This window comes from Saccoglossus kowalevskii, chromosome 20 (genome assembly GCF_978046115.1).
Source record: "Saccoglossus kowalevskii chromosome 20, keSacKowa6.1, whole genome shotgun sequence".
In the NCBI taxonomy this organism is placed as follows: Eukaryota; Metazoa; Hemichordata; class Enteropneusta; family Harrimaniidae; genus Saccoglossus; species Saccoglossus kowalevskii.
In genome coordinates, this window is record NC_140660.1 from 2,330,668 (window position 1) to 2,474,846 (window position 144,179).

Consider the following 144,179-nt stretch of genomic DNA (forward strand, 5'->3'; position numbering starts at 1 on the left):
TTCGAACCCCATCTGCGAATGGAAGATGGAAAGTACGTTGCTTAGTCATCGTGGAAATCAGATCCACCACCCGACAACCGTATCGTGTACAATTGAGGTTGTAGGCTATGAGGGAACCAGAATTGTAATTGCGTATATTACAGCGTATGACATAGTGGGACTGTGTACAAATATTTTGCCATCTGAGTAGTCGCTGTAATGGTGTGGCTTGTATTGTCACTTATGTGTGGGCTTCGAATCGACGTTCAGCATTATCAAAGAGGTTTGATTGGCAAACCTCAGTGACATAATGAATGTCGGCGCTGAAACACACTTGCAAATGCGCTATTCTAATAAAGTCACAAATATGAGGTTTGATTTTGGCACGACTTGCACTACTTCGATACTTCACAATCACCTAAAAAATACCTATTTAAAGCTTGGTAACGTTTCAGTTTGTACTCGTTGATCTGCACAACAGCCAGGGTCACAATCTTTGTTTATATTAGATCCATATATCTCGTGCATGCGTGGCGCGAGGACTACCGCCCTTTAAATATATTTTCGGCGCCAATACCCACATATTGGTTCTTATTTTCATCAACAAAGGGGTGAAAACTATTTTTTTCCTTCTCGTTTGCCGCACACCATCTGAATTGGATATGTACATTATTAACTGAGGTTCGTTGCAGGAAACGTAATTTTTGTAAATATATGAATGGTGATTTTTTACGCATATGTATTATGCTATTCAATTTTACTTCAAAATTTGAAAATAATACCAGTCAAATTATTTGCGTGTTCTAAAACTCACCATACGTAGTGGATATTTCTAGGTCAACTCGTGACCTGGTGACATTTGACCTCGAAAGGTGGCCTGCCAATCATTTTCGAAAAGATAAAATGTATCAACATGTTGCCTGGTAACATGTTTTCACGATTTTCCTAATAACAAGTTGAACGCTGTTTGTCTCTGGTGGTTGTATCGTGCCAAGATCGTATACAAATACAACAATTTGAAACGAGTTACTCCGACTCGTTTGGTGTGTTGAGTTTTTGACGTGTACCCAACACTCGTACTCTCAGAACAAACCAGTGTCGTATGTTTTTATTGTTAAAATATCAGAATATACTTTTCTTTACTTGCTACGGCAAACCATTCGTATAATAAAACATGGGGCTCTATGATTGTACACAGGGACTGGGATACAAATAAACAACAAATTGCGTCGTGTGATTATTCAATGTTAACTTTTTGGTAAATACTATCACATTTACTAATATTAAATATGTACATATGTGTACAGTTTCCACTCAGGACTGTACACTGTAGTCCACTTTTATTTGACAGTAATCACCACCACAACAGATGAAATATAACCCCACCAGGCATTCCTAATGAAGGACGTTATCCAATCTTAGTTTTGGTTGTAAGTTCTAGATTCCATTGCTATGTTTTGGAACGCCGTTCATTTGACGTGTCCCCATGAATAGATCTGTGTCAAAATATTGTAAACATATTCTGACTCTCACAATATTACCTATTCACATTTCAAACTCAGAGATCTACTCTAAATACAACCACTTTATTCACAAACGTGTCAGAGTTGATACTATTATGTACATAAATCAGTGAGTGTTTATTGACACCATATTTGGAATGCTTGTCAAACTGTCAGTGATGTTTTCAACGAAAATACGTTTATATTGTAAATTTAACTGACTAGGTCATGATACAGCTGTTTCGAAGGTTATGTTGTTGTAAATACATTGTAACAAGAAGTCAGTCAAACCACAATATTCCACGTTTTTGGAATGAAATTCACTGTCAGATTTACGTCGCGAAATCTTGTTTGCACTCACGGTAATATAAAACTCAAACAGCGCAGAATATAAAACGAATTCAGTGAAAATGAAAACAAACTTTACAAGTAGTGTTAGCAGAGATGCTTCTGTATTTATGAAATACAAAATTGAATCTGATAATACTGAGAATTTCGTGAAATTTGGCGAAGTTCTCTCAACACATCGGACCTACCACCCTACTGCGCATGCGCAAAAAACACAAAAAATGAACAGGAAATATTTAGACACTAAATTTCCAATTTTTTTATAAAATATGTTTTATTCATAAATTGTGAGTGCTTAATAAATATCAGAAAACTCTACTTTACCTAATAATGTATGTATGACGTCAGATATCAACTTATACACGCGATTTTGAGAGTATTTGCGAACGGAGCTGACAGGTTGTGTTGTTTTCAAAACGGCAGACTACAGTGTAATGATCACGTGCAAGTAATGACGTCATTATGTTCTATTTTTAGGTGGAATGTGTGAAATTGGTGATTAGTGTTGTTGTGGTCGTTGTTATAGCAACACTGATATATCATGACTTCAAGCACACCACATTGGGTGGAGGAGCCAGGTGTTGGTTTGTGTTACCATGCTAATAACTGTGGATTTAGTAAATTTCCGAGTGAAGTCTTTGATGAAAGTCGTAGAAATGTTGTGCGGATATACCTGTATAGAAACAATATTTCAGAAATTCCAGAAAATATTTCTTGTTTACGTCACCTGAAAACACTGTGGTTACAAAACAACAATCTGAGAACAATTCCAGATAACATTGGAAACCTTTCACAACTAGAAGGACTGACCCTGGATGGCAACAATCTGAGAACAATTCCAGATAACATTGGAAACCTTTCACAACTAGAAGACCTGTACTTGCATGCCAACAATCTGAGAACAATTCCAGATAACATTGGAAACCTTTCACAACTAGAAGGACTGACCCTGGATGGCAACAATCTGAGAACAATTCCAGATAACATTGGAAACCTTTCACAACTAGTATTACTGTACCTGGATGGCAACCCATTGATAGATCTACCCGTGTCTTTGAGAAGACTAAAGAATCTGAGGTACTTCTCCTGTGACGTCATAGACGGTATTTTAGAAGAAGATGTGTGGATTAGGGACAACAAGACGGAAATCAGAAAACTATTTGATAAAGTGTTTAAAACTAAAGGTAAGCACAAATAGATAATCAAATCATGAATAAACAAATCCTGGTAAACAAATCCTGGTAAACAAATAAATAAAATTTTAGCACGTGACCAAATTAAAATATTTTATTTTCAAAATGCGTAAAAAAATTAAAAGTGAGATTTAAAAAATTAAGACCCGTTTGGGGGGGGGGGGTCACGTGACCAACCGAAAACCCGAATTTTTATTTTAATCAAGGATTGGTTTTAGCTATTGCCATTATCAAAAGTGAAATGCACAGGCAGTCTGAATATCAGTGAAAGTTATTTTGAATTTTACAATGTGTTTTTATAAAATTGTGAATCGAATGTTGGGCTAAAAATATAGCATGTGTAATCAACGTGTTTGCGTTAGACTCGTTCGTTGGCGAGTGGATTAGAGTTGCTGAGATTTATCAATTTAAATCCAAGAATTGCAACCATTATTCTAAAACAGAGATTATGAGGTCAGTGTCAAACCTTTATTTCATTGATCAAAAGTTCTGTGCTCACAATGTGACTTGAACTCTGTCAAACAACTGATGATGACAATATTGACATGTGCCAGTTCAAAAACACTATATGCATGCATGGAACTATAAACCCCGGTTAGGGTTTATAGTTCCATGATGCATGTATCAGTGCCAACTGATCATGACACGTTACAGTTTGTAAACACGAGTAGGTAATCGGAGTATAGAGAATTCCAGCACAGTACAGGGGAAATGTTGTTACAGACATCAAATAATTTATAACACTGAAACAGATATTGTGTAATAATTTATTTTCAAAACAGGGAACGAAATTGACAATAGAATCAAGTATAATTCCGTTTTTCTTCCAGTCCTCTCAAAACTCAAAAATAACTCCCATATCAAATGATCCACAGTCAATGTTGAGATAAAATGACAGTATTTTTGAAATCTGCTAATCTTGTAAGCATGCATAGTTTATGTGAATTGTATCTGAATGGGAACAAATTTGAAAAAAGAATATTAGATAATATTAATTTATGAATTAAATCATATTCTATTATTTTAAATACCAAGTAATGTAAACACATGGATGACCCACAATTCATGTTACAACTATCTCGGTGCTGTTCACATATGCACATATATTAAAAAAAAATGACAAAAGATTAATTATGCCCTTTTTAGTAAAGTATTATTATTAATTTACGATGTAACAGTTATCTAAAAATAAGAAAAAATATATATTTTTAATTTAATTCCAATAATTTGACATGTTTATAATTTACACAATTCAGGTCAGCTCTCATGACCACAGTCTCACAAGATAAAATATAACAATTGTTAGTGCCTTTACCGATCAAAGTCTTGTTAGAAACTTGTTAAATCATTTTACAGTATTGATTAGATTTTGATACATAATTCTTAGGGACTTTTATGTTTTTATAACAACAGTTTGCTCAAAACGTGATACATGCATAGTGTTTTTGTAGTTGAAAGTCTAACTCTGATTTAGAATTAGGGCCAAGTAAAATATATCCTGTGTTTCCAGCAACCTTTTATACCTACCAATATTTGTAAGTGAAATCAAAAATTGTATTTAAATCAAAAATTATTTTTCATGTCACATCCCTAAACAGTTGTGTTCTTGTATATCATAGTTTCTCTTAATGATTTGACTCTAGTATAATGTACCCATCAGTTGTTTTGATTTGTTCCTCTGGAATGTTTTTTTTTATTGTCATCATTTTTGATTTGTGTTCTTGAACTTGAACATGACTGAAGTGATGTTTCAACAAAGGTCAACAGATTGGTAGGTTATTTCCACTTTACTTTCCTTGCAAATTAGCCATGGTCACTTTTTGTATTTTCCTTTGTTTAGTGAATGGTATTTATTGAGATTTAGAACTTTTTTGTAAAAAATGAGTTAATATCATGGCAACTAACTTTTCTCTAATCATTTTTCTAATCTGTAGTTAGTCCATTATTATGTTCTTGTAATATCCGAAGAAATTAGTTTATCGGAAAAAATAAGCTAAAAAAAATCTACTGGTAGCAGGATATCACATTTGTTTTATTATCTGTTCCACTCGCTGGTATAAAACCACTCTCTGATTGCAATGAAACTTATGACATAATTTCTCTGGGATTATGCATGGTTCAGAATATCCATTAATTATCAAATTTACATCATATTTACAGTTTTATTTTTTTTAAATATCTTACCAATCATTCATAAAATGGTGATGTAACTCACCAACTAACCTGTGCTTATAATTTTTTGCTATGAATAATTTTCTAATTTCCATTGGGAGTTGCAACAAATAAATAAAAATAAACAAAAATAAGGAATAGCTTGGTACATAGGTGTTTTATAACGACATACCTTAAATTAAAAAAAAATAGAATCCCAAATTACAGTGAATTCTTGATTAAATCACAAATCATTTGTTGATAGAAAACCAAAATTTCGATTGAAACACAATCCCTCAGGTTTTCACAATGTTTTATAGCTATAAAACACAGAATTAAAATAATTAGTTTTAAAATTAGAATACCATATGATGGTGAAATCTTAACTGATCAAACTTAAAATAAAACACAAAAATTAGCTTAAATAAGTCCTGAACCATTGGTCCAAGAAAAGAAATCTGTGATGAATGTAATTTTGGAGAACCAAAGAATGATGCTAGCAATGAAATTTTTTAAACCGGTATAAATTATGAAAATTCATCAAATAATTAATATGAAATTGTAGTTTTAGAATGGCTACATTTTGGAGTCTTATGGAACCTAATTGTAGTTCTTAGTTGAAATCCTTACATAAATATCTAATCTGCATCAAATAACCAATTTTAAGCTCATTTTTCATGGGTAATCTGCATACAGTAAGCCGATTTTAAACGTATTTTTAATAGATAGTCTGATAAAACCGTTCAAAACTGTTTTCATACACACACAATTGTTTGTGCTCTGACACAGACCTGGTTTGTGTTGATTTAATGTTGTGCATATCACTGTAAAATCTGTATTAGATACAATGATACAAATGATACAATGCAACAACCACATTGCTCCAAAGCCAACATATGCCTGACAGAATGATGTAGTTTTTCACTTCCCCCATCGATTTGTTGTCAGTACCGGTCAAATTGCAGGAATGTCAGATAGTGACAGTAAGAGAGTTTCTTTGTTTGTTAACATAATGCGTGATAAGGTGCTGGCAAATTTGTGATTTTTTTCGACAATGTAAACACAATTTGTCTCCCTGATTAAAAGTGAGTGTCTTCACAGGAAAGACACAGTCTGTAGTTGTACCCTGACAAGGTCGTGTGAGTTGCGTCCTCTGTACAGTGTTACCATGGCTACCAATATGAATATTCATTGAAACTCATTGCAAGAAGGCTTAAGATTTGCAAATTTGCAGTATTGATCTTGATTGATTGACGAGACGTACACTATTCTGTCAGGCATAAGTGGGGTCTGACGCTAATCGGCCGGTGATGGCGCCACCCATACTTACATGTCAGGCTACAACTGGGGATGTGGCTTCTATTATAGCATCTACACATATGATGATTGTTACAGTGGCACATATATAGAAACTTGATTAGCTATAATAGTCAAAGCTTACAAGTTGCAGTTCTCAGAATAACCATGGGGCTAGTACGTGTATGTAAAAGAGTTACCGTAATGTCAAAATTAAACGTCATGGATTAATTCAAAATATCAACGATAACAAAATTACAACTATAAAATGGTTTAGAACTAAAATAATAACAAAGACTGCAACAAAAGCCAAATAAAAATGTGTATATTAATCTACATTAAATGGTGAAAACAAGAATATGAAAAAAATGAGATAATGATAATAATGTTGTTGCGATAAATTTAGGGGAGGTGTTGCTGCCTTATTTCCATACATAATTTAATATATTGTGCCAAAGGGATAGGCATTTATTTGTTATTTAATAACATTATGAATTTGTTTTCATTGTGGCACTTTCTTCTCTGCTGTTTCAAATAAGCTATTCTTTTGTGTCTGGTATTTTGAACATGTCATTATGAAATGATATTCATTTTCAATCTGGTTATTGGTACAGAAATTACAACTTCTCTTTTCCACTGCAGTGTGAGTATGTCTGCCTGTTTTTATTTTGAGGCAATGGTTCCCCATCTGAATTTTGTCAGAATTTGTCACAGTTCAATATTTTGGAGTTCAGTTAGGTAGCTTTCTAATTTAAACTCTGTTTTAAATATTCTATTGTTCTAAGTTTATTTTTTGAGTAAGCATTTGGTCTGGAGTCAACATGAATTTCCATTTAATGCATTAAGCATTACGTCCAAAACCACTGGTCTGATTTTTGGTATGAAGGTACCCTGTGGGATAGAAATTGAAAGTTGTTCATAGATCAGTCTATAATTCTGCAAATTGGGTCAAAAAAAGATAAAAATTGACATTTTTGTCAATTTCTCAAAAACCTTCAGTCTGATGACTTAATATTTAGCTTATAAGTACGTACGCCGGTCATCTGTGTAGCTTGTTGATGTGGTACCATTTTCTTCAATTTTCTATTTTTAGTGATTTTTTTATCATTATTTTTAACTTGTTTTCTTCAAATCATATTTTTTTAAAAATTCTCTCCAACCATCATACAGATTGCTTTCATGTCAACCATAAAGTTTTGTCCATTTTGTCATGTGATGGAGTTTTCTTTTAATCTTGTATTTTTAGTGATTATTTTAGAGCTTTATTTTGTTGAATTTTTTTGGCAGAAATTCTATTTACACAAATTTTTTTCAAACTGCTAGATGTTTGACTCCCATGTGCGAAGCACATAATGGGAGTCTTTGCAGTTAGTGTGTCTGTGTGCGTGTGTGTGTCTGTATGTGTGTGTGTATATGTGTGTATGTGTGTATGTGTGTCCGACTGTTCCACTGCTATCTCAAGAACCATTCATCGGTTTTTGATGAAACTTGGTGCACAGATGCTCTGGGCCAATGCGCAGATTTGATTAGGTTTTGGTAAAAATCCGTGCATATTAATTACCTAATTTGCATGATAATTAGCTGATTTTTAGCTGTTCCATGATTGTTCCACTGATATCTAAACAACCACTCATTGGATTTTTATGAAACTTTGTACATACATGCTTTGAACTAATGCTAGGTTTTGATTAGTTTTTTGTAATAATCCGTGGATACTAATTACCTAATTTGCATAATGATTGGTCATTTTTCGGTTTTCCCACTGATATCTCAAGTACTAATCATCACATTTCAATGAAACTTGGTACATAGATGTTATATGACACTGCACAGACCTAATAGTTTTTATGGTAATATCAGTACATATTAATTACCTAATTTGCATAATTAATTATTTTTCAGCATTTGATATAAGTAGTGAGCATTACATTTCAATGAAACTTGGTACTTACATACTCAAGGACTATGCAGAGATTGATTGTTTCCGATAAATATTTGTGCATATTAATCACCTAATTTGCATAATTAGTTAATTTTCAGCTTTTCCACGGGTATCTCAAGTACTAATCATCGCATTTCAATGACACTTGGTACATAGATTCTTTAGGACTATTCATAAACCTGATTAGTTTTAGGGTAAATAATTGTGCATATTAATCACCTAATTTGCATAATTAACCAACTTTCACACTGATATCTCAGGACCTAATCATCACATATCAATGAATGTTTGTACATGGATGCTGTAGGACAATAGACAGACCTGGATAATTGTGGGTTAAAATCTGCACATATTAATTACCTAATTTGCATAATTAACCAATTTTAAGCTTTCACACTGATATCTAAAGTACTAATTATGCCATTTCAATGAAACTTAGTACAAAGATGCTCTAGGACAATGTACAAACCTAATTAGTTTGGAGTAAAAATCTGTTCATATTAATTCCCTAATTAGCATAATAATTCATATTTTTTTGGTTCTAATCACATTTCAATTAAACTTGGAAACTTGTAACTGTTTACCTACAAAGCTCACAGCCGTCATGTCAATACATACAACACTCATACATGTACAAAATACTGTCTTGGTTCAATGCCCCGGCACACTGTGTTTCAAGTAGACAGGTTGGTTATCTTCATTTTTTAACAAACAGATAGAACTTTTGCATAATCAGTCACCTCAACCTACTGCATGTACATGGTTTATATAGCGAAAATTTTCAAGTAGCGGACCATTTTTGTCATGTCAATTTTCAAATCTCCAACTGTTTTTTTCAAGTAGTAGATTGATTTAAAAGTAGCAGACTTTTTGTAGTTGTAGGCCACTGTAGAATGGGGGATTTTTGGTTCTAAAATGTTTAGAAAGAATTGGTGGCTTCCCTTACAGATGTGACTGCTTATACTGATTTTATAGTAATTATTAAATTTACATAATTTTGCTACTTTTTTGTGTTCTACAAATATTATCAAATTTTTATGAAATTTGGTGCATGCATGCTCTGGAAGAAATCACATAGCCAAGTAATTCTTTGTTGAAATCTTTTCATTTTTAATATATTTTTAATTAGCATAGACATTTCCGGTTGTAGTGTTTTGCTGCAATCTGTTCTTTTCAAATACTTAATTTGCTTAAAGTACTAGTGAAATGCTCCCTCATTTTTTTTTTTGTCAATGTGAGAAAGAAATTGCTTTTGAAAATTCTGGTGTTTTTTTTTGTTCTGGTGTTTTGATTTATTTCAACTAATCAGTAGAGCACTTTTATGAATGTTTAACAAGAATGCTTATGTGACTATAAGCCTTAGTAGTATATGTGTACTGCAACAACTGGGAGACATTGTTTAGCACTTTAATGCAGTAGTGAATATACAAGAAATAAAACAAGAGGGAGTAGCATAATTCCAAAAAAACTCTTTTTTCCAGCAACCTTTCACAGCATTATCATAAATTAACAATCCCTTGCGACATAATTTAATCATCTCTCCCCAAATTAGTGACAGCATTACAACTATTTAAAAAAACATTGTACATATATGTTGGGGTAATCTATAAAGATGGTGAAGGAAACCTAAATTGAAGTACACTATGCCTGTAACTAGGGACAACCAAGCAGAAATCAAATATTTTGAATGTTGTGTAGTTACATTTCATAATCATAAGTAAATCTCTTGTATTAATATTAACCAAGTATGAATATAGCAAAATGATTGTAACTATGGGTAACCAAACAGAAATCAATTTAAACAATTTACCACTTTCTTGAATTTTGTGTACTGATAATTACATTTCATAATTGTCGTTCAGTCGCTAGTATCAATATTAACTAAGTATGAATTTGTAAATGTTTACAAGAAATTTGACCTTACCACATAACACTACATTTTGCTTATATTTTTTGTTAAATTTGTTTATATGCGAAAAGCATGGAGTGATAAATATAAGGCATTCCTTTCCAAAATAACCCAAATTTGACTGTCTTTTCGTAAAACCTGATCTTTGTTTATTGTTTGACTTTTCTGAATACTGCTAATCAAATTTAATACAGCATGGATATTGACTCCTGTGAATATGTTGTGAATGAATAGACCATGGTAACCATGCGTAAACACTATGGATATTGACTCCTGTGAATATGTTGTGAATGAATAGACCATGGTAACCATGCATAAACACTATGGATATTGACTCCAGTGAATATGTTGTGAATGAATAGACCATGGTAACCATGCGTAAACACTATGGATATTGACTCCCGTGAATATGTTGTGAATGAATAGACCATGGTAACCATGCGTAAACACTATGGATATTGACTCCAGTGAATATGTTGTGAATGAATAGACCATGGTAACCATGCGTAAACACTATGGATATTGACTCCTGTGAATATGTTGTGAATGAATAGACCATGGTAACCATGCGTAAACACTATGGATATTGACTCCTGTGAATATGTTGTGAATGAATAGACCATGGTAACCATGCGTAAACACTATGGATATTGACTCCAGTGAATATGTTGTGAATGAATAGACCATGGTAACCATGTGTAAACACTATGGATATTGACTCCAGTGAATATGTTGTGAATGAATAGACCATGGTAACCATGCGTAAACACTATGGATATTGACTCCTGTGAATATGTTGTGAATGTATAGACCATGGTAACCATGCGTAAACACTATGGATATTGACTCCAGTGAATATGTTGTGAATGAATAGACCATGGTAACCATGCGTAAACACTATGGATATTGACTCCTGTGAATATGTTGTGAATGAATAGACCATGGTAACCATGCATAAACACTATGGATATTGACTCCTGTGAATATGTTGTGAATGAATAGACCATGGTAACCATGCATAAACACTATGGATATTGAGTCCAGTGAATATGTTGTGAATGAATAGACCATGGTAATCATGCGTAAACACTATGGATATTGACTCCAGTGAATATGTTATGAATGAATAGACCATGGTAACCATGCGTAAACACTATGGATATTGACTCCAGTGAATATGTTGTGAATGAATAGACCATGGTAACCATGCGTAAACACTATGGATATTGACTCCTGTGAATATGTTGTGAATGAATAGACCATGGTAACCATGCGTAAACACTATGGATATTGACTCCTGTGAATATGTTGTGAATGAATAGACCATGGTAACCATGCGTAAACACTATGGATATTGACTCCTGTGAATATGTTGTGAATGAATAGACCATGGTAACCATGCGTAAACACTATGGATATTGACTCCTGTGAATATGTTGTGAATGAATAGACCATGGTAACCATGCGTAAACACTATGGATATTGACTCCAGTGAATATGTTGTGAATGAATAGACCATGGTAACCATGCGTAAACACTATGGATATTGACTCCTGTGAATATGTTGTGAATGAATAGACCATGGTAACCATGCGTAAACACTATGGATATTGACTCCTGTGAATATGTTGTGAATGAATAGACCATGGTAACCATGCATAAACACTATAGATATTGACTCCAGTGAATATGTTGTGAATGAATAGACCATGGTAACCATGGGTAAACACTATGGATATTGACTCCCGTGAATATGTTGTGGATGAATAGACCATGGTAACCATGTGTAAACACTATGGATATTGACTCCTGTGAATATGTTGTGAATGAATAGACCATGGTAACCATGTGTAAACACTATGGATGTTGACTCCAGTGAATATGTTATGAATGAATAGACCATGGTAACCATGCGTAAACACTATGGATATTGACTCCAGTGAATATGTTGTGAATGAATAGACCATGGTAACCATGGGTAAACACTATGGATATTAATTCCTGTGAATATGTTATGAATGAATAGACCATGGTAACCATGCGTAAACACTATGGATATTAACTCCTGTGAATATGTTGTGAATGAATAGACCATGGTAACCATGCATAAACACTATGGATATTGACTCCAGTGAATATGTTGTGAATGAATAGACCATGGTAACCATGCGTAAACACTATGGATATTGACTCCAGTGAATATCTTGTGAATGAATAGACCATGGTAACCATGCGTAAACACTATGGATATTGACTCCTGTGAATATGTTGTGAATGAATAGACCATGGTAACCATGCGTAAACACTATGGATATTGACTCCTGTGAATATGTTATGAATGAATAGACCATGGTAACCATGTGTAAACACTATGGATATTGACTCCCGGGAATATGTTGTGAATGAATAGACCATGGTAACCATGTGTAAACACTATGGATATTAACTCCCGTGAATATGTTGTGAATGAATAGACCATGGTAACCATGTGTAAACACTATGGATATTGACTCCTGTGAATATGTTATGAATGAATAGACCATGGTAACCATGTGTAAACACTATGGATATTGACTCCTGTGAATATGTTGTGAATGAATAGACCATGGTAACCATGCATAAACACTATGGATATTGACTCCTGTGATTATGTTATGAATGAATAGACCATGGTAACCATGTGTAAACACTATGGATATTGACTCCTGTGAATATGTTGTGAATGAATAGACCATGTTAACCATGTGTAAACACTATGGATATTGACTCCAGTGAATATGTTATGAATGAATAGACCATGGTAACCATGCGTAAACACTATGGATATTGACTCCAGTGAATATGTTGTGAATGAATAGACCATGGTAACCATGCGTAAACACTATGGATATTAACTCCTGTGAATATGTTGTGAATGAATATACCATGGTAACCATGCATAAACACTATGGATATTGACTCCAGTGAATAAGTTGTGAATGAATAGACCATGGTAACCATGCGTAAACACTATGGATATTGACTCCAGTGAACATCTTGTGAATGAATAGACCATGGTAACCATGCGTAAACACTGGATATTGACTCCTGTGAATATGTTATGAATGAATACACCATGGTAACCATGCGTAAACACTATGGATATTGTCTCCTGTGAATATGTTATGAATGAATAGACCATGGTAACCATGCGTAAACACTATGGATATTGATTCCTGTGAATATGTTGTGACTGAATAGACCATGGTAACCATGCGTAAACACTATGGATATTAACTCCTGTGAATATGTTGTGAATGAATAGACCATGGTAACCATGCGTAAACACTATGGATATTGACTCCTGTGAATATGTTGTGAATGAATAGACCATGGTAACCATGCGTAAACACTATGGATATTGACTCCTGTGAATATGTTGTGAATGAATAGACCATGTTACCCATGCGTAAACACTATGGATATTAACTCCTGTGAATATGTTGTGAATGAATAGACCATGGTAACCATGCATAAACACTATGGATATTGACTCCAGTGAATATGTTGTGAATGAATAGACCATGGTAACCATGCATAAACACTACGGATATTGACTCCTGTGAATATGTTGTGAATGAATAGACCATGGTAACCATGGGTAAACACTATGGATAATGACTCCTGTGAATATGTTGTGGATGAATAGACCATGGTAACCATGCATAAACACTATGGATATTGACTCCTGTGAATATGTTGTGAATGAATATACCATGGTAACCATGCGTAAACACTATGGATATTAACTCCTGTGAATATGTTGTGAATGAATAGACCTCGGTAACCATGCATAAACACTATGGATAATGACTCCTGTGAATATGTTGTGGATGAATAGACCATGGTAACCATGCGTAAACACTATGGATATTGACTCCAGTGAATATGTTGTGAATGAATAGACCATGGTAACCATGCGTAAACACTATGGATATTAACTCCTGTGAATACGTTGTGAATGAATAGACCATGATAACCATGCATAAACACTATGGATATTGACTCCAGTGAATATGTTGTGAATGAATAGACCATGGTAACCATGCGTAAACACTATGGATATTGACTCCTGTGAATATGTTGTGAATGAATAGACCATGGTAACCATGCGTAAACACTATGGATATTGACTCCTGTGAATATGTTGTGAATGAATAGACCATGGTAACCATGCGTAAACACTATGGATATTGACTCCTGTGAATATGTTGTGAATGAATAGACCGTGGTAACCATGGGTAAACACTATGGATAATGACTCCTGTGAATATGTTGTGGATGAATAGACCATGGTAACCATGCGTAAACACTATGGATATTGACTCCTGTGAATATGTTGTGAATGAACAGACCATGGTAACCATGCGTAAACACTATGGATATTGACTCCTGTGAATATGTTGTGAATGAACAGACCATGGTAACCATGCGTAAACACTATGGATATTGACTCCTGTGATTATGTTGTGAATGAATAGACCATGGTAACCATGCGTAAACACTATGGATATTGACTCCTGTGAATATGTTGTGAATGAATAGACCATGGTAACCATGCGTAAACACTATGGATATTGACTCCCGTGAATATGTTGTGAATGAATAGACCATGGTAACCATGCGTAAACACTATGGATATTGACTCCTGTGAATATGTTGTGAATGAATAGACCATGGTAACCATGCGTAAACACTATGGATATTGACTCCTGTGAATATGTTGTGAATGAATAGACCATGGTAACCATGCGTAAACACTTAGGATATTGACTCCTGTGAATATATTATGAATGAATAGACCATGGTAACCATGCGAAAACACTATGGATATTGACTCCCGTGAATATATTGTGAATGAATAGACCATGCTAACCATGCGTAAACACTATGGATATTGACTCCTGTGAATATGTTGTGAATGAATAGACCATGGTAACCATGCGTAAACACTATGGATATTGACTCCTGTGAATATGTTGTGAATGAATAGACCATGGTAACCACGCGTAAACACTTTGGATATTGACTCCTGTGAATATGTTATGAATGAATAGACCATGGTAACCATGCGTAAACACTATGGATATTGACTCCTGTGAATATGTTGTGAATGAATAGACCATGGTAACCATGCGTAAACACTATGGATATTGACTCCTGTGAATATGTTATGAATGAATAGACCATGGTAACCATGTGTAAACACTATGGATATTGACTCCTGTGAATATGTTGTGAATGAATAGACCATGGTAACCATGTGTAAACAATATGGATATTGACTCCTGTGAATATGTTGTGAATGAATAGACCATGGTAACCATGCGTAAACACTATGGATATTGACTCCTGTGAATATGTTGTGAATGAATAGACCATGGTAACCATGCGTAAACACTTTGGATATTGACTCCTGTGAATATGTTGTGAGTGAATAGACCATGGTAACCATGCATAAACACTATGGATATTGACTCCTGTGAATATGTTGTGAATGAATAGACCATGGTAACCATGCGTAAACACTTTGGATATTGACTCCTGTGAATATGTTGTGAATGAATAGACCATGGTAACCATGCGTAAACACTTTGGATATTGACTCCTGTGAATATGTTGTGAATGAATAAACCATGGTAACCACGCGTAAACACTTTGGATATTGACTCCTGTGAATATGTTATGAATGAATAGACCATGGTAACCATGCGTAAACACTATGGATATTGACTCCCGTGAATATATTGTGAATGAATAGACCATGGTATCCATGCGTAAACACTATGGATATTGACTCCTGTGAATATGTTGTGAATGAATAGACCATGGTAACCATGCTTAAACACTATGGATATTGACTCCTGTGAATATGTTGTGAATGAATAGACCATGGTAACCATGCGTAAACACTATGCATATTGACTCCTGTGAATATGTTGTGAATGAATAGACCATGGTAACCATGCATAAACACTATGGATATTGACTCCAGTGAATATGTTGTGAATGAATAGACCATGGTAATCATGGGTAAACACTATGGATATTGACTCCCGTGAATATGTTGTGGATGAATAGACCATGGTAACCATGGGTAAACACTATGGATATTAATTCCTGTGAATAAGTTATGAATGAATAGACCATGGTAACCATGCGTAAACACTATGGATATTGACTCCTGTGAATATGTTATGAATGAATAGACCATGGTAACCATGTGTAAACACTATGGATATTAACTCCCGTGAATATGTTGTGAATGAATAGACCATGGTAACCATGTGTAAACACTATGGATATTGACTCCTGTGAATATGTTATGAATGAATAGACCATGGTAACCATGTGTAAACACTATGGATATTGACTCCTGTGAATATGTTGTGAATGAATAGACCATGGTAACCATGCATAAACACTATGGATATTGACTCCTGTGAATATGTTATGAATGAATAGACCATGGTAACCATGTGTAAACACTATGGATATTGACTCCTGTGAATATGTTGTGAATGAATAGACCATGGTAACCATGTGTAAACACTATGGATGTTGACTCCAGTGAATATGTTATGAATGAATAGACCATGGTAACCATGCGTAAACACTATGGATATTGACTCCAGTGAATATGTTGTGAATGAATAGACCATGGTAACCATGCGTAAATACTATGGATATTAACTCCTGTGAATATGTTGTGAATGAATAGACCATGGTAACCATGCATAAACACTATGGATATTGACTCCAGTGAATAAGTTGTGAATGAATAGACCATGGTAACCATGCGTAAACACTATGGATATTGACTCCAGTGAATATCTTGTGAATGAATAGACCATGGTAACCATGCGTAAACACTATGGATATTGACTCCTGTGAATATGTTATGAATGAATAGACCATGGTAACCATGTGTAAACACTATGGATATTAACTCCCGTGAATATGTTGTGAATGAATAGACCATGGTAACCATGCGTAAACACTATGGATATTGACTCCTGTGAATATGTTGTGAATGAATAGACCATGGTAACCATGCGTAAACACTATGGATATTGACTCCTGTGAATATGTTATGAATGAATAGACCATGGTAACCATGCGTAAACACTATTGATATTGTCTCCTGTGAATATGTTATGAATGAATAGACCATGGTAACCATGCGTAAACACTATGGATATTGACTCCTGTGAATATGTTGTGAATGAATAGACCATGGTAACCATGCGTAAACACTATGGATATTAACTCCTGTGAATATGTTGTGAATGAATAGACCATGGTAACCATGCGTAAACACTATGGATATTGACTCCTGTGAATATGTTGTGAATGAATAGACCATGGTAACCATGCGTAAACACTATGGATATTGACTCCTGTGAATATGTTGTGAATGAATAGACCATGGTACCCATGCGTAAACACTATGGATATTAACTCCTGTGAATATGTTGTGAATGAATAGACCATGGTAACCATGCATAAACACTATGGATATTGACTCCAGTGAATATGTTGAGAATGAATAGACCATGGTAACCATGCATAAACACTATGGATATTGACTCCTGTGAATATGTTGTGAATGAATAGACCATGGTAATCATGCGTAAACACTATGGATATTGACTCCTGTGAATATGTTGTGAATGAATAGACCATGGTAACCATGCGTAAACACTACGGATATTGACTCCTGTGAATATGTTGTGAATGAATAGACCATGGTAACCATGGGTAAACACTATGGACAATGACTCCTGTGAATATGTTGTGGATGAATAGACCATGGTAACCATGCATAAACACTATGGATATTGACTCCTGTGAATATGTTGTGAATGAATATACCATGGTAACCATGCGTAAACACTATGGATATTAACTCCTGTGAATATGTTATGAATGAATAGACCATGGTAACCATGCGTAAACACTATGGATATTGACTCCTGTGAATATGTTGTGAATGACTAGACCATGGTAACCATGCGTAAACACTATGGATATTGACTCCTGTGAATATGTTATGAATGAATAGACCATGGTAACCATGTGTAAACACTATGGATATTGACTCCTGTGAATATGTTGTGAATGAATAGACCATGGTAACCATGTGTAAACAATATGGATATTGACTCCTGTGAATATGTTGTGAATGAATAGACCATGGTAACCATGCGTAAACACTATGGATATTGACTCCTGTGAATATGTTGTGAATGAATAGACCATGGTAACCATGCGTAAACACTTTGGATATTGACTCCTGTGAATATGTTGTGAGTGAATAGACCATGGTAACCATGCATAAACACTATGGATATTGACTCCTGTGAATATGTTGTGAATGAATAGACCATGGTAACCATGCGTAAACACTTTGGATATTGACTCCTGTGAATATGTTGTGAATGAATAGACCATGGTAACCATGCGTAAACACTTTGGATATTGACTCCTGTGAATATGTTGTGAATGAATAAACCATGGTAACCACGCGTAAACACTTTGGATATTGACTCCTGTGAATATGTTATGAATGAATAGACCATGGTAACCATGCGTAAACACTATGGATATTGACTCCCGTGAATATATTGTGAATGAATAGACCATGGTATCCATGCGTAAACACTATGGATATTGACTCCTGTGAATATGTTGTGAATGAATAGACCATGGTAACCATGCGTAAACACTATGGATATTGACTCCTGTGAATATGTTGTGAATGAATAGACCATGGTAACCATGCGTAAACACTATGCATATTGACTCCTGTGAATATGTTGTGAATGAATAGACCATGGTAACCATGCATAAACACTATGGATATTGACTCCAGTGAATATGTTGTGAATGAATAGACCATGGTAACCATGGGTAAACACTATGGATATTGACTCCCGTGAATATGTTGTGGATGAATAGACCATGGTAACCATGGGTAAACACTATGGATATTAATTCCTGTGAATAAGTTATGAATGAATAGACCATGGTAACCATGGGTAAACACTATGGATATTAATTCCTGTGAATATGTTATGAATGAATAGACCATGGTAACCATGCGTAAACACTATGGATATTAACTCCTGTGAATATGTTGTGAATGAATAGACCATGGTAACCATGCATAAACACTATGGATATTGACTCCAGTGAATATGTTGTGAATGAATAGACCATGGTAACCATGCGTAAACACTATGCTTATTGACTCCAGTGAATATGTTGTGAATGAATAGACCATGGTAACCATGTGTAAACAATATGGATATTGACTCCTGTGAATATGTTGTGAATGAATAGACCATGGTAACCATGCGTAAACACTATGGATATTGACTCCTGTGAATATGTTGTGAATGAATAGACCATGGTAACCATGCGTAAACACTTTGGATATTGACTCCTGTGAATATGTTGTGAGTGAATAGACCATGGTAACCATGCATAAACACTATGGATATTGACTCCTGTGAATATGTTGTGAATGAATAGACCATGGTAACCATGCGTAAACACTTTGGATATTGACTCCTGTGAATATGTTGTGAATGAATAGACCATGGTAACCATGCGTAAACACTTTGGATATTGACTCCTGTGAATATGTTGTGAATGAATAAACCATGGTAACCACGCGTAAACACTTTGGATATTGACTCCTCTGAATATGTTATGAATGAATAGACCATGGTAACCATGCGTAAACACTATGGATATTGACTCCCGTGAATATATTGTGAATGAATAGACCATGGTATCCATGCGTAAACACTATGGATATTGACTCCTGTGAATATGTTGTGAATGAATAGACCATGGTAACCATGCGTAAACACTATGGATATTGACTCCTGTGAATATGTTGTGAATGAATAGACCATGGTAACCATGCGTAAACACTATGCATATTGACTCCTGTGAATATGTTGTGAATGAATAGACCATGGTAACCATGCATAAACACTATGGATATTGACTCCAGTGAATATGTTGTGAATGAATAGACCATGGTAACCATGGGTAAACACTATGGATATTGACTCCCGTGAATATGTTGTGGATGAATAGACCATGGTAACCATGGGTAAACACTATGGATATTAATTCCTGTGAATAAGTTATGAATGAATAGACCATGGTAACCATGGGTAAACACTATGGATATTAATTCCTGTGAATATGTTATGAATGAATAGACCATGGTAACCATGCGTAAACACTATGGATATTAACTCCTGTGAATATGTTGTGAATGAATAGACCATGGTAACCATGCATAAACACTATGGATATTGACTCCAGTGAATATGTTGTGAATGAATAGACCATGGTAACCATGCGTAAACACTATGCTTATTGACTCCAGTGAATATGTTGTGAATGAATAGACCATGGTAACCATGCGTAAACACTATGGATATTGACTCCTGTGAATATGTTGTGAATGAATAGACCATGGTAACCATGCGTAAACACTATGGATATTGACTCCTGTGAATATGTTATGAATGAATAGACCATGGTAACCATGTGTAAACACTATGGATATTAACTCCCGTGAATATGTTGTGAATGAATAGACCATGGTAACCATGTGTAAACACTATGGATATTGACTCCCGTGAATATGTTGTGGATGAATAGACCATGGTAACCATGGGTAAACACTATGGATATTAATTCCTGTGAATAAGTTATGAATGAATAGACCATGGTAACCATGGGTAAACACTATGGATATTAATTCCTGTGAATATGTTATGAATGAATAGACCATGGTAACCATGCGTAAACACTATGGATATTAACTCCTGTGAATATGTTGTGAATGAATAGACCATGGTAACCATGCATAAACACTATGGATATTGACTCCAGTGAATATGTTGTGAATGAATAGACCATGGTAACCATGCGTAAACACTATGCTTATTGACTCCAGTGAATATGTTGTGAATGAATAGACCATGGTATCCATGCGTAAACACTATGGATATTGACTCCTGTGAATATGTTGTGAATGAATAGACCATGGTAACCATGCGTAAACACTATGGATATTGACTCCTGTGAATATGTTATGAATGAATAGACCATGGTAACCATGTGTAAACACTATGGATATTAACTCCCGTGAATATGTTGTGAATGAATAGACCATGGTAACCATGTGTAAACACTATGGATATTGACTCCTGTGAATATGTTATGAATGAATAGACCATGGTAACCATGTGTAAACACTATGGATATTGACTCCTGTGAATATGTTGTGAATGAATAGACCATGGTAACCATGCATAAACACTATGGATATTGACTCCTGTGAATATGTTATGAATGAATAGACCATGGTAACCATGTGTAAACACTATGGATATTGACTCCTGTGAATATGTTGTGAATGAATAGACCATGGTAACCATGTGTAAACACTATGGATATTGACTCCAGTGAATATGTTATGAATGAATAGACCATGGTAACCATGCGTAAACACTATGGATATTGACTCCAGTGAATATGTTGTGAATGAATAGACCATGGTAACCATGCGTAAATACTATGGATATTGACTCCTGTGAATATGTTGTGAATGAATAGACCATGGTAACCATGCATAAACACTATGGATATTGACTCCTGTGAATATGTTATGAATGAATAGACCATGGTAACCATGTGTAAACACTATGGATATTGACTCCTGTGAATATGTTGTGAATGAATAGACCATGGTAACCATGTGTAAACACTATGGATATTGACTCCAGTGAATATGTTATGAATGAATAGACCATGGTAACCATGCGTAAACACTATGGATATTGACTCCAGTGAATATGTTGTGAATGAATAGACCATGGTAACCATGCGTAAATACTATGGATATTAACTCCTGTGAATATGTTGTGAATGAATAGACCATGGTAACCATGCATAAACACTATGGATATTGACTCCAGTGAATAAGTTGTGAATGAATAGACCATGGTAACCATGCGTAAACACTATGGATATTGACTCCAGTGAATATCTTGTGAATGAATAGACCATGGTAACCATGCGTAAACACTATGGATATTGACTCCTGTGAATATGTTATGAATGAATAGACCATGGTAACCATGTGTAAACACTATGGATATTAACTCCCGTGAATATGTTGTGAATGAATAGACCATGGTAACCATGCGTAAACACTATGGATATTGACTCCTGTGAATATGTTGTGAATGAATAGACCATGGTAACCATGCGTAAATACTATGGATATTAACTCCTGTGAATATGTTGTGAATGAATAGACCATGGTAACCATGCATAAACACTATGGATATTGACTCCAGTGAATAAGTTGTGAATGAATAGACCATGGTAACCATGCGTAAACACTATGGATATTGACTCCAGTGAATATCTTGTGAATGAATAGACCATGGTAACCATGCGTAAACACTATGGATATTGACTCCTGTGAATATGTTATGAATGAATAGACCATGGTAACCATGTGTAAACACTATGGATATTAACTCCCGTGAATATGTTGTGAATGAATAGACCATGGTAACCATGCGTAAACACTATGGATATTGACTCCTGTGAATATGTTGTGAATGAATAGACCATGGTAACCATGCGTAAACACTATGGATATTGACTCCTGTGAATATGTTATGAATGAATAGACCATGGTAACCATGCGTAAACACTATTGATATTGTCTCCTGTGAATATGTTATGAATGAATAGACCATGGTAACCATGCGTAAACACTATGGATATTGACTCCTGTGAATATGTTGTGAATGAATAGACCATGGTAACCATGCGTAAACACTATGGATATTAACTCCTGTGAATATGTTGTGAATGAATAGACCATGGTAACCATGCGTAAACACTATGGATATTGACTCCTGTGAATATGTTGTGAATGAATAGACCATGGTAACCATGCGTAAACACTATGGATATTGACTCCTGTGAATATGTTGTGAATGAATAGACCATGGTACCCATGCGTTAACACTATGGATATTAACTCCTGTGAATATGTTGTGAATGAATAGACCATGGTAACCATGCATAAACACTATGGATATTGACTCCAGTGAATATGTTGAGAATGAATAGACCATGGTAACCATGCATAAACACTATGGATATTGACTCCTGTGAATATGTTGTGAATGAATAGACCATGGTAATCATGCGTAAACACTATGGATATTGACTCCTGTGAATATGTTGTGAATGAATAGACCATGGTAACCATGCGTAAACACTACGGATATTGACTCCTGTGAATATGTTGTGAATGAATAGACCATGGTAACCATGGGTAAACACTATGGACAATGACTCCTGTGAATATGTTGTGGATGAATAGACCATGGTAACCATGCATAAACACTATGGATATTGACTCCTGTGAATATGTTGTGAATGAATATACCATGGTAACCATGCGTAAACACTATGGATATTAACTCCTGTGAATATGTTATGAATGAATAGACCATGGTAACCATGCGTAAACACTATGGATATTGACTCCTGTGAATATGTTGTGAATGACTAGACCATGGTAACCATGCGTAAACACTATGGATATTGACTCCTGTGAATATGTTATGAATGAATAGACCATGGTAACCATGTGTAAACACTATGGATATTGACTCCTGTGAATATGTTGTGAATGAATAGACCATGGTAACCATGTGTAAACAATATGGATATTGACTCCTGTGAATATGTTGTGAATGAATAGACCATGGTAACCATGCGTAAACACTATGGATATTGACTCCTGTGAATATGTTGTGAATGAATAGACCATGGTAACCATGCGTAAACACTTTGGATATTGACTCCTGTGAATATGTTGTGAGTGAATAGACCATGGTAACCATGCATAAACACTATGGATATTGACTCCTGTGAATATGTTGTGAATGAATAGACCATGGTAACCATGCGTAAACACTTTGGATATTGACTCCTGTGAATATGTTGTGAATGAATAGACCATGGTAACCATGCGTAAACACTTTGGATATTGACTCCTGTGAATATGTTGTGAATGAATAAACCATGGTAACCACGCGTAAACACTTTGGATATTGACTCCTGTGAATATGTTATGAATGAATAGACCATGGTAACCATGCGTAAACACTATGGATATTGACTCCCGTGAATATATTGTGAATGAATAGACCATGGTATCCATGCGTAAACACTATGGATATTGACTCCTGTGAATATGTTGTGAATGAATAGACCATGGTAACCATGCGTAAACACTATGGATATTGACTCCTGTGAATATGTTGTGAATGAATAGACCATGGTAACCATGCGTAAACACTATGCATATTGACTCCTGTGAATATGTTGTGAATGAATAGACCATGGTAACCATGCATAAACACTATGGATATTGACTCCAGTGAATATGTTGTGAATGAATAGACCATGGTAACCATGGGTAAACACTATGGATATTGACTCCCGTGAATATGTTGTGGATGAATAGACCATGGTAACCATGGGTAAACACTATGGATATTAATTCCTGTGAATAAGTTATGAATGAATAGACCATGGTAACCATGGGTAAACACTATGGATATTAATTCCTGTGAATATGTTATGAATGAATAGACCATGGTAACCATGCGTAAACACTATGGATATTAACTCCTGTGAATATGTTGTGAATGAATAGACCATGGTAACCATGCATAAACACTATGGATATTGACTCCAGTGAATATGTTGTGAATGAATAGACCATGGTAACCATGCGTAAACACTATGCTTATTGACTCCAGTGAATATGTTGTGAATGAATAGACCATGGTAACCATGTGTAAACAATATGGATATTGACTCCTGTGAATATGTTGTGAATGAATAGACCATGGTAACCATGCGTAAACACTATGGATATTGACTCCTGTGAATATGTTGTGAATGAATAGACCATGGTAACCATGCGTAAACACTTTGGATATTGACTCCTGTGAATATGTTGTGAGTGAATAGACCATGGTAACCATGCATAAACACTATGGATATTGACTCCTGTGAATATGTTGTGAATGAATAGACCATGGTAACCATGCGTAAACACTTTGGATATTGACTCCTGTGAATATGTTGTGAATGAATAGACCATGGTAACCATGCGTAAACACTTTGGATATTGACTCCTGTGAATATGTTGTGAATGAATAAACCATGGTAACCACGCGTAAACACTTTGGATATTGACTCCTGTGAATATGTTATGAATGAATAGACCATGGTAACCATGCGTAAACACTATGGATATTGACTCCCGTGAATATATTGTGAATGAATAGACCATGGTATCCATGCGTAAACACTATGGATATTGACTCCTGTGAATATGTTGTGAATGAATAGACCATGGTAACCATGCGTAAACACTATGGATATTGACTCCTGTGAATATGTTGTGAATGAATAGACCATGGTAACCATGCGTAAACACTATGCATATTGACTCCTGTGAATATGTTGTGAATGAATAGACCATGGTAACCATGCATAAACACTATGGATATTGACTCCAGTGAATATGTTGTGAATGAATAGACCATGGTAACCATGGGTAAACACTATGGATATTGACTCCCGTGAATATGTTGTGGATGAATAGACCATGGTAACCATGGGTAAACACTATGGATATTAATTCCTGTGAATAAGTTATGAATGAATAGACCATGGTAACCATGGGTAAACACTATGGATATTAATTCCTGTGAATATGTTATGAATGAATAGACCATGGTAACCATGCGTAAACACTATGGATATTAACTCCTGTGAATATGTTGTGAATGAATAGACCATGGTAACCATGCATAAACACTATGGATATTGACTCCAGTGAATATGTTGTGAATGAATAGACCATGGTAACCATGCGTAAACACTATGCTTATTGACTCCAGTGAATATGTTGTGAATGAATAGACCATGGTAACCATGCGTAAACACTATGGATATTGACTCCTGTGAATATGTTGTGAATGAATAGACCATGGTAACCATGCGTAAACACTATGGATATTGACTCCTGTGAATATGTTATGAATGAATAGACCATGGTAACCATGTGTAAACACTATGGATATTAACTCCCGTGAATATGTTGTGAATGAATAGACCATGGTAACCATGTGTAAACACTATGGATATTGACTCCCGTGAATATGTTGTGGATGAATAGACCATGGTAACCATGGGTAAACACTATGGATATTAATTCCTGTGAATAAGTTATGAATGAATAGACCATGGTAACCATGGGTAAACACTATGGATATTAATTCCTGTGAATATGTTATGAATGAATAGACCATGGTAACCATGCGTAAACACTATGGATATTAACTCCTGTGAATATGTTGTGAATGAATAGACCATGGTAACCATGCATAAACACTATGGATATTGACTCCAGTGAATATGTTGTGAATGAATAGACCATGGTAACCATGCGTAAACACTATGCTTATTGACTCCAGTGAATATGTTGTGAATGAATAGACCATGGTATCCATGCGTAAACACTATGGATATTGACTCCTGTGAATATGTTGTGAATGAATAGACCATGGTAACCATGCGTAAACACTATGGATATTGACTCCTGTGAATATGTTATGAATGAATAGACCATGGTAACCATGTGTAAACACTATGGATATTAACTCCCGTGAATATGTTGTGAATGAATAGACCATGGTAACCATGTGTAAACACTATGGATATTGACTCCTGTGAATATGTTATGAATGAATAGACCATGGTAACCATGTGTAAACACTATGGATATTGACTCCTGTGAATATGTTGTGAATGAATAGACCATGGTAACCATGCATAAACACTATGGATATTGACTCCTGTGAATATGTTATGAATGAATAGACCATGGTAACCATGTGTAAACACTATGGATATTGACTCCTGTGAATATGTTGTGAATGAATAGACCATGGTAACCATGTGTAAACACTATGGATATTGACTCCAGTGAATATGTTATGAATGAATAGACCATGGTAACCATGCGTAAACACTATGGATATTGACTCCAGTGAATATGTTGTGAATGAATAGACCATGGTAACCATGCGTAAATACTATGGATATTAACTCCTGTGAATATGTTGTGAATGAATAGACCATGGTAACCATGCATAAACACTATGGATATTGACTCCAGTGAATAAGTTGTGAATGAATAGACCATGGTAACCATGCGTAAACACTATGGATATTGACTCCAGTGAATATCTTGTGAATGAATAGACCATGGTAACCATGCGTAAACACTATGGATATTGACTCCTGTGAATATGTTATGAATGAATAGACCATGGTAACCATGTGTAAACACTATGGATATTAACTCCCGTGAATATGTTGTGAATGAATAGACCATGGTAACCATGCGTAAACACTATGGATATTGACTCCTGTGAATATGTTGTGAATGAATAGACCATGGTAACCATGCGTAAACACTATGGATATTGACTCCTGTGAATATGTTATGAATGAATAGACCATGGTAACCATGCGTAAACACTATGGATATTGTCTCCTGTGAATATGTTATGAATGAATAGACCATGGTAACCATGCGTAAACACTATGGATATTGACTCCTGTGAATATGTTGTGAATGAATAGACCATGGTAACCATGCGTAAACACTATGGATATTAACTCCTGTGAATATGTTGTGAATGAATAGACCATGGTAACCATGCGTAAACACTATGGATATTGACTCCTGTGAATATGTTGTGAATGAATAGACCATGGTAACCATGCGTAAACACTATGGATATTGACTCCTGTGAATATGTTGTGAATGAATAGACCATGGTACCCATGCGTAAACACTATGGATATTAACTCCTGTGAATATGTTGTGAATGAATAGACCATGGTAACCATGCATAAACACTATGGATATTGACTCCAGTGAATATGTTGAGAATGAATAGACCATGGTAACCATGCATAAACACTATGGATATTGACTCCTGTGAATATGTTGTGAATGAATAGACCATGGTAATCATGCGTAAACACTATGGATATTGACTCCTGTGAATATGTTGTGAATGAATAGACCATGGTAACCATGCGTAAACACTACGGATATTGACTCCTGTGAATATGTTGTGAATGAATAGACCATGGTAACCATGGGTAAACACTATGGACAATGACTCCTGTGAATATGTTGTGGATGAATAGACCATGGTAACCATGCGTAAACACTATGGATATTGACTCCAGTGAATATGTTGTGAATGAATATACCATGGTAACCATGCGTAAACACTATGGATATTAACTCCTGTGAATATGTTGTGAATGAATAGACCATGGTAACCATGCATAAACACTATGGATATTGACTCCAGTGAATATGTTGAGAATGAATAGACCATGGTAACCATGCATAAACACTATGGATATTGACTCCTGTGAATATGTTGTGAATGAATAGACCATGGTAACCATGTGTAAACACTATGGATATTGACTCCTGTGAATATGTTGTGAATGAATAGACCATGGTAACCATGCATAAACACTATGGATATTGACTCCTGTGAATATGTTATGAATGAATAGACCATGGTAACCATGTGTAAACACTATGGATATTGACTCCTGTGAATATGTTGTGAATGAATAGACCATGGTAACCATGTGTAAACACTATGGATATTGACTCCAGTGAATATGTTATGAATGAATAGACCATGGTAACCATGCGTAAACACTATGGATATTGACTCCAGTGAATATGTTGTGAATGAATAGACCATGGTAACCATGCGTAAATACTATGGATATTAACTCCTGTGAATATGTTGTGAATGAATAGACCATGGTAACCATGCATAAACACTATGGATATTGACTCCAGTGAATAAGTTGTGAATGAATAGACCATGGTAACCATGCGTAAACACTATGGATATTGACTCCAGTGAATATCTTGTGAATGAATAGACCATGGTAACCATGCGTAAACACTATGGATATTGACTCCTGTGAATATGTTATGAATGAATAGACCATGGTAACCATGCGTAAACACTATGGATATTGTCTCCTGTGAATATGTTATGAATGAATAGACCATGGTAACCATGCGTAAACACTATGGATATTGACTCCTGTGAATATGTTGTGAATGAATAGACCATGGTAACCATGCGTAAACACTATGGATATTAACTCCTGTGAATATGTTGTGAATGAATAGACCATGGTAACCATGCGTAAACACTATGGATATTGACTCCTGTGAATATGTTGTGAATGAATAGACCATGGTAACCATGCGTAAACACTATGGATATTGACTCCTGTGAATATGTTGTGAATGAATAGACCATGGTACCCATGCGTAAACACTATGGATATTAACTCCTGTGAATATGTTGTGAATGAATAGACCATGGTAACCATGCATAAACACTATGGATATTGACTCCAGTGAATATGTTGAGAATGAATAGACCATGGTAACCATGCATAAACACTATGGATATTGACTCCTGTGAATATGTTGTGAATGAATAGACCATGGTAATCATGCGTAAACACTATGGATATTGACTCCTGTGAATATGTTGTGAATGAATAGACCATGGTAACCATGCGTAAACACTACGGATATTGACTCCTGTGAATATGTTGTGAATGAATAGACCATGGTAACCATGGGTAAACACTATGGACAATGACTCCTGTGAATATGTTGTGGATGAATAGACCATGGTAACCATGCATAAACACTATGGATATTGACTCCTGTGAATATGTTGTGAATGAATATACCATGGTAACCATGCGTAAACACTATGGATATTAACTCCTGTGAATATGTTGTGAATGAATAGACCACGGTAACCATGCATAAACACTATGGATAATGACTCCTGTGAATATGTTGTGGATGAATAGACCATGGTAACCATGCGTAAACACTATGGATATTGACTCCAGTGAATATGTTGTGAATGAATAGACCATGGTAACCATGCGTAAACACTATGGATATTAACTCCTGTGAATACGTTGTGAATGAATAGACCATGGTAACCATGCATAAACACTATGGATATTGAATCCCGTGAATATGTTGTGAATGAATAGACCATGGTAACCATGCGTAAACACTATGGATATTGACTCCTGTGAATATGTTGTGAATGAATAGACCATGGTAACCATGCGTAAACACTATGGATATTGACTCCTGTGAATATGTTGTAAATGAATAGACCATGGTAACCATGCGTAAACACTTAGGATATTGACTCCTGTGAATATATTATGAATGAATAGACCATGGTAACCATGCGAAAACACTATGGATATTGACTCCCGTGAATATATTGTGAATGAATAGACCATGCTAACCATGCGTAAACACTATGGATATTGACTCCTGTGAATATGTTGTGAATGAATAGACCATGGTAACCATGCGTAAACACTATGGATATTGACTCCTGTGAGTATGTTGTGAATGAATAGACCATGGTAACCACGCGTAAACACTTTGGATATTGACTCCTGTGAATATGTTATGAATGAATAGACCATGGTAACCATGCGTAAACACTATGGATATTGACTCCCGTGAATATATTGTGAATGAATAGACCATGGTAACCATGCATAAACACTATGGATATTGACTCCTGTGAATATGTTGTGAATGAATAGACCATGGTAACCATGCGTAAACACTATGGATATTGACTCCTGCGAATATGTTATGAATGAATAGACCATGGTAACCATGTGTAAACACTATGGATATTGACTCCTGTGAATATGTTGTGAATGAATAGACCATGGTAACCATGTGTAAACAATATGGATATTGACTCCTGTGAATATGTTGTGAATGAATAGACCATGGTAACCATGTGTAAACACTATGGATATTGACTCCTGTGAATATGTTGTGAATGAATAGACCATGGTAACCATGCGTAAACACTTTGGATATTGACTCCTGTGAATATGTTGTGAGTGAATAGACCATGGTAACCATGCATAAACACTATGGATATTGACTCCTGTGAATATGTTGTGAATGAATAGACCATGGTAACCATGCGTAAACACTTTGGATATTGACTCCTGTGAATATGTTGTGAATGAATAGACCATGGTAACCATGCGTAAACACTTTGGATATTGACTCCTGTGAATATGTTGTGAATGAATAGACCATGGTAACCATGCGTAAACACTATGGATATTGACTCCTGTGAATATGTTATGAATGAATAGACCATGGTAACCATGTGTAAACACTATGGATATTGACTCCTGTGAATATGTTGGGAATGAATAGACCATGGTAACCATGTGTAAACAATATGGATATTGACTCCTGTGAATATGTTGTGAATGAATAGACCATGGTAACCATGCGTAAACACTATGGATATTGACTCCTGTGAATATGTTGTGAATGAATAGACCATGGTAACCATGCGTAAACACTTTGGATATTGACTCCTGTGAATATGTTGTGAGTGAATAGACCATGGTAACCATGCATAAACACTATGGATATTGACTCCTGTGAATATGTTGTGAATGAATAGACCATGGTAACCATGCGTAAACACTTTGGATATTGACTCCTGTGAATATGTTGTGAATGAATAGACCATGGTAACCATGCGTAAACACTTTGGATATTGACTCCTGTGAATATGTTGTGAATGAATAGACCATGGTAACCATGCGTAAACACTATGCATATTGACTCCTGTGAATATGTTGTGAATGAATAGACCATGGTAACCATGCATAAACACTATGGATATTGACTCCAGTGAATATGTTGTGAATGAATAGACCATGGTAACCATGGGTAAACACTATGGATATTGACTCCCGTGAATATGTTGTGGATGAATAGACCATGGTAACCATGGGTAAACTCTATGGATATTAATTCCTGTGAATAAGTTATGAATGAATAGACCATGGTAACCATGGGTAAACACTATGGATATTAATTCCTGTGAATATGTTATGAATGAATAGACCATGGTAACCATGCGTAAACACTATGGATATTAACTCCTGTGAATATGTTGTGAATGAATAGACCATGGTAACCATGCATAAACACTATGGATATTGACTCCAGTGAATATGTTGTGAATGAATAGACCATGGTAACCATGCGTAAACACTATGGATATTGACTCCAGTGAATATGTTGTGAATGAATAGACCATGGTAACCATGCGTAAACACTATGGATATTGACTCCTGTGAATATGTTGTGAATGAATAGACCATGGTAACCATGCGTAAACACTATGGATATTGACTCCTGTGAATATGTTATGAATGAATAGACCATGGTAACCATGTGTAAACACTATGGATATTAACTCCCGTGAATATGTTGTGAATGAATAGACCATGGTAACCATGTGTAAACACTATGGATATTGACTCCTGTGAATATGTTATGAATGAATAGACCATGGTAACCATGTGTAAACACTATGGATATTGACTCCTGTGAATATGTTGTGAATGAATAGACCATGGTAACCATGTGTAAACACTATGGATATTGACTCCTGTGAATATGTTGTGAATGAATAGACCATGGTACCCATGCGTAAACACTATGGATATTAACTCCTGTGAATATGTTGTGAATGAATAGACCATGGTAACCATGCATAAACACTATGGATATTGACTCCAGTGAATATGTTGAGAATGAATAGACCATGGTAACCATGCATAAACACTATGGATATTGACTCCTGTGAATATGTTGTGAATGAATAGACCATGGTAATCATGCGTAAACACTATGGATATTGACTCCTGTGAATATGTTGTGAATGAATAGACCATGGTAACCATGCGTAAACACTACGGATATTGACTCCTGTGAATATGTTGTGAATGAATAGACCATGGTAACCATGGGTAAACACTATGGACAATGACTCCTGTGAATATGTTGTGGATGAATAGACCATGGTAACCATGCATAAACACTATGGATATTGACTCCTGTGAATATGTTGTGAATGAATATACCATGGTAACCATGCGTAAACACTATGGATATTAACTCCTGTGAATATGTTGTGAATGAATAGACCACGGTAACCATGCATAAACACTATGGATAATGACTCCTGTGAATATGTTGTGGATGAATAGACCATGGTAACCATGCGTAAACACTATGGATATTGACTCCAGTGAATATGTTGTGAATGAATAGACCATGGTAACCATGCGTAAACACTATGGATATTAACTCCTGTGAATATGTTGTGAATGAATAGACCATGGTAACCATGCATAAACACTATGGATATTGACTCCAGTGAATATGTTGAGAATGAATAGACCATGGTAACCATGCATAAACACTATGGATATTGACTCCTGTGAATATGTTGTGAATGAATAGACCATGGTAACCATGTGTAAACACTATGGATATTGACTCCTGTGAATATGTTGTGAATGAATAGACCATGGTAACCATGCATAAACACTATGGATATTGACTTCTGTGAATATGTTATGAATGAATAGACCATGGTAACCATGTGTAAACACTATGGATATTGACTCCTGTGAATATGTTGTGAATGAATAGACCATGGTAACCATGTGTAAACACTATGGATATTGACTCCAGTGAATATGTTATGAATGAATAGACCATGGTAACCATGCGTAAACACTATGGATATTGACTCCAGTGAATATGTTGTGAATGAATAGACCATGGTAACCATGCGTAAATACTATGGATATTAACTCCTGTGAATATGTTGTGAATGAATAGACCATGGTAACCATGCATAAACACTATGGATATTGACTCCAGTGAATAAGTTGTGAATGAATAGACCATGGTAACCATGCGTAAACACTATGGATATTGACTCCAGTGAATATCTTGTGAATGAATAGACCATGGTAACCATGCGTAAACACTATGGATATTGACTCCTGTGAATATGTTATGAATGAATAGACCATGGTAACCATGCGTAAACACTATGGATATTGTCTCCTGTGAATATGTTATGAATGAATAGACCATGGTAACCATGCGTAAACACTATGGATATTGACTCCTGTGAATATGTTGTGAATGAATAGACCATGGTAACCATGCGTAAACACTATGGATATTAACTCCTGTGAATATGTTGTGAATGAATAGACCATGGTAACCATGCGTAAACACTATGGATATTGACTCCTGTGAATATGTTGTGAATGAATAGACCATGGTAACCATGCGTAAACACTATGGATATTGACTCCTGTGAATATGTTGTGAATGAATAGACCATGGTACCCATGCGTAAACACTATGGATATTAACTCCTGTGAATATGTTGTGAATGAATAGACCATGGTAACCATGCATAAACACTATGGATATTGACTCCAGTGAATATGTTGAGAATGAATAGACCATGGTAACCATGCATAAACACTATGGATATTGACTCCTGTGAATATGTTGTGAATGAATAGACCATGGTAATCATGCGTAAACACTATGGATATTGACTCCTGTGAATATGTTGTGAATGAATAGACCATGGTAACCATGCGTAAACACTACGGATATTGACTCCTGTGAATATGTTGTGAATGAATAGACCATGGTAACCATGGGTAAACACTATGGACAATGACTCCTGTGAATATGTTGTGAATGAATAGACCATGGTAACCATGCATAAACACTATGGATATTGACTCCTGTGAATATGTTGTGAATGAATATACCATGGTAACCATGCGTAAACACTATGGATATTAACTCCTGTGAATATGTTGTGAATGAATAGACCACGGTAACCATGCATAAACACTATGGATAATGACTCCTGTGAATATGTTGTGGATGAATAGACCATGGTAACCATGCGTAAACACTATGGATATTGACTCCAGTGAATATGTTGTGAATGAATAGACCATGGTAACCATGCGTAAACACTATGGATATTGACTCCTGTGAATATGTTGTGAATGAATAGACCATGGTAACCATGCGTAAACACTATGGATATTGACTCCTGTGAATATGTTATGAATGAATAGACCATGGTAACCATGCGTAAACACTATGGATATTGTCTCCTGTGAATATGTTATGAATGAATAGACCATGGTAACCATGCGTAAACACTATGGATATTGACTCCTGTGAATATGTTGTGAATGAATAGACCATGGTAACCATGCGTAAACACTATGGATATTGACTCCTGTGAATATGTTATGAATGAATAGACCATGGTAACCATGCGTAAACACTATGGATATTGTCTCCTGTGAATATGTTATGAATGAATAGACCATGGTAACCATGCGTAAACACTATGGATATTGACTCCTGTGAATATGTTGTGAATGAATAGACCATGGTAACCATGCGTAAACACTATGGATATTAACTCCTGTGAATATGTTGTGAATGAATAGACCATGGTAACCATGCGTAAACACTATGGATATTGACTCCTGTGAATATGTTGTGAATGAATAGACCATGGTAACCATGCGTAAACACTATGGATATTGACTCCTGTGAATATGTTGTGAATGAATAGACCATGGTACCCATGCGTAAACACTATGGATATTAACTCCTGTGAATATGTTGTGAATGAATAGACCATGGTAACCATGCATAAACACTATGGATATTGACTCCAGTGAATATGTTGAGAATGAATAGACCATGGTAACCATGCATAAACACTATGGATATTGACTCCTGTGAATATGTTGTGAATGAATAGACCATGGTAATCATGCGTAAACACTATGGATATTGACTCCTGTGAATATGTTGTGAATGAATAGACCATGGTAACCATGCGTAAACACTACGGATATTGACTCCTGTGAATATGTTGTGAATGAATAGACCATGGTAACCATGGGTAAACACTATGGACAATGACTCCTGTGAATATGTTGTGAATGAATAGACCATGGTAACCATGCATAAACACTATGGATATTGACTCCTGTGAATATGTTGTGAATGAATATACCATGGTAACCATGCGTAAACACTATGGATATTAACTCCTGTGAATATGTTGTGAATGAATAGACCACGGTAACCATGCATAAACACTATGGATAATGACTCCTGTGAATATGTTGTGGATGAATAGACCATGGTAACCATGCGTAAACACTATGGATATTGACTCCAGTGAATATGTTGTGAATGAATAGACCATGGTAACCATGCGTAAACACTATGGATATTAACTCCTGTGAATACGTTGTGAATGAATAGACCATGGTAACCATGCATAAACACTATGGATATTGAATCCCGTGAATATGTTGTGAATGAATAGACCATGGTAACCATGCGTAAACACTATGGATATTGACTCCTGTGAATATGTTGTGAATGAATAGACCATGGTAACCATGCGTAAACACTATGGATATTGACTCCTGTGAATATGTTGTGAATGAATAGACCATGGTAACCATGCGTAAACACTTAGGATATTGACTCCTGTGAATATATTATGAATGAATAGACCATGGTAACCATGCGAAAACACTATGGATATTGACTCCCGTGAATATATTGTGAATGAATAGACCATGCTAACCATGCGTAAACACTATGGATATTGACTCCTGTGAATATGTTGTGAATGAATAGACCATGGTAACCATGCGTAAACACTATGGATATTGACTCCTGTGAGTATGTTGTGAATGAATAGACCATGGTAACCACGCGTAAACACTTTGGATATTGACTCCTGTGAATATGTTATGAATGAATAGACCATGGTAACCATGCGTAAACACTATGGATATTGACTCCCGTGAATATATTGTGAATGAATAGACCATGGTAACCATGCGTAAACACTATGGATATTGACTCCTGTGAATATGTTGTGAATGAATAGACCATGGTAACCATGCGTAAACACTATGGATATTGACTCCTGCGAATATGTTATGAATGAATAGACCATGGTAACCATGTGTAAACACTATGGATATTGACTCCTGTGAATATGTTGTGAATGAATAGACCATGGTAACCATGTGTAAACAATATGGATATTGACTCCTGTGAATATGTTGTGAATGAATAGACCATGGTAACCATGTGTAAACACTATGGATATTGACTCCTGTGAATATGTTGTGAATGAATAGACCATGGTAACCATGCGTAAACACTTTGGATATTGACTCCTGTGAATATGTTGTGAGTGAATAGACCATGGTAACCATGCATAAACACTATGGATATTGACTCCTGTGAATATGTTGTGAATGAATAGACCATGGTAACCATGCGTAAACACTTTGGATATTGACTCCTGTGAATATGTTGTGAATGAATAGACCATGGTAACCATGCGTAAACACTTTGGATATTGACTCCTGTGAATATGTTGTGAATGAATAGACCATGGTAACCACGCGTAAACACTTTGGATATTGACTCCTGTGAATATGTTATGAATGAATAGACCATGGTAACCATGCGTAAACACTATGGATATTGACTCCCGTGAATATATTGTGAATGAATAGACCATGGTAACCATGCGTAAACACTATGGATATTGACTCCTGTGAATATGTTGTGAATGAATAGACCATGGTAACCATGCGTAAACACTATGGATATTGACTCCTGTGAATATGTTGCGAATGAATAGACCATGGTAACCATGCGTAAACACTATGGATATTGACTCCTGTGAATATGTTATGAATGAATAGACCATGGTAACCATGTGTAAACACTATGGATATTGACTCCTGTGAATATGTTGTGAATGAATAGACCATGGTAACCATGTGTAAACAATATGGATATTGACTCCTGTGAATATGTTGTGAATGAATAGACCATGGTAACCATGCGTAAACACTATGGATATTGACTCCTGTGAATATGTTGTGAATGAATAGACCATGGTAACCATGCGTAAACACTTTGGATATTGACTCCTGTGAATATGTTGTGAGTGAATAGACCATGGTAACCATGCATAAACACTATGGATATTGACTCCTGTGAATATGTTGTGAATGAATAGACCATGGTAACCATGCGTAAACACTTTGGATATTGACTCCTGTGAATATGTTGTGAATGAATAGACCATGGTAACCATGCGTAAACACTTTGGATATTGACTCCTGTGAATATGTTGTGAATGAATAGACCATGGTAACCATGCGTAAACACTATGGATATTGACTCCTGGGAATATGTTGTGAGTGAATAGACCATGGTAACCATGCGTAAACACTATGGATATTGACTCCTGTGAATATGTTGTGAATGAATAGACCATGGTAACCATGCGTAAACACTTTGGATATTGACTTCTGTGAATATGTTGTGAGTGAATAGACCATGGTCACCATGCATAAACACTATGGATATTGACTCCTGTGAATATGTTGTGAATGAATAGACCATGGTAACCATGCGTAAACACTTTGGATATTGACTCCTGTGAATATGTTATGAATGAATAGACCATGGTAACCATGCGTAAACACTATGGATATTGACTCCAGTGAATATGTTGTGAATGAATAGACCATGGTAACCATGCGTAAACACTTTACATGGTAAATACTTCATTCCATATTCAGTTTAAAATTCTAAAATAAGCACTTTCACATTTCATTACCGGAATGGGAATTCCATAACTTGGTGAGTGTGTGGTTGAACAATGCTGATATTGATAGTGCACATGTATTGGGGTGACTGATGACCCATGTCAAATCTTTTTCATTTCTTGACGATATCTTCAATCCCTAAATTTTGAAGTGTATTTTGTTCGATTAAAAAAAAGCTATTTTTGACTTCTTTTTTAAAAACTACCAGCTTGCCGTGTATTTTTTAAACTTTTTGGTAAAAATTCAATTTTTGCCTTTGTTTTGAGAACTACCAGCCCTGTACCTTTGGTGGTGTTTTTTTCATTTTGTGGTAATATCTTCAATTCTCAATTTTTAGCTCTGCTGTCATTGGTAGGTGGCAGAGTGGAGCTGTTTATATAAGTGATTGTCTGTTTCTTGTTTGTCAACAATTGCATTTTCGACTTCTACTTGAAAACTACAATCTTAATTGCTTTAATACATGGTATGTAGGTACCTTGGGTGGATCTATGTCAGATTTGTTCATTTATAACGATATCATCAATTCACTATTTTGGGTTAATATTTTTGTTATTTGTGGTAAAATTGTTATTTTTGACTTGAAAACTGGCAGCATGATTATTTTGATACTTGGTATGTGTATATACCTTGGGTGAATCTCTGTCAGATTTGTTCATTTTGTGACGATCTCTTCAATTCTTTATTTTCAGTCCCCATTCAATAGAAGTTGGAAACGAGGATATTATAATTCAGTTTCCATTCATCCGTTCATCCAACCATCCATTCTTTTGTAGTCGTATTTCAGAACCTTTTGAACCAAATTTGTTCATTCTTTGCATGTGCCTATTATTAAGGGGGAAGATTTCCCACTATGTAGAAAAATGCTACTCGAAATTTGTGTTTTAAATTAAAAGTTCATTCTAGGAAGAAATATTCATTAACAATAATAGTGGTGATGGAGTTGGGATGGGGTGGGCGTGTCATGTGACTAATAATATGCATAACTTGCATATCTCAAGCACTGTTCTAGATATAAACTTACAACAGCACTATAATAGAGGTATTGGACAACAGATCAGATGAGCATATATGGTCATGTTACCTCATTTGACTTGGTTTGATTTCAGAATGTAAAAAAACTACTTAGATTTTTTATATCTATTTGTTTAAATTCTAAATTTTTAGAATAACAGATAATATCCCACTAACATAGTATAAAATAAATAAATTTATAAATGAAATGCCTAGGACAGATAATATTCCACTATTATAGTATAAAATAAATAAATTTATAAATGCAATGCCTAGGACAGATAATATCCCACTAATATAGTAAAAAATAAATAAATTTATAAATGCAATGCCTAGAACAGATAATATCCCACTAATATAATATAAAATAAATAAATTTATAAATGCAATGCCTAGGACAGATAATATCCCACTAATATAATATAATATAAAATAAATAAATTTATAAATGAAATGCCTAGGACAGATTATTATCCCACTATTATAGTATAAAATCAATAAATGTATAAATGAAATGCCTAGGACAGATAATATCCCACTAAAATAGTAAAAAATAAACAAATTTAAAAATGCAATGACCAGGACAGATAATATCCCACTAATATAATATAAAATAAATAAATTTATAAATGAAATGCCTAGGACAGATTATTATCTCACTATTATAGTATAAAATCAATAAATTTATAAATGAAATGCCTAGGACAGATAATATCCAACTAATATAGTATAAAATAAATAAATTTATAAATGCAATGCCTAGAACAGATAATATCTCACTAATATAGTATAAAATAAATAAATTTATAAATGAAATGCCTAGGACAGTTAATATCCCACTATTATAGTATAAAATAAATAAATTTATAAATGCAATGCCTAGAACAGATAATATCCCACTAATATAATATAAAATAAATAAATTTATAAATGCAATGCCTAGGACAGATAATATCCCACTAATATAATATAATATAAAATAAATAAATTTATAAATGAAATGCCTAGGACAGATTATTATCCCACTATTATAGTATAAAATCAATAAATGTATAAATGAAATGCCTAGGACAGATAATATCCCACTAATATAGTATAAAATAAATAAATTTATAAATGCAATGCCTAGGACAGATTATTATCTCACTATTATAGTATAAAATCAATAAATTTATTAATGAAATGCCTAGGACAGATAATATCCAACTAATATAGTATAAAATAAATAAATTTATAAATGCAATGCCTAGAACAGATAATATCTCACTAATATAGTATAAAATAAATAAATTTATAAATGAAATGCCTAGGACAGTTAATATCCCACTATTATAGTATAAAATAAATAAATTTATAAATGCAATGCCTAGGACAGATAATATCCCACTAATATAGTATAAAATAAATAAATTTATAAATGCAATGCCTAGGACAGATAATATCCCACTAATATAGTATAAAATAAATAAATTTATAAATGCAATGCCTAGAACAGATAATATCCCACTAATATACTATAAAATAAATAAATTTATAAATGAAATGCCTAGGACAGTTAATATCCCACTATTATAGTATAAAATAAATAAATTTATAAATGCAATGCCTAGGACAGATAATATCCCACTAATATAGTATAAAATAAATAAATTTATAAATGAAATGCCTAGGACAGATAATATCCCACTATTAGTATAAAATAAATAAATTTATAAATGCAATGCCTAGAACAGATAATATCCCACTAATATAGTATAAAATAAATAAATTTATAAATGAAATGCCTAGGACAGATAATATCCCACTAATATAGTATAAAATAAATAAATTTGTAAATTAAATGCCTAGGACAGTTAATATCCCACTAATATAGTATAAAATAAATAAATTTATAAATGAAATGCCTAGGACAGATAATATCCCACTAATATAATATAAAATAAATAAATTTATAAATGCAATGCCTAGGACAGATAATATCCCACTAATATAGTATAAAATATATAAATTTATAAATGCAATGCCTAGGACAGATAATATCCCACTAATATAATATAAAATAAATAAATTTATAAATGCAATGCCTAGAACAGATAATATCCCACTAATATACTATAAAATAAATAAATTTATAAATGAAATGCCTAGGACAGTTAATATCCCACTATTATAGTATAAAATAAATAAATTTATAAATGCAATGCCTAGGACAGATAATATCCCACTAATATAGTATAAAATAAATACATTTATAAATGAAATGCCTAGGACAGATAATATCCCACTATTAGTATAAAATAAATAAATTTATAAATGCAATGCCTAGAACAGATAATATCCCACTAATATAGTATAAAATAAATAAATTTATAAATGAAATGCCTAGGACAGATAATATCCCACTATTAGTATAAAATAAATAAATTTATAAATGCAATGCCTAGAACAGATAATATCCCACTAATATAATATAAAATAAATAAATTTATAAATGCAATGCCTAGAACAGATAATATCCCACTAATATAGTATAAAATAAATAAATTTATAAATGAAATGCCTAGGACAGATAATATCCCACTATTAGTATAAAATAAATAAATTTATAAATGCAATGCCTAGAACAGATAATATCCCACTAATATAATATAAAATAAATAAATTTATAAATGCAATGCCTAGAACAGATAATATCCCACTCATATAGTATAAAATAAATAAATTTATAAATGCAATGCCTAGGACAGTTAATATCCCACTAATATAATATAAAATAAATAAATTTATAAATGCAATGCCTAGGACAGATAATATCCCACTAATATAGTATAAAATAAATAAATTTATAAATGCAATGCCTAGGACAGATAATATCCCACTAATATAATATAAAATAAATAAATTTATAAATGCAATGCCTAGGACAGATAATATCCCAATAATATAGTATAAAATAAATAAATTTATAAATGCAATGCATAGGACAGATAATATCCCACTATTATAGTATAAAATAAATAAATTTATAAATGCAATGCCTAGGACAGATAATATCCCACTAATATAATATAAAATAAATAAATTTATAAATGCAATGCCTAGGACAGATAATATCCCACTAATATAGTATAAAATAAATAAATTTATAAATGCAATGCCTAGGACAGATAATATCCCACTAATATAATATAAAATAAATAAATTTATAAATGCAATGCCTAGGACAGATAATATCCCAATAATATAGTATAAAATAAATAAATTTATAAATGCAATGCATAAGACAGATAATATCCCACTATTATAGTATAAAATAAATAAATTTATAAATGCAATGCCTAGGACAGATAATATCCCACTAATATAATATAAAATAAATAAATTTATAAATGCAATGCCTAGGACAGATAATATCCCACTAATATAGTATAAAATAAATAAATTTATAAATGCAATGCCTAGGACAGATAATATCCCACTAATATAATATAAAATAAATAAATTTATAAATGCAATGCCTAGGACAGATAATATCCCAATAATATAGTATAAAATAAATAAATTTATAAATGCAATGCCTAGAACAGATAATATCCCACTAATATAATATAAAATAAATAAATTTATAAATTAAATGCCTAGGACAGTTAATATCCCACTATTATAGTATAAAATAAATAAATTTATAAATGCAATGCCTAGGACAGATAATATCCCACTAATATAATATAAAATAAATAAATTTATAAATGCAATGCCTAGGACAGATAATATCCCACTAATATAGTATAAAATAAATAAATTTATAAATGCAATGCCTAGGACAGATAATATCCCACTAATATAATATAAAATAAATAAATTTATAAATGCAATGCCTAGGACAGATAATATCCCAATAATATAGTATAAAATAAATAAATTTATAAATGCAATGCATAGGACAGATAATATCCCACTATTATAGTATAAAATAAATAAATTTATAAATGCAGTGCCTAGGACAGATAATATCCCACTAATATAGTATAAAATGAATAAATTTATAAATGCAATGCCTAGGACAGATAATATCCCACTAATGTATAAAATAAATAAATTTATAAATGAAATGCCTAGGACAGTTAATATCCCACTATTATAGTATAAAATAAATAAATTTATAAATGAAATGCCTAGGACAGATAGTATCCCACTAATATAGTATAAAATAAATAAATTTATAAATGCAATGCCTAGGACAGATAATATCCCACTAATGTATAAAATAAATAAATTTATAACTGAAATGCCTAAGACAGATAATATCCTACTAATATAGTATAAAATAAATAAATTTATAAATGCAATGCCTAACACAGATAATATTCCACTATTATAGTATAAAATAAATAAATTTATGAATGCAATGCCTAGGACAGATAATATCCCACTATTATAGTATAAAATAAATAAATTTATAAATCACAATGTTTTCTGATATTTCACAGGTGTAAATTCTTCACTGAAATGATTTTCCTCAAGAATGTTTAGAAAACAATCCCCTTCAGCTGAGTTATATATTGTCTGTAAATTAATTTGATATGTAAATCAAATATATGGTATATGTAAATTAGTAGTCTTTCAACCAGTGTAGTTGATACATATGAGTACTAACTATAGCTTTGTCTGTACCGACCTCACCTCAGTCCATTAGGTCAGTCATCTTTACTCTCCCTCTGTGTTGAAGGGAATACTCTGCTTCTGAGCATTTTGAAATTATTGTTTTGAGTAAGGTAGTAAGCTAGGCCGTTTCAATCAGTTCATTGTGGATGTATATAATAGTATCTAGATCATGTAAATCAATGTATAGAAATCAAAAATGGACTTCTACAATCAAATGTTACTTTGTATTCATACTTAATTTTATACATACAGATACAAGATCTTTAGAAGAAGTGTTTGAAAAAACTTGCAAAGTTACACCACAACCAGTCTATCCAGGTATGAATGACAGCATAATAATTCCTGCATAGCAATGCAACACAGTGCCCAAATCATTCCTCTGTTTAATTGATGTAAAATAACTGACAAAACTGACCAATGTGACAACACTGTGTGACACTAGAACACTGGTGACAACACTGTGTAGCAACACCGGTGACAACACTGTGTAGCAGCACTGGTGACAACACTGTGTAGCAGCACTGGTGACAACACTGTAGCAACACTGGTGACAACACTGTGTAGCAACACTGATGACAACACTATGTAGCAGCACTAGTGAAAACACTGCAGCAGCACTGGTGACAACACTGTAGCAGCGCTGGTGACAACACTGTGTAGCAACCAACACTGTAGCAGTGCTGGTGACAACACTGTGTAGCAACACTGGTGACAACACTGTGTAGCAACACTGGTTATAACACTATGTAGCAACACTGTGTAACAGCACTGGTGAAAATGCTGTGTAGCAGCAATGATGACGACGCTGTGTAGCAACACTGGTGACAACACTGTGTAGCAACACTGGTGACAATTGGGTGTAGCAACACTGGTGACAACACTATGTAACAGCACTGGTGACAACACTATGTAGCAGCACTGGTGACAACACTGTAGCAACACCGGTGACAGCACTGTGTACCAACACTGGTGACAACACTGTGTAGCAACACTGGTGACAACACTGTGTAGCAACACTGGTGACAACACTGTGTAGCAACACTGGTGACAACACTGTGTAGCAGCACTGGTGACAGCACTGTGTAGCAACACTGGTGAAAACACTGTAGCAACACTGGTGACAACACTGTGTACCAACACTGGTGACAACACTGTGTAGCAACACTGGTGACAACACTGTGTAGCAACACCGGTGACAGCACTGTGTACCAACACTGGTGACAACACTGTGTACCAACACTGGTGACAACACTGTGTACCAACACTGATGTCAATAATGTAGCAACACTAAAGAAAACATGGTGTAGCAACACTTGTGACAACACTGTGCATCAACACTGGTGACAACACTGTGTAGCAACACTGGTTACAACACTATGTAGCAACACTGGTGACAATTGGGTGTAGCAACACTGGTGACAACACTGTGTAACAGCACTGGTGAAAATGCTGTGTAGAAACACTGGTGACAACACTGTAGCAACACCGGTGACAGCACTGTGTACCAACACTGGTGACAACACTGTGTACCAACACTGGTGACAACACTGTGTACCAACACTGATGCCAACAATGTGTAGCAACACTGGTGACAACACTGTGTAGCAACACTGGTGACAAGACTATGTAGCAATACTAATGAATACATGATGTGGCAACACTTGTGACAACACTGTGTAGCAACACTGGTTTCAACACTATGTAGCAACACTGGTGACAACACTGTGTAGCAACACTGGTGACAACACTGTGTAGCAACACTGGTTACAACACTATGTAGCAACACTGGTGACAATTGGGTGTAGCAACACTGGTGACAACACTGTGTAACAGCACTGGTGAAAACGCTGTGTAGCAGCACTGGTGACGACGCTGTGTAGCAACACTGGTGACAACACTGTGTAGCAACACTGGTGACAATTGGGTGTAGCAACACTGGTGACAACACTGTAACAGCACCGGTGAAAACACTATGTAGCAACACCGGTGACAGCACTGTGTACCAACACTGGTGACAACACTGTGTACCAACACTGGTGACAACACTGTGTACCAACACTGGTGACAACACTGTGTACCAACACTGGTGACAACATTGTGTAGCAACACTTGTGACAACACTGTGTAGCAACACTGGTGACAACACTGTGTAGCAACACTGGTTACAACACTATGTAGCAACACTGTGTAACAGCACTGGTGAAAACGCTGTGTAGCAGCACTGGTGACAACACTGTGTAGCAAGACAGGTGACAACACGATGTAGCAACACTGGTGACAATTGGGTGTAGCAACACCAGTGACAACACTGTGTAACATCACTGGTGACAACACTATGTAGCAGCACTGGTGACAACACTGTGTAGCAGCACTGGTGACAACACTGTGTAGCAACACTGGTGACAACAGTGTAGCAAAACCGGTGACAGCACTGTGTACCAACACTGGTGACAACACTGTGTACCAACACTGGTGAAAACACTGTACCAACAGTGGTGACAACACTGTGTAGCTACACTGATGCCAACAATGTGTAGCAACACTGGTGACAGCACTGTGTAGCAACACTGGTGACAGCACTGTAGCAACACCGGTGACAGCACTGTGTAGCAACACTGGTGACAACACTGTGTACCAACACTGGTGAAAACACTGTGTACCAACACTGGTGACAACACTGTGTAGCTACACTGATGCCAACAATGTGTAGCATCACTGGTGACAACACTGTGTAGCAGCACTGGTGACAACACTGTGTAGCAACACTGATGACAACACTATGTAGCAGCACTAGTGAAAACACTGCAGCAGCACTGGTGACAACACTGTAGCAGCGCTGGTGACAACACTGTGTAGCAACCAACACTGTAGCAGTGCTGGTGACAACACTGTGTAGCAACACTGGTGACAACACTGTGTAGCAACACTGGTTATAACACTATGTAGCAACACTGTGTAACAGCACTGGTGAAAATGCTGTGTAGCAGCAATGATGACGACGCTGTGTAGCAACACTGGTGACAACACTGTGTAGCAACACTGGTGACAATTGGGTGTAGCAACACTGGTGACAACACTATGTAACAGCACTGGTGACAACACTATGTAGCAGCACTGGTGACAACACTGTAGCAACACCGGTGACAGCACTGTGTACCAACACTGGTGACAACACTGTGTAGCAACACTGGTGACAACACTGTGTAGCAACACTGGTGACAACACTGTGTAGCAACACTGGTGACAACACTGTGTAGCAGCACTGGTGACAGCACTGTGTAGCAACACTGGTGAAAACACTGTAGCAACACTGGTGACAACACTGTGTACCAACACTGGTGACAACACTGTGTAGCAACACTGGTGACAACACTGTGTAGCAACACCGGTGACAGCACTGTGTACCAACACTGGTGACAACACTGTGTACCAACACTGGTGACAACACTGTGTACCAACACTGATGCCAATAATGTAGCAACACTAATGAAAACATGGTGTAGCATCACTTGTGACAACACTGTGCATCAACACTGGTGACAACACTGTGTAGCAACACTGGTTATAACACTATGTAGCAACACTGGTGACAATTGGGTGTAGCAACACTGGTGACAACACTGTGTAACAGCACTGGTGAAAATGCTGTGTAGAAACACTGGTGACAACACTGTAGCAACACCGGTGACAGCACTGTGTACCAACACTGGTGACAACACTGTGTACCAACACTGGTGACAACACTGTGTACCAACACTGGTGACAACACTGTGTACCAACACTGATGCCAACAATGTGTAGCAACACTGGTGACAACACTGTGTAGCAACACTGGTGACAAGACTATGTAGCAATACTAATGAATACATGATGTGGCAACACTTGTGACAACACTGTGTAGCAACACTGGTTTCAACACTATGTAGCAACACTGGTGACAACACTGTGTAGCAACACTGGTGACAACACTGTGTAGCAACACTGGTTACAACACTATGTAGCAACACTGGTGACAATTGGGTGTAGCAACACTGGTGACAACACTGTGTAACAGCACTGGTGAAAACGCTGTGTAGCAGCACTGGTGACGACGCTGTGTAGCAACACTGGTGACAACACTGTGTAGCAACACTGGTGACAATTGGGTGTAGCAACACTGGTGACAACACTGTAACAGCACCGGTGAAAACACTATGTAGCAACACCGGTGACAGCACTGTGTACCAACACTGGTGACAACACTGTGTACCAACACTGGTGACAACACTGTGTACCAACACTGGTGACAACACTGTGTACCAACACTGGTGACAACACTGTGTAGCAACACTGGTGACAACACTGTGTAGCAACACTGGTTACAACACTATGTAGCAACACTGTGTAACAGCACTGGTGAAAACGCTGTGTAGCAGCACTGGTGACAACACTGTGTAGCAAGACAGGTGACAACACGATGTAGCAACACTGGTGACAATTGGGTGTAGCAACACCAGTGACAACACTGTGTAACATCACTGGTGACAACACTATGTAGCAGCACTGGTGACAACACTGTGTAGCAGCACTGGTGACAACACTGTGTAGCAACACTGGTGACAACAGTGTAGCAAAACCGGTGACAGCACTGTGTACCAACACTGGTGACAACACTGTGTACCAACACTGGTGACAACACTGTACCAACAGTGGTGACAACACTGTGTAGCTACACTGATGCCAACAATGTGTAGCAACACTGGTGACAGCACTGTGTAGCAACACTGGTGACAGCACTGTAGCAACACCGGTGACAGCACTGTGTAGCAACACTGGTGACAACACTGTGTACCAACACTGGTGAAAACACTGTGTACCAACACTGGTGACAACACTGTGTAGCTACACTGATGCCAACAATGTGTAGCAACACTGGTGACAACACTGTGTAGCAGCACTGGTGACAACACTGTGTAGCAACACTGATGACAACACTATGTAGCAGCACTAGTGAAAACACTGCAGCAGCACTGGTGACAACACTGTAGCAGCGCTGGTGACAACACTGTGTAGCAACCAACACTGTAGCAGTGCTGGTGACAACACTGTGTAGCAACACTGGTGACAACACTGTGTAGCAACACTGGTTATAACACTATGTAGCAACACTGTGTAACAGCACTGGTGAAAATGCTGTGTAGCAGCAATGATGACGACGCTGTGTAGCAACACTGGTGACAACACTGTGTAGCAACACTGGTGACAATTGGGTGTAGCAACACTGGTGACAACACTATGTAACAGCACTGGTGACAACACTATGTAGCAGCACTGGTGACAACACTGTAGCAACACCGGTGACAGCACTGTGTACCAACACTGGTGACAACACTGTGTAGCAACACTGGTGACAACACTGTGTAGCAACACTGGTGACAACACTGTGTAGCAACACTGGTGACAACACTGTGTAGCAGCACTGGTGACAGCACTGTGTAGCAACACTGGTGAAAACACTGTAGCAACACTGGTGACAACACTGTGTACCAACACTGGTGACAACACTGTGTAGCAACACTGGTGACAACACTGTGTAGCAACACCGGTGACAGCACTGTGTACCAACACTGGTGACAACACTGTGTACCAACACTGGTGACAACACTGTGTACCAACACTGATGCCAATAATGTAGCAACACTAATGAAAACATGGTGTAGCAACACTTGTGACAACACTGTGCATCAACACTGGTGACAACACTGTGTAGCAACACTGGTTATAACACTATGTAGCAACACTGGTGACAATTGGGTGTAGCAACACTGGTGACAACACTGTGTAACAGCACTGGTGAAAATGCTGTGTAGAAACACTGGTGACAACACTGTAGCAACACCGGTGACAGCACTGTGTACCAACACTGGTGACAACACTGTGTACCAACACTGGTGACAACACTGTGTACCAACACTGGTGACAACACTGTGTACCAACACTGATGCCAACAATGTGTAGCAACACTGGTGACAACACTGTGTAGCAACACTGGTGACAAGACTATGTAGCAATACTAATGAATACATGATGTGGCAACACTTGTGACAACACTGTGTAGCAACACTGGTTTCAACACTATGTAGCAACACTGGTGACAACACTGTGTAGCAACACTGGTGACAACACTGTGTAGCAACACTGGTTACAACACTATGTAGCAACACTGGTGACAATTGGGTGTAGCAACACTGGTGACAACACTGTGTAACAGCACTGGTGAAAACGCTGTGTAGCAGCACTGGTGACGACGCTGTGTAGCAACACTGGTGACAACACTGTGTAGCAACACTGGTGACAATTGGGTGTAGCAACACTGGTGACAACACTGTAACAGCACCGGTGAAAACACTATGTAGCAACACCGGTGACAGCACTGTGTACCAACACTGGTGACAACACTGTGTACCAACACTGGTGACAACACTGTGTACCAACACTGGTGACAACACTGTGTACCAACACTGGTGACAACATTGTGTAGCAACACTTGTGACAACACTGTGTAGCAACACTGGTGACAACACTGTGTAGCAACACTGGTTACAACACTATGTAGCAACACTGTGTAACAGCACTGGTGAAAACGCTGTGTAGCAGCACTGGTGACAACGCTGTGTAGCAAGACAGGTGACAACACGATGTAGCAACACTGGTGACAATTGGGTGTAGCAACACCAGTGACAACACTGTGTAACATCACTGGTGACAACACTATGTAGCAGCACTGGTGACAACACTGTGTAGCAGCACTGGTGACAACACTGTGTAGCAACACTGGTGACAACAGTGTAGCAACACCGGTGACAGCACTGTGTACCAACACTGGTGACAACACTGTGTACCAACAGTGGTGACAACACTGTACCAACAGTGGTGACAACACTGTGTAGCTACACTGATGCCAAAAATGTGTAGCAACACTGGTGACAGCACTGTGTAGCAACACTGGTGACAGCACTGTAGCAACACCGGTGACAGCACTGTGTAGCAACACTGGTGACAACACTGTGTACCAACACTGGTGAAAACACTGTGTACCAACACTGGTGACAACACTGTGTAGCTACACTGATGCCAACAATGTGTATCAACACTGGTGACAACACTGTGTAGCAGCACTGGTGACAACACTGTGTAGTAGCACTGATGACAACACTATGTAGCAACACTAATGAAAACATGGTGTTGCAACACTTGTGACAACACTGTGTAGCAGCACTGGAGACAACACTGTGTAGTTGCACTGGTGACAACACTATGTAGCAACACTAATGAAAACATGGTGTCGCAACACTTGTGACAATACTGTGTAGCAACACTGGTGACAATTGGGTGTAGCAACACTGGTGACAACACTGTGTAACAGCACTGGTGACAACACTATGTAGCAGCACTTGTGACAACACTGTGTAGCAGCACTGGTGACAATACTGTGTACCAACACTGGTGACAACACTGTGTACCAATACTGGTGACAACACTGTGTACCAACACTGGTGACAACGCTGGTGACAACGCTGTGTATCAGCACTGGTGACAGCACTGTGTACCGACACTGGTGAAAACACTGTGTAGCAGCACTGGTGACAGCACTGTGTAGCAACACTGGTGAAAACACTGTAGCAACACTGGTGACAACACTGTGTACCAACACTGGTGACAACACTGTGTAGCAACACTGGTGACAACACTGTGTAGCAACACCGGTGACAGCACTGTGTACCAACACTGGTGACAACACTGTGTACCAACACTGGTGACAACACTGTGTACCAACACTGGTGACAACACTGTGTACCAACACTGATGCCAATAATGTAGCAACACTAATGAAAACATGGTGTAGCAACACTTGTGACAACACTGTGCATCAACACTGGTGACAACACTGTGTAGCAACACTGGTTATAACACTATGTAGCAACACTGGTGACAATTGGGTGTAGCAACACTGGTGACAACACTGTGTAACAGCACTGGTGAAAATGCTGTGTAGAAACACTGGTGACAACACTGTAGCAACACCGGTGACAGCACTGTGTACCAACACTGGTGACAACACTGTGTACCAACACTGGTGACAACACTGTGTACCAACACTGGTGACAACACTGTGTACCAACACTGATGCCAACAATGTGTAGCAACACTGGTGACAACACTGTGTAGCAACACTGGTGACAAGACTATGTAGCAATACTAATGAATACATGATGTGGCAACACTTGTGACAACACTGTGTAGCAACACTGGTTTCAACACTATATAGCAACACTGGTGACAACACTGTGTAGCAACACTGGTGACAACACTGTGTAGCAACACTGGTTACAACACTATGTAGCAACACTGGTGACAATTGGGTGTAGCAACACTGGTGACAACACTGTGTAACAGCACTGGTGAAAACGCTGTGTAGCAGCACTGGTGACGACGCTGTGTAGCAACACTGGTGACAACACTGTGTAGCAACACTGGTGACAATTGGGTGTAGCAACACTGGTGACAACACTGTAACAGCACCGGTGAAAACACTATGTAGCAACACCGGTGACAGCACTGTGTACCAACACTGGTGACAACACTGTGTACCAACACTGGTGACAACACTGTGTACCAACACTGGTGACAACACTGTGTACCAACACTGGTGACAACATTGTGTAGCAACACTTGTGACAACACTGTGTAGCAACACTGGTGACAACACTGTGTAGCAACACTGGTTACAACACTATGTAGCAACACTGTGTAACAGCACTGGTGAAAACGCTGTGTAGCAGCACTGGTGACAACGCTGTGTAGCAAGACAGGTGACAACACGATGTAGCAACACTGGTGACAATTGGGTGTAGCAACACCAGTGACAACACTGTGTAACATCACTGGTGACAACACTATGTAGCAGCACTGGTGACAACACTGTGTAGCAGCACTGGTGACAACACTGTGTAGCAACACTGGTGACAACAGTGTAGCAACACCGGTGACAGCACTGTGTACCAACACTGGTGACAACACTGTGTACCAACAGTGGTGACAACACTGTACCAACAGTGGTGACAACACTGTGTAGCTACACTGATGCCAAAAATGTGTAGCAACACTGGTGACAGCACTGTGTAGCAACACTGGTGACAGCACTGTAGCAACACCGGTGACAGCACTGTGTAGCAACACTGGTGACAACACTGTGTACCAACACTGGTGAAAACACTGTGTACCAACACTGGTGACAACACTGTGTAGCTACACTGATGCCAACAATGTGTAGCAACACTGGTGACAACACTGTGTAGCAGCACTGGTGACAACACTGTGTAGTAGCACTGATGACAACACTATGTAGCAACACTAATGAAAACATGGTGTTGCAACACTTGTGACAACACTGTGTAGCAGCACTGGAGACAACACTGTGTAGTTGCACTGGTGACAACACTATGTAGCAACACTAATGAAAACATGGTGTCGCAACACTTGTGACAATACTGTGTAGCAACACTGGTGACAATTGGGTGTAGCAACACTGGTGACAACACTGTGTAACAGCACTGGTGACAACACTATGTAGCAGCACTTGTGACAACACTGTGTAGCAGCACTGGTGACAATACTGTGTACCAACACTGGTGACAACACTGTGTACCAATACTGGTGACAACACTGTGTACCAACACTGGTGACAACGCTGGTGACAACGCTGTGTATCAGCACTGGTGACAGCACTGTGTACCGACACTGGTGAAAACACTGTGTACCAACACTGGTGACAACACTGTGTAGCAACACTGGTGACAACACTGTAGCAACACTGGTGACAACACTGTGTAGCAGCACTGATGACAGCACTGTGTAGCAACACTTGTGAAAACACTGTAGCAACACTGGTAACAACACTGTGTACCAACACTGGTGACAACACTGTGTACCAACACTGGTGACAACACTGTGTATCAACACTGGTGACAACACTGTGTACCAACACTGGTGACAACACTGTGTAGCAACACCGGTGACAGCACTGTGTACCAACACTGTGTACCAACACTGGTGACAATACTGTGTAGCAGCACTGGTAACAACACTGTGTAGCAACACTGGTGACAACACTGTAGCAACACCGGTGACAGCACTGTGTACCAACGCTGGTGACAACACTGTGTACCAACGCTGGTGACAACACTGTGTAGCAACACTGGTGACAACACTGTAGCAACACTGGTGACAACACTGTGTAGCAGCACTGGTGACAGCACTGTGTAGCAACACTGGTGAAAACACTGTAGCAATACTGGTGACAACACTGTGTACCAACACTGGTGACAACACTGTGTACCAACACTGGTGACAACACTGTGTATCAACACTGGTGACAACACTGTGTACCAACACTGGTGACAACACTGTGTAGCAACACCGGTGACAGCACTGTGTACCAACACTGTGTACCAACACTGGTGACAACACTGTGTACCAACACTGATGCCAACAATGTGTAGCAACACTGGTGACAACACTATGTAGCAACACTAATGAAAACATGGTGTAGCAACACTTGTGACAACACTGTGTAGCAACACAGGTGACAACACTGTGTAGCAACACTGGTTACAACACTATGTAGCAACACTGGTGACAATTGGGTGTAGCAACACTGGTGACAACACTGTGTAACAGCACTGGTGACAACACTATGTAGCAGCACTGGTGACAACACTGTGTAGCAGCACTGGTGACAACACTGTGTACCAACACTTGTGACAACACTGTGTAGCAACACCGGTGACAGCACTGTGTACCAACACTATGTACCAACACTGGTGACAACACTGTGTAGCAACACTGGTGTCAACACTGTGTAGCAACACTGGTTACAACACTATGTAGCAACACTGGTGACAATTGGGTGTAACAACACTGGTGACAACACTGCGTAACAGCACTGGTGAAAACGTTGTGTAGCAGCACTGGTGATGACGCTGTGTAGCAACACTGGTGACAACACTGTGTAGCAACACTGGTGACAATTGGGTGTAGCAACACTGGTGACAACACTGTGTAGCAGCACTGGTGACAACACTGTAGCAACACTGGCGACAGCACTGTGTATCAACACTGGTGACAACACTGTGTACCAACACTGGTGACAAATCTGTGTAGCTACACTGATGCCAACAATGTGTAGCAACACTGGTGTCAACACTGTGTAGCAACACTTGTGACAACAGTATGTAGCAACACTAATGAAAACATTGTGTAGCAACACTTGCGACAACACTGTGTAGCAACACTGGTGACAACACTGTGTAGCAACACTGGTGACAACAGTATGTAGCAACACTAATGAAAACATTGTGTAGCAACACTTGTGACAACACTGTGTAGCAACACTGGTGACAACACTGTGTAGCAACACTGGTTACAACACTATGTATCAACACTGTGTAACAGCACTGGTGAATACGCTGTGTAGCAGCACTGGTGACAACAATGTGTAGCAACACTGGTGTCAACACTGTGTAGCAACACTGGTGACAACAGTATGTAGCAACACTAATGAAAACATTGTGTAGCAACACTTGTGACAACACTGTGTAGCAGCACTGGTAACAACACTGTGTAGCAACACTGGTGATAACACTGTAGCAACACCGGTGACAGCACTGTGTACCAACACTGGTGACAACACTGTGTACCAACACTGGTGACAACACTGTGTACCAACACTGATGCCAATAATGTAGCAACACTAATGAAAACATGGTGTAGCAACACTTGTGACAACACTGTGCATCAACACTGGTGACAACACTGTGTAGCAACACTGGTTACAACACTATGTAGCAACACTGGTGACAATTGGGTGTAGCAACACTGGTGACAACACTGTGTAACAGCACTGGTGAAAATGCTGTGTAGAAACACTGGTGACAACACTGTAGCAACACCGGTGACAGCACTGTGTACCAACACTGGTGACAACACTGTGTACCAACACTGGTGACAACACTGTGTACCAACACTGGTGACAACACTGTGTACCAACACTGATGCCAACAATGTGTAGCAACACTGGTGACAACACTGTGTAGCAACACTGGTGACAAGACTATGTAGCAATACTAATGAATACATGATGTGGCAACACTTGTGACAACACTGTGTAGCAACACTGGTTTCAACACTATGTAGCAACACTGGTGACAACACTGTGTAGCAACACTGGTGACAACACTGTGTAGCAACACTGGTTACAACACTATGTAGCAACACTGGTGACAATTGGGTGTAGCAACACTGGTGACAACACTGTGTAACAGCACTGGTGAAAACGCTGTGTAGCAGCACTGGTGACGACGCTGTGTAGCAACACTGGTGACAACACTGTGTAGCAACACTGGTGACAATTGGGTGTAGCAACACTGGTGACAACACTGTAACAGCACCGGTGAAAACACTATGTAGCAACACCGGTGACAGCACTGTGTACCAACACTGGTGACAACACTGTGTACCAACACTGGTGACAACACTGTGTACCAACACTGGTGACAACACTGTGTACCAACACTGGTGACAACATTGTGTAGCAACACTTGTGACAACACTGTGTAGCAACACTGGTGACAACACTGTGTAGCAACACTGGTTACAACACTATGTAGCAACACTGTGTAACAGCACTGGTGAAAACGCTGTGTAGCAGCACTGGTGACAACGCTGTGTAGCAAGACAGGTGACAACACGATGTAGCAACACTGGTGACAATTGGGTGTAGCAACACCAGTGACAACACTGTGTAACATCACTGGTGACAACACTATGTAGCAGCACTGGTGACAACACTGTGTAGCAGCACTGGTGACAACACTGTGTAGCAACACTGGTGACAACAGTGTAGCAACACCGGTGACAGCACTGTGTACCAACACTGGTGACAACACTGTGTACCAACACTGGTGACAACACTGTACCAACAGTGGTGACAACACTGTGTAGCTACACTGATGCCAACAATGTGTAGCAACACTGGTGACAGCACTGTGTAGCAACACTGGTGACAGCACTGTAGCAACACCGGTGACAGCACTGTGTAGCAACACTGGTGACAACACTGTGTACCAACACTGGTGAAAACACTGTGTACCAACACTGGTGACAACACTCTGTAGCTACACTGATGCCAACAATGTGTAGCAACACTGGTGACAACACTGTGTAGCAGCACTGGTGACAACACTGTGTAGTAGCACTGATGACAACACTATGTAGCAACACTAATGAAAACATGGTGTTGCAACACTTGTGACAACACTGTGTAGCAGCACTGGAGACAACACTGTGTAGTTGCACTGGTGACAACACTATGTAGCAACACTAATGAAAACATGGTGTCGCAACACTTGTGACAATACTGTGTAGCAACACTGGTGACAATTGGGTGTAGCAACACTGGTGACAACACTGTGTAACAGCACTGGTGACAACACTATGTAGCAGCACTTGTGACAACACTGTGTAGCAACACTGGTTACAATACTGTGTACCAACACTGGTGACAACACTGTGTACCAATACTGGTGACAACACTGTGTACCAACACTGGTGACAACGCTGGTGACAACGCTGTGTATCAGCACTGGTGACAGCACTGTGTACCAACACTGGTGAAAACACTGTGTACCAACACTGGTGACAACACTGTGTAGCAACACTGGTGACAACACTGTAGCAACACTGGTGACAACACTGTGTAGCAGCACTGCTGACAGCACTGTGTAGCAACACTGGTGAAAACACTGTAGCAACACTGGTAACAACACTGTGTACCAACAATGGTGACAACACTGTGTACCAACACTGGTGACAACACTGTGTATCAACACTGGTGACAACACTGTGTACCAACACTGGTGACAACACTGTGTAGCAACACCGGTGACAGCACTGTGTACCAACACTGTGTACCAACACTGGTGACAACACTGTGTAGCAGCACTGGTAACAACACTGTGTAGCAACACTGGTGACAACACTGTAGCAACACCGGTGACAGCACTGTGTACCAACGCTGGTGACAACACTGTGTACCAACGCTGGTGACAACACTGTGTAGCAACACTGGTGACAACACTGTAGCAACACTGGTGACAACACTGTGTAGCAGCACTGGTGACAGCACTGTGTAGCAACACTGGTGAAAACACTGTAGCAACACTGGTGACAACACTGTGTACCAACACTGGTGACAACACTGTGTACCAACACTGGTGACAACACTGTGTATCAACACTGGTGACAACACTGTGTACCAACACTGGTGACAACACTGTGTAGCAACACCGGTGACAGCACTGTGTACCAACACTGTGTACCAACACTGGTGACAACACTGTGTACCAACACTGATGCCAACAATGTGTAGCAACACTGTGTAGCAACACTGGTGACAACACTATGTAACAGCACTGGTGAAAACGCTGTGTAGCAGCACTGGTGACGACGCTGTGTAGCAACACTGGTGACAACACTGTGTAGCAACACTGGTGACAATTGGTTGTAGCAACACTGGTGACAACACTGTAACAGCACCGGTGAAAACACTCTGTAGCAACACCGGTGACAGCACTGTGTACCAACACTGGTGACAACACTGTGTACCAACACTGGTGACAACACTGTGTACCAACACTGGTGACAACACTGTGTACCAACACTGGTGACAACATTGTGTAGTAACACTTGTGACAACACTGTGTAGCAACACTGGTGACAACACTGTGTAGCAACACTGGTTACAACACTATGTAGCAACACTGTGTAACAGCACTGGTGAAAATGCTGTGTAGCAGCACTGGTGACAACGCTGTGTAGCAAGACAGGTGACAACACGATGTAGCAACACTGGTGACAATTGGGTGTAGCAACACCAGTGACAACACTGTGTAACATCACTGGTGACAACACTATGTAGCAGCACTGGTGACAACACTGTGTAGCAGCACTGGTGACAACACTGTGTAGCAACACTGGTGACAACAGTGTAGCAACACCGGTGACAGCACTGTGTACCAACACTGGTGACAACACTGTGTACCAACACTGGTGACAACACTGTACCAACAGTGGTGACAACACTGTGTAGCTACACTGATGCCAACAATGTGTAGCAACACTGGTGACAGCACTGTGTAGCAACACTGGTGACAGCACTGTAGCAACACCGGTGACAGCACTGTGTAGCAACACTGGTGACAACACTGTGTACCAACACTGGTGAAAACACTGTGTACCAACACTGGTGACAACACTCTGTAGCTACACTGATGCCAACAATGTGTAGCAACACTGGTGACAACACTGTGTAGCAGCACTGGTGACAACACTGTGTAGTAGCACTGATGACAACACTATGTAGCAACACTAATGAAAACATGGTGTTGCAACACTTGTGACAACACTGTGTAGCAGCACTGGAGACAACACTGTGTAGTTGCACTGGTGACAACACTATGTAGCAACACTAATGAAAACATGGTGTCGCAACATTTGTGACAATACTGTGTAGCAACACTGGTGACAATTGGGTGTAGCAACACTGGTGACAACACTGTGTAACAGCACTGGTGACAACACTATGTAGCAGCACTTGTGACAACACTGTGTAGCAGCACTGGTGACAATACTGTGTACCAACACTGGTGACAACACTGTGTACCAATACTGGTGACAACACTGTGTACCAACACTGGTGACAACGCTGGTGACAACGCTGTGTATCAGCACTGGTGACAGCACTGTGTAGCAACACTGGTGACAACACTGTAGCAACACTGGTGACAACACTGTGTAGCAGCACTGGTGACAGCACTGTGTAGCAACACTGGTGAAAACACTGTAGCAACACTGGTAACAACACTGTGTACCAACACTGGTGACAACACTGTGTACCAACACTGGTGACAACACTGTGTATCAACACTGGTGACAACACTGTGTACCAACACTGGTGACAACACTGTGTAGCAACACCGGTGACAGCACTGTGTACCAACACTGTGTACCAACACTGGTGACAACACTGTGTAGCAGCTCTGGTAACAACACTGTGTAGCAACACTGGTGACAACACTGTAGCAACACCGGTGACAGCACTGTGTACCAACGCTGGTGACAACACTGTGTACCAACGCTGGTGACAACACTGTGTAGCAACACTGGTGACAACACTGTAGCAACACTGGTGACAACACTGTGTAGCAGCACTGGTGACAGCACTGTGTAGCAACACTGGTGAAAACACTGTAGCAACACTGGTGACAACACTGTGTACCAACACTGGTGACAACACTGTGTACCAACACTGGTGACAACACTGTGTACCAACACTGGTGACAACACTGTGTAGCAACACCGGTGACAGCACTGTGTACCAACACTGTGTACCAACACTGGTGACAACACTGTGTAGCAGCTCTGGTAACAACACTGTGTAGCAACACTGGTGACAACACTGTAGCAACACCGGTGACAGCACTGTGTACCAACGCTGGTGACAACACTGTGTACCAACGCTGGTGACAACACTGTGTAGCAACACTGGTGACAACACTGTAGCAACACTGGTGACAACACTGTGTAGCAGCACTGGTGACAGCACTGTGTAGCAACACTGGTGAAAACACTGTAGCAACACTGGTGACAACACTGTGTACCAACACTGGTGACAACACTGTGTACCAACACTGGTTACAACACTGTGTACCAACACTGGTGACAACACTGTGTACCAACACTGGTGACAACACTGTGTAGCAACACCGGTGACAGCACTGTGTACCAACACTGTGTACCAACACTGGTGACAACACTGTGTACCAACACTGATGCCAACAATGTGTAGCAACACTGTGTAGCAACACTGGTGACAAAACTATGTAGCAACACTAATGAAAACATGGTGTAGCAACACTTGTGACAACACTGTGTAGCAACACAGGTGACAACACTGTGTAGCAACACTGGTTACAACACTATGTAGCAACACTGGTGACAATTGGGTGTAGCAACACTGGTGACAACACTGCGTAGCAACACTGGTGACAACACTGTGTAACAGCACTGGTGACAACACTATGTAGCAGCACTGGTGACAACACTGTGTAGCAGCACTGGTGACAACACTGTGTAGCAACACTGGTGACAACACTGTAGCAACACTGGCGACAGCACTGTGTACCAACACTGGTGACAACACTGTGTACCAACACTTGTGACAACACTGTGTAGCAACACCGGTGACAGCACTGTGTACCAACACTATGTACCAACACTGGTGACAACACTGTGTAGCAACACAGGTGACAACACTGTGTAGCAACACTGGTTACAACACTATGTAGCAACACTGGTGACAATTGGGTGTAACAACACTGGTGACAACACTGCGTAACAGCACTGGTGAAAACGTTGTGTAGCAGCACTGGTGATGACGCTGTGTAGCAACACTGGTGAAAACACTGTGTAGCAACACTGGTGACAATTGGGTGTAGCAACACTGGTGACAACACTGTGTAGCAGCACTGGTGACAACACTGTAGCAACACTGGCGACAGCACTGTGTACCAACACTGGTGACAACACTGTGTACCAACACTGGTGACAAAACTGTGTAGCTACACTGATGCCAACAATGTGTAGCAACACTGGTGTCAACACTGTGTAGCAACACTGGTGACAACAGTATGTAGCAACACTAATGAAAACATTGTGTAGCAACACTTGTGACAACACTGTGTAGCAACACTGGTGACAACACTATGTAGCAACACTGGTTACAACACTATGTATCAACACTGTGTAACAGCACTGGTGAATACGCTGTGTAGCAGCACTGGTGACAACGCTGTGTAGCAACACTGGTGACAACACTGTGTAGCAACACTGGTGACAATTGGGTGTAGCAACACTGGTGACAACACTGTGTAACAGCACTGGTGACAACACTATGTAGCAGCACTGGTGACAACACTGTGTAGCAGCACTGGTAACAACACTGTGTAGCAACACTGGTGACAACACTGTAGCAACACCGGTGACAGCACTGTGTACCAACGCTGGTGACAACACTGTGTAGCTACACTGATGCCAACAATGTGTAGCAACACTGGTGACAACACTGTGTAGCAACACTGGTGACAACACTGTAGCAACACCCGTGACAGCACTGTGTACCAACACTGGTGACAAAGCTGTGTACCAACACTGGTGACAACACTGTGTACCAACACTGGTGACAACACTGTGTAGCAACACTGGTGACAACACTGTAGCAACACCGGTGACAGCACTGTGTACCAACACTGGTGACAACACTGTGTACCAACACTGGTGACAACACTGTGTAACAACACTGTGTAGCTACACTGATGCCAACAATGGGTAGCAACACTGGTGACAACAATGTGTAGCAGCACTGGTGACAACACTATGTAGCAACACTAATGAGAACATGGTGTAGTACACTGGTGACAACACTGAGTAGCAACACTGGTGACAACATTGTAACAACACTGGTGACAACACTGTGTAGCAACACTGGTGACAACACTGGTGACAACTTTATGTAGCAACACTAGTGAAACACAGTGTAGCAACACTGGTGACAACACTGTGTAGCAACACTTGTGACAACACTGTGTAGCAACACTGGTGACAACACTGTGTAACAGCACTGGTGACAATTGGGTGTAGCAACACTTGTGACAACACTGTGTAGCAACACTAATGAAAACATGTTGTAGCAACACTTGTGACAACACTGTGTAGCACCACTGTTGACAACACTGTGTAGCACCACTGGTGACAACACTGTAGCAGCACTGGTGACAACACTGGTGACAACACTATGTATTAACACTGGTGACAACATTGTAGCATCACTGGTGACAACACTAGCATCACTGGTGACAACACAGTGTAGCAACACTGGTGACAACACAGTGTAGCAACACTGGTGACAGCACTGGTGACAGCACTGTGTGACCTAGCAACACTGGTAACAACACTTTGTAGCAACTCGGGTGACAACACTGTAGCATCACTGGTGACAACACTGTGTAGCACCACTGGTGACAACACTATGTATTAACACTGGTAACAACATTGTAGCATCACTGGTGACAACACTGTGTAGCAACACTGGTTTCAACACTATGTAGCAACACTGGTGACAACACTGTGTAGCAACACTGGTGACAACAGTGTGTAGCAACACTGGTTACAACACTATGTAGCAACACTGGTGACAATTGGGTGTAGCAACACTGGTGACAACACTGTGTAACAGCACTGGTGAAAACGCTGTGTAGCAGCACTGGTGACGACGCTGTGTAGCAACACTGGTGACAACACTGTGTAGCTACACTGATGCCAACAATGTGTAGCAACACTGGTGACAACACTGTGTAGCAGCACTGGTGACAACACTGTGTAGTAGCACTGATGACAACACTATGTAGCAACACTAATGAAAACATGGTGTTGCAACACTTGTGACAACACTGTGTAGCAGCACTGGAGACAACACTGTGTAGTTGCACTGGTGACAACACTATGTAGCAACACTAATGAAAACATGGTGTCGCAACACTTGTGACAATACTGTGTAGCAACACTGGTGACAATTGGGTGTAGCAACACTGGTGACAACACTGTGTAACAGCACTGGTGACAACACTATGTAGCAGCACTTGTGACAACACTGTGTAGCAGCACTGGTGACAACACTGTGTAGCAGCACTGGTGACAACACTGTGTACCAACACTGGTGACAACACTGTGTACCAACACTGGTGACAACGCTGGTGACAAAGCTGTGTATCAGCACTGGTGACAGCACTGTGTACCAACACTGGTGAAAACACTGTGTACCAACACTGGTGACAACACTGTGTAGCAACACTGGTGACAACACTGTAGCAACACTGGTGACAACACTGTGTAGCAGCACTGGTGACAGCACTGTGTAGCAACACTGGTGAAAACACTGTAGCAACACTGGTGACAACACTGTGTACCAACACTGGTGACAACACTGTGTACCAACACTGGTGACAACACTGTGTATCAACACTGGTGACAACACTGTGTACCAACACTGGTGACAACACTGTGTAGCAACACCGGTGACAGCACTGTGTACCAACACTGTGTACCAACACTGGTGACAACACTGTGTACCAACACTGATGCCAACAATGTGTAGCAACACGGTGTAGCAACACTGGTGACAACACTATGTAGCAACACTAATGAAAACATGGTGTAGCAACACTTGTGACAACACTGTGTAGCAACACAGGTGACAACACTGTGTAGCAACACTGGTTACAACACTATGTAGCAACACTGGTGACAATTGGGTGTAGCAACTCTGGTGACAACACTGCGTAGCAACACTGGTGACAACACTGTGTAACAGCACTGGTGACAACACTATGTAGCAGCACTGGTGACAACACTGTGTAGCAGCACTGGTGACAACACTGTGTAGCAACACTGGTGACAACACTGTAGCAACACTGGCGACAGCACTGTGTACCAACACTGGTGACAACACTGTGTACCAACACTTGTGACAACACTGTGTAGCAACACCGGTGACAGCACTGTGTACCAACACTATGTACCAACACTGGTGACAACACTGTGTAGCAACACATTTGACAACACTATGTAGCAACACTGGTTACAACACTATGTAGCAACACTGGTGACAATTGGGTGTAACAACACTGGTGACAACACTGCGTAACAGCACTGGTGAAAACGTTGTGTAGCAGCACTGGTGATGACGCTGTGTAGCAACACTGGTGACAACACTGTGTAGCAACACTGGTGACAATTGGGTGTAGCAACACTGGTGACAACACTGTGTAGCAGCACTGGTGACAACACTGTAGCAACACTGGCGACAGCACTGTGTACCAACACTGGTGACAACACTGTGTACCAACACTGGTGACAAAACTGTGTAGCTACACTGATGCCAACAATGTGTAGCAACACTGGTGTCAACACTGTGTAGCAACACTGGTGACAACAGTATGTAGCAACACTAATGAAAACATTGTGTAGCAACACTTGTGACAACACTGTGTAGCAACACTGGTGACAACACTGTGTAACAACACTGGTTACAACACTATGTAGCAACACTGTGTAACAGCACTGGTGAATACGCTGTGTAGCAGCACTGGTGACAACGCTGTGTAGCAACACTGGTGACAACACTGTGTAGCAACACTGGTGACAATTGGGTGTAGCAACACTGGTGTCAACACTGTGTAGCAACACTGGTGACAACAGTATGTAGCAACACTAATGAAAACATTGTGTAGCAACACTTGTGACAACACTGTGTAGCAACACTGGTGACAACACTGTGTAGCAACACTGGTTACAACACTATGTAGCAACACTGTGTAACAGCACTGGTGAATACGCTGTGTAGCAGCACTGGTGACAACGCTGTGTAGCAACACTGGTGACAACACTGTGTAGCAACACTGGTGACAATTGGGTGTAGCAACACTGGTGACAACACTGTGTAACAGCACTGGTGAAAACACTATGTAGCAGCACTGGTGACAACACTGTGTAGCAGCACTGGTAACAACACTGTGTAGCAACACTGGTGACAACAATGTAGCAACACCGGTGACAGCACTGTGTACCAACGCTGGTGACAACACTGTGTAGCTACACTGATGCCAACAATGTGTAGCAACACTGGTGACAACACTGTAGCAACACCCGTGACAGCACTGTGTACCAACACTGGTGACAACGCTGTGTATCAACACTGGTGACAACACTGTGTACCAACACTGGTGACAACACTGTGTAGCAACACTGGTGACAACACTGTAGCAACACCGGTGACAGCACTGTGTACCAACACTGGTGACAACACTGTGTACCAACACTGGTGACAACACTGTGTAACAACACTGGTGACAACACTGTGTAGCTACACTGATGCCAACAATGGGTAGCAACACTGGTGACAACAATGTGTAGCAGCACTGGTGACAACACTATGTAGCAACACTAATGAGAACATGGTGTAGCAACACTTGTGACAACACTGTGTTGCAACACTGGTGACAACACTGTGTAGCAGCACTGATGAAAACACCGTGTAGTACACTGGTGACAACACTGAGTAGCAACACTGGTGACAACATTGTAACAACACTGGTGACAACACTATGTAGCAACACTGGTGACAACACTGTGTAGCAACACTGGTGACAACACTGGTGACAACTTTATGTTGCAACACTAGTGAAACACAGTGTAGCAACACTGGTGACAACACTGTGCAGCAACACTTGTGACAACACTGTGTAGCAACACTGGTGACAACACTGTGTAATAGCACTGGTGACAATTGGGTGTAGCAACACTTGTGACAACACTGTGTAGCACCACTGGTGACAACACTGTAGCAGCACTGGTGACAACACTGGTGACAACACTATGTATTAACACTGGTGACAACATTGTAGCATCACTGGTGACAACACTAGCATCACTGGTGACAACACAGTGTAGCAACACTGGTGACAACACAGTGTAGCAACACTGGTGACAGCACTGGTGACAGCACTGTGTGACCTAGCAACACTGGTAACAACACTTTGTAGTAACTCGGGTGACAACACTGTAGCATCACTGGTGACAACACTGTGTAGCACCACTGGTGACAACACTATGTATTAACACTGGTAACAACATTGTAGCATCACTGGTGACAACACTGTGTAGCAACACTGGTGACAACACTAGCATCACTGGTGACAACACAGTGTAGCAACACTGATGACAGCACTGGTGACAACTCTGCGTGACCTAGCAACACTGGTAACAACACTTTGTAGCAACTCGGGTGACAACACTGTAGCAACACTGGTGACAACACTGTAGCAACACTGGTGACAACATGGTGTAGAGGCACTGGTGACAACACAGTGTAGAAGCACTGGTGACAACACAGTGTAGCAACACTGGTGACAACACGGTGTTGAAGCACTGGTGACAACACAGTGTAGAAGCACTGGTGACAACACAGTGTAGCAACACTGGTGACAACACGGTGTAGAAGCACTGGTGACAACACAGTGTAGCAGCACTGGTAACAACACGGTGTTGAAGCACTGGTGACAACACACTGTAGCAACACTGGTGATAACACACTGTAGCAACACTGGTGACAACATGGTGTAGAAGCACTGGTGACAACACAATGTAGAAGCACTGGTGACAACACAGTGTAGCAACACTGGTGACAACATGGTGTAGAAGCACTGGTGACAACACAGTGTAGAAGCACTGGTGACAACACAGTGTAGCAACACTGGTGACAACACGGTGTAGAAGCACTGGTGACAACACACTGTAGCAGCACTGGTGACAACACAGTGTAGCAACACTGGTGACAACACGGTGTTGAAGCACTGGTGACAACACACTGTAGCAACACTGGTGACAACACGGTGTAGAAGCACTGGTGACAACACAGTGTAGAAGCACTGGTCACAACACACTGTAGCAGCACTGGTGTTACAACACACTGTAGCAGCACTGGTCACAACACACTGTAGCAGCACTGGTCACAACACACTGTAGCAGCGCTGGTGACAACACACTGTAGCAGCACTGGTGACAACACACTGTAGCAACACTGGTGACAACACAGTGTAGAAGCACTGGTGACAACACGGTGTTGAAGCACTGGTGACAGCACACTGTAGCAGCACTGGTGACAACAAAGTGTAGAAGCACTGGTGACAACACGGTGTTGAAGCACTGGTGACAGCACACTGTAGCAGCACTGATGACAATACCATGTGAGACGGTAGCAACACTGAACAGCAAAGGCTATAGCAGAGTGTGACATTGTGTGGCAACTATGTGACACTGTAGTGTGTCATGAATCTTTGTTATAGTTTATCTTTCCAGTGAACTCCTATATTCATTAAGAAACATTTATGCATTGTTTTGTTTTCTTCTTAGTACCAGTGAAAAGTAGACGATCTAGGGCAGCTACTGTGGTTGGTGAATATCCTATGACACACAGTCCTAAAGGTCAAGCTATTATTATTAATAATCATCATTTCATTGATCCAACATCCAATAGAGATGGTACAGAGATAGATGAAGGTAAGTTATTTATATTCACCAATAATATATATAAAATGGTACACTGTTCTAAAGGTCAAGCTATTATTATTATTAATATTAATCAAGGTTTTACATGTGTCATTATTTGAAGACTTATTTTATTCTTTTGTATGATAGACAATAACTAAACAAAAGAAATTGGTGGTACCATTTAAGATTACTAGTATAATTATGTAACATTTTTTTAAATGTTTTTGTGCCAGGCAACAGTTCCTGACATGCAATGTCACTATTGTCTCTCCTTACTTTTTCTTTTTTGTAATTGCAAGTGCTAGTGCAGACACATTTTGCCACATAAGTCATTTCCTGTTTGGGACTACATGACAGGGCTGTGTGGCCATCTCCCTATCAAATGGTTATTTTAATGTTCTATCCTGGCATCAACCAGGCTCGGTCGAACACAAGCACCTGTGGACCTTAACCAAGGTTCCCCCCAAAGTCGCATTCGTTAGTGAATGAATCTCAGGCAGTGGAATTGGCCTTCCCAATGAGTCTGTGGCACACCCAGGGTAGGGGTCGGCCCTTTTGATGTTCAGCCAAAGGTAGGATTTGAACTTGGGTCTACCGATCATGTGTCTGATGTGACAACCACTATGCTATCAGTGATTGGTCTACTGTATGTCACTTTGTTGTTATCATGATCCTGATGTGACAACCACTATGCTATCAGTGATTGGTCTACTGTATGACACTTTGTTGTTATCATGAGTCTGATGTGACAACCACGATGCTATCAGTGATTGGTCTACTGTATGTCACATTGTTGTTAACATGAGTCTGATGTGACAACCACTATGCTATCAGTGATTGGTCTACTGTATGTCACTTTGTTGTTATCATGATCCTGATGTGACAACCACTATGCTATCAGTGATTGGTCTACTGTATGACACTTTGTTGTTATCATGAGTCTGATGTCACAACCACTATGCTATCAGTGATTGGTCCACTGTATGTCACTTTGTTGTTATCATGAGTCTTATGTGACAACCACTATGCTATCAGTGATTGGTCTACTGTATGTCACTTTGTTGTTATAATGAGTCTGATGTGACAACCACTATGCTATCAGTGATTGGTCTACAGTATGTCACTTTGTTGTTATCATGAATCTGATGTGACAACCACTATGCTATCAGTGATTGGTCTACTATATGTCACTTTGTTGTTATCATGAGTCTGATGTGACAACCACTATGCTATCAGTGATTGGTCTACTGTATGTCACTTTGTTGTTATAATGAGTCTGATGTGACAACCACTATGCTATCAGTAATTGTTCTACTGTATGTCACTTTGTTGTTATCATGAGTCTGATGTGACAACCACTATGCTATCAGTGATTGGTCTACTATATGTCACTTTGTTGTTATCATGAGTCTGATGTGACAACCACTATGCTATCAGTGATTGTGGTCTACTGTATGTCACTTTGTTGTTATCATGAGTTTGATGCAACAACCACTATGCTACCAGTGATTGGTCTACTGTATGTCACTTTGTTGTTATCATGAGTCTGGTGTGACAACCACTATGCTAGCAGTGATTGGTCCACTGTATGTCACTTTGTTGTTATCATGAGTCTTATTTGACAACCACTATGCTATCAGTGATTGGTCTACAGTATGTCACTTTGTTGTTATCATGAGTCTTATGTGACAACCGCTATGCTATCAGTGATTGGTCTACTATATGTCACTTTGTTGTTATAATGAGTCTGATGTGAAAACCACTATGCTATCAGTGATTGGTCGACTGTATGTCACTTTGTTGTTATCATGAGTCTGATGTGAAAACCACTATGCTATCAGTGATTGGTCTACTGTATGTCACTTTGTTGTTATCATGAGTCTGATGTGACAACCATTATGCTATCAGTGATTGGTCTACATTATGTCACTTTGTTGTTATCATGAGTCTGATGTCACAACCACTATGCTATCAGTGATTGGTCTACTGTATGTCACTTTGTTGTTATCATGAGTCTTATGTGACAACCACTATGCTATCAGTGATTGGTCTACTGTATGTCACTTTGTTATTATCATGAGTCTGATGTGACAACCACTATGCTATCAGTGATTGGTCTACTATATGTCACTTTGTTGTTATCAGGAGTCTGATGTGACAACCACTATGCTATCAGTGATTGGTCTACTATATGTCACTTTTGTTTTTATCATGAGTCTGATGTCACAACCACTATGCTATCAGTGATTGGTCTACTATATGTCACATTGTTGTTATCATGAGTCTGATGTGACAACCACTATGCTACCAGTGATTGGTCTACTATATGTCACTTTGTTGTTATCATGAGTCTGATGTGACAACCACTATGCTATCAGTGATTAGTCTATTGTATGTCACTTTGTTGTTATCATGAGTCTGATGTGACAACCACTATGCTATCAGTGATTGGTTGACTGTATGTCACTTTGTTGTTATTATGAGTCTGATGTGAAAACCACTATGCTATCAGTGATTGGTCCACTGTATGTCACTTTTGTTTTTATCATGAGTCTGATGTCACAACCACTATGCTATCAGTGATTGGTCTACTATATGTCACATTGTTGTTATCATGAGTCTGATGTGACAACCACTATGCTATCAGTGATTGGTCTACTGTATGTCACTTTGTTGTTATCATGAGTCTTACGTGAAAACCACTATGCTATCAGTGATTGGTCTACTGTATGTCACATTGTAGTTATCATGCGTCTGATGTGACAACCACTATGCTATCAGTGATTGGTCTACTGTATGTCACTTTGTTGTTATCATGAGTCTTATGTGACAACCACTATGCTATCAGTGATTGGTCTACTGTATGTCACTTTGTTGTTATCATGAGTCTGATGTGAAAACCACTATGCTATCAGTGATTTGTCTACTGTATGTCACTTTGTTGTTATCATGAGTCTGATGTGACAACCACTATGCTATCAGTGATTGGTCTACTGTATGTCACTTTGTTGTTATCATGAGTCTGATGTGACAACCACTATGCTATCAGTGATTGGTCTACTGTATGTCACTTTGTTGTTATCATGAGTCTGATGTGACAACCACTATGCTACCAGTGATTGGTCTACTGTATGTCACTTTGTTGTTATCATCATGTCTGATGTGACAACCACTATGCTACCAGTGATTGGTCTATTGTATGTCACATTGTTGTTATCATGAGTCTGATGTGACAACCACTATGCTATCACTGATTGGTCTACTATATGTCACTTTGTTGTTATAATGAGTCTGATGTGAAAATCACTATGCTATCAGTGATTGGTCTACTGTATGTCACTTTGTAGTTATCATGAGTCTGGTGTGACAACCACTATGCTATCAGTGATTGGTCTACTGTTTGTCACTTTGTTGTTATCATGAGTCTGATGTGACAACCACTATGCTATCAGTGATTGGTCTACTATATGTCACTTTGTTATTATCATGAGTCTGATGTGACAACCACTATGCTATCAGTGATTGGTCTACTATATGTCACTTTGTTGTTATAATGAGTCTGATGTGAAAACCACTATGCTATCTGTGATTGGTCTACTGTATGTCACTTTGTTGTTATCATGAGTCTGGTGTGACAACCACTATGCTATCAGTGATTGGTCTACTGTATGTCACTTTGTTGTTATCATGAGTCTTATGTGACAACCACTATGCTATCAGTGATTGGTCTACTGTATGTCACTTTGTTGTTATCATGAGTCTGATGTCACAACTACTATGCTATCAGTGATTGGTCCACTGTATGTCACATTGTTGTTATCATGAGTCTGATGTGAAAACCACTATGCTATCAGTGATTTGTCTACTGTATGTCACTTTGTTTTTTATCATGAGTCTGATGTGACAACCACTATGCTATCAGTGATTGGTCTACTGTATGTCACTTTGTTGTTATCATGAGTCTGATGTGACAACCACTATGCTATCAGTGATTGGTCTACTGCATGTCGCTTTGTTGTTATCATGAGTCTGATGTGACAACCACTATGCTATCAGTGATTGGTCTACTGTATGTCACTTTGTTCTTATAATGAGTCTGATGTGACAACCACTATGCTATCAGAAATTGTTCTACTGTATGTCACTTTGTTGTTATCATGAGTCTGATGTGACAACCACTATGCTATCAGTGATTGGTCTACTATATGTCACTTTGTTGTTATCATGAGTCTGATGTCACAACCACTATGCTATCAGTGATTGGTCTACTGTATGTCACTTTGTTGTTATCATGAGTCTTATGTGACAACCACTATGCTATCAGTGATTGGTCTACTGTATGTCACTTTGTTATTATCATGAGTCTGATGTGACAACCACTATGCTATCAGTGATTGGTCTACTTTATGTCACTTTGTTGTTATCATGAGTCTGATGTGACAACCACTATGCTATCAGTGATTGGTCTACTATATGTCACTTTTGTTTTTATCATGAGTCTGATGTCACAACCACTATGCTATCAGTGATTGGTCTACTATATGTCACATTGTTGTTATCATGAGTCTGATGTGACAACCACTATGCTATCAGTGATTAGTCTACTGTATGTCACTTTGTTGTTATCATGAGTCTGATGTGACAACCACTATGCTATCAGTGATTGGTTGACTGTATGTCACTTTGTTGTTATTATGAGTCTGATGTGAAAACGACTATGCTATCAGTGATTGGTCCACTGTATGTCACTTTTGTTTTTATCATGAGTCTGATGTCACAACCACTATGCTATCAGTGATTGGTCTACTATATGTCACATTGTTGTTATCATGAGTCTGATGTGACAACCACTATGCTATCAGTGATTGGTCTACTGTATGTCACTTTGTTGTTATCATGAGTCTTACGTGAAAAACCACTATGCTATCAGTGATTGGTCTACTGTATGTCACATTGTTGTTATCATGAGTCTGATGTGACAACCACTATGCTATCAGTGATTGGTCTACTGTATGTCACTTTGTTGTTATCATGAGTCTTATGTGACAACCACTATGCTATCAGTAATTGGTCTACTGTATGTCACTTTGTTGTTATCATGAGTCTGATGTGAAAACCACTATGCTATCAGTGATTTGTCTACTGTATGTCACTTTGTTGTTATCATGAGTCTGATGTGACAACCACTATGCTATCAGTGATTGGTCTACTGTATGTCACTTTGTTGTTATCATGAGTCTGATGTGACAACCACTATGCTATCAGTGATTGGTCTACTGTATGTCACTTTGTTGTTATCATGAGTCTGATGTGACAACCACTATGCTACCAGTGATTGGTCTACTGTATGTCACTTTGTTGTTATCATCATGTCTGATGTGACAACCACTATGCTATCAGTGATTGGTCTACTGTATGTCACTTTGTTGTTATCATGAGTCTTATGTGACAACCACTATGCTATCAGTGATTGGTCTACTGTATGTCACTTTGTTGTTATCATGAGTCTGATGTCACAACCACTATGCTATCAGTGATTGGTCCACTGTATGTCACATTGTTGTTATCATGAGTCTGATGTGAAAACCACTATGCTATCAGTGATTTGTCTACTGTATGTCACTTTGTTTTTTATCATGAGTCTGATGTGACAACCACTATGCTATCAGTGATTGGACTACTGTATGTCACTTTGTTGTTATCATCAGTCTTATGTGACAACCACTATGCTATCAGTGATTGGTCTACTGTATGTCACTTTGTTATTATCATGAGTCTGATGTGACAACCACTATGCTATCAGTGATTGGTCTACTATATGTCACTTTGTTGTTATCATGAGTCTGATGTGACAACCACTATGCTATCAGTGATTGGTCTACTATATGTCACTTTTGTTTTTATCATGAGTCTGATGTCACAACCACTATGCTATCAGTGATTGGTCTACTATATGTCACATTGTTGTTATCATGAGTCTGATGTGACAAACTCTATGCTACCAGTGATTGGTCTACTATATGTCACTTTGTTGTTATCATGAGTCTGATGTGACAACCACTATGCTATCAGTGATTAGTCTACTGTATGTCACTTTGTTGTTATCATGAGTCTGATGTGACAACCACTATGCTATCAGTGATTGGTTGACTGTATGTCACTTTGTTGTTATTATGAGTCTGATGTGAAAACCACTATGCTATCAGTGATTGGTCCACTGTATGTCACTTTTGTTTTTATCATGAGTCTGATGTCACAACCACTATGCTATCAGTGATTGGTCTACTGTATGTCACTTTGTTGTTATCATGAGTCTGATGTGACAACCACTATGCTAACAGTGATTGGTCTACTGTATGTCACTTTGTTGTTATCATGAGTCTGATGTGACAACCACTATGCTACCAGTGATTGGTCTACTGTATGTCACTTTGTTGTTATCATCATGTCTGATGTGACAACCACTATGCTACCAGTGATTGGTCTATTGTATGTCACATTGTTGTTATCATGAGTCTGATGTGACAACCACTATGCTATCACTGATTGGTCTACTATATGTCACTTTGTTGTTATAATGAGTCTGATGTGAAAATCACTATGCTATCAGTGATTGGTCTACTGTATGTCACTTTGTAGTTATCATGAGTCTGGTGTGACAACCACTATGCTATCAGTGATTGGTCTACTGTTTGTCACTTTGTTGTTATCATGAGTCTGATGTGACAACCACTATGCTATCAGTGATTGGTCTACTATATGTCACTTTGTTATTATCATGAGTCTGATGTGACAACCACTATGCTATCAGTGATTGGTCTACTATATGTCACTTTGTTGTTATAATGAGTCTGATGTGAAAACCACTATGCTATCAGTGATTGGTCTACTGTATGTCACTTTGTTGTTATCATGAGTCTGGTGTGACAACCACTATGCTATCAGTGATTGGTCTACTGTATGTCACTTTGTTGTTATCATGAGTCTTATGTGACAACCACTATGCTATCAGTGATTGGTCTACTGTATGTCACTTTGTTGTTATCATGAGTCTGATGTCACAACCACTATGCTATCAGTGATTGGTCCACTGTATGTCACATTGTTGTTATCATGAGTCTGATGTGACAACCACTATGCTATCAGTGATTGGTCTACTGTATGTCACTTTGTTGTTATCATGAGTCTGATGTGAAAACCACTATGCTATCAGTGATTTGTCTACTGTATGTCACTTTGTTGTTATCATGAGTCTGATGTGACAACCACTATGCTATCAGTGATTGGTCTACTGTATGTCACTTTGTTGTTATCATGAGTCTGATGTGACAACCACTATGCTATCAGTGATTGGTCTACTGTATGTCACTTTGTTGTTATCATGAGTCTGATGTGACAACCACTATGCTACCAGTGATTGGTCTACTGTATGTCACTTTGTTGTTATCATCATGTCTGATGTGACAACCACTATGCTACCAGTGATTGGTCTATTGTATGTCACATTGTTGTTATCATGAGTCTGATTTGACAACCACTATGCTATCACTGATTGGTCTACTATATGTCACTTTGTTGTTATAATGAGTCTGATGTGAAAATCACTATGCTATCAGTGATTGGTCTACTGTATGTCACTTTGTAGTTATCATGAGTCTGGTGTGACAACCACTATGCTATCAGTGATTGGTCTACTGTTTGTCACTTTGTTGTTATCATGAGTCTGATGCGACAACCACTATGCTATCAGTGATTGGTCTACTATATGTAACTTTGTTATTATCATGAGTCTGATGTGACAACCACTATGCTATCAGTGATTGGTCTACTGTATGTCACTTTGTTGTTATAATGAGTCTGATGTGAAAACCACTATGCTATCAGTGATTGGTCTACTGTATGTCACTTTGTTGTTATCATGAGTCTGGTGTGACAACCACTATGCTATCAGTGATTGGTCTACTGTATGTCACTTTGTTGTTATCATGAGTCTTATGTGACAACCACTATGCTATCAGTGATTGGTCTACTGTATGTCACTTTGTTGTTATCATGAGTCTGATGTCACAACCACTATGCTATCAGTGATTGGTCCACTGTATGTCACATTGTTGTTATCATGAGTCTGATGTGAAAACCACTATGCTATCAGTGATTTGTCTACTGTATGTCACTTTGTTTTTTATCATGAGTCTGATGTGACAACCACTATGCTATCAGTGATTGGTCTACTGTATGTCACTTTGTTGTTATCATGAGTCTGATGTGACAACCACTATGCTATCAGTGATTGGTCTACTGCATGTCGCTTTGTTGTTATCATGAGTCTGATGTGACAACCACTATGCTATCAGTGATTGGTCTACTGTATGTCACTTTGTTGTTATAATGAGTCTGATGTGACAACCACTATGCTATCAGAAATTGTTCTACTGTATGTCACTTTGTTGTTATCATGAGTCTGATGTGACAACCACTATGCTATCAGTGATTGGTCTACTATATGTCACTTTGTTGTTATCATGAGTCTGATGTGACAACCACTATGCTACCGGTGATTGGTCTACTGTATGTCACTTTGTTGTTATCATGAGTCTGATGTGACAACCACTATGCTATCAGTGATTGGTCTACTGTATGTCACTATGATGTTATCATGAGTCTGATGTGACAACCACTATGCTATCAGTGATTGGTCTACTGTATGTCACATTGTTGTTATCATGAGTCTGGTGTGACAACCACTATGCTATCAGTGATTGTGGTCTACTGTATGTCACTCTGTTGTTATCATGAGTCTGATGCAACAACCACTATGCTACCAGTGATTGGTCTACTGTATGTCACTTTGTTGTTATCATGAGTCTGATGTGACAACCACTATGCTATCAGTGATTGGTCCACTGTATGTCACTTTGTTGTTATCATGAGTCTTATGTGACAACCACTATGCTATCAGTGATTGGTCTACTGTATGACGCTTTGTTGTTATCATGAGTCTGATGTGACAACCACTATGCTATCAGTGATTGGTCTACTGTATGTCACTTTGTTGTTATAATGAGTCAGATGTGACAACCACTATGCTATCAGTAATTGTTCTACTGTATGTCACTTTGTTGTTATCATGAGTCTGATGTGACAACCACTATGCTATCAGTGATTGTGGTCTACTGTATGTCACTTTGTTGTTATCACGAGTCTGATGCAACAACCACTATGCTACCAGTGATTGGTCTACTGTATGTCACTCTGTTGTTATCATGAGTCTGGTGTGACAACCACTATGCTAGCAGTGATTGGTCCACTGTATGTCACTTTGTTTTTATCATGAGTCTTATTTGACAACCACTATGCTATCAGTGATTGGTCTACAGTATGTCACTTTGTTGTTATCATGAGTCTTATGTGACAACCACTATGCTATCAGTGATTGGTCTACTATATGTAACTTTGTTGTTATAATGAGTCTGATGTGAAAACCACTATGCTATCAGTGATTGGTCGACTGTATGTCACTTTGTTGTTATCATGAGTCTGATGTGAAAACCACTATGCTATCAGTGATTGGTCTACTGTATGTCACTTTGTTGTTATCATGAGTCTGATGTGACAACCACTATGCTATCAGTGATTGGTCTACAGTATGTCACTTTGTTGTTATCATGAGTCTGATGTCACAACCACTATGCTATCAGTGATTGGTCTACTCTATGTCACTTTGTTGTTATCATGAGTCTGATGTGACAACCACAATGCTATCAGTGATTGGTCTACTATATGTCACTTTTGTTTTTATCATGAGTCTGATGTCACAACCACTATGCTATCAGTGATTGGTCTACTATATGTCACATTGTTGTTATCATGAGTCTGATGTGACAAACTCTATGCTACCAGTGATTGGTCTACTATATGTCACTTTGTTGTTATCATGAGTCTGATGTGACAACCACTATGCTATCAGTGATTGGTCTACTGTATGTCACTTTGTTGTTATCATGAGTCTGATGTGACCAGCACTATGCTATCAGTGATTGGTCGACTGTATGTCACTTTGTTGTTATTATGAGTCTGATGTGAAAACCACTATGCTATCAGTGATTGGTCCACTGTATGTCACTTTTGTTTTTATCATGAGTCTGATGTCACAACCACTATGCTATCAGTGATTGGTCTACTATATGTCACATTGTTGTTATCATGAGTCTGATGTGACAACCACTATGCTATCAGTGATTGGTCTACTGTATGTCACTTTGTTGTTATCATGAGTCTTACGTGAAAACCACTATGTTATCAGTGATTGGTCTACTGTATGTCACATTGTTGTTATCATGAATCTGATGTGACAACCACTATGCTATCAGTGATTGGTCTACTGTATATCACTTTGTTGTTATCATGAGTCTTATGTGACAACCACTATGCTATCTGTGATTGGTCTACTGTATGTCACTTTGTTGTTATCATGAGTCTGATATGACAACCACTATGCTATCAGTGATTGGTCTACTGTATGTCACTTTGTTGTTATCATGAGTCTGATGTGAAAACCACTATTCTATCAGTGATTTGTCTACTGTATGTCACTTTGTTTTTTATCATGAGTCTGATGTGACAACCACTATGCTATCAGTGATTGGTCTACTGTATGTCACTTTGTTGTTATCATGAGTCTGATGTGACAACCACTATGCTACCAGTGATTGGTCTACTGTATGTCACTTTGTTGTTATCATGAGTCTTATTTAACAACCACTATGCCATCAGTGATTGGTCTACAGTATGTCACTTTGTTGTTATCATGAGTCTTATGTGACAACCGCTATGCTATCCTGTGATAGGTCTACTATATGTCACTTTGTTGTTATAGTGAGTCTGATGTGAAAACCACTATGCTATCAGTGATTGGTCTACTGTATGTCACTTTGTTGTTATCATGAGTCTGGTGTGACAACCACTATGCTATCAGTGATTGGTCTACTGTATGTCACTGTGTTGTTATCATGAGTCTGATGTCGCAACCACTATGCTACCAGTGATTGGTCCACTGTATGTCACATTGTTGTTATCATGAGTCTGATGTGACAACCACTATGCTACCAGTGATTGGTCTACTGTATGTCACTTTGTTGTTATCATGAGTCTTATTTAACAACCACTATGCCATCAGTGATTGGTCTACAGTATGTCACTTTGTTGTTATCATGAGTCTTATGTGACAACCGCTATGCTATCCTGTGATAGGTCTACTATATGTCACTTTGTTGTTATAGTGAGTCTGATGTGAAAACCACTATGCTATCAGTGATTGGTCTACTGTATGTCACTTTGTTGTTATCATGAGTCTGGTGTGACAACCACTATGCTATCAGTGATTGGTCTACTGTATGTCACTGTGTTGTTATCATGAGTCTGATGTCACAACCACTATGCTACCAGTGATTGGTCCACTGTATGTCACATTGTTGTTATCATGAGTCTGATGTGACAACCACTATGCTATCAGTGATTGGTCTACTATATGTCACTTTGTTGTTATCATGAGTCTGATGTGACAACCACTATGCTACCAGTGATTGGTCTAGTGTATGTCACTTTGTTGTTATCATGAATCTGATGTGACAACCACTATGCTATCAGTATTTGTTCTACTGTATGTCACTTTGTTGTTATCATGAGTCTGATGTGACAACCACTATGCTATCAGTGATTGGTCTACTATATGTCACTTTGTTGTTATCATGAGTCTGATGTGACAACCACTATGCTACCAGTGATTGGTCTAGTGTATGTCACTTTGTTGTTATCATGAATCTGATGTGACAACCACTATGCTACCAGTGATTGGTCTACTGTATGTCACTTTGTTGTTATCGTGAATCTGATGTGACAACCACTATGCTATCAGTGATTGGTCTACTGTATGTCACTATGATTTTATCATGAGTCTGATGTGACAACCACTATGCTATCAGTAATTGTTCTACTGTATGTCACTTTGTTGTTATCATGAGTCTGATGTGACAACCACTATGCTATCAGTGATTGGTCTACTATATGTCACTTTGTTGTTATCATGAGTCTGATGTGACAACCACTATGCTATCAGTGATTGGTCTACTGTATGTCACTTTGTTGTTATCATGAGTCTGATGTGACAACCACTATGCTATCAGTGATTGGTCTACTGTATGTCACGTTCTTATTATCATGAGTCTGATGTGACAACCACTATGCTATCAGTGATTGGTCTACTGTATGTCACTTTGTTGTAATCATGAGTCTGATGTCACAACCACTATGCTATCAGTGATTGGTCTACTGTATGTCACTTTGTTGTTATCATGAGTCTGATGTGACAACCACTATGCTACCAGTGATTGGTCTACTGTATGTCACTTTGTTGTTATCATGAGTCTGATGTGACAACCACTATGCTACCAGTGATTGGTCTACTATATGTCACATTGTTGTTATCATGAGTCTGATGTGAAAATCACTATGCTATCAGTGATTGGTCTACTGTATGTCACTTTGTTGTTATCATGAGTCTGGTGTGGCAACCACTATGCTATCAGTGATTGGTCTACTGTATGTCACTTTGTTGTTATCATGAGTCTTATGTGACAACCACTATGCTACCAGTGATTGGTCTACTGTATGTCACTTTGTTGTTATCATGAGTCTTATTTAACAACCACTATGCCATCAGTGATTGGTCTACAGTATGTCATTTTGTTGTTATCATGAGTCTTATTTGACAACCGCTATGCTATCCTGTGATAGGTCTACTATATGTCACTTTGTTGTTATAGTGAGTCTGATGTGAAAACCACTATGCTATCAGTGATTGGTCTACTGTATGTCACTTTGTTGTTATCATGAGTCTGGTGTGACAACCACTATTGTATCAGTGATTGGTCTACTGTATGTCACTTTGTTGTTATCATGAGTCTTATGTGACAACCACTATGCTACCAGTGATTGGTCTACTGTATGTCACTTTGTTGTTATCATGAGTCTGATGTCACAACCACTATGCTACCAGTGATTGGTCCACTGTATGTCACATTGTTGTTATCATGAGTCTGATGTGACAACCACTATGCTATCAGTGATTGGTCTACTATATGTCACTTTGTTGTTATCATGAGTCTGATGTGACAACCACTATGCTACCAGTGATTGGTCTAGTGTATGTCACTTTGTTGTTATCATGAATCTGATGTGACAACCACTATGCTATCAGTAATTGTTCTACTGTATGTCACTTTGTTGTTATCATGAGTCTGATGTGACAACCACTATGCTATCAGTGATTGGTCTACTATATGTCACTTTGTTGTTATCATGAGTCTGATGTGACAACCACTATGCTTCCAGTGATTGGTCTAGTGTATGTCACTTTGTTGTTATCATGAATCTGATGTGACAACCACTATGCTACCAGTGATTGGTCTACTGTATGTCACTTTGTTGTTATCGTGAATCTGATTTGACAACCACTATGCTATCAGTGATTGGTCTACTGTATGTCACTTTGTTGTTATCATGAGTCTTATGTGACAACCACTATGCTATCAGTGATTGGTCTACTGTATGTCACTTTGTTGTTATCATGAGTCTGATGTGACAACTACTATGCTACCAGTGATTGGTCTACTGTATATCGCTTTGTTGTTATCATGAGTCTTATGTGACAACCACTATGCTATCAGTGATTGGTCTACTGTATGTCACTTTGTTGTTATCATGAGTCTTATGTGACAACCACTATGCTATCAGTGATTGGTCTACTGTATGTCACTTTGTTGTTATCATGAGTCTGATGTGACAACTACTATGCTACCAGTGATTGGTCTACTGTATGTCACTTTGCTGTTATCATGAGTCTGATGTGACACCCACTATGCTATCAGTGACCGGTTTAATTATGTAACATTATGTAACATCATTATTCACTCTAATTCAAACTATGTTCACTTGTTCTTAATTCACAGCAAAACTGGAAAATTTGTTCAAAAGATTGGATTTTGGGGTACAAATTTACAATGACCTGACTGCTTCTGAAATTGAAACCACTCTACGAGTTGTGAGTATGCAGAACCACCATAATGCCGACTGTATTATAGTGTGTATACTGTCACATGGTAGTAAAGATAGGGTATCAGGTGTTGATGGTCAATCTGCTCGCATTGAAGATTTAACGCGACATTTTGCAGCAACAGAATGTCATACTCTTGCAGGAAAACCCAAAATATTCTTTATCCAGGCATGCCAGGGAGGAGGTTTGATGAAAGGCCTTGATAGCAGAAGAGTTGATAGCAGTGTTCCAAAGGTTATTCCAGATGAGTCTGATTTCTGTATCAGTCTTTCTACTGTTCCTGGGTATGTGGCTGTGAGAGATCCAGAGAAAGGAACTTGTTATGTCACACAATTAGTTAAGATGCTGGAGGAGTTACATGATACACACAGTTTGCTGTCCATCCTTACAGTCGTACATGACAAAGTTGGTGACATAGCTAGGGAAGCTGGATGTACACAATGTCCATCCACATTTACCACACTCAGAAAAGAAGTGAATTTGTAAATATTTTCCATGACATGTTATAAAGACATGTTTGATATGATAATGTTCACATCAAATTCTAAAAACCTAGTGATAGTGAGTAAATGTGTACTAATGATTATAGAACACAATACATTGCAAATGTTTAAGTCTCACTTACATAATGATTAAAATTACAATAAAGACATGATAATTTTCACATGTAATTATAAAAACATAGTAATAGTGAGTAAATGTGTACTCAAAATTATAAAAGAATACATTACAAATGTTTAAGTCAGTCTTTTCTCACTTTACATAATGATAAAAATTACAATAAAGACATGTGAAGCTAACAATGCAAGATTTTCAGTCCACTAAATATATGCTAGTATGTCCACCTATCTTAGTTAGTCAGTCGTTGACCTTGTCAGTAAAATCATTCCTCTAAAATGATAATAATAGAATTAGAAACCTAAGTCTTTGTAATCACCAACATAGCTAACCTTATTTGTGAATTGGAACAAATATTGCTGGCATATATTTGCATATAATATAATATAATATAATATACTTTGCAAATGTATGCAGCTTTCTTAACAAATCATGTTGTCTTTATATGGGTTTTTTAGCAGTTAGTGGCAACTAAATTTTGTTTTGGACAATTCAAATTTGAAAGTTTCCAATATATGGAATGTAATTGTGAATGATAACTGGAAATTAATGTGATGTGATAGTAAATATATCGAAATATTGTTCTGTTTATTATGTCTGTCCGACTACTGTCTTTCTTCTAGTAAATTGAAGACATTGTTGGATAAAACCATGGTAAAATATTTGTAAAATACGTAAATCAGATGAGCTAAAATACAGTTTGAGATCAGCTTAACATTTACCTTGATTCAAGCAACAATATGTATTTCAAATCATGGCATGTTTTCATAAATATCCAGTTATGTTTGGTTTCAGTAGATTACTTTAGTCAATTGTATGATAAATATGGTATGTATATTGACTGTCAAAATAATACCCTAATTCAAAAAGTATTTCAAATCATGGCATTTTTCATAAATATCTAGTTATGTTTGGTTTCAGTAGATTACTTTAATCAATTGTATGATAAATATGGTATGCATATTGACTGTCAAAATAATATCTTAATTCGTAAAGTATTTCAAATCATGGCATTTTTCATAAATATCCAATTATGTTTGGTTTCAGTAGATTACTTTAGTCAATTGTATGATAAATATGGTATGTATATTGACTGTCAAAATAATACCCTAATTCAAAACGTATTTCAAATCATGGCATTTTTCATAAATATCTAGTTATGTTTGGTTTCAGTAGATTACTTTAGTCAATTGTTTAATAAATATGGTATGCATATTGACTGTCAAAATAATACCCTAATTCAAAAAGTATTTCAAATCATGTTATTTTTCATAAATATCTAGTTATGTTTGGTTTCATTAGATTACTTTAGTCAATTGTATGATAAATATGGTATGCATATTGACTATCAAAATAATACCTTCATTCAAAATGTATTTCAAATCATGGCATTTTTCATAAATATTCAGATATTTTTGGTTTCAGTACATTACTATAGTCAATTAATATGGAATGTATATTGACTGTAAAAATAAAACCTTAATTCAAAATGTATTTCAAATCATTGCACGTTTTCATAAATATTCAGATACTTTGGGTTTCAGTACAATTGTATGATAAATATATGGTATGTATATTGACTATCAAAATAATACCTTAATTGAAAATGTATTTCAAATCATGGCATGTTTTCATAAATATCCAGTTATGTTTGGTTTCAATACATTATTTTAGTCAATTGTATGATTGTATGATATGCATATTGACTGTTAAATTAATACCATAATTCAAAATGCATTTCAAATCATGGCATGTTTTCATAAAAATCCTGTTTTGTTTGTTTCAGTTCATTACTTTAGTAAATTGAATGATGAATATAATATGTATATTTACTGTCAAAGTAATTCCTTGATTCGAAATATATTTCAAATCAGAGTGTGATTTGTTATGAATCCATTTTATTTTAAATAATAATTTAGTCAATTTGATGATCAATATTGTGTGATTTGTGATTATTATTTTAATACCTTAATGAAGAATGTATCTCAAATGTAGTTTAATAAATAACCATTCATATTTTGTATTAGTAATTTAGTCAATTGTATTCAGATCAAATCATGGTGTGGTTTTGATATATACCCATTTCTGTACATTATTATTTTATTCAATTTGATGATCAACTCATATTATGATACTTAAATTAAAAATGTATTACAGATAATGTTTGGGTTTTATATATCCAATCTGTATACACTATGGAGAAGGAAGGTGGAAATTATGCAGGAATATATCACTTTCTAACAGTTAGTGAGAATGTATTTTCCTTCCAACCAACATTACTGAGAACATAGTATTCTGGTGAGAATGAAACCTGCTGTTGATTTAAATTTCCACTTTCTTAAATATGTTTATTTTTGTGACTCTCATACGGAGTTCAAGTGTTGTGTTCTACATTCTGAAATGCATTGCTGAAAGGGTTTGCCAAGATACAGTAGTTATTTCATAAATTGTGAAATGTGAGAATACAGTACCACAAAACACTTCTCACCAACAATATGGTAACATTGTGAAATATAACTATACATTCTGTTGGTGAGAATCAACATCAGGTTTTATTTTCATCAGTGGATTAAATTCTCACTATTGATAGGTGATTTGTGCTTGCTGACAAAAGTGAGAAGAAAATGCATTCAATTTTACCATCCTTCTGCCAACTGTTACTTTACTTACTCTAGTCAATTGTATGATGAATAATAAACAATAAATTTTTCCAAATTATTCACGTAGTAGTTTGATATAAATCCAGAGCAAATGATACCAATGAGTTTATTGTGGCTTATTTGTGTAAATTATGAATGTGCATGACTGTGAGCTAAAATTGACATTTCGTGAGAACAGCGCCCTCAAACTGTATATGTGGTAAACTTCAAATCATGTCAAAGTATACTGAATTGTAGGATAATTATATTAAGTCATGTGACCACTTGTCTCTGACCAACGTTTGGAGAAGACCTGTTTCAACTAGTACATTACTTTATTAGTCATTCCAATTGCTTACACTATTGTTTAATTTACATAATTTGTGGAAGTTAGACAAAGTGGGTTTGACTTGCTGCCAGCCAGTCTACATAGAGAATTAAAATTATGAATACAAAACTGGATAGGCACGAGGTATATAACTCTTCTACATAAATGGTTGATTGTATACAGGGAAAAATAATCATGAGAAAAAATGCTAAAAATTAATGTGTTGACATTTACTGCTGAAAACGATAAATTTTGTTTCATCGAAGAAAAATGTTTAAATAATACATGTTTGTGATTGCAATATCACGATTTGTTGCCTGCCAAAGGGATGGTGGTCATGACTATAATATTGATAATGCCACAGCCGAGTATCTAACGTAATATCACGATTTGTTGCCTGCAAAAGATGGTGGTCATGACTATAATATTGATAATGCCACAGCCGAGTATCTAACGTAATATCACGATTTGTTGCCTGCCAAAGGGATGGTGGTCATGACTATAATATTGATAATGCCACAGCCGAGTATCTAACGTAATATCACGATTTGTTGCCTGCCAAAGATGGTGGTCATGACTATAATATTGATAATGCCACAGCCGAGTATCTAACGTAATATCACGATTTGTTGCCTGCCAAAGGGATGGTGGTCATGACTATAATATTGATAATGCCACAGCCGAGTATCTAACGTAATATCACGATTTGTTGCCTGCCAAAGGGATGGTGGTCATGACTATAATATTGATAATGCCACAGCCGAGTATCTAACGTAATATCACGATTTGTTGCTTGCCAAAGGGATGGTGGTCATGACTATAATATTGATAATGCCACAGCCGAGTATCTAACGTAATATCACGATTTGTTGCCTGCCAAAGGGATGGTGGTCATGACTATAATATTGATAATGCCACAGCCGAGTATCTAACGTAATATCACGATTTGTTGCCTGCCAAAGGGATGGTGGTCATGACTATAATATTGATAATGCCACAGCCGAGTATCTAACGTAATATCACGATTTGTTGCCTGCCAAAGGGATGGTGGTCATGACTATAATATTGATAATGCCACAGCCGAGTATCTAACGTAATATCACGATTTGTTGCCTGCCAAAGGGATGGTGGTCATGACTATAATATTGATAATGCCACAGCCGAGTATCTAACGTAATATCACGATTTGTTGCCTGCCAAAGATGGTGGTCATGACTATAATATTGATAATGCCACAGCCGAGTATCTAACGTAATATCACGATTTGTTGCCTGCCAAAGGGATGGTGGTCATGACTATAATATTGATAATGCCACAGCCGAGTATCTAACGTGATATCACAATTTGTTGCCTGCCAAAGGGATGGTGGTCATGACTATAATATTGATAATGCCACAGCCGAGTATCTAACGTAATATCACGATTTGTTGCCTGCCAAAGGGATGGTGGTCATGACTATAATATTGATAATGCCACAGCCGAGTATCTAACGTAATATCACGATTTGTTGCTTGCCAAAGGGATGGTGGTCATGACTATAATATTGATAATGCCACAGCCGAGTATCTAACGTAATATCACGATTTGTTGCCTGCCAAAGGGATGGTGGTCATGACTATAATATTGATAATGCCACAGCCGAGTATCTAACGTAATATCCATTCTGGCATGTTCACTCTCTATTTTAAATTACATGGGAAACACAGTTCAAATTGAATAAAAACTATTTTTTATTCCACATTTTAAAAACGTATCCACGTAAACATTTGCATAACAAAAGATGACCTTTTACTGACTGCAACAACCCCATTTGAAATACAGGGTCGTGTACAGTTTGGATCATTAAAACAACGGATTTTCCACGTTTTCATTCCGATTTTTATACAATTTGGATTGTAATTTGCCAATTGAAATTACAGTTGTGAAATAAACCGGTTTTGTGACTCATCATACTATATGTAACTTGGTTCGACCGAAATTTGAGACGCGGCGGGACGCGGTGTATTGTGTAAGGTGACTGACACGGTGACTTCAGTTCCAACATCTGACCTGGATACCTTTTGTATAACCAAAGTTTGTGACAGTATGACTGACAAGTTTTGTCGTTTTTCTGGGGTAAGTTTGATGGTGTAAGATCGGACTCTCGCATCGTTTTTGTGACACGTACATGATATGTCTTGTCTCAACTCAACGGCCGAAAGAAAGACTTTGCACCCGGTCGCTCTAATGTAGTGGTTGGTGTACACACTGCACAAATCTGCAGCTTTCGAAATTACCTTCATAATCTCCTGTAATTTATTTACCCATAGTGGAGAATTACAATACCATATATCGTCGTCGAATTCTGCGTTGTCCCGTGTTCTTTGAAACAGATGTTGCCTGCCTGCCACCTGGGTGCAATTTTACTGCAATTTTGTCAGCCAGAATTCGAACGCCGCTACGGGACACCTAGACTGGAAAAGTCGGAATTTCTTTTTTGTTTTACAAAAAAATATAATTATTTGTCAATTTAGCCTTTTTAACGTGATCGCAAAAACTAGCGTGACTGCGAAAGAAATCCCGACTGGACGCATCTGCAGGCGACCCCCTGCGTTGGAGTGAAAAACCGGAGCGAAATCACTCCGGTGATTATGCTAATTAAAAGATGTTGACTAGCATTATCAACGAATCAAAGTGCAGCTGTATACGTCATCTCTTATCTATGTTAATGTACGTGACCTTCAATTTCACTTCTGAGGCCCCGGCGATTTTGAAAGACTACTTATATACATTGGACATTTAAAGCGACTTGTTTTCAGTAAACATGGATGAAGGTATAGCCGTTGCGCTAAAAAAGGTAAAGTATCCATCTCTGCGATCGAATCGAATCAATCTTTAAAACGTCACGTTTACTTTCACACATCCACTCATGAATAAACAATGACATCATGAATAATTAATATCAGTCAAATGCCCGCAGATGCGTACAGTCAGTTGTAAAATCTTACAAGTAATGAGTATTCTATGGGACCAGAGTGATAATGTCGCATCAGTGATGTTTATTGCATGGAACCAGTGAGATAATATTATCTTACAAGTAATGAGTATTCTATGGGACCAGTGTGATAATATCTCATCAGTGATGTTTATTGCATGGAACCAGTGAAATAATATTATCTTACAAGTAATGAGTATTATATGGGACCAGAGTGATAATATCGCATCAGTGATGTTTATTGCATGGAACCAGTGAAATAATAAAATCTTACAAGTAATGAGTATTCTATGGGAACAGAGTGATAATATCGCATCAGTGATGTTTATTACATGGGACCAGTGAGATAATATAATCTTACAAGTAATGAGTATTCTATGGGACCAGAGTAATAATATCTCATCAGTGATGTTTATTACATGGGACCAGTGAGATAATATTATCTTACAAGTAATGAGTATTCTATGGGACCAGAGTGATAATATCTCATCAGTGAAGTTTATTACATGGGACCAGTGAGATAATATTATCCTACAAGTAATGAGTATTCTCAGGGACCAGAGTGATAATATCTCATCAGTGAAGTTTATTACATGGGATCAGTGAGATAATATTATCTTACAAGTAATGAGTATTCTATGGGACCAGTGTGATAATATCTCATCAGTGAAGTTTATTACATGGGACCAGTGAGATAATATTATCTTACAAGTAATGAGTATTCTATGGGACCAGAGTGATAATATCTCATCAGTGAAGTTTATTACATGGGACCAGTGAGATAATATAATCTTACAAGTAATGAGTATTCTATGGGACCAGTGAGATAATATCTCATCAGTGATGTTTATAACATGGGACCAGTGAGATAATATAATCTTACAAGTAATGAGTATTCTATGGGACCAGAGTGATAATATCTCATCAGTGATGTTTATTACATGGGACCAGTGAGATAATATTGTCTCTCCAGTCATGGGCATTACATGGAACCAGTAAGATAATATAATCTTACAAGTAATGAGTATTCTATGGGAGCAGAGTGATAATATCTCATCAGTGATGTTTATTACATGGGACCAGTGAAATAATAAAATCTTACAAGTAATGAGTATTCTATGGGACCAGAGTGATAATATCTCATCAGTGATGTTTATTACATGGGACCAGTGAGATAATAAAATCTTACAAGTAATGAGTATTCTATGGGAGCAGAGTGATAATATCTCATCAGTGATGTTTATTACATGGGACCAGTGAGATAATATAATCTTACAAGTAAAAAGTATTTTATGGGACCAGAGTGATAATATCTCATCAGTGATGTTTATTACATGGGAACAGTGCGATAATATTATCTAATCGATTCAGCACGATTTTCTGTGGTGGAAAGTAATCAAATATGGTATTCATGGCAAAGTCTTGTCTGTTATCCGCTCAGTGTACAGTAAGTTGCAGTCTTGTGTAATTTCTTTTCATTAACTGAACATTTTTAATGCATTGTCGGAAGACGTCAAGGTTATATGCTAAGCCCTATATTATTTACTATATTTGGTAATGATCTTTTATCATACACTGAGTACTTCACAACCTTAATATTAATAACGTAGTCGTAGGGTCTGATATGCCAACACACACTCAATGACAAATAAATAAAGCACACCAATTGTGTTCTCATTGTGGTCTAACAGTAAATGTAAACAAAACAAAGACAACTGTCCTTCACAGAGGTGATTATCTAAAACAAAATGAAAAATGATTCTATCACGATCATGAAATTAAGATTGTCCCTCAGTACAAGTATCTTGGTGTATTATTTTCATCCAAATACAATTTTATCTAGGATAATTGAAACCACATTTTTCGATTTCCCGAAGACTCGTTCATATAGGGAGTTAAATAGTCGGCAACAAATATGCAAAAAAAACATGAAAAAAAACATTTATACATGGAGATAGCATTTTCAAAATCGTAATCTAATGTTGCTTAGTTGTTTTGTTACTCCTTGACAATTCGATGAAAATATTGACAGTGGCTTGTCACTCTGTAGGGGCCGACCGGTCCGACAGCTTTGCGGTTGGTTAACGATTATTAATTCTTTGGCGACGCTTAACTCGTTGACTATGACAAGTTCATCCATAGTCTAATCCTTGATAATACTCTCAGTCGTATCCCAGCCTTCAGACGGATTCTTTTGTTCTATTCCATGGAATACGAGATTACACCTACGGTCCCTATTATCTATTTCCGCAAAGTTTTCACTTCGTTCCTCAATTCAGACAGTTCCTCCTTTCATAGTTTCATTTCATTCTTATATTCCTCAATCCCTGCTTCAGCCTCGTCGACACTTTGCGCTTGATATTTCTTGAATTCTATGAAGGGTGTCTTCAATATTGTCCATCCGGTTCTCAATAGCAGTAAATCATGTTTTCACATCTTTGGAGTCTTGTGCTATGTCGGCTAAAGTGCTCAGTATGGCATCGATATCTTTTCTTGTGATTGACTAATCATTAGAAACTCGAATTTGAATGTGTATTCTATTCTATCCAGGCCGGACTTACAGCAACAATAACTATAAAATGTGTGACTGTGAATCCGTACGAAAATGGATATAATTAATGCTACTGCTTACCAGTATCAACAGAAACCACCGTAACGACGCCATTTTTTACAGAGAAACCATCGTAACGACGCCATTTTTTACAGAGAAACAACCGTAACGACGCCATTTTTTGCAGAGAAACCATGGTTACTCCAGCTTCCGTCCACAGAAACTGCCACGTTAACAGTTTCATCTTCATCCTCAATTTCACCCATTTCCAATTTCATTTGTCGGAGCTCTGACGCCGCTTTTACTAACTCCTTCTCAAGCTCATTCTCGGCTCCATTTGCCACTTCCATGACGTGTTTTTATATGATGCCCGGTGGATCGGTGCCGGTATATCCTAGCTGTCGAGAATGGTGACCGAGGCAGTATAGAGTTCTATTGCAAAGCATCGCATCCGAGGTGGTCGACGAACTTTACTTGTACAATCGACCTCATAATAGTGACGTCATCTGGGGAATCCCTGTTTGTTTGTGGTTATTACACGTCAATGCAATGGGTTGCATCAATAATGTTGTGCAGTCTGTTACGAGCATTCTAATAAGGGGTATACCATTTGAAATCATGGGGGGTGGGATTTATTGTACAAAATTGAAAGGCCCGACATAGAAAGAGAACAATCGTATTTAAGACAAATGATGTACAGTCAAGACACTGTGAAAAAAGCTTCGGTTCCAGTTCTCCCCGTAATTTCAAATGGTTGGCCCATAATGCATCTTATTCGGGTGTTTTCAGAAAGCTTCGTGTAATTTAGCGACTCGGAGAGTGGAGGAATGTTGAGCTTTTCCGTATTTAAAAGTCACGTTAGTACATGTTTTCTCTACGGCTCCAATACGGACTTTTATCAATCAATCATGAATAATTCTAAAGCGCCTGGATCCAAAACTAAGTTTTGTTCAAAGGCACTGAGAGCATTATTTCACGCTGTAGGCTTTGTTGAAATGTGTTTTCAATATTTTTCTAAATAAGTTGACTCAGTGACTTGATGCATGTCAGATCGAAGGGTGTTCCAAAGTTGAGGAGCAGCATGTGAGGAGGCATGTCCCCCATATGTTTTCAATTTATATTTGGCGGTGCATAAAAGCTCTTACTGTAAGAACAGAGCATACGAATGGGTGTATATAAATGAAGAAGATCACAAAGCTTGTTAACTGAATAATTTTGTACTCAATTCTGATATAAGCGGGAAGCCAATGCTGTTTTTGTAAAACTGGGATTATATGCTCTGATTGTCTACTCCTGGCGATGTTTCTAGCAGCCGTATTTGGGGTTCTTTGAAATAGATTAAAGAGTGAGGGTCGTCACCTGCGCACGCGCAAGAATAGAGTCCCAAGCGACAATGACAACACACGCTGGGTAGACGCTTGTTTGTAAACAATGACAAGCTATGACCATCTGACGCATGCGCATGTGACGACTCCCTCGCTTTAATGCTATTTTCTGGAAGTCCAAATAAAAGTGAATTCCCATAGTCAAGTTTGACAGAGTGTATTGCATGAATTAACGTGTGCAAGATTGATTGCTGAGGTATTTTTTTATGTGACGAAGGTAGTAGTGAATGGCTTTGCATATAGTCTTCATGTGGATATCGTGTGTGTATTGTCAAGTTACTCCGATATTAACACTCGCATATAGAGCACGTGACCTCTCTGACACTGACCGTATACAAAGATTTGCAGAAGTTGGATTCGAACTCTGACCTCTGTCAACTCAATGTCATTGGTTTGCCATCATATTCAACTTTAAAGTACGAGGGAGATCACGACTTGCTACTCTACCAATAATCAGTATCACGTGACAGTAATTCAATATCACGTGACAATATTTCAGTATCAAAACATTCACATTATTCCTTTGTACGGCTAACAAACACCCCTCCCCGCAAGCTCGTATCCAGCCTCCTGGATACTATGTATGTGTGAGGGCGTGTCATTGAAATGACGGTTATGTTTTTCAAAATTGAGTGTATAAATATGGGTTATATTTTTCGTCCAAATAAGAATAAAATTAGGGTATAAATATCTACAATATTTTGATTTATAATGATCTATATGCCAAACTTAAATCCCCGCCTGAATTCCGTTTAAATATCGTTAAATTGTCCCGATTACCCAGTAACCCGGCAAGGGGTATTTTCGTGGTGACCGCCCTATGTTCCGTAATCCGAGGTTACAAGGTTTATTATCAGCAAAAAGTGCAGTATACTAGTATATGGCTGTTGTTATTAAAAATTAAAGCATTCCAGGTTTCCAGAGAATCGACTAATGGCTATAAACGAAATAAGGTATTTGGCGTGTCGCTATAAGCGTGATTCAATCAATCAGTCTAAAAGATGATAAATACAAAAGAAACAATTTTTCAGTCGAAGGTCGTCGTAAAATCAAATATTAGATGTCCAAAGTATTGTAATCAGCATTTGGAACAAGAAATGACATGATTCCGCAGCATCCCTCATATTTCCTCAAATCTAACCAGTGCCGCTTCCTCAATAGATATCTACCTCATACCCCCTGTTGCATGTTTATCCGAGAATCCCACGCAACAACAGCTGTTTCGGATTGTTGTCCAGTAATTAATAAATGCACAGTCCCTCTATAGATAAATGATTGCGACCAGGATGGTCCGTTGATAAAGCTCTAACAAGATAACGTAAGGCATACGCATAAGGCGTAAGGAAATCATATAAGACTGTATTTTAAATCGAACTTTAACAGTAAAAAAATAAATAAATACGTATTACATTCAATTAGTATTGTTTAGGCCGTACTTATTTGATTATACTGATGACATCATCCGGGGTGTCCAAAATTGTAACGAGCGCGGCAAAAAAGACAGAAAACTTACATTTATTATGAAATCTAACTTAACAGTAATTTAACATACAAAGTATGGTTAATAGCAATGATTTTCCATTTAAAAAAATGAGGAGGCCGAAAGCGAGAGAACAGGTACTATCCAAGCGAAGGTTCGGCTGCGGCTGTTTTCTTGATTTATTCGAGCTCACTATTTTTTTAATGCTTTCTCTCTTGTCTTTGGACTTTAAGAAACGTACAAAATACAAAGCCCAACAAATCTCCCAAAATACGTCAAAAATCAGCCGGAGCCGAAACTCTGCTTAGAAAGTAGAAATTCAAGGCAATTCAAGGCTAGTTCACCAACACGGCTCTTCTCTTGCTTGAATGTGAAAGTACATGGTTTACTGACTAACACGGTGGTGACACGGTCATTGTTGAGATTGTAATTGAATAGCATTTAAAATGTGTACGTGGTAATAGGGTGTTTTCGAGACAGGCGCTTCAAAATATTAATTGTTGTTCTTGAATATTTGAACTTGTAGTTATTATTATTATTATTATTATACTTTATTCAGACTCAAAGGTCATAGAGAAATTACAACAGAAATAATATTATTTATGAAGAAGGCGTCTATAATTGCGCCAAAAACGTGACCTTACGAATAAATCACTGTTATATATTCCGAATATTTATAATTGCGGCACTATTTTAATCAAGACCGCAGAAAACAAGACCTAAAGTCAGGTGATAGTGTTTATAAATCACACCGCGTTTTCTGCTGTCCTGGGCAAAAGTGATTTCATTTGATGTGATTCAAAATCAGAATATTTAATATTTTACAGTGATATGTATGAATTTGAATAATTTGATGTAATTATAATATTTTATGAATGAAAACAAGCCATTGTTTGTTAATTTCATTTATGAATTAGAGCATAAAACGCAAATGTAAATGATCGGTGTTTAATTTGAATCTGTCATAAATAACATATGTTTTTTTTTCTCTTTTTTGAACAAATATTGACGTTAATCCCGTTATTTGTACATCACAAGTGATTTGGTATCATATGATACTGTTTGAAAACAGTGATGAAATCTGAACGTGAAGTTGGGACTTTTTCCCGAAGCCAGAGGCAATAAAATTGTAGTAGTATGTGAAGGATACTTTTCCTTGTCAGAGTAATATGAGGTTGTTAGGAGGATACCGAAAAGTATGGATGAAGACAGTACAGCGGGAATATCGACCGACGCACAGAGGATGTCGATGCGACGGCGTACTGTCTGAGTGCATTGACCCGTACAACTGTAATGGCTTAGTTACAATAAATGCAATGTGAGGTAGTTCAGTCTGAATAACATCTGTTCTTAGACAAGTTGTTAATTTCGAAATGCACACCCAGAATATTAACCTAGGGTGAGATTTACTATAATGCAACCTAAGTTATAGAGGGCGGTTTCCACTTCGCTGATGTAACGAATAAATCAACACAACAAGATAAGTGCATCATACTTTCGGCATACAACATTCTTTGCATATACACTTCTATACTTTCTCTGATATGATACATCGCTTTATGTAATGTACATCTTTAAGGGATTGTAGAACACGCAAACATGACCATAGTACTTTAGACAGGCATTTTGTGTATTTTTTCACAGAACTTATTTGAAGGAAACTACATTGCTATCTTAATCAAGAAAATCAGTGAAATATACATTACATAGAAAATACAGAACATACATTGATTAAAATATCAGGCTTGAATCACACGCATTAATGAGCCTAAGAAATAAACATTGGATTCCCTAATATCACGGTTCATATTATTAAAGTGTGGTACCAGAAGGTGATGATTTAAAATATTTGGTCACAAATTCGACATCTTAATTTTAAAATACTATTTATATACAGTTATAATCCACATAATGATAAAAAACTTGAATGTCTAATTAGTGACAAAATGTCGAAAATACATACAACAGTGTTTTCTAACAACATGGAATTATTATGTCCATGAATAATCTATTTTACCTGCAAAATGTGCTCAAATAATCAAAACAGCTGAATTAGACCAACAATTATTTAAATAATATTATCTCCCTCTCTTGTTGATTCACTCAGTGATAATATTATCTCCCTCTTATGTTGGCATCACTCAGGGATAATATTATCTCCCTCTTATGTTGGCACCACTCAGGGATAATATTATCTCCCTCTTATGTTGGCACCACTCAGGGATAATATTATCTCTCTCTTGTTGGCATTAATCAGGGATAATATTATCTCCCTCTTATGTTGGCATCACTCAGGGATAATATTATCTCTCTCTTGTTGGCATTAATCAGGGATAATATTATCTCCCTCTTATGTTGGCATCACTCAGGGATAATATTATCTCTCTCTTGTTGGCATCACTCAGGGATAATATTATCTCCCTCTTATGTCGGCATAACTCAGGGATAATATTATCTCTCTTGTTGGCACCACTCAGGGATAGTGCTATCTCTCTCTTGTAGGCATCACTCAGGGATAATATTATCCCCCTCTTGTGTTGGCATCACTCAGGGATAATATTATCTCTCTTGTTGGCACCACTCAGGGATAGTGCTATCTCTCTCTTGTAGGCATCACTCAGGGATAATATTATCCCCCTCTTGTGTTGGCATCACTCAGGGATAATATTATCTCTCTTGTTGGCACCACTCAGGGATAGTGCTATCTCTCTCTTGTAGGCATCACTCAGGGATAATATTATCCCCCTCTTGTGTTGGCATCACTCAGGGATAATATTATCTCTCTCGTTGGCACCACTCAGGGATAATATTATCTCTCACTTGTAGGCATCACTCAGGGATAATATTATCTCCCTCTTGTGTTGGCATAACTCAGGGATAATATTATCTCCCTCTTATGTTGGCACCACTTAGGGATAATATTATCCCCCTCTTGTGTTGGCATCACTCAGGGATAATATTATCTCCCTCCTATGTTGGCACCACTCAGGGATAATATTATCTCTCTCTTGTTGGCATCACTCAGGGATAATATTATCTCTCTCTTGTAGGCACCACTCAGGGATAATATTATCTCCCTCTTGTGTTGGCATCACTCAGGGATAATATTGGAACAGCTTAGGGGTAATTTTAATTCTTTATTTCCTGGGACCATGGGGAAATAATACTCTCTCGTATTGGGACCAATAAAGATACTATAACCACTTGTATTACTGGGACTGATCTGAATTTATACACCATTTGCTGTAATGACACTTATTATTATTTGCCGCCGAGTAAAATTTACTAAATTAAATCCACATGAACATGTAATAGAATTATTTATCTCTGACCCAAACTCATGATTTGGTTTTGCAGTGTTTATTTAATGGTATGTCTCTATCAATGGGGAAAATAAAGTGAAATAATAAGTTCAAAAAATATTTTATCAATTTTTATTGTACAATCAAATTTAATACTACATCAAAAACAAGTGATAGTTAACTTAGCAGAAAACGTTGGAACTGTCTGGAACTGGGGCTAAAATAAAGTATTTTACAATGTTTTTTAAACATTTTCAGTGAATAAATCATCGCTGCTATTATCAAACTCATATTCGTTAGTACTCATTTTCTCCTCATCACTGCTGGCATCTTCCTTTTTATTTGTTATATTGTTTTGATCACTATTGTTATTTTTTTCTTTCAAATCTCCCTCATTCGTGCTTGTGCTGGATACGTAGTTGACGGCTTTGTATATTTTAGCCTTTGCGTCCTCTGCTAAGTATATACAATTTGTTTTCATGTTCATGCATGTTTGAACAACAGACGCTGTAAGGGAATAAAACAATAAGTAATATTTAGTAGAGATAAATACAATCTTGTGTTGAACAACTCTTGAACGGGGTTATTTTGATTGACATAAAAATAAGGGGTTGTGTAAAATGACAGGTTAAGTAGAGGAACAAGCAGCTTATTGGAAGATTTGCTTAACTACTAGTATTTAGATTACATGAATAATTCTGTTTAGGATACATGATTAAAGTGGAGGAGTCGTCACCTGCGCATGCGTCAGATGGCTATAGCGTTTCATTGTTCACAAACAAGTTTCCACCCATGAGTTTTTAGCGTGTATTGTTATCGTCGCTTGGGACTTGATTCTTGTGCATGGACAGGTGACGACCCTCTCGATTTAATTCACTCTGTAGAGAGACCTGGATTAAGGATACCAGAAGAAAATAAACAAATCTGGAGAAGGAATCTAAATTTAAAATAAGACAAGAATTTGTATTTAAAAAACAATAATCAAGAATTTTTCTACTGAATTCAAATTGTACAAAACAAATAATAAATTATTCATCTGTCAGCGTAGTGCCATAAGTTGCAGCGTTCCACAAATATAGTGGGATAATTACGGGTGTAAGCATCCTCTAATAATAAAAACAAATACAGCTGCCACCATGGTTTGACGCCACACTGTTTCTGTTTCGGCATTCCCATGGTGAATCATTGGAAGGAAAAGATGTACAATAATAAGGTTATTACGGGGATACCTCAAAGTATGCACACAGACAGACATGCCATTGCATCGTCATCCACTGCACACTGGTAGATACTCCCCATGTACTGTCTCCGTGCATACTTTTAGGTATCCTCATAGTAACCTCATATTAATGATGGATTAGTACTTTTCTCTCCCAAAATACTAAAAAAATTGAGCATGAATATATTGTAGTGATATACCGTACATACCATCACAAAGATACACAAAGTACATAACCACCCGGTTTTGTGTATTTTTCCAATATCTTCTTTTTCCAATAAATTGTTTTCCTTAGCAATTTTGGTGACGGCCTTGTGAATGTTTATGCCCGGCTGTATGTAATTGTTAAAATGGCCTGGTCCACCTAAATTAAATTAAACAAATAAAAAAATATATTACTGTATGATTCATCCGTATATTTTTTTTTTCGTTGATTATTTCGTAATCTGATACATTTGAGAAGATCTTTTGTATACATTTGAGAAGGTTGTGTGGCCACAAAATATATTCATATATATATATAAAGATATATATATATATATATATATATATATATATATATATATATATATATATATATATATATATATATATATATATATATATATATATATATATATATATATAACCTTCTTGGGCTTTATCTGACTTTATATACACAATGTCATATGCCATGTTACTTTCTTGTGCTTTTACAATTACCACTCCAATTATTTCTATTGGCAACGTTGAAAAGGTGGTTTGATTTCTCCCAACTGCCAAGGCTTCTCCAAAATCTAACAATGATATTATTTTTTCCTTAGTACTTCCCTACAAAAGAGAAAAATAAGTAATTTAGATATAAATTGTTAGATTATGTCAGACATAACAGTACTTAGTTATCTATGGGTATCTAGGTATAATGATTTAAAACCATAATAGTCAGTTTTGACAAATGGGTAGAACACGCAAAGGCGTAATAATGAACATTTCTTTGACCCTTATAAAACAAGTTCATAGCCATGTTTTATGCACTAGCAGAACAATCTCATTCTTTTTATATTGCCTATACATGTACTTTAGTCTTGTTTACATAATTTACTACGCAAGTGTCACTATTGTCAAAAAAAGGCAATAATTTTTACTAATTAGGTGTACAGTATTTGTTATATTAGTAGCGCATATGTTTACATAGAATTTTTTTATAGTCAAATAAGTTATGTTATAATGTTTTGGTATATATGCACTTTTGGTTGAGATTTACCTTTAATATAGCTAATACAGTGATGACATAATTGAAATATGCTTCATGGAAAGATGATTTAATGGCATTTATGAAAGTAAAATTTTGCCAATTTTGTGGTCAATGCTCATCTAATAAATATAACATATCAATTTAAAAAATATTGCAGGAACTCGGGACAAAATAAAAAGCATACCTCACTTAAGTGTGCCATCATTAAATCTATATCATTAAAGTATTTGTTTGTGGTATCCAGTAACGCATTGCATCCACCCTTGGACTACCATTCAGTATTTGGAGAATGGTATTGTTAACTGGCAGTACAATACTGTCGATATATTCAGAGGAGGAGGTTATTGGTAAATCTGATCGAGCCTTTTGTCTTTAATGGTTTAGAGAGTCTTGCACAAAAGAGTAGAACAGAGCTGATTCTCTAAGTGGATGACACTCTACAGAAAAAAATAGTATGAATTAAAAAAACAAGCGATTTAAATTGAAGTAAAAATAGAAAGAGCCATCATGGGAAAAATAATGTATTTTATTTGGCAGAATATCTGTTGGTTGAAAAACAACGATTTTAAGCACACATAAACATTACATTTATTGTATGTTGATTAATTTAAGAGTTCTTAAATCACTAACAGATTTCACAAATTAAGAGGATGTGCACACACAAAAAATGATAAAAGAAAAAAATTATAGCAACACTGTTGTAAATAAATACTTGTAAATTTCATAAGTTGTGTCCTTGTACAATGTAACGGGAAGCGTTTCTTGAGCTCCTCGATTGACCCACAGTTCGTTGTGGCAGCAAGTGCTTTTTCAACTCTTGACATTTTTTTCAAATTGCTGGCCTCAATCATGGCAATCTTTTAAAGATAAATCGTCATCTACAATATTCGACAGCAATTTCTTTTTCACTTCTGGTTCTAAATCCTGGAAACTAAGAAATGGCTTTAAAAGAAAAAGAACAATTTATATTTAGCAAAAACAGTGCTAGATTTGTTGAACAACAAAATCAATCAAGTATAAAACAAAAGGGTTATACAAATTCCAGTAGTCTAAAATCATTTTTGCTGGACTTTTAAAGATGACCCCAAATTGTTTGTATGGCACGGATGTGAGTAGTGCTCAAACACTGTTGCATGCATTTGATATAGTGATAGCTAGACCAACTAATCACAAAATATCCTCGATTCTTGCATTATTGAATGACATGGTCATCAAAATATATGGTCAAACAAACACTTGTCAAACAATCAACGAAAATCTAGATTTTTTTTAGTAATTTACCCAAAATGTCCAAAATGGTCATTATGGTAATACCGGTAGATTCCAAACAGTATATTTTTGTATTTTCTCTACAGCAATGATTTAATATCAAAGTCTAAATCTCATGGCATATTCCAAATCGATCAACAATTTTATAACACTCTTGAAAAAAAATACACACAATTATTTTTACTCTCATTCAATAGGGTGGATGTTTGTGAATATCCTTAATGAAACTTACTGTTTGTTTCAGTTTCTTTTTTGACGACTTGAAAATTTGTTTTACAAGTTGGTAACTTTTGTTACAGTACAGTGCAACTTGAAACATTGGTTTCAATGATTTCATGGTCTGAAAGTGTAATAACAGAGATCAGTACATATTGCAACAAACAAGGTGTATATGAATAAGTGCATTACATAGAGAGAGAGAAAAACATCAACCCTAAATTAACCCATCAATTCAAAAAGTTATTCAATTAGAAGATCACAATAAGAAAATCTGTTACACATAGAAAACACCGTACATCTTCACTGAAAAATTTACACCAGGCAGGCATTTCTCTTAAAACTGTTTTTACTTATCCCATATTAAATATAATATTTCTACGGAGCTGTAAAAACTGATCATTGCTCACCTTTTTGTTATTCAGCAGGAGACCCAGTTGAAAGGCACACTGTTTTCGCCATGAGATGGTGGACTGTGGTGGCTCCTCTGACGGTGGTGCATCATTCATCTCATACAAGATTTGTCTTGAAAGACTCACTTTTTCTTCGAAAGTGATATCTTTTCTCAAATTGTCATGTTGATTGTATATCGAAGTTACTCTTCGGCATTCTGCAGTTGTCAAATTGTTATATACTGTGATTGCTACTGTAAAATGACTAATTTTCACTGGGTTTTAATTTCACTGATTTACCATTTCGGGCATATTCAGTGGGTTTTAAATTCACGGTTTCGTCATTTAGATAATGTGTTCTATGCTAAATTGTACATATTCACTGTGTTTTAATTTAGCGCATTTTTCCAGTCAGCGAAATAAGCTAAATTAAAACCCAGTGAATAATTACCCCCTTTACAGTATGTCAGTGAATGGTACATTGACACCTACTTCATCTTGCAACTCTTTTATGGCTCTCACTGTGTGATTGCCATCCAACAGAAAATAGATCCCATCCAGTAAAACACATGGGAAAATAGTGTTTGGTCTATACAGCGTTGTCTTGCTCATCTTCTTAAATTTTACTTTCAACCCTTCAACATGACTTGGGTCCATACTTCGAGTCAGATAATTTCGATATCCTTGAACGAAGAAGTAAATTAATTACCGGTAGTAGATTGCAAAATAGCTCACTGTTTTTCAAACAAAATAGCAATATTGATATTTTAAATGTAACGTTTTGTTATGATAGGCGGATATCGATAATGATACTTAGGTAGAAAAACAATGAGATGTATAGTACCGGTTTATTTATTTTAGTTGACAGTGAATGTCTATTAGTGTCATTAATGAACACTCATGAGAAGAATTTATTATGAAAACAGTATTGTCTTATTTTGATTGCGGGTTTGCCATTAATTTAATTAATTGTGCAAAAGGTGATTGAATAAAAAAGTATAATCAAACTTATTTTTATGTTACTCCTCCAATATGTTAATAATTATTAATATTCTATAGAGAAAAAATGCTTAACCAACTTTTTGTTTTCAATGATTTTATCACCATCTTGAACTTCTGAACTATCATTTTCTATTTCCTTCAAATTTAATGAATTTTTTTTTCTATTGGGACCAAATAACTCAGTTGGAGCTTGTTGCCTCTTTCTTTGTATTTTTGAACATGAAGGTGGTGGAGTCAGGTTGCATAGGCTGGCTGGAAGCCCTCTGACTTTGTGAAACGTCTGCACCATTCCAAAAATGTAGAATTGGCAGTTAACATTTTTGAAGTCAGTTCAGAACCTGTCTTGTTTAAATTGTCTATGTTCAAGAGGATTTTTTCCGTCATCAAATGTGAGCTGCGAACAAAATGAGATATCAAATATAATTATACAGGGGGTAGTTCCATAACACGATTGGTGGAAATAACCGTCTCATTTGCATAAATTAATATTCATGAGCAACGACAAAATCGTTTTTTCAGTAAAATTGTGCCAAATTGCTTTCGATAACATACACGATAGTCTTAATTGACTGATCCTATCGCTACGAGCCGAAAATACATATCGAAAAACTGAGAGGTGTTTTTTTTGAGACACGTTTTGATCAGACTCGTCATAAAGGTTAGACGCATATAATCTTTGTTTTAACAATCACCACATTTTTATGCAAATTAATTATGAAAATTACAGAACATATGCAAATTACGGTGTGGTAGTGGTGAAAATCCGAACGTGAGGAACGGGAGTGAGCGCGCCGCTAGTGTTTATATTTTGAATGAGTGATAGACCACTTTCCCGGAAGTCGAAAACACGGAGTTTCGCTTGCCCGTGCATGCTGTTTTGGGATGTAATGTACACTTGAACGTGTGATATTGTGTTTCTGTGTCTACCATCGACGTATCGAAAATGAAATTCCCTTCTATCGACTATCAGCAAACTGACTTGTTTGTATTTTCCGCTCCTTCTGAGATTGTTTTTCCGTTCAAGTGCGTAGTCTCACGTGTTCTATGAAAGACGCGCGCCGGACGTCTGCCGCAAAAATCGAACGATTTGATTTTAAATTCGGATTTCATTATTTCGCAGCTCACATCAATAAGCTAATCTATGACTCGGGGATATTGCGTTTGAATAACCTAACTTGATCGAAAATTACCATCATCAAATGTCGCCATTACGACGCTATGGCCATTGTTCTTTTTACATTCGATTTCACACCTAACGCAAGATTTCGCAGTGAATGGAAATGGTCTACTCTAAGGGTGGTGAAATATTAGTAAGATGGAAGGCTTTGCACGCACACACATACATTTTCTGGATATAAGTTATACTTGGTGAAAAGGAACGTGGAATATTATATCAACAACCTGGCTTTACAAGTGATTATCAAATAAATGCAGTTAATCTAACGATACTGTAAAATACTTTATTTTAGCTGGAATTAAATTTCACTGTAAACGCTTTTTAAGCGTTTTGTATGGAATTTATTTTTGACGAGTTGAATGTGAAAAATCAAGAAAAAAAGGTATATTCGCTGGATTTTATTTTTATTGAAACATGCCATCAGCGAAAATAGCGAAAAGTAATTCCAAGCAAAAATATAGTATTTTACAGTATTTACTATACCAGGGCAGCCATCTTGAATTACACTTAAAACTGAAGAGAAGGGCAAGTTAAGAAATGGATTTTCATATTCCTGTAATCGGGGAAAATAACAGCAAACGATCCTTTTGGGTGAAATCCAGCCAGCTGCTGGTACAATTCGACCATATTCGTCATTTTCGCGTGGAAAATCCCTTGCTATATACACCTCACTGCACGAAGAACAACTTATAATGCGACTCGTCGGGTGTGATTTTTTGGCAACCAGTATGAAAAAAAAAAGTATTCCTCACCTTGATACGGTCTTCACAGTTCGCTGACATGTCAACAACGGGGGTTTCGTGCGTTCTTTTTCCATCTACAATAAGGAACACTTCTCCTTCAAAAGGTTCTAAGTACCACATGTCGAATGAGTTATAATTACGTGAATAGAATAGTTTGCGATGTTGCCGATGAAATGCAAGAGATAGTTGTAAATGAAGTTCAGACTGGCTCGTTAATATACAGTAACATTGTATCACGTGATGGCAAGGAATTAACACATAGATATTCTAAATGCAAACTATCATAGGTACATAAACATTTAATATGCAAAGTACTATATACGCACAGAATAGAAAGAAGATAGGTACATAAACATTTAATATGCAAATTACTATATACGCACAGAAAAGAAAGAAGATAGGTACATAAACATTTAATATGCAAAGTACCATATACGCACAGAATAGAAAGAAGATAGGTACATAAACATTTAATATGCAAAGTACCATATACGCACAGAATAGAAAGAAGATAGGTATATAAACATTTAATATGCAAAGTACTATATACGCACAGAATAGAAAGAAGATAGGTACATAAACATTTAATATGCAAAGTACCATATACGCACAGAATAGAAGGAAGATAGGTACATAAACATTTAATATACAAAGTACCATATACGCACAGAAAAGAAAGAAGATAGGTACATAAACATGTAATATACAAAGTACCATATACGCACAGAATAGAAAGAAGATAGGTACATAAACATTTAATATGCAAATTACTATATACGCACAGAATAGAAAGAAGATAGGTACATAAACATGTAATATACAAAGTACCATATACGCACAGAATAGAAAGAAGATAGGTATATAAACATTTAATATGCAAAGTACCATATACGCACAGAATAGAAAGAAGATAGGTACATAAACATTTAATATGCAAAGTACTATATACGCACAGAATAGAAAGAAGATAGGTTAACAAACATTTAATATACAACGTACCATATACAGACAGAATAGAAAGAAGATAGGTACATAAACATGTAATATACAAAGTACCATATACGCACAGAATAGAAAGAAGATAGGTACATAAACATTTAATATGCAAAGTACCATATACGCACAGAATAGAAAGAAGATAGGTACATAAACATTTAATATGCAAAGTACTATATACGCACAGAATAGAAAGAAGATAGGTTAACAAACATTTAATATACAACGTACCATATACAGACAGAATAGAAAGAAGATAGGTACATAAACATTTAATATGCAAAGTACCATACACGCACAGAATAGAAAGAAGATAGGTACATAAACATTTAATATGCAAAGTACTATATACGCACAGAATAGAAAGAAGATAGGTACATAAACATTTAATATGCAAAGTACTATATACGCACAGAATAGAAAGAAGATAGGTACATAAACATTTAATATGCAAAGTACCATATACGCACAGAATAGAAAGAAGATGGGTACATAAACATTTAATATGCAAAGTACCATATACGCACAGAATAGAAAGAAGATAGGTACATAAACATTTAATATGCAAAGTACCATATACGCACAGAATAGAAAGAAGATAGGTACATAAACATTTAATATGCAAAGTACTATATACGCACAGAATAGAAAGAAGATAGGTACATAAACATTTAATATGCAAAGTACTATATACGCACAGAATAGAAAGAAGATAGGTACATAAACATTTAATATGCAAAGTACCATATACACACAGAATAGAAAGAAGATGGGTACATAAACATTTAATATGCAAAGTACTATATACGCACAGAATAGAAAGAAGATAGGTACATAAACATTTAATATGCAAAGTACCATATACGCACAGAATAGAAAGAAGATAGGTACATAAACATTTAATATGCAAAGTACCATATACGCACAGAATAGAAAGAAGATAGGTACATAAACATTTAATATGCAAAGTACCATATACGCACAGAATAGAAAGAAGATAGGTACATAAACATTTAATATGCAAAGTACCATATACGCACAGAATAGAAAGAAGATAGGTACATAAACATTTAATATGCAAAGTACCATATACGCACAGAATAGAAAGAAGATAGGTACATAAACATTTAATATGCAAAGTACTATATACGCACAGAATAGAAAGAAGATAGGTACATAAACATTTAATATGCAAAGTACCATATACGCACAGAATAGAAAGAAGATAGGTACATAAACATTTAATATGCAAAGTACCATATACGCACAGAATAGAAAGAAGATAGGTACATAAACATTTAATATGCAAAGTACTATATACGCACAGAATAGAAAGAAGATAGGTACATAAACATTTAATATGCAAAGTACCATATACGCACAGAATAGAAAGAAGATAGGTACATAAACATTTAATATGCAAAGTACCATATACGCACAGAATAGAAAGAAGATAGGTACATAAACATTTAATATGCAAAGTACCATATACGCACAGAATAGAAAGAAGATAGGTACATAAACATTTAATATGCAAAGTACCATATACACACAGAATAGAAAGAAGATAGGTACATAAACATTTAATATGCAAAGTACTATATACGCACAGAATAGAAAGAAGATAGGTACATAAACATTTAATATGCAAAGTACCATATACGCACAGAATAGAAAGAAGATAGGTACATAAACATTTAATATGCAAAGTACCATATACGCACAGAATAGAAAGAAGATAGGTACATAAACATTTAATATGCAAAGTACCATATACGCACAGAATAGAAAGAAGATAGGTACATAAACATTTAATATGCAAAGTACCATATACACACAGAATAGAAAGAAGATAGGTACATAAACATTTAATATGCAAAGTACCATATACGCACAGAATAGAAAGAAGATAGGTACATAAACATTTAATATGCAAAGTACTGTATACGCACAGAATAGAAAGAAGATAGGTACATAAACATTTAATATGCAAAGTACCATATACGCACAGAATAGAAAGAAGATAGGTACATAAACATTTAATATGCAAAGTACTATATACGCACAGAATAGAAAGAAGATAGGTACATAAACATTTAATATGCAAAGTACCATATACGCACAGAATAGAAAGAAGATAGGTACATAAACATTTTATATGCAAAGTACTATATACGCACAGAATAGAAAGAAGATAGGTACATAAACATTTAATATGCAAAGTATTATATATACGCACAGAATAGAAAGAAGATAGGTACATAAACATTTAATATGCAAAGTACTATATACGCACAGAATAGAAAGAAGATAGGTATATAAATATTTAATATGCAATGTACTATATACGCACAGAATAGAAAGAAGATAGGTACATAAACATTTAATATGCAAAGTACCATATACGCACAGAATAGAAAGAAGATAGGTACATAAACATTTAATATGCAAAGTACTATATACGCACAGAATAGAAAGAAGATAGGTATATAAACATTTAATATGCAAAGTACTATATACGCACAGAATAGAAAGAAGATAGGTACATAAACATTTAATATGCAAAGTACTATATACGCACAGAATAGAAAGAAGATAGGTACATAAACATTTAATATGCAAAGTACCATATACGCACAGAATAGAAAGAAGATAGGTACATAAACATCCAATAGACTTATTCCAATCTTCGCTTTGAAAGGAAAAGAAAAGAAAGGCGTATGTAAACATCCAATAAGCTAAGTCCCATCCTCGTAAAAAAATAGCTACATAAGTATTATGGACCAGGTTTGTAGGTTCATAGTGAAGGGGCAAAATGCCTTATTATACTGAAAGAAAACCTGGGATATAAACAAAGTGAAAAATAAGTACATTACTTTCCCTTTTTGGTAAATCGAGGCATCTGCCCCCACCCCTACCCCACCAATTGCATATACTCTTCGTACAGCCACGGTGGTAACCGTGGTACAGCTCATGTTAAACGAATATTTCGACATGATGCAAGTGTCTCCAAATACGACAAGTAACGTCAATCTAAGCTTATATTTGAGTCAGACATAAAATAAAATACAGACAGTCATGAAAGTTCAATTTTGTAGTGAATAAATATATTTAAACCGTATTTGAAACACATGCGTTATAAGTATATGAATATGCCGTGCTAATAAATGTGTATAACCACAAGAACGATATTATAAAAAAAACGTGTTTTGCTGGCCGTTGCGGACACCGATGCATGGTTGAAAACATTGCGTTATGTCACCGTCCCTTAAGGGACGGTGGTTATGTAATAGGAAGGAGTGGTTTAAACTCGAGACTCATAGATCCACGCGCAGAACATGTACAGGTTATGGAAAATAATTTCTGTAAATATAGACTATTCAGTGTTCATGAAAAGGTGACTTGTAATGAGTCTGTCTTAGTGAAGTAAACGAGAAATGAAGATTTTTTATTGACTAGTACTGTGAGCATATGTAAGGCCCGAGTTCCTATTAAGTTATTTAGTTATAGATTTGACTATGTTCTACTCAAAATGAATAATGTCAATAAAGTTATTATAGTAATTATATTTGAACTCAGATATAAACAATAGGTAAACAATATTCGTAAACAATAGCCTTTGGCGAGCCCAGCGGTAGTTGAGAATAGATGAGAATACATGTACTGTACATGTAAACCATGTAACGTATGACGGAACGCATGCTAGGAAGCATCATTAGTATACGTAGTGTTCTCTCTACACGAAGTACGGGCTAGGATTTAAGCTTATCTTGTAATAGTAATAATAGTCTTAATTGAAATCATATCCTCTAAATGGACATAGATCACAATATAATAAATCGTGGTTGTCATCACATGTCGAAAACAATCAGAATAAAAAAAATATACACTACAAAAAAAAATACAAACGCGCTCGAAAATGAGTTAGAACTGCATATTTAAAGAATAAATGTAAGGATTACTTATTTAGATATCTGTGAGGCAACTGTTTTTGAATTTGCTTTCTCTTAGGTTGAAACATTAATATATGTATTTTGCTGGACATTTTAGAATGACCGTATTCTTTGTGCATAGTCTATCATTTATTTATTTATTTAATAACACACAACATCCCCCGGAAGGGATGAAAAGGGTTACAAATCAGATATTAGTAAAAGAAAAAATAATATCAGTGTTGCCCTCAGAAATCTGTTTCACTGTGTTTAGAAGCCTTTAGGACGGTCTTTCATGTTTGTATAGCTGACATTTTAACAATTTCATCTTCAATATCATTCGTATCGCAGACAGGACAGCCTCTTTCAGTTATGTTGATTTTATGGTATCTGTCCATTTCAATTTGTAAAACATTTGGTCATTGGTGATCTGTGTAGTGGGTTATTTACTGTCTGCAGATAGTATGTATGTTTGCATATCGGATAGACCCAATTGCGTCCACGCACGGGAGAAAACAGTGCTTAGCACGAGCTAAGGAACGCCCAAACGTATTAAAACATACACAATCTTCAGCCGTTTGAACTATATGATTGCTCAGTACAGTAGATAGGAAGGTATACATGTTAGTTCTACGGTTATGAAAACAATACCAAGTTCAAGTGCAGATTGCAGAATGACAGGAAGTAGCACAGAGTCATCGCTAGTTTATTTTTTTCTCAAGAACAATGTCTGTAGATGTGCTCGCGTTGATTGTCATGTCGGGAATGGCATACCGATTTCAATAGTTATAAATATACATGTAATAGTAAATCTTCCAAATGCTAATTAAATATAATGACGTTTTGGGTGCTTAATACGAGCTAAGCGTTCACGAACACATCGTTAGCCCGTGCTAAGGGTCTGGACCAAGTCTTAAAATGCCAGATTTAATCCGTACTTAGAAATTCTTAGCTCGTGCTAAGCGCAATTCCCCAACACAGGCTAAGAGGTCAAATACCACAGTCCATACTGAGAAAACGTGCGTGAACCCTACTTATGAAACTATCTATTCCGGGGTTGAAGGGTGGGGGGGGGGGGGGTGTTGCCCCTCGAAAAAAAATGTTGGAGCGTAGCCCCCCTGAAAATCAAGCTGGAATCCTTTGTGCTAGCTAAATTTGCCACTCTAAATGCAGGAAACAGCGTTTCAGAGGGTATAGATTTCAAAATTATTACAGCAAGTCTCAACGAATTTGTTAACTGCTTGGGTTTTGGCTAAACAGTTGGCCTTCGAATCTCGCTGGCGCCGTCTTGTGATCACGCCCACTTACGGCGAATCTATATAACAGTAGGGAACGATCGTCATACTTGAGGAGCTAATCGGCGACGGTTTTACAGTTGGGTGGCGATTTCGCTTTCAAATATACTAGGGAAAGTGTTCTATTTATTTCGTAAACACGTAAAAATGACGAATGACTTTTTTTAGCGGTCGGCTTAATTTACCCCAACAGATCTTTTGTATGTAAAAGTTTGTTATTTTCTCGCTGATTTGTAGAAAAATGTTTCTAAACTTGACTATTTACATTTTGTAGTTCCAAGCAGTGTTCAAGATGGCTACCCCCATATAATATCGGTGAAATAATCGCATTTATCATATTATCACTTGTACGCCAGCTGACTGTGGTTTTTTCCAGGCTCAAACAAGGGCCTCAAATTTCTCAGGGGAATCCAGACAACCAGACTGCGTAAAAAAGCATTATATGCCCCTACTGCGATATAGACTAGCCCTGAGTGGACGCGCTCACAAGTCGGCGCCAGCGAGATGCGAAAGCCAATCGTTTAGTCAAAACCCAAGCAGTTAGCCAATTCGCCAGCAAGTTTGCAAATTGGCTGCCCCAATACTTCTGAGACTTGCTGTAAGCATGCTGTAAGCATGCTGTTAGCTCCATGCTGTAAGGGAGATCATGCCCCGGACCCCATAGTAAGGTTGCCCATTCAACGCGAGGGATGGTGAGGAGACCCCCCCCCATCCAGAATTCCGTGCACCCGCCTCTGTGTCCCTCCTCCGTTTGCTAGCAAGTGATCAAGAAATTTGGGTAAACATGGCAAAGTGAAAATGACCGAGGTGGAAATAATGGCACATTGTCTTTTGGAAAGACATGAACCGACCATGGGACTACGAACATTTTTTAATAGATAAATCCGGAACAATGATTATAGCCACGCCACGATAGTGAATATAAAGGGCTAGAAGATTATAAGTACTGCTAGTGGCGTTTCAAAAATTAAGCATTAAGGATCTATTCATTGATTTTTTCTCTAGTTTTGACAAGTTTATCCTTTCCTTTCTTGCGTTTTTTACATTTTAGATCTGTGTTGTACCACAGTCCCTCGGAATAGAGGGACTGTGGTTGTAGTAATGTATTTTAGGGTCTGTGAATCGTTTCTAGACGTAAAATTTTAAACCGTGAAAGTACGGTGAAGGGTTACACACATAATCAATAATAATGATATTACACTCCTGTATTCGCCCCTGTTGGGATATCTCAAACGACAGTTTCTCTTCGGCTCAAGATGGCTTGTAAACAGACAGGATTTCATGCAAACAGTGAACGAGGCCCGCCTAAAACCATTTTGTCTAAAGTTGACTATATGAATATTTGAGTATCCAAATGCCAACAAATGTGGTATGAATATTGTATATAGTTGCCAGTAGTGTAGAATACTAAGTAATTGAATAATTTCTTGAGGGGGAGGGGTAGTTTTCAGCAGGTCGTGGTAACACCTGATTCACATTTAATTACGTCGAAAGTTTGTTTAGTTGAACGCTTGAGATGATTTCTAATGTTGATTAACTTTCATTATTATATGGTAATAAAAACCAATATCATTGTGCTATGCATCTATTTTAATTGAAATTAAGAATCCACTGCAATTGATAACTGGTTGTTTGTTAATGTTGCATGTGTGATATGGCGCGTTTTTCCCGTAGTCAATTTACAAATGACACTGTTTTTGAACAATAAAATTCAATGCGATACACTTCCTGTCTAAGGGGTGGAGACTTAAAAAATGCAAACGAAAAAATATAGTGAACACACAGTGTGGTTATTCGGGCATATAAATAACGTTATTTATGATTCTCGACGAAAAGGACTACTTGGCTGGAGGACCAGGTTTTGATAAACAGTTATTTACCCACTCCCATGATTGACAGCGGAAAAGGAATATTGTCTCTGGCTGTGTTTGTGGCGAAGTTGTAATTTACATGTCCAGCCACACCTATTTAATTCGTTGCCCCAACCTCAATAAGGTTGGGTTCACACCTCTGTTTTGAGTGGTAACATATATATTCAACTCTAAGGTGCTCGATACCGAGGAAACATTTGTCCACAGTCCCTCTATCTATACACGGTTACTAGTAACCGTGATCTATATATAGAGAGACTGATATCGTTATACTGTCAACTGCATACTAGGCAACACACTGAGAATGGAACGTTTATCTACTTGCCACAAGTTGGCCACAAATAGTATGTTTTATTCGTGTGAAAGGAGTAAACAAGAAGATATGTCCTGGGTTGAGTGGATTATTGTAGACGAAGGCATTTCTGCTGATGCGGCAGAAAACAATGTTGCCTCCCAATATATTGAAATAGACGAAGGCATTCCTGCCCCGGGCCCTGTCCACGCACCGGAAAACGATGCGATTTCACAATTGAATATGGTCAGCGAAAGAATCTAGGGCACGGAAAGAGAGCAAGGTAAACATGGATTTATATCATTTTTATTTTCGGTTTCTGTATTTTGTTACATGTAAGTTTGTTAAGTTATTTAATTTACCGTGTGTGTATTAAATTGAGCGTTTTTCAAAACGTCCACATTGCCCTACGTTCTGATTCAGTGTACCCACCGAGTATGTAAAACGTGAACAGAGAATATTGGCAAGTGCGTTTTAGCAGGCTTGTTTTATGTGATGTCGTCGGCACTTTTCACCAAATCGAAAACGATGACACAAAAGAAATTACAAAAAACAACAAAAACTGTGTGCGTTGTCACGCGAGATCGAATGTTTACACAACAGCCATCAAACCACGTGACACGATCAGGTGATGACATTCTCCGAGAGGCATTGCGGAATTTTATTTTTTGAAAATGGCATCTAAAAATGGAAAATCATTCATAATAAAATTTCGTTACTCCAAGTAAGCTGGCTATGCACTACCAATATTTAGCATGCAACAAATCCGCATGACTATGCAACTTTTAGAGAGATATGTATTCAAAAAATCCACCCACTGCAAAGGTGACGACACGTTGAGTTCAGTGTGCAAATGATGCCATGATTGCCCATCTGGTCATAGTGCTCCTATCCAGTGCTCCAGTGTCATTAAAATTGATAGGTAGTAAATATACGTAGATTCGGGGCTGAAGAATATAGTAAAATATGATATAGGTTTTTAATAAATTACTAGTTAGGCGAGATGTTTATTAATACTAACAATTCAACTGTCATCGAAAAAGTTGAGGAAAAGCCTCGCAAGGAACAGCCATCCCGGTCAATAGTTAATTCATCATTTTAGTGGCGTTCAATATGCAAGTAGAATGCACAACACAAGCCAGGCGGGCCCTTGTTGTCTAGCATTGTTGTTGTCAGATCAAAAATCAACAAACATACCACCATCGTTTATTTTGTGAATTATTATAAACAATAAAGGAAAATAAAACTGGAATTTGAGTAATTAAGAGTTACAGCCAAATTGACCTTTGAAGTGTTACTTATTTAGTGTTAGTACAGATATAATACACTATTATTACACCAACTGTATTGAATATAATAATTTAGAAAATCTAATTCCAGTAAATAAACATGTGGAACAGTGGAGCTTTCTTGACAGATCACTTGTCGCAGACTTATTATGTACAACTCCTCCCATGATGAATCATTGGACATTAAAGGGGAGCTCCGGGAAATGTGCCATTCACGGTGTTTAGAGATCAAGCTGTGATTCCAAATACATTTCTACGGGGGTATGAATATATGCGCTAGCGATTACACTAATCTGGTTGGGATTTTGATGTATAAAAATTGCTCTTTTCGGTCAAAACGTGCCCCGACAAATAAAAATCAGGAGTTTAAAATGGCGGCTAATGTATGCAAAATGCCTGTCAATCAGAGTTTGAGTAATCGAGCAAAATAAGCATTCATTTACTTAGTGGTCAGAGGCGGAGTTAATTACCCATGAGCATGTGGTGCAATCCATGGGATTGAGCGGTTCTCCTTTAACAATAACGTTCAAAGTGTCTCTCACCCTGCATCTTACTCGTATCTCTGTCAGTTGTTCTATTAGGTACTGCAATATCAAAGAGAAAAACAACTCACGACAACAATGAATCTCTGCAAAATGTTGATGTATCCAAAAAAAGTAAGACTTAATATACACTATATTATTAATATCTTGAGCATATTCTATGGGTATTAGGTTAAAATATTTTAGTGAAAAAAAAATTAAAACCCAGTGAATAATTAATGCATTTACGCTCCTATTGCAGCAGTTTGTAATATATTTGTGTATAGCGTACATTTTTATGTACCTTGCAATGCCAGGGGTGATAGTATTAAATAAGTTGAATATACAAATTTCATAGATTCTCATAATTTGGTTCCATAATATAAGAGGAAAACCAAGGATTCCTCAAAATACTTTCAAGAGCAGCATTGCACAAGAGAGGATCACTACCTGATTACTACATGAAGAGGGCGTTTTTGTTCTGCCAAAAATGTTGAGACTGTGTAAAAGAAAACAAATTTTAATCTTTTTTATTTATTTTTTTTTCAATTATTCACTGTTTTAGAATTTTTATTATTTTTCATTGATGAGGGACATCAGTTAAAAACATGCAAAGTTACTGGAAAATTAATTGTCAAGTAAAAAAACTGTGATTCCCAAACATTCTCTAAGTCAAGCGTACGTCACAAACTGGTCAAAATCCCCCAAACATTGCCAGCAACCAATCACAGACTAGCTTACACAATAGCTTTCCCTGACGATATTACTTAGCAACGTTATTTCCTCCACACTGACTTGATTGTTTTTGTCTCGTTTTCTTTTTTCAGTCTGTCTTAAAGAATGGTTAATTGATATTCTCAAAATAATTAGTTCATCTCTAAATTTTGTTTATCATCATGAAGGTCACTTGTGTACAAGATATCATCTGTGATGACAATGTTCTGCTGCACTAGCATGTGTCTTGCTAATCTGAAATTATCTGATGCTATGAATCTCCGGGCCAGCTTCAATGATATGACTATGTACGACCAGAGGGAATGGATTGTTCAGTACCTAGAAATGCATAGCTCAAAAGATGTTGCTGAAGATATAATTTGTCATAAGTTTCTATTTATCACTGGAACAGCAGAAGTATGCTGCCTTGCATGGAGATTGGTGTTAGGTTTAACCAAGTCAAGATGGTATCTTTTGAAACGTCAATTCAACGGTAATTCATAGCACCACCATTTCTAAAGTTGAAATTACTGTAAACAGTTTAATTTCTATTGCTAATATTTTGCTTGCCAAATTTAGATTTTATACACATGTATTGTATAATTCTATTAGAAGTGTATCTCTAATAGGAGCCAATATACTGAATCATTAAAATATTTCCCATTTTGACCATGGAAATATTTTTTTTAAATATTCAAACCATGAAATACCATGTTGTGTACTTTATTCAAAATTCACTATGAACCACCTAATTTTTGCTCACCAAACACAGAAATTATCATGTTTCATTATAACATACATGAGTAGATATCTCCACATAACTGCATTACACTCAATCCACTCATGAGTTTTGTTCTTTGCGTATGAGTGAAAATTCTCCGTCACACATTGAAGAATGACTTCTGTGATAGATCTGACCACTGACCACTGACCAATTTTTAACCCTTGAAAGAGACTTTTGTTATGACCTAAATAACCAATTCATGACGTGAATTAAGAGTCATTCAAAAGGACAGTTGAGCATCATTATGAGGGTCACCTTGGCTAGTCATTCTTCTTAGCTTTTCCCATTTGAGTAATGCATAAATTGCATAGTAGCAATATATAGAATGTAAAAATGGCCAACTTTATTTTCAGGAACTAATTTATTTCCTTGTTTTATTTAACATAATTCATCGCTAACATTGAGTACCAATGTCAGTCTGTGATTGGGCTTCACAAATTGCTCAGGCAATATTGTTTACATTTCTCTATTTTGTTGTTAGCTGGAGTTCGGAGTTACATGCCTCCAAATTTTCATAAGATGGGCATACACAGCGAATCTACGTACAGAGTTTCATCATGGATGGGTGGTTACTTCAAGAAATTTGCCGATAGGTTGCCTGATCATGAGAAGCTACATTTGCCATCTTGTTTGTCAAAGACTGACATATATAACAATATGGTGGAAAAGTATCCTCATGAAGGATTGTGTTCCCTGCCATATTTTTATTCTTTGTGGGAGCAGTACTATGCCTATGTTTCCATCCCAAGTGTAAGTAAGCAGTATTATTTATTTACATTCACACCAGAAATAACAGTATCAAGTAAAATTCTATTTTTTTTTCAGTAACACAAACAAATATATAAGGAGTTAGTATCGTTTATGCAGGCAGATGTACATGCAGATTTAAAGGATTTGTTGTACCCCAAATCCTTTGCACCAGTTTTATAGCTGTATAACCCACACAATTCTCAAGCTAGAATACACAATTTTTCTTCCTCCCTTTCACCAACTTAGTTTTAATATTCATATCACCTTGGCACTAACCCCGATAACCAAACGCATTTGACCACTGGTGTCACCCATCAATATACCCCATTTGGAATATAGCAGGTAAATTCAACATTGTTGATATTTTAGTCAAAAACAAAAAAGCAAACTCATATTCTGTTATCTTCTGTAAATAATGTTGATCTTTTTTGTAAAAGAGGTAAATTGATCAAATTTTGAAAAGTTGAGCAAAAAATTGATAAGCCAAATTTCATTGAAGTTTCATTGAACACCTTGTTAAATATTTGTTAACAAAACATTACTCAAGAAACTTCTGTATCAGTGAAGTTCAGATGTCGCTTGGCTAATAATACAAAATATGAGCTTGAGTGAATTCTCGATAGTTTGACACACACCATGATTTGAGCCATACAATTAATTAGGGTTGTTTTGTTATATATGAAGTGTAAATTTCAATATTGATAATTTAGATTAGTATAACATAACATTTGACTCTTCTTCATATTATAAATAAATTACAGGTCAACCGATTTGCAAACTGTAACAAATGCACTTTGTTAAAGAAGCAGATAGAAGCAACAAGAAGCAAGCTTGTCAGAAAAAAGTTGTTTAAAAAAAGAGAAAAACATCTGAAAAGACAAAGGTAAAATTTGTTCAAAGTCTGTAGTTAATTGTTATATTCTGCCTGTAAAAAAACTGTCACACTGCTGCCTTGTCAGAGGGATGGTAACAGTTACAACAAAGACATTAATCACATTGTACCACTGACAAATTCAACGAAAATTATGAGAAAAAAATAAATAAATCACTATTTCTTGAAGATACTAGTAAAATCCTTTTTATCACCCACCATAGATTGATATAATCTTCTCAGTGGACAATAATTTTGTTTTCAGCCGCCAACTCTGACTTGAAATATTCAAATACATATTCATGTAGTCCTTGAATGAATGTTGTAATCCCTGCATTCAGATATTTAGCTGCCACAATTGTCTTATATAGGGCAATTGTTAAGCATCACCGAAAGTGAGCCAACAAGTGAGCCAACAAGTGTGACAATGATGCGTGGAAACCATTCTTCTGAAAAGTGTTTGTCTATCATGATTTGCTTTTATTTATTTTTTCATTATTTTCAGTACTGAAAGATTGAAATACTATAAACATATTCAGAAAGCTAAAGAACACCCAAAAAAGATATGCATCCATTATTATTGATGAAATGGATTCAGACAAGACAAATCTGCCACATTTTCAAAGAGTGTCAAAAACAACATCCACTATCTGGAAGTTAAAGGCACATTTGACTGGAGTTATTGTTCATGGTCGCTGTTTGTTAGGGTACTATGACCTCTTTAAGTGGCCTCACGATAGCAATCTTACTTGTAACATTTTACTTCAAACGTTTAAGCAGTTTGGGAATGATTTGCCTAAAATCCTTTACCTACAATTGGACAACACACCAAGAGAAAACAAGAACAGATGGTTATTGGCACTGTGTTGTCTCTTAGTAGAATTAAGTGTTTTTGAGAAGGTGAGTAATTTCTACATCTAGCACTTCTATGTTCATACTTATGTGATTGGGTTTAACTATATGAAAATTATTCCAATGATAACAAGACATGAATGTCACAGCTCCGGTCATTTAATTATAAAATATACTCATGTTAAAATACCGTATTTATCCAGGTAAGAGCCCATGGCCAAGCAAATCCTCCCTCCACTTTTGATACAATAAAGAAATTGAGGTCATACCCTGGCATACGCCCAGGGGTCTTTTTTTACACTTGTAATAAAATAATAACAAAAACTATTTATGTTTATAGTTGACCTCTTTGCAGTTTGTTGTGATTCTGATGAAAATTCTTGATAAATAATTGCCAATTGCGTAAAATAGCTACGACAGAAAAATAAGTAATTTCAGGTTCTGCATTCAGGGCAGCGTGTTCGTAATTTAAAAGATTTTTTTATCTGAATCATATTAGTCAGCAAATGTGTATTAAAGCAGAAATGGGAATTCTTTTTTAGCTCCGCTGTCGACTTTGTCAAGCGGTGTTTAGCATATGAGTGATTGTCCGTCGTCGTCCGTGTCAATGTTTTACTTTTTTCTACTTCTTCTTGAAAACTACAAGCCTGAATGCTTTGATACTTGGTGTATATGTACCTTGGGTAGACCTCTCCCAGATTTGTTCATTTCATGATCATATCTTTAATTCTCTAATTTTGGTGAATATTTTTGTCATTTTTGGTAAAAAGTGATATTTTCGACTTCTTGTTAAAAACTGTAAGTCCAATTGCTTTGATATTACATATATAGGTACTACATGTGGACCTCTTTCAGATTTGTTCATTTCATGATGATATCTTCAATTCTCTAATTTTGATGATTTTTTTTGTCATTTCTGGTAAAAAGTGACATTTTCTTCTTGTTAAAAACCACAATCATTTATGGTGAAAAATGATATTTTTGAATTCTTGTTGAAAACAAGTCCCATTGCATTGATACTATGCATATTGTTAATTTTCTGTTCTTTAATTGAAATGTGCATTGCTAACAGCGGAGCTATCTCAGCCGAGAGGCTGCTTGTTTTGTTTTTTTGCAGGGGATGTCCGGGCATAGACCCACCCATATTTTTTGGCAATTTTTCATGTTAGGACCCTGGGCTCTTACGTTGACAAATATGGTAATACATGACCAGGTCATGACATCACTGAAAACTTTACCATTACAATCTCAGCTAATTATTTATTTTGAGCATGCTCAGTTGTTCTCTCAGCGGTGTTGGAAGAGGTCATTTGGATAAAAATCATGAAAAAAGAACACTTAAGATTTTCAGATCTGGAAAAAAACATTGCGTGCATATTTGGCAGAGACTTGTACATCAACCTGCCATCAAAATCTGCTGCAAAATTTTTGAAAAAATGTTAGAGACCTCACAGATATAAACCAGAAATTAGAAACTATATTCCCCTTTTGAGGCTGCGCCTGGAACAGGGACTAAAAATGAAACTAATGAGGTAAACTAATCTGAAAAACATTTGCCGACTTGATGTAAGACAAAACAATTTTGATGCCAAAAGTTTAACTTACTCTTTATCAAGACTATTTTATTTGGGTCGTGTTAACATAACAAATGTATCAACATGTCATTTTCTATTTGAGACAGAGAATCCTTCAACAGCCTTATTAACCTAAGCAAGACCTTTCTCTGTTACTTGAGATAATAACTGACACAATCTGTAATTGTTAAGTAACTTTTATTTTGGTGTGTTTTGTTTAGTCAAAATAGATTGAATCATGTTATTCCTTTTACATAACATCACTTCCTAACATCTCTAGATTGCACTTTTCAAGTACTTTGGTTTTGGAATCTCATTTACATCAATAATCAAATGCATTGAACATAGAAGTATAATCACTATTTTTATACTTTTTATTTTTGGTTGATTTAGGTTAAAGTGTCTTTTCTGATGGTTGTTCATACTCATGAGGATATTGACCAAGTATTCAGTCGATACTCCACTTGGCTTAATCACAATGATGCCCTGACATTGGATGAATTAATGTGAGGCTTACCCAAGTCCTTTAAGAAGTATGATGCAACAGTTGAGTTATTAGATAGAATATATGATGTAAAAAATTGGTTTGGTGATGCCATAAATGATATCCAGAAACACAGTCAACCTCACATCTTCAAAATTACAAGAGACGAACCAGGCAAAGCCAATTTATGTTTTAAAAAGTGGAGCACCCAGATAGGTCACCCAGAGGATGACGAACCAATCCTTGTTGAACCAACATATACAGAATTGAAACTGCCTGTATTGAAGAATGATATTCGAAAAGCATATCCATATATGAAAGCAAGTCAAAAAAAAATGGTGGAATGATTTCATCAATAATTTGATTGAGAAATCAAATATACAAGGTGAGTGCCATTTTTATATTTTCCATAGTTCAGATGAGAGTTGTTATTATAAGACCATCTCAGTTAAGGTTGATAAATATAGGGATGTTTAAATGCATTAGAAAATTATTTGTCTTTATTACACATGGTAACAAACGAATAAATACATAGTTCAAACCAAACATTTCTGAAAAACATAAATATCAGTACATGGTAGACTATTAAACATTGTCCTGAAATATTGGAGAATGAATAAATCTGTTAGGAACTACATATTTAGCTTTGCTATCACATTACTGATTGTCATCGACAACATATAATTAAACCTTGCCAGCATCGTCTGAGTTTACGTGCATGCAATAACTTATATACTATTCTTTTGAATACAAATTCTATCTCGCCCAAGAGTGACATTAAGTGTTATATTGTTATCAAAAGTAAATTTTCTCTGTAGGTACAATTGTTAATGAAGAGAGATGGTTCCTTTATGATTTGATATACAGTCAGCAAGCACCTAGTAGCAATGTTTCTGAAGATGCGCCGTTCGATTCTGAAGATGCGGCCTCAGATTAAAGTGATGAGAATGAGCCACAGGAAAGAGTAAGTAGCAATAGCAGTATAATGAAAATTGGTATTCAGTCTTTTCTACAAATTATCTGAAACAATTTGAATCTAACCATCATATTTGGAAGTTAATATGGGGCTGAAATAAAAACATTTTATTGACATGGAAATATATATAAATAGAAGGATGACTTTATACTGTTGATAATATAAATAAAAAAAAGTTTAGTTTTTTTGCCTTTCGAATTTCTGGCCAGTGTATTTTGTTTTGCATATTCATATTTGGGAACTTTTACACAATTCATGATATATATTAATCTTTAAGGGACATTAAAATACATGTAAATATATGACGTATTATTTGAAGAACAAACATGACAAAGTTCATTAGTCTCAGGATTGTTCCCATCTATATTTTAGCCAGTATTGTCTGTGCAAAAAGGAAGAGAAATTGCATCGTTATTTTGTATCCATCTATCCATGCGTTTTTTGATCTGGACTCTCAATGGAAAATGGTATAATATGGGAGTTATGCTGTGTTTCTTGTCAGCAGTTAAATACAACCCACCTAAAAACTGCAAATAATCATTGTGCCCCAAGTCGGTAAAGATCTTCATGATGCACCAATAGGCAAATTATGAGTCTCCGATATAGAGACACCAGACAATTGAGGTATTTCAATAAAATGAGTTTGAATATGACAACTGCCCTAAACTGATTAATTAAATATACAATAGCTAAATAATACTAACACTCACCCACTATGGTGTGACCCAAATCTCCTGTGACTAAACATCACAAAAACAATCTGCATAATTGGTCGCAATTCAAACAGAAATAGCTACTATAACTGATGTACACTGATTGACAAGCTTAGTGGGCCTGGTATCGTACTGGTCAGATAGTGCCCACTACAAATAACAACCGTTACAATACTTCAATCATGCAACGGTTTTCATAATTATGTTTTATCTATGGGTCAACTTAGGAAAACCACTCAGCAAACAAGAAAGAACTAAATTGAAGAAACAACATATCGGAATTGCTGTTAGAAGTTGTTTATATATCGAACCGTGCAGTTATAAAGTATGAAAAATGAATAAAATCTATTTGAAACCTCCCATGTTAGCAGACTGTCATGTGAGCCAGCCGTAATATGTACAAACACACCCTAAAAATGTGAAAATCAATTAAAAAGTTGGTGGATTTGCGTGTATATTCCCCCTAAGACATTTCATATAGAACCCCGCAGTTAAATTTAGAACGAAAATATGAAAAATCTAATATAGCTATTTATATTAGCAGATTGCATCACTGCCCAAGCGCAAAGTGATTAACAAAGTGCTTACAAAGTTGTGAAAAGCTCGTGCAAAGTTGTCAGATTTACATGGAAATGTCACCTATGCTGTTACATTATCGAGACCAGCAGTTAAATGTTCGCGAAAGTGAATAAATATGTCGTAAAAGGCTGTTTGAATATCGCAGTGGTCCCCGAAGGATGTAGAATTTTGAAAAACTTCCAAACATTACATGGCCGCCAATAACGATAAATTTCAGTGGATTCTGATAGATGAGTGGTCAGGTGATCGACCTATTATGAAAGTAAAGTTTAATCGGTCGTGGTTAGTACTTGCATGGGAGACAACCTGAGCAAACTAGCCGGTAAGTTTTTTTTTTTTTTTTTTTGCAGTCTGCACCTGTTTGGTTTAAGCTGTTAAAACAGCGTGCAAAGTTGTCCAAAGCGATTGCAAAGTTGGTAGATTTGCGTGTTTACTTGACCTAAGTTGTTTTTATATCGAACCCTGCAGTTATAACGTATGAAAAATGAATAAAATCCATGTGAAGCCTCCCATATTAGCAGACCGTCATGTGAGCCCGCCGTAATATGTACAAACACACACTAAAAATGTGAAAAGCAATTAACAAGTTGGTGGATTTGCGTGTATATTCCCCCTAAAACATTTCATATAGAACCCCGCAGTTAAATTTAGAACGAAAATATGAAAAATCTAATATAGCTATTTATATTAGCAGATTGCATCGCTGCCCAAGCGCAAAGTGATTAACAAAGTGCTTACAAAGTTGTGAAAAGCTCGTGCAAAGTTGTCAGATTTACATGGAAATGTTACCTATGTTGTTACATTATCAAGACCAGCAGTTAAATGTTCACGAAAGTGAATAAATATGTCGTAAAAGTCGTTTGAATATCACAGTGGCCCCTGATGGATGTAGAATTTTGAAATACTTCAAAACACTAAATGGCCGCCAATAACGGTATATTTCAAAGGACTCTGATAGATGAGTGGTCAGGTGATCGACCTATTATGCAAGTAAAGTTTAATCGGTCGTGGTTAGTACTTGCATGGGAGACAACCTGAGCAAACTAGCCGGTAAGTTTTTTTTTGCAGTCTGCACCTGTTTGGTTTAAGCTGTTAAAACAGCGTGCAAAGTTGTCCAAAGCGATTGCAAAGTTGGTAGATGTGCGTGTTTACTTGACCTAAGTTGTTTTTATATCGAACCCTGCAGTTATAACGTATGAATAATGAATGAAATCCATTTGAAGCCTCCCATGTTAGCAGACTGTCATGTGAGTCCGCCGTAATATGTACAAACACACCCTAAAAATGTGAAAAGCAATTAAAAAGTTGGTGGATTTGCGTGTATATTCCCCCTAAGACATTTCATATAGAACCCCGCAGTTAAATTTAGAACGAAAATATGAAAAATCTAATATAGCTATTTATATTAGCAGATTGCATCACTGCCCAAGCGCAAAGTGATTAACAAAGTGCTTATAAAGTTGTGAAAAGCTCGTGCAAAGTTGTCAGATTTACATGGAAATGTTACCTATGTTGTTACATTATCGAGACCAGCAGTTAAATGTTCGCGAAAGTGAATAAATATGTCGTAAAAGGCTGTTTGAATATCGCAGTGGTCCCAGAAGGATGTAGAATTTTGAAAAACTTCCAAACATTACATGGCCGCCAATAACGATAAATTTCAAAGGATTCTGATAGATGAGTGGTCAGGTGATCGACCTATTATGAAAGTAAAGTTTAATCGGTCGTGGTTAGTACTTGCATGGGAGACAACCTGAGCAAACTAGCCGGTAAGTTTTTTTTTTTTTTGCGCAGTCTGCACCTGTTTGGTTTAAGCTGTTAAAACAGCGTGCAAAGTTGTCCAAAGCGATTGCAAAGTTGGTAGATTTGCGTGTATACTTGACCTAAGTTGTTTTTATATCGAACCCTGCAGTTATAACGTATGAAAAATGAATAAAATCCATTTGAAGCCTCCCATGTTAGCAGACTGTCATGTGTGCCCGCCGTAATATGTACAAACACACCCTAAAAATGTGAAAAGCAATTAAAAAGTTGGTGGATTTGCGTGTATATTCCCCCTAAGACATTTCATATAGAACCCCGCAGTTAAATTTAGAACGAAAATATGAAAAATCTAATATAGCTATTTATATTAGCATATTGCATCACTGCCCAAGCGCAAAGTGATTAACAAAGTGCTTATAAAGTTGTGAAAAGCTCGTGCAAAGTTGTCAGATTTACATGGAAATGTTACCTATGTTGTTACATTATCGAGACCAGCAGTTAAATGTTCGCGAAAGTGAATAAATATGTCGTAAAAGGCTGTTTGAATATCGCAGTGGTCCCCGAAGGATGTAGAATTTTGAAAAACTTCCAAACATTACATGGCCGCCAATAACGATAAATTTCAAAGGATTCTGATAGATGAGTGGTCAGGTGATCGACCTATTATGAAAGTAAAGTTTAATCGGTCGTGGTTAGTACTTGCATGGGAGACAACCTGAGCAAACTAGCCGGTAAGTTTTTTTTTTTTTTGCAGTCTGCACCTGTTTGGTTTAAGCTGTTAAAACAGCGTGCAAAGTTGTCCAGAGCGATTGCAAAGTTGGTAGATTTGCGTGTTTACTTGACCTAAGTTGTTTTTATATCGAACCCTGCAGTAATAACGTATGAAAAATGAATAAAATCTATTTGAAGCCTCCCATGTTAGCAGACTGTCATGTGAGCCCGCCGTAATATGTACAAACACACCCTAAAAATGTGAAAAGCAATTAAAAAGTTGGTGGATTTGCGTGTATATTCCCCCTAAAACATTTCATATAGAACCCCGCAGTTAAATTTAGAACGAAAATATGAAAAATCTAATATAGCTATTTATATTAGCAGATTGCATCGCTGCCCAAGCGCAAAGTGATTAACAAAGTGCTTACAAAGTTGTGAAAAGCTCGTGCAAAGTTGTCAGATTTACATGGAAATGTTACCTATGTTGTTACATTATCAAGACCAGCAGTTAAATGTTCACGAAAGTGAATAAATATGTCGTAAAAGTCGTTTGAATATCACAGTGGCCCCTGATGGATGTAGAATTTTGAAATACTTCAAAACACTAAATGGCCGCCAATAACGGTATATTTCAAAGGACTCTGATAGATGAGTGGTCAGGTGATCGACCTATTATGCAAGTAAAGTTTAATCGGTCGTGGTTAGTACTTGCATGGGAGACAACCTGAGCAAACTAGCCGGTAAGTTTTTTTTTTGCAGTCTGCACCTGTTTGGTTTAAGCTGTTAAAACAGCGTGCAAAGTTGTCCAAAGCGATTGCAAAGTTGGTAGATGTGCGTGTTTACTTGACCTAAGTTGTTTTTATATCGAACCCTGCAGTCATAACGTATGAATAATGAATGAAATCCATTTGAAGCCTCCCATGTTAGCAGACTGTCATGTGAGTCCGCCGTAATATGTACAAACACACCCTAAAAATGTGAAAAGCAATTAAAAAGTTGGTGGATTTGCGTGTATATTCCCCCTAAGACATTTCATATAGAACCCCGCAGTTAAATTTAGAACGATAATATGAAAAATCTAATATAGCTATTTATATTAGCAGATTGCATCACTGCCCAAGCGCAAAGTGATTAACAAAGTGCTTATAAAGTTGTGAAAAGCTCGTGCAAAGTTGTCAGATTTACATGGAAATGTTACCTATGTTGTTACATTATCGAGACCAGCAGTTAAATGTTCGCGAAAGTGAATAAATATGTCGTAAAAGGCTGTTTGAATATCGCAGTGGTCCCCGAAGGATGTAGAATTTTGAAAAACTTCCAAACATTACATGGCCGCCAATAACGATAAATTTCAAAGGATTCTGATAGATGAGTGGTCAGGTGATCGACCTATTATGAAAGTAAAGTTTAATCGGTCGTGGTTAGTACTTGCATGGGAGACAACCTGAGCAAACTAGCCGGTAAGTTTTTTTTTTTTTTTGCAGTCTGCACCTGTTTGGTTTAAGCTGTTAAAACAGCGTGCAAAGTTGTCCAGAGCGATTGCAAAGTTGGTAGATTTGCGTGTTTACTTGACCTAAGTTGTTTTTATATCGAACCCTGCAGTAATAACGTATGAAAAATGAATAAAATCCATTTGAAGCCTCCCATGTTAGCAGACTGTCATGTGAGCCCGCCGTAATATGTACAAACACACCCTAAAAATGTGAAAAGCAATTAAAAAGTTGGTGGATTTGGGTGTATATTCCCCCTAAGAGATTTCATATAGAACCCCGCAGTTAAATTTAGAACGAAAATATGAAAAATCTAATATAGCTATTTATATTAGCAGATTGCATCACTGCCCAAGCGCAAAGTGATGAACAAAGTGCTTGCAAAGTTGTGAAAAGCTCGTGCAAAGTTGTCAGATTTAAATGGAAATGTTACCTATGTTGTTACATTATCGAGACCAGCAGTTAAATGTTCGCGAAAGTGAAAAAATATGTCGTAAAAGTCGTTTGAATATCACAGTGGCCCCAGAAGGATGAAGAATTTTGAAACACTTCCAAACATTACATGGCCGCCAAAAACGATAAATTTCAAAGGATTCTGATAGATGAGTGGTCAGGTGATCGACCTATTATGAAAGGAAAGTTTAATCGGTCGTGGTTAGTACTTGCATGGGAGACAACCTGAGCAAACTAGCCGGTATTTTTTTTGCAGTCTGCACCTGTTTGGTTTAAGCTGTTAAAACAACGTGCAACGTTGTCCAAAGCGATTGCAAAGTTGGTAGATTTGCGTGTTTACTTGACCTAAGTTGTTTTTATATCGAACCCTGCATTCATAACGTATGAAAAATGAATAAAATCCATTTGAAGCCTCCCATGTTAGCAGACTGTCATGTGAGCCCGCCGTAATATGTACAAACACACCCTAAAAATGTGAAAAGCAATTAAAAAGTTGGTGGATTTGGGTGTATATTCCCCCCAAGACATTTCATATAGAACCCCGCAGTTAAATTTAGAACGAAAATATGAAAAATCTAATATAGCTATTTATATTAGCAGATTGCATCACTGTCCAAGCGCAAAGTGATTAACAAAGTGCTTGCAAAGTTGTTAAAAGCTCGTGCAATGTTGTCAGATTTACATGGAAATGTTACCTATGTTGTTACATTATCGAGACCAGCAGTTAAATGTTCGCGAAAGTGAAAAAATATGTCGTAAAAGTCGTTTGAATATCACAGTGGCCCCGAAGGATGTAGAATTTTGAAACACTTCCAAACATTACATGGCCGCCAATAACGATAAATTTCAAAGGATTCTGATAGATGAGTGGTCAGGTGATCGACCTATTATGAAAGTAAAGTATAATCGGTCGTGGTTAGTACTTGCATGGGAGACAACCTGAGCAAACTAGCCGGTAAGTTTTTTTTTTTTTGCAGTCTGCACCTGTTTGGTTTAAGCTGTTAAAACAGCGTGCAACGTTGTCCAAAGCGATTGCAAAGTTGGTAGATTTGCGTATTTACTTGACCTAAGTTGTTTTTATATCGAACCCTGCAGTTATAACGTATGAAAAATGAATAAAATCCATTTGAAGCCTCCCATGTTAGCAGACTGTCATGTGAGCCCGCCGTAATATGTACAAAAACACCCTAAAAATGTGAAAAGCAATTAAAAAGTTGGTGGATTTGGGTGTATATTCCCCCTAAGACATTTCATATAGAACCCCGCAGTTAAATTTAGAACGAAAATATGAAAAATCTAATATAGCTATTTATATTAGCAGATTGCATCACTGCCCAAGCGCAAAGTGATTAACAAAGTGCTTGCAAAGTTGTGGAAAGCTCGTGCAAAGTTGTCAGATTTACATGGAAATGTTACCTATGTTGTTACATTATCGAGACCAGCAGTTAAATGTTCGCGAAAGTGAATAAATATGTCGTAAAAGTCGTTTGAATATCACAGTGACCCTGAAGGATGTAGAATTTTGAAACACTTCCAAACATTACATGGCCGCCAATAACGATAAATTTTAAAGGATTCTCATAGATGAGTGGTCAGGTGATCGACCTATTATGAAAGTAAAGTATAATCGGTCGTGGTTAGTACTTGCATGGGAGACAACCTGAGCAAACTAGCCGGTAAGTTTTTTTTTTTTTTTTTTTGCAGTCTGCACCTGTTTGGTTTAAGCTGTTAAAACAGCGTGCAACGTTGTCCAAAGCGATTGCAAAGTTGATAGATTTGCGTGTTTACTTGACCTAAGTTGTTTGTATATCGAACCCTGCAGTTATAACATATGAAAAATGAATAAAATCCATTTGAAGCCTCACATGTTAGCAGACTGTCATGTGAGCCCGCCGTAATATGTACAAACACATTCTAAAAATATGAAAAGCAATTAAAAAGTTGGTGAATTTGGGTGTATATTCCCCCTAAGAGATTTCATATAGAACCCCGCAGTTAAATTTAGAACGAAAATATGAAAAATCTAATATAGCTATTTATATTAGCAGATTGCATCACTGCCCAAGCGCAAAGTGATTAACAAAGTGCTTGCAAAGTTGTGAAAAGCTCGTGCAAAGTTGTCAGATTTACATGGAAATGTTACCTATGTTGTTACATTATCGAGACCAGCAGTTAAATGTTCGCGAAAGTGAAAAAATATGTCGTAAAAGTCGTTTGAATATCACAGTGGCCCCGAAGGATGTAGAATTTTGAAACACTTCCAAACATTACATGGCCGCCAATAACGATAAATTTCAAAGGATTCTGATAGATGAGTGGTCAGGTGATCGACCTATTATGAAAGTAAAGTATAATCGGTCGTGGTTAGTACTTGCATGGGAGACAACCTGAGCAAACTAGCCGGTAAGTTTTTTTTTTTTTTGCAGTCTGCACCTGTTTGGTTTCAGCTGTTAAAACAGCGTGCAACGTTGTCCAAAGCGATTGCAAAGTTGGTAGATTTGCGTGTTAACTTGACCTAAGTTGTTTTTATATCGAACCCTGCAGTTATAACGTATGAAAAATGTATAAAATCCATTTGAAGCCTCCCATGTTAGCAGACTGTCATGTGAGCCCGCCGTAATATGTACAAACACACCCTAAAAATGTGAAAAGCAATTAAAAAGTTGGTGGATTTGGGTGTATATTCCCCCTAAGACATTTCATATAGAACCCCGCAGTTAAATTTAGAACGAAAATATGAAAAATCTAATATAGCTATTTATATTAGCAGATTGCATCACTGCCCAAGCGCAAAGTGATTAACAAAGTGCTTGCAAAGTTGTGGAAAGCTCGTGCAAAGTTGTCAGATTTACATGGAAATGTTACCTATGTTGTTACATTATCGAGACCAGCAGTTAAATGTTCGCGAAAGTGAATAAATATGTCGTAAAAGTCGTTTGAATATCACAGTGACCCCGAAGGATGTAGAATTTTGAAACACTTCCAAACATTACATGGCCGCCAATAACGATAAATTTTAAAGGATTCTCATAGATGAGTGATCAGGTGATCGACCTATTATGAAAGTAAAGTATAATCGGTCGTGGTTAGTACTTGCATGGGAGACAACCTGAGCAAACTAGCCGGTAAGTTTTTTTTTTTTTTTTTTTGCAGTCTGCACCTGTTTGGTTTAAGCTGTTAAAACAGCGTGCAACGTTGTCCAAAGCGATTGCAAAGTTGATAGATTTGCGTGTTTACTTGACCTAAGTTGTTTTTATATCGAACCCTGCAGTTATAACATATGAAAAATGAATAAAATCCATTTGAAGCCTCCCATGTTAGCAGACTGTCATGTGAGCCCGCCGTAATATGTACAAACACATTCTAAAAATATGAAAAGCAATTAAAAAGTTGGTGAATTTGGGTGTATATTCCCCCTAAGAGATTTCATATAGAACCCCGCAGTTAAATTTAGAACGAAAATATGAAAAATCTAATATAGCTATTTATATTAGCAGATCGCATCACTGCCCAAGCGCAAAGTGATTAACAAAGTGCTTGCAAAGTTGTGAAAAGCTCGTGCAAAGTTGTCAGATTTACATGGAAATGTTACCTATGTTGTTACATTATCGAGACCAGCAGTTAAATGTTCGCGAAAGTGAAAAAATATGTCGTAAAAGTCGTTTGAATATCACAGTGGCCCCGAAGGATGTAGAATTTTGAAACACTTCCAAACATTACATGGCCGCCAATAACGATAAATTTCAAAGGATTCTGATAGATGAGTGGTCAGGTGATCGACCTATTATGAAAGTAAAGTATAATCGGTCGTGGTTAGTACTTGCATGGGAGACAACCTAAGCAAACTAGCCGGTAAGTTTTTTTTTTTTTTTTTGCAGTCTGCACCTGTTTGGTTTCAGCTGTTAAAACAGCGTGCAACGTTGTCCAAAGCGATTGCAAAGTTGGTAGATTTGCGTGTTTACTTGACCTAAGTTGTTTTTATATCGAACCCTGCAGTTATAACGTATGAAAAATGAATAAAATCCATTTGAAGCCTCCCATATTAGCAGACTGTCATATGAGCCCGCCGTAATATGTACAAACACACCCTAAAAATGTGAAAAGCAATTAAAAAGTTGGTGGATTTGGGTGTATATTCCCCCTAAGACATTTCATATAGAACCCTGCAGTTAAATTTAGAACGAAAATATGAAAAATCTAATATAGCTATTTATATTAGCAGATTGCATCACTGCCCAAGCGCAAAGTGATGAACAAAGTGCTTGCAAAGTTGTGAAAAGCTCGTGCAAAGTTGTCAGATTTACATGGAAATGTTACCTATGTTGTTACATTATCGAGACCAGCAGTTAAATGTTCGCGAAAGTGAAAAAATATGTCGTAAAAGTCGTTTGAATATCACAGTGGCCCCAGAAGGATGTAGAATTTTGAAACACTTCCAAACATTACATGGCCGCCAAAAACGATAAATTTCAAAGGATTCTGATAGATGAGTGGTCAGGTGATCGACCTATTATGAAAGGAAAGATTAATCGGTCGTGGTTAGTACTTGCATGTGAGACAACCTGAGCAAACTAGCCGGTATTTTTTTTTGCAGTCTGCAGCTGTTTGGTTTAAGCTGTTAAAACAGCGTGCAACGTTGTCCAAAGCGATTGCAAAGTTGGTAGATTTGCGTGTTTACTTGACCTAAGTTGTTTTTATATCGAACCCTGCAGTTATAACGTATGAAAAATGAATAAAATCCATTTGAAGCCTCCCATGTTAGCAGACTGTCATGTGAGCCCGCCGTAATATGTACAAACACATTCTAAAAATATGAAAAGCAATTAAAAAGTTGGTGGATTTGGGTGTATATTCCCCCTAAGACATTTCATATAGAACCCCGCAGTTAAATTTAGAACGAAAATATGAAAAATCTAATATAGCTATTTATATTAGCAGATTGCATCACTGCCCAAGCGCAAAGTGATTAACAAAGTGCTTGCAAAGTTGTGAAAAGCTCGTGCAAAGTTGTCAGATTTACATGGAAATGTTACCTATGTTGTTACATTATCGAGACCAGCAGTTAAATGTTCGCGAAAGTGAAAAAATATGTCGTAAAAGTCGTTTGAATATCACAGTGGCCCCGAAGGATGTAGAATTTTGAAACACTTCCAAACATTACATGGCCGCCAATAACGATAAATTTCAAAGGATTCTGATAGATGAGTGGTCAGGTGATCGACCTATTATGAAAGTAAAGTATAATCGGTCGTGGTTAGTACTTGCATGGTAGACAACCTGAGCAAACTAGCCTGTAAGTTTTTTTTTTTTTTGCAGTCTGCACCTGTTTGGTTTAAGCTGTTAAAACAGCGTGCAACGTTGTCCAAAGCGATTGCAAAGTTGGTAGATTTGCGTATTTACTTGACCTAAGTTGTTTTTATATCGAACCCTGCAGTTATAACGTATGAAAAATGAATAAAATCCAGTTGAAGCCTCCCATGTTAGCAGACTGTCATGTGAGCCCGCCGTAATATGTACAAACACACCCTAAAAATGTGAAAAGCAATTAAAAAGTTGGTGGGTTTGGGTGTATATTCCCCCTAAGACATTTCATATAGAACCCCGCAGTTAAATTTAGAACGAAAATATGAAAAATCTAATATAGCTATTTATATTAGCAGATTGCATCACTGCCCAAGCGCAAAGTGATTAACAAAGTGCTTACAAAGTTGTGAAAAGCTCGTGCAAAGTTGTCAGATTACAATGAAATGCTACCTATGTTGTTACATTATCGAGACCAGCAGTTAAATGTTCGCGAAAGTGAATAAATATGTCGTAAAAGTCGTTTGAATATCACAGTGACCCCGAAGGATGTAGAATTTTGAAACACTACCAAACATTACATGGCCGCCAATAACGATAAATTTTAAAGGATTCTGATAGATGAGTGGTCAGGTGATCGACCTATTATGAAAGTAAAGTATAATCGGTCGTGGTTAGTACTTGCATGGGAGACAACCTGAGCAAACTAGCCGGTAAGTTTTTTTTTTTTTTTTTGCAGTCTGCACCTGTTTGGTTTAAGCTGTTAAAACAGCGTGCAACGTTGTCCAAAGCGATTGCAAAGTTGGTAGATTTGCGTGTTTACTTGACCTAAGTTGTTTTTATATCGAACCCTGCAGTTATAACGTATGAAAAATGAATAAAATCCATTTGAAGCCTCCCATGTTAGCAGACTGTCATGTGAGCCCGCCGTAATATGTACAAACACATTCTAAAAATATGAAAAGCAATTAAAAAGTTGGTGGATTTGGGTGTATATTCCCCCTAAGACATTTCATATAGAACCCCGCAGTTAAATTTAGAACGAAAATATGAAAAATCTAATATAGCTATTTATATTAGCAGATTGCATCACTGCCCAAGCGCAAAGTGATTAACAAAGTGCTTGCAAAGTTGTGAAAAGCTCGTGCAAAGTTGTCAGATTTACATGGAAATGCTACCTATGTTGTTACATTATCGATACCAGCAGTTAAAAGTTCGCGAAAGTGAATAACTATGTCGTAAAAGTCGTTTGAATATCACAGTGGCCCCCGATGGATGTAGAATTTTGAAATACTTCAAATTATTAAATGGCCGCCAATAACGTTAAATTTCAAAGGACTCTGATAGATGAGTGGTCAGGTGATCGACCTATTATGAAAGTAAAGTTTAATCGGTCGTGGTTAGTACTTGCATGGGAGACAACCTGAGCAAACTTGCCGGTAAGTTTTTTTTTTTTTCAGTCTGCACCTGTTTGGTTTAAGCTGTTAAAACACCGTGCAAAGTTGTCCAAAGCGATTGCAAAGTTGGTAGATTTGCGTGTTTACTTTACCTAAGTCGTTTTTATATCGAACCCTGCAGTTATAACGTATGAAAAATGAATAAAATCCATTTGAAGCCTCCCATGTTAGCAGACTGTCATGTGTGCCCGCCGTAATATGTACAAACACACCCTAAAAATGTGAAAAGCAATTAAAAAGTTGGTGGATTTGGGTGTATATTCCCCCTAAGACATTTCATATAGAACCCCGCAGTTAAATTTAGAACGAAAATATGAAAAATCTAATATAGCTATTTATATTAGCAGATTGCATCACTGCCCAAGTGAAAAGTGATTAAAAAAGTGCTTGCAAAGTTGTAGAAAGCTCGTGCAAAGTTGTCAGATTTACATGGAAATGTTACCTATGTTGTTACATTATCGAGACCATCAGTTAAAGTTCGCGAAAGTGAATAAATATGTCGTAAAAGTCGTTTGAATATCACAGTGACCCCGAAGGATGTAGAATTTTGAAACACTTCCAAACATTACATGGCCGCCAATAACGATAAATTTCAAAGGATTCTGATAGATGAGTGGTCAGGTGATCGACCTATTATGAAAGTAAAGTATAATCGGTCGTGGTTAGTACTTGCATGGGAGACAACCTGAGCAAACTAGCCGGTAAGTTTTTTTTTTTTTTTGCAGTCTGCACCTGTTTGGTTTAAGCTGTTAAAACAGCGTGCAACGTTGTCCAAAGCGATTGCAAAGTTGGTAGATTTGCGTGTTTACTTGACCTAAGTCGTTTTTATATCGAACCCTGCAGTTATAACGTATGAAAAATGAATAAAATCCATTTGAAGCCTCCCATGTTAGCAGACTGTCATGTGAGCCCGCCGTAATATGTACAAACACACCCTAAAAATGTGAAAAGCAATTAAAAAGTTGGTGGATTTGGGTGTATATTCCCCCTAAAACATTTCATATAGAACCCCGCAGTTAAATTTAGAACGAAAATATGAAAAATCTAATATAGCTATTTATATTAGCAGATTGCATCACTGCCCAAGCGCAAAGTGATTAACAAAGTGCTTGCAAAGTTGTGAAAAGCTCGTGCAAAGTTGTCAGATTTACATGGAAATGTTACCTATGTTGTTACATTATCGAGACCAGCAGTTAAATGTTCGCGAAAGTGAATAAATATGTCGTAAAAGTCGTTTGAATATCACAGTGACCCCGAAGGATGTAGAATTTTGAAACACTTCCAAACATTACATGGCCGCCAATAACGATAAATTTCAAAGGATTCTGATAGATGAGTGGTCAGGTGATCGACCTATTATGAAAGTAAAGTTTAATCGGTCGTGGTAGTACTTGCATGGGAGACAACCTGAGCAAACTAGCCGGTAAGTTTTTTTTTTTTTGCAGTCTGCACCTGTTTGGTTTAAGCTGTTAAAACAGCGTGCAAAGTTGTCCAAAGCGATTGCAAAGTTGGTAGATTTGCGTGTTTACTTGACCTAAGTTGTTTTTATATCGAACTCTGCAGTTATAACGTATGAAAAATGAATAAAATTCATTTGAAGCCTCCCACGTTAGCAGACTGTCATGTGAGCCCGCCGTAATAAGTATAAACACACCCTAAAATGTGAAAAGTAATGGAAAAGATGGTGGATTTGCGTGCATATTCCCCCTAAGACATTTCATATAGAACCCCGCAGTTAAATTTAGAACGAAAATATGAAAAATCTAATATAGCTATTTATATTAGCAGATTGCATCACTGCCCAAGCGCAAAGTGATTAACAAAGTGCTTACAAAGTTGTGAAAAGCTCGTGCAAAGTTGTCAGATTTACATGGAAATGTTACCTATGTTGTTACATTATCGAGACCAGCAGTTAAAAGTTCGCGAAAGTGAATAAATATGTCGTAAAAGTCGTTTGAATATCACAGTGGCCCCCGAAGGATGTAGAATTTTGAAACACTTCCAAACATTAAATGGTCGCCAATAACGATAAATTTTAAAGGACTCTGATAGATGAGTGGTCAGGTGATCGACCTATTATGAGAGTAAAGTTTAATCGGTCGTGGTTAGAACTTGCATGGGAGACAACCTGAGCAAACTAGCTGGTAAGTTTTTTTTGCAGTCTGCACTTGTTTGGTTTAAGCTGTTAAAACAGCGTGCAAAGTTGTCCAAAGCGATTGCAAAGTTGGTAGATTTGCGTGTTTACTTTACCTAAGTCGTTTTTATATCGAACCCTGCAGTTATAACGTATGAAAAATGAATAAAATCCATTTGAAGCCTCCCATGTTAGCAGACTGTCATGTGTGCCCGCCGTAATATGTACAAACACACCCTAAAAATGTGAAAAGCAATTAAAAAGTTGGTGGATTTGGGTGTATATTCCCCCTAAGACATTTCATATAGAACCCCGCAGTTAAATTTAGAACGAAAATATGAAAAATCTAATATAGCTATTTATATTAGCAGATTGCATCACTGCCCAAGTGAAAAGTGATTAAAAAAGTTCTTGCAAAGTTGTAGAAAGCTCGTGCAAAGTTGTCAGATTTACATGGAAATGTTACCTATGTTGTTACATTATCGAGACCAGCAGTTAAAGTTCGCGAAAGTGAATAAATATGTCGTAAAAGTCGTTTGAATATCACAGTGACCCCGAAGGATGTAGAATTTTGAAACACTTCCAAACATTACATGGCCGCCAATAACGATAAATTTCAAAGGATTCTGATAGATGAGTGGTCAGGTGATCGACCTATTATGAAAGTAAAGTATAATCGGTCGTGGTTAGTACTTGCATGGGAGACAATCTGAGCAAACTAGCCGGTAAGTTTTTTTTTTTTTTTGCAGTCTGCACCTGTTTGGTTTAAGCTGTTAAAACAGCGTGCAACGTTGTCCAAAGCGATTGCAAAGTTGGTAGATTTGCGTGTTTACTTGACCTAAGTCGTTTTTATATCGAACCCCGCAGTTATAACGTATGAAAAATGAATAAAATCCATTTGAAGCCTCCCATGTTAGCAGACTGTCATGTGAGCCCGCCGTAATATGTACAAACACACCCTAAAAATGTGAAAAGCAATTAAAAAGTTGGTGGATTTGGGTGTATATTCCCCCTAAAACATTTCATATAGAACCCCGCAGTTAAATTTAGAACGAAAATATGAAAAATCTAATATAGCTATTTATATTAGCAGATTGTATCACTGCCCAAGCGCAAAGTGATTAACAAAGTGCTTGCAAAGTTGTGAAAAGCTCGTGCAAAGTTGTCAGATTTACATGGAAATGTTACCTATGTTGTTACATTATCGAGACCAGCAGTTAAATGTTCGCGAAAGGGAAATAAATATGTCGTAAAAGTCGTTTGAATATCACAGTGACCCCGAAGGATGTAGAATTTTGAAACACTTCCAAACATTACATGGCCGCCAATAACGATAAATTTCAAAGGATTCTGATAGATGAGTGGTCAGGTGATCGACCTATTATGAAAGTAAAGTTTAATCGGGCGTGGTAGTACTTGCATGGGAGACAACCTGAGCAAACTAGCTGGTAAGTTGTTTTTTTCCAGTCTGCACCTGTTTGGTTTAAGCTGTTAAAACAGCGTGCAAAGTTGTCCAAAGCGATTGCAAAGTTGGTAGATTTGCGTGTTTACTTGACCTAAGTTGTTTTTATATCGAACCCTGCAGTTATAACGTATGAAAAATGAATAAAATCCATTTGAAGCCCCCCAAGTTAGCAGACTGTCATGTGAGCCCGCCGTAATATGTACAAACACACCCTAAAAATGTGAAAAGCAATTAAAAAATTGGTGGATTTGGGTGTATATTCCCGCTAAGACATTTCATATAGAACCCCGCAGTTAAATTTAGAACGAAAATATGAAAAATCTAATATAGCTATTTATATTAGCAGATTGCATCACTGCCCAAGCGCAAAGTGATTAACAAAGTGCTTACAAAGTTGCGAAAAGCTCGTGCAAAGTTGTCAGATTTACATGGAAGTGTTACCTATGTTGTTACATTATCGAGACCAGCAGTTAAATGTTCGCGAAAGTGAATAAATATGTCGTAAAAGTCGTTTGAATATCACAGTGGCCCCCGAAGGATGTAGAAATTTGAAACACTTCCAAACATTAAATGGCCGCCAATAACAATAAATTTCAAAGGACTCTGATAGATGAGTGGTCAGGTGATCGACCTATTATGAAAGTAAAGTTTAACCTGTCGTGGTTAGTACTTGCATGGGAGACAACCTAAGAAAACTAGCCGGTAAGTTTTTTTTTTCTTTTCCAGTCTGCACCTATTTAGTCTAAGCTGTTAAAACAGCGTGCAAAGTTGTCCAAAGCGATTGCAAAGTTGGTAGATTTGCGTGTTTATTTGACCTAAGTTGTTTTTATATCGAACTCTGCAGTTATAACGTATGAAAAATGAATAAAATTCATTTGAAGCCTCCCACGTTAGCGGACTGTCATGTGAGCCCGCCGTAATAAGCATAAACACACCCTAAAATGTGAAAAGTAATGGAAAAGTTGGTGGATTTGCGTGCATATTCCCCCTAAGACATTTCATATAGAACCCCGCAGTTAAATTTAGAACGAAAATATGAAAAATCTAATATAGCTATTTATATTAGCAGATTGCATCACTGCCCAAGCGCAAAGTGATTAACAAAGTGCTTACAAAGTTGTGAAAAGCTCGTGCAAAGTTGTCAGATTTACATGGAAATGTTACCTATGTTGTTACATTATCGAGACCAGCAGTTAAAAGTTCGCGAAAGTGAATAAATATGTCGTAAAAGTCGTTTGAATATCACAGTGGCCCCCGAAGGATGTAGAATTTTGAAACACTTCCAAACATTAAATGGTCGCCAATAACGATAAATTTTAAAGGACTCTGATAGATGAGTGGTCAGGTGATCGACCTATTATGAAAGTAAAGTTTAATCGGTCGTGGTAGTACTTGCATGGGAGACAACCTGAGCAAACTAGCCGGTAAGTTTTTTTTTTTTTTGCAGTCTGCACCTGTTTGGTTTAAGCTGTTAAAACAGCGTGCAAAGTTGTCCAAAGCGATTGCAAAGTTGGTAGATTTGCGTGTTTACTTGACCTAAGTTGTTTTTATATCGAACTCTGCAGTTATAACGTATGAAAAATGAATAAAATTCATTTGAAGCCTCCCACGTTAGCAGACTGTCATGTGAGCCCGCCGTAATAAGTATAAACACACCCTAAAATGTGAAAAGTAATGGAAAAGATGGTGGATTTGCGTGCATATTCCCCCTAAGACATTTCATATAGAACCCCGCAGTTAAATTTAGAACGAAAATATGAAAAATCTAATATAGCTATTTATATTAGCAGATTGCATCACTGCCCAAGCGCAAAGTGATTAACAAAGTGCTTACAAAGTTGTGAAAAGCTCGTGCAAAGTTGTCAGATTTACATGGAAATGTTACCTATGTTGTTACATTATCGAGACCAGCAGTTAAAAGTTCGCGAAAGTGAATAAATATGTCGTAAAAGTCGTTTGAATATCACAGTGGCCCCCGAAGGATGTAGAATTTTGAAACACTTCCAAACATTAAATGGTCGCCAATAACGATAAATGTTAAAGGACTCTGATAGATGAGTGGTCAGGTGATCGACCTATTATGAGAGTAAAGTTTAATCGGTCGTGGTTAGAACTTGCATGGGAGACAACCTGAGCAAACTAGCTGGTAAGTTTTTTTTGCAGTCTGCACTTGTTTGGTTTAAGCTGTTAAAACAGCGTGCAAAGTTGTCCAAAGCGATTGCAAAGTTGGTAGATTTGCGTGTTTACTTGACCTAAGTTGTTTTTATATCGAACCCTGCAGTTATAACGTATGAAAAATGAATAAAATCCATTTGAAGCCTCCCATGTTAGCAGACTGTCATGTGTGCCCGCCGTAATATGTACAAACACACCCTAAAAATGTGAAAAGCAATTAAAAAGTTGGTGGATTTGGGTGTATATTCCCCCTAAGACATTTCATATAGAACCCCGCAGTTAAATTTAGAACGAAAATATGAAAAATCTAATATAGCTATTTATATTAGCAGATTGCATCACTGCCCAAGCGCAAAGTGATTAACAAAGTGCTTACAAAGTTGTGAAAAGCTCGTGCAAAGTTGTCAGATTTACATGGAAATGCTACCTATGTTGTTACATTATCGATACCAGCAGTTAAAAGTTCGCGAAAGTGAATAACTATGTCGTAAAAGTCGTTTGAATATCACAGTGGCCCCCGATGGATGTAGAATTTTGAAATACTTCAAATTATTAAATGGCCGCCAATAACGTTAAATTTCAAAGGACTCTGATAGATGAGTGGTCAGGTGATCGACCTATTATGAAAGTAAAGTTTAATCGGTCGTGGTTAGTACTTGCATGGGAGACAACCTGAGCAAACTTGCCGGTAAGTTTTTTTTTTTTCAGTCTGCACCTGTTTGGTTTAAGCTGTTAAAACACCGTGCAAAGTTGTCCAAAGCGATTGCAAAGTTGGTAGATTTGCGTGTTTACTTTACCTAAGTCGTTTTTATATCGAACCCTGCAGTTATAACGTATGAAAAATGAATAAAATCCATTTGAAGCCTCCCATGTTAGCAGACTGTCATGTGTGCCCGCCGTAATATGTACAAACACACCCTAAAAATGTGAAAAGCAATTAAAAAGTTGGTGGATTTGGGTGTATATTCCCCCTAAGACATTTCATATAGAACCCCGCAGTTAAATTTAGAACGAAAATATGAAAAATCTAATATAGCTATTTATATTAGCAGATTGCATCACTGCCCAAGTGAAAAGTGATTAAAAAAGTGCTTGCAAAGTTGTAGAAAGCTCGTGCAAAGTTGTCAGATTTACATGGAAATGTTACCTATGTTGTTACATTATCGAGACCAGCAGTTAAAGTTCGCGAAAGTGAATAAATATGTCGTAAAAGTCGTTTGAATATCACAGTGACCCCGAAGGATGTAGAATTTTGAAACACTTCCAAACATTACATGGCCGCCAATAACGATAAATTTCAAAGGATTCTGATAGATGAGTGGTCAGGTGATCGACCTATTATGAAAGTAAAGTATAATCGGTCGTGGTTAGTACTTGCATGGGAGACAACCTGAGCAAACTAGCTGGTAAGTTGTTTTTTTGCAGTCTGCACCTGTTTGGTTTAAGCTGTTAAAACAGCGTGCAAAGTTGTCCAAAGCGATTGCAAAGTTGGTAGATTTGCGTGTTTACTTGACCTAAGTTGTTTTTATATCGAACCCTGCAGTTATAACGTATGAAAAATGAATAAAATCCATTTGAAGCCCCCCAAGTTAGCAGACTGTCATGTGAGCCCGCCGTAATATGTACAAACACACCCTAAAAATGTGAAAAGCAATTAAAAAATTGGTGGATTTGGGTGTATATTCCCGCTAAGACATTTCATATAGAACCCCGCAGTTAAATTTAGAACGAAAATATGAAAAATCTAATATAGCTATTTATATTAGCAGATTGCATCACTGCCCAAGCGCAAAGTGATTAACAAAGTGCTTACAAAGTTGCGAAAAGCTCGTGCAAAGTTGTCAGATTTACATGGAAGTGTTACCTATGTTGTTACATTATCGAGACCAGCAGTTAAATGTTCGCGAAAGTGAATAAATATGTCGTAAAAGTCGTTTGAATATCACAGTGGCCCCCGAAGGATGTAGAAATTTGAAACACTTCCAAACATTAAATGGCCGCCAATAACAATAAATTTCAAAGGACTCTGATAGATGAGTGGTCAGGTGATCGACCTATTATGAAAGTAAAGTTTAACCTGTCGTGGTTAGTACTTGCATGGGAGACAACCTAAGAAAACTAGCCGGTAAGTTTTTTTTTTCTTTTCCAGTCTGCACCTATTTAGTCTAAGCTGTTAAAACAGCGAGCAAAGTTGTCCAAAGCGATTGCAAAGTTGGTAGATTTGCGTGTTTATTTGACCTAAGTTGTTTTTATATCGAACTCTGCAGTTATAACGTAAGAAAAATGAATAAAATTCATTTGAAGCCTCCCACGTTAGCAGACTGTCATGTGAGCCCGCCGTAATAAGTATAAACACACCCTAAAATGTGAAAAGTAATGGAAAAGTTGGTGGATTTGCGTGCATATTCCCCCTAAGACATTTCATATAGAACCCCGCAGTTAAATTTAGAACGAAAATATGAAAAATCTAATATAGCTATTTATATTAGCAGATTGCATCACTGCCCAAGCGCAAAGTGATTAACAAAGTGCTTACAAAGTTGTGAAAAGCTCGTGCAAAGTTGTCAGATTTACATGGAAATGTTACCTATGTTGTTACATTATCGAGACCAGCAGTTAAAAGTTCGCGAAAAAGAATAAATATGTCGTAAAAGTCGTTTGAATATCACAGTGGCCCCCGAAGGATGTAGAATTTTGAAACACTTCCAAACGTTAAATGGTCGCCAATAACGATAAATTTTAAAGAACTCTGATAGATGAGTGGTCAGGTGATCGACCTATTATGAGAGTAAAGTTTAATCGGTCGTGGTTAGTACTTGCATGGGAGACAACCTGAGCAAACTAGCTGGTAAGTTTTTTTTTGCAGTCTGCACTTGTTTGGTTTAAGCTGTTAAAACAGCGTGCAAAGTTGTCC

The 144,179-nt window shown here is 37.1% G+C and overlaps 1 protein-coding gene and 1 pseudogene across 1 annotated transcript; both read left to right on the forward strand.

The window, feature by feature from the left end:
- Positions 1-2,338: 2,338 nt before the first annotated feature.
- Positions 2,339-69,338, forward strand: LOC146729884 (uncharacterized). Its single transcript, XM_085494701.1, has 4 exons — positions 2,339-3,013; positions 45,172-45,237; positions 69,043-69,189; positions 69,328-69,338. Exons 1-4 carry the CDS (start codon positions 2,371-2,373, stop codon positions 69,336-69,338), a joined length of 867 nt encoding a protein of 288 aa, XP_085350827.1. The 5' UTR covers positions 2,339-2,370.
- A 13,915-nt stretch (positions 69,339-83,253) lies between these two features.
- On the forward strand, positions 83,254-84,910 carry LOC146729885 (caspase-8 pseudogene; annotated as a pseudogene).
- The last annotated feature ends 59,269 nt before the right edge of the window (positions 84,911-144,179 follow it).

Bases quoted from the DNA above. Each gene is read 5' to 3' on its own strand.
- LOC146729884 (XM_085494701.1), top strand. From the start codon at position 2,371: ATGACTTCAAGCACACCACATTGGGTGGAGGAGCCAGGTGTTGGTTTG. The intron at 3,014-45,171 runs GTAAGCACAAAT...TTATACATACAG, and splicing joins TAAAGTGTTTAAAACTAAAG to ATACAAGATCTTTAGAAGAA. The intron at 45,238-69,042 runs GTATGAATGACA...TTTTCTTCTTAG, and splicing joins ACCACAACCAGTCTATCCAG to TACCAGTGAAAAGTAGACGA.